The following is a 144,179-nucleotide window of genomic DNA, read 5'->3' on the forward strand; positions in this document are numbered from 1 at the left end:
GGTTGGTCCGGAACAGGACTGCGGTGTATTTGGATTGGCGTACCGAGCGGCATGAGATGACGGTGTGGTTCGGGCAGACGTGGACGAGTGTGAGGAACTTGAACGGTTCGGGGGTTACTGTGAGGGAGGGATGTCTGCGAGACGATGGGAATAAGACGTATCCGAGTAGGGGGCAGTTGACGTATTTGCCCGACGGGTTGAACAGTTCGATTGCGGATTTGATCCGGTGGGATACGAAGCTGTCCGATAGTATGGAGATGGTGGTGAAGAGTCAGAACCGGATGGGACCGGAGATGATGCGGAGAGTTGAGGAGCAGGTGGGAGCGGGGGAGTTTGTCGTGACGGGGGCGTATGATTTGAGGACGAGGGCGGCGATTATGGCGCAGAATGTGTCCGGAACGTGGATTTCGTTGAGGAATGAGGTTAATCGAGCGATTGGGTTGTCGTTGGCGGGGTTGAGTTTTATTGGGACGCCAGTTTGCGGAAATGCGAGGGATAACGTAACGGAGGAGCTGTGCATCAGATGGTACCAGTTCGGGTCGCTGTTGCCGCTATTCAAGGTGTCGGAGGATCGGATGCCGCATCGATTCAGTAGATTCGCTCAGCGAATCATGCTGTCTATGATACGTAAGCGTTATGCTTTGATGGAATACATGAATACGTTGATCGTGACGGATTCGGCTTATCTACGGCCGATGTTTTACCACTATGAAGAGGCGAGGAACTTCACGGCGGAGTTGTGGGAGCAGTTTATGGTGGGGGAAGCTCTGTTGGTGGCGCCTGTACTGTTACCGCAGATGACTCAAATCGATATCTACTTTCCGGAGACGTTCTACGAGTTGTGGGCCGGAGAGGAACTTCCGACGAACGATGTACTGCAGTACGCTGTTGTGGAATCCGACCTGCCGATGTTTGTACGACCAGGCTACGTTGTTGGGTTAAGGCAGATTTCCGACGAAGTTCTGGCGATTGACGAAGCTCGGCTTCAGCCGATGTTCCTTACAGGAGCTGTGGCGTGTAACATCCGTAGGACCAAATGCGATGCATCTGGATCGTTGACCTTTGAGAAAGGCTTCGGATTGGAGTTCCGCGTGGCATTGGAACAGGTAACTAATGCATTCATCTGTGATCTTCGGGATTTCTTCCAGGAACTCATCATTCGAATTCGACTTACAGTAAGAAACGAGTCCCTGAAGGATTCGGCATGCTCTCCAACGCACAAAACCCTTTCCGGTGAAGTGCTGTTCGTTCAGCTTTACGGCCATCCAAACCGTACAGAACCCCTTGTTCATCAGCTAGACTTCGACCTCTGCCAACTGACGGAAACGGAAGCAGAAAAAGTTTACAATTTTCCTAATAACGAAACGCAATCAGAAATCCTTCAATAAAACTGTCACGGTAATCAACCATCATTTTCCAACGTTGTTGGTTGGCGCCTCTTCTTCGAACTCCCAGTGAAATGAGATATATTTTTATTTGATGACTTGAGAGCAGTACGCTGTCGTAGGCGTCGGCCAATAGGGTAAGTGTATTTATACAAAAATAACGAGAAGACCAACGAATGTCATCAATAAGTTAAAAGACAGCTTAGTTTCCATACTTTACAAGAAAAATATAGAAACGGAGCCAAAACTACTTTTAGTATTGATTACAGCGTGTGTCAATGATAGGAGCCCTGTACCAGTTATGGTTATACTTTTTAACTTTGGTTCCTTTTCGCACTATTGGCATGCATTCCTTATGGGATTAGCCATAACTGGTACACTATGGCGAAAAAGGGTGCAAGTAAGCAGAAATTTTAAGGAAAATGATTTATTTCTACCATGATTTGAGGAAAAAGTGGAGTTTAAACGAGTGCGACTATCTTTTGTGAACGTGATCTGTTGTTCACAAAATTTTTCTCGTTGATTTACGTCGTTAAAGGGTGAAAATTAACTATGGCGAATAATTGGTACTATAGCCATAATTGGTACACTTACCCTATCTATATTTAATATTTCTCATCATTTTTACGAATGGAATTTTCTCTCTAGAACCGCTCTAGTGATTACTTTTTCCGTACTGAAAGGCTATATGCTCACTTTGAAAAGCCGAGTTTGTGGTAAGGGTCGGAAAGTCGGATCACATATAACATTCAATTCAGTTCGACGAGCTCAGATATTAATCCGATATTAGGGGTTCAGATGATGTGTATATGTATGTGTGTATGTATGTGCGTATGTATGTGCGTATGTATGTGCGTATGTATGTATGTATGTATCTCTATGTACAAAAAACTGTCAATCATTTTTAAATCAATTGCCACTGCTTCTGATTTGGTTGACGAATTTAGTTCCAAGTTCAAAAACAGTGACCTGAAAGTCCAAGATGGCGGACTGAAATTGATAATAAAGATTCTTCTATGGATATTAAGGCTAGACTACCACACGTGTGCTCAATTAAGAATAACGACAGGCATTTAGAGCGTAGGGCTCTGTAAGTGTAATATGACTATTGGGGAAGACAGAGGACCAATATTCCAAATGGTTACCGATTTATGGAGTAAGAGGCGCTCAAACTATGTAATATTATATTGCATTGATAAATTGACGAAATGTCATTGAAATCGCGAGAGCAAAGCACCATCACCGCTAGGTGGATTTTTTTTTTCATTCAAGCAAAATTAGTTACCACTCGTCTACTGCGATGATAGCAGAGTGATGAGCTTCGCTGTCATCAGCTGCTCTAGTTTCTCGGAAATTAGAAACTTTTCTTGACTCTCGCGGCCGACTAGATGGACACTCGCCGAGTTCGATATCTCTTCCCAAATTTCGTTGAACTCCCGACAAGAAAAGTTTCCCAAGAATAACGTTCAAGCGATGAGCTGCCAACTTCGCTGTGAAATTTTCGTCGAAAATAATTTGCCTTGGATCAAAACCTTTAATCCAATTGCAACTTTTTAGAAATCTCTTCTACATATCTTAGTATGAAAGCATTCAAAGATTATCTTCAACTAAACGGAAATGCTGCATGTCCGTTCGACCGACTTCATATTAATCAAGCTTCAATGCCATTTTGTGAGTTTCCAGTACATTGAAGAATGCAGAAGTGCCAGATAAATGACACAAAGTTGCACAATCCAATTAGTCGCAGAAGGACACAATTGCGTAGAGCTAGAAGGAAAAAAATAGAAAAAGTCTGGAACTATCGGACAGCCTCGTACTTGTTGATTGATGAGATTAAAAATAATGATTGGCTTCGATGTGATTGAATGACAAGAGCAAGGCTAGGCAACGGACACTTGCGTACACAATCGATGGCAAATAAAATGGTTTTCTAATGCATTTCCCTTGTATTCTCGGACGATTCTATGTACCAATTTTAATTTTAAGTTGTTTCCAATCGAAATCGAATCGAAATCGATTCGAAATCGAATCGAAATCGAATCGAAATCGAATCGAAATCGAATCGAAATCGAATCGAAATCGAATCGAAATCGAATCGAAATCGAATCGAAATCGAATCGAAATCGAATCGAAATCGAATCGAAATCGAATCGAAATCGAATCGAAATCGAATCGAAATCGAATCGAAATCGAATCGAAATCGAATCGAAATCGAATCGAAATCGAATCGAAATCGAATCGAAATCGAATCGAAATCGAATCGAAATCGAATCGAAATCGAATCGAAATCGAATCGAAATCGAATCGAAATCGAATCGAAATCGAATCGAAATCGAATCGAAATCGAATCGAAATCGAATCGAAATCGAATCGAAATCGAATCGAAATCGAATCGAAATCGAATCGAAATCGAATCGAAATCGAATCGAAATCGAATCGAAATCGAATCGAAATCGAATCGAAATCGAATTGAAATCGAATTGAAATCGAATTGAAATCGAATCGAAATCGAATCGAAATCGAATCGAAATCGAATCGAAATCGAATCGAAATCGAATCGAAATCGAATCGAAATCGAATCGAAATCGAATCGAAATCGAATCGAAATCGAATCGAAATCGAATCGAAATCGAATCGAAATCGAATCGAAATCGAATCGAAATCGAATCGAAATCGAATCGAAATCGAATCGAAATCGAATCGAAATCGAATCGAAATCGAATCGAAATCGAATCGAAATCGAATCGAAATCGAATCGAAATCGAATCGAAATCGAATCGAAATCGAATCGAAATCGAATCGAAATCGAATCGAAATCGAATCGAAATCGAATCGAAATCGAATCGAAATCGAATCGAAATCGAATCGAAATCGAATCGAAATCGAATCGAAATCGAATCGAAATCGAATCGAAATCTAATCGAAATCGAATCGAAATCGAATCGAAATCGAATCGAAATCGAATCGAAATCGAATCGAAATCGAATCGAAATCGAATCGAAATCGAATCGAAATCGAATCGAAATCGAAATCGAATCGAAATCGAATCGAAATCGAATCGAAATCGAATCGAAATCGAATCGAAATCGAATCGAAATCGAATCGAAATCGAATCGAAATCGAATCGAAATCGAAATCGAATCGAAATCGAATCGAAATCGAATCGAAATCGAATCGAAATCGAATCGAAATCGAATCGAAATCGAATCGAAATCGAATCGAAATCGAAATCGAATCGAAATCGAATCGAAATCGAATCGAAATCGAATCGAAATCGAATCGAAATCGAATCGAAATCGAATCGAAATCGAATCGAAATCGAATCGAAATCGAAATCGAATCGAAATCGAATCGAAATCGAATCGAAATCGAATCGAAATCGAATAGAAATCGAATCGAAATCGAATCGAAATCGAATCGAAATTGAAATCGAATCGAAATCGAATCGAAATCGAATCGAAATCGAATCGAAATCGAAATCGAATCGAAATCGAATCGAAATCGAATCGAAATCGAATCGAAATCGAATCGAAATCGAATCGAAATCGAATCGAAATCGAATCGAAATCGAATCGAAATCGAATCGAAATCGAATCGAAATCGAATCGAAATCGAATCGAAATCGAATCGAAATCGAATCGAAATCGAAATCGAATCGAAATCGAATCGAAATCGAATCGAAATCGAATCGAAATCGAATCGAAATCGAATCGAAATCGAATCGAAATCGAATCGAAATCGAATCGAAATCGAATCGAAATCGAATCGAATCGAAATCGAATCGAAATCGAATCGAAATCGAATCGAAATCGAATCGAAATCGAATCGAAATCGAATCGAAATCGAATCGAAATCGAATCGAAATCGAATCGAAATCGAATCGAAATCGAATCGTAATCGAATCGTAATCGAATCGAAATCGAATCGAATCGAAATCGAATCGAAATCGAATCGAAATCGAATCGAAATCGAATCGAAATCGAATCGAAATCGAATCGAAATCGAATCGAAATCGAATCGAAATCGAATCGAAATCGAATCGAAATCGAATCGAAATCGAAATGAAATCGAATCGAAATCGAATCGAAATCGAATCGAAATCGAATCGAAATCGAATCGAAATCGAATCGAAATCGAATCGAAATCGAATCGAAATCGAATCGAAATCGAATCGAAATCGAATCGAAATCGAATCGAAATCGAATCGAAATCGAATCGAAATCGAATCGAAATCGAATCGAAATCGAATCGAAATCGAATCGAAATCGAATCGAAATCGAATCGAAATCGAATCGAAATCGAATCGAAATCGAATCGAAATCGAATCGAAATCGAATCGAAATCGAATCGAAATCGAATCGAAATCGAATTGAAATCGAATCGAAATCGAATCGAAATCGAATCGAAATCGAATCGAAATCGAATCGAAATCGAATCGAAATCGAATCGAAATCGAATCGAAATCGAATCGAAATCGAATCGAAATCGAATCGAAATCGAATCGAAATCGAATCGAAATCGAATCGAATCGAAATCGAATCGTAATCGAATCGAAATCGAATCGAATCGAATCGAATCGAAATCGAATCGAAATCGAATCGAAATCGAATCGAAATCGAATCGAAATCGAATCGAAATCGAATCGAAATCGAATCGAAATCGAATCAAAATCGAATCGAAATCGAATCGAAATCGAATCGAAATCGAATCGAAATCGAATCGAAATCGAATCGAAATCGAATCGAAATCGAATCGAAATCGAATCGAAATCGAATCGAAATCGAATCGAAATCGAAATCGAATCGAAATCGAATCGAAATCGAATCGAAATCGAATCGAAATCGAATCGAAATCGAATCGAAATCGAATCGAAATCGAATCGAAATCGAATCGAAATCGAATCGAAATCGAATCGAAATCGAATCGAAATCGAATCGAAATCGAATCGAAATCGAAATCGAATCGAAATCGAATCGAAATCGAATCGAAATCGAATCGAAATCGAATCGAAATCGAATCGAAATCGAATCGAAATCGAATCGAAATCGAATCGAAATCGAATCGAAATCGAATCGAAATCGAATCGAAATCGAATCGAAATCGAATCGAAATCGAATCGAAATCGAATCGAAATCGAATCGAAATCGAATCGAAATCGAATCGAAATCGAATCGAAATCGAATCGAAATCGAATCGAAATCGAATCGAAATCGAATCGAAATCGAATCGAAATCGTATCGAAATCGAATCGGAATCGAATCGGAATCGAATCGAAATCGAATCAAAATCGAATTTTGAATTGATGACAAATAAAATGGTTTTCTAGTGCAATTTCCTTGAATTCTCAGAGTGTTCTTTGTATCATTTTTAATTCCAAATGGTTTCTAATTAAAATCGAAATCGAATCGAAATCGAATCAAAATCTAATCGAAATCGAATCGAAATCGAAATCGAATCGAAATTGAATCGAAATTGAATCGAAATCGAATCGAATCGAAATCGAATCGAATCGAAATCGAATCGAAATCGAATCGAAATCGAATCGAAATCGAATCGAAATCGAATCGAAATCGAATCGAAATCGAATCGAAATCGAATCGAAATCGAATCGAAATCGAATCGAAATCGAATCGAAATCGAATCGAAATCGAATCGAAATCGAATCGAAATCGAATCGAAATCGAATCGAAATCGAATCGAAATCGAATCGAAATCGAATCGAAATCGAATCGAAATCGAATCGAAATCGAAATCGAATCGAAATCGAATCGAAATCGAATCGAAATCGAATCGAAATCGAATCGAAATCGAATCGAAATCGAATCGAAATCGAATCGAAATCGAAATCGAATCAAAATCGAATCGAAATCGAATCGAAATCGAATCGAAATCGAATCGAAATCGAATCGAAATCGAATCGAAATCGAATCGAAATCGAATCGAAATCGAATCGAAATCGAATCGAAATCGAATCGAAATCTAATCGAAATCGAATCGAAATCGAATCGAAATCGAATCGAAATCGAATCGAAATCGAATCGAAATCGAATCGAAATCGAATCGAAATCGAATCGAAATCGAATCGAAATCGAATCGAAATCGAAATCGAATCGAAATCGAATCGAAATCGAATCGAAATCGAATCGAAATCGAATCGAAATCGAATCGAAATCGAATCGAAATCGAATCGAAATCGAATCGAAATCGAATCGAAATCGAAATCGAATCGAAATCGAATCGAAATCGAATCGAAATCGAATCGAAATCGAATAGAAATCGAATCGAAATCGAATCGAAATCGAATCGAAATTGAAATCGAATCGAAATCGAATCGAAATCGAATCGAAATCGAATCGAAATCGAAATCGAATCGAAATCGAATCGAAATCGAATCGAAATCGAATCGAAATCGAATCGAAATCGAATCGAAATCGAATCGAAATCGAATCGAAATCGAATCGAAATCGAATCGAAATCGAATCGAAATCGAATCGAAATCGAATCGAAATCGAAATCGAATCGAAATCGAATCGAAATCGAATCGAAATCGAATCGAAATCGAATCGAAATCGAATCGAAATCGAATCGAAATCGAATCGAAATCGAATCGAAATCGAATCGAAATCGAATCGAATCGAAATCGAATCGAAATCGAATCGAAATCGAATCGAAATCGAATCGAAATCGAATCGAAATCGAATCGAAATCGAATCGAAATCGAATCGAAATCGAATCGAAATCGAATCGAAATCGAATCGAAATCGAATCGAAATCGAATCGTAATCGAATCGTAATCGAATCGAAATCGAATCGAATCGAAATCGAATCGAAATCGAATCGAAATCGAATCGAAATCGAATCGAAATCGAATCGAAATCGAATCGAAATCGAATCGAAATCGAATCGAAATCGAATCGAAATCGAATCGAAATCGAATCGAAATCGAATCGAAATCGAATCGAAATCGAAATGAAATCGAATCGAAATCGAATCGAAATCGAATCGAAATCGAATCGAAATCGAATCGAAATCGAATCGAAATCGAATCGAAATCGAAATCGAATCGAAATCGAATCGAAATCGAATCGAAATCGAATCGAAATCGAATCGAAATCGAATCGAAATCGAATCGAAATCGAATCGAAATCGAATCGAAATCGAATCGAAATCGAATCGAAATCGAATCGAAATCGAATCGAAATCGAATCGAAATCGAATCGAAATCGAATCGAAATCGAATCGAAATCGAATTGAAATCGAATCGAAATCGAATCGAAATCGAATCGAAATCGAATCGAAATCGAATCGAAATCGAATCGAAATCGAATCGAAATCGAATCGAAATCGAATCGAAATCGAATCGAAATCGAATCGAAATCGAATCGAAATCGAATCGAAATCGAATCGAATCGAAATCGAATCGTAATCGAATCGAAATCGAATCGAATCGAATCGAATCGAAATCGAATCGAAATCGAATCGAAATCGAATCGAAATCGAATCGAAATCGAATCGAAATCGAATCGAAATCGAATCGAAATCGAATCAAAATCGAATCGAAATCGAATCGAAATCGAATCGAAATCGAATCGAAATCGAATCGAAATCGAATCGAAATCGAATCGAAATCGAATCGAAATCGAATCGAAATCGAATCGAAATCGAATCGAAATCGAAATCGAATCGAAATCGAATCGAAATCGAATCGAAATCGAATCGAAATCGAATCGAAATCGAATCGAAATCGAATCGAAATCGAATCGAAATCGAATCGAAATCGAATCGAAATCGAATCGAAATCGAATCGAAATCGAATCGAAATCGAATCGAAATCGAAATCGAATCGAAATCGAATCGAAATCGAATCGAAATCGAATCGAAATCGAATCGAAATCGAATCGAAATCGAATCGAAATCGAATCGAAATCGAATCGAAATCGAATCGAAATCGAATCGAAATCGAATCGAAATCGAATCGAAATCGAATCGAAATCGAATCGAAATCGAATCGAAATCGAATCGAAATCGAATCGAAATCGAATCGAAATCGAATCGAAATCGAATCGAAATCGAATCGAAATCGAATCGAAATCGAATCGAAATCGAATCGAAATCGAATCGAAATCGTATCGAAATCGAATCGGAATCGAATCGGAATCGAATCGAAATCGAATCAAAATCGAATTTTGAATTGATGACAAATAAAATGGTTTTCTAGTGCAATTTCCTTGAATTCTCAGAGTGTTCTTTGTATCATTTTTAATTCCAAATGGTTTCTAATTAAAATCGAAATCGAATCGAAATCGAATCAAAATCTAATCGAAATCGAATCGAAATCGAAATCGAATCGAAATTGAATCGAAATTGAATCGAAATCGAATCGAATCGAAATCGAATCGAATCGAAATCGAATCGAAATCGAATCGAAATCGAATCGAAATCGAATCGAAATCGAATCGAAATCGAATCGAAATCGAATCGAAATCGAATCGAAATCGAATCGAAATCGAATCGAAATCGAATCGAAATCGAATCGAAATCGAATCGAAATCGAATCGAAATCGAATCGAAATCGAATCGAAATCGAATCGAAATCGAATCGAAATCGAATCGAAATCGAAATCGAATCGAAATCGAATCGAAATCGAATCGAAATCGAATCGAAATCGAATCGAAATCGAATCGAAATCGAATCGAAATCGAATCGAAATCGAATCGAAATCGAATCGAAATCGAATCGAAATCGAATCGAAATCGAATCGAAATCGAAATCGAATCGAAATCGAATCGAAATCGAATCGAAATCGAATCGAAATCGAATCGAAATCGAATCGAAATCGAATCGAAATCGAATCGAAATCGAATCGAAATCGAATCGAAATCGAATCGAAATCGAATCGAAATCGAATCGAAATCGAATCGAAATCGAATCGAAATCGAATCGAAATCGAATCGAAATCGAATCGAAATCGAATCGAAATCGAATCGAAATCGAATCGAAATCGAATCGAAATCGAATCGAAATCGAATCGAAATCGAAATCGAATCAAATCGAAATCGAATCGAAATCGAATCGAAATCGAATCGAAATCGAAATCGAATCGAAATCGAATCGAAATCGAATCGAAATCGAATCGAAATCGAATCGAAATCGAATCGAAATCGAATCGAAATCGAATCGAAATCGAATCGAAATCGAATCGAAATCGAATCGAAATCGAATCGAAATCGAATCGAAATCGAATCGAAATCGAATCGAAATCGAATCGAAATCGAATCGAAATCGAATCGAAATCGAATCGAAATCGAATCGAAATCGAATCGAAATCGAATCGAAATCGAATCGAAATCGAATCGAAATCGAATCGAAATCGAATCGAAATCGAATCGAAATCGAAATCGAATCGAAATCGAATCGAAATCGAATCGAAATCGAATCGAAATCGAATCGAAATCGAATCGAAATCGAATCGAAATCGAATCGAAATCGAATCGAAATCGAATCGAAATCGAATTGAAATCGAATCGAAATCGAATCGAAATCGAATCGAAATCGAATCGAAATCGAATCGAAATCGAATCGAAATCGAATCGAAATCGAATCGAAATCGAATCGAAATCGAATCGAAATCGAATCGAAATCGAATCGAAATCGAATCGAATCGAAATCGAATCGAAATCGAATCGAAATCGAATCGAAATCGAATCGAAATCGAATCGAAATCGAATCGAAATCGAATCGAAATCGAATCGAAATCGAATCGAAATCGAATCGAAATCGAATCGAAATCGAATCGAAATCGAATCGAAATCGAATCGAAATCGAATCGAAATCGAATCGAAATCGAATCGAAATCGAATCGAAATCGAATCGAAATCGAATCGAAATCGAATCGAATTCGAATCGAAATCGAATCGAAATCGAATCGAAATCGAATCGAAATCGAATCGAAGTCGAATCGAAATCGAATCGAAATCGAATCGAAATCGAATCGAAATCGAATCGAAATCGAATCAAAATCGAATCGAAATCGAATCGAATCGAATCGAATCGAAATCGAATCGAAATCGAATCGAAATCGAATCGAAATCGAATCGAAATCGAATCGAAATCGAATCGAAATCGAATCGAAATCGAATCGAAATCGAATCGAAATCGAATCGAAATCGAATCGAAATTGAATCGAAATCGAATCGAAATCGAATCGAAATCGAATCGAAATCGAATCGAAATCGAATCGAAACCGAATCGAAATCGAATCGAAATCGAATCGAATCGAAATCGAATCGAAATCGAATCGAAATCGAAATTGAAATCGAATCGAAATCGAATCGAAATCGAATCGAAATCGAATCGAAATCGAATCGAAATCGAATCGAAATCGAATCGAAATCGAATCGAAATCGAATCGAAATCGAATCGAAATCGAATCGAAATCGAATCGAAATCGAATCGAAATCGAATCGAAATCGAATCGAAATCGAATCGAAATCGAATCGAAATCGAATCGAAATCGAATCGAAATCGAATCGAAATCGAATCGAAATCGAATCGAAATCGAATCGAAATCGAATCGCAATCGAATCGAAATCGAATCGAAATCGAATCGGAATCGAATCGAAATCGAATAGCATTTTGCAGCTTGTTTTCTTTTTTGGGTGTCTACAGTCTAACTGTTATACGCACAGTGGCGCCAACAAATGTCACTCCTTTGACATTCTGGCAGTTGCATCAATACATGCATGCAACAATGTACTGTCAAATCCTGTCAAAACAAGGCAAATCGAGATCGAGTCTTCGTTTTTGCATGGGTGACGCATAAATTACGTCGAACTCAAGTATGAAATGCTGAATTCATTTATGTTTTCCGTCACGATGGTTATGTGTCAAAACCATAAAATAAATCAAAACAGACATTCATTTTCACATGTCATCGCATAAATGCCCCCAAAGATTAAGGTGAAAGTCTTAAACTTTATACCTGCTCATTCGTGTTTCGTAACATCGATGCATTCAAAACAGAGCAGAACGCATTTACGCACACCACCGCACGTCCAGTTCATGCAAAGCGCGTTCGTGTCACACAGGCAGCATCTCGAGTCAAAATAAACGCTCCGATGTGTTGGTGCAAGCGCGCGCGTTCGTATCGCCTAGCAGCAGCAGCAGCAGCAGCACAGCAATCGAGTGCTGCTTTGATGATGGTGAACTTTTTTCCAAAACCGCGAACACCACAGCAGTGAGGACGGGAATTTTCTGTCAATATTTACGCCAATTTGTCGCGCTCGAAAGTGGTCAAAGTGCGTCGCAAAGTGTAGCCGGGAATGTTCCGCGTCGGAAGCGAATGAATGCGGGCGGTTCCGTGTCGGATTCGGCGGTGAAAAAGTGGATTTTCTTCGGTGGGTTTTGTGGCCCCGTTCCATAGTCGAACCGAGAGCTGATTGGGTCTACGCCGTGTAGTCGTCGGTGGCGGAGCCAAGAGTTGTTGGTCGGGTGTTTGACAGACGGAGTTGGCTGCGCCAGACGCCATTTTAGAATTTTTATTTTGCCTTCAAGTGCGAAGAGCGGGCTGTATTTTGCTTGGAGTAAAGTGAAAATATTATCTTGTGTGGAAAAGTTGTGGAATTCTGAGCGAGTTGGGGTGTTATGTAAATTAGTGAATTGGGAAGTGAGTGAAATTTCGAGGGAACATGGGCAGTGAAGGAGATACATTTGGCGGTTTTGCGTTGGCAGTGGAGTGGAGGAAATAAGTGACTGGCAAGGTGAAAAGTGCTGATTGAGGTAAGAACCGTGAGTGCTTTCAAGTGACCTGGATTTATGCTTTTCGAAATGGAATTTTTATTAGTGAGTTGTATCTGTGTACAAGGCAACCAGTTTCTCTAGGTTTGCAGTACAGTTAGAAGCGAGAGCGAGCTGCGTTATGCACCGAGGGATCCAGCGAACGAATTATGTTTTTTTCTTGTTTATCGAACGTGTACGCAAGAGCAGTGTTTTTGTTGTGGATGCAAATCTCATTAGGTTGAGGTTATGCCCCCAATGACCGCATAGCATTCAGTCTGTCTTTCTGTCAATCTGTCTCCTGTCAGTCTGCGTTAATTAGGCAATTTGCTATCTGCCTTGTGCAGTTGCTGCCTGCATATGGCTCAAGGCCGCCGCTAGACGTCGTCATTTGGAACCCTTGTTGTTCTACGTTGATGACAGCTGCGCTAGCTTTGACCCCCTTTTGCGGCAGAGATAAAAAAATGAGTGCCTGCAATGGTCTACTTTGACCGACCCTGGTATATGGAAACGCAACCATTCTAGATGTGCATTATGCCTTGTTTGTGAGACGTGGATTAAGAGAAACTAGCGCAGTAAACTTCAAAACAGCAGTGGAAATTTTGGTAGATAAAAAAAGACACGAAACGAAACTAGGGCTCTTGCAGCTACTTTTTGCATACCCATCATCCAACTCATTAGTGTAGTGGTTTCGCCTTAACCCTTTTCTACCTTGCGTGCAGTGCACTATGGGCCCATAGCTGAATGCAGAGGGACAAAAATGTTTTTGACGATATCGACTTTAGTGGAAGCGAATTTGATTTCATGCGATACAGGGAGGGATAATGTTAGTAACGGAAAAGTCCGCTCAATCTTCAAAGAGGGAACCTTGCAAGAAATGGCTAAAGAAAATCTTTGTTAAATCCTTGGAGGAATTCCATGAGAAACCACTGGACGAATCCCAAAAATTAATCCCCAGAAAACTCTTGAAAGAATCCCTGAGAAATTCCTGATGAAATTCCATCAAATATTCCTAGAGAAATCCTGAATGAATTACCGGTAAATCGTAGAAGTTAATTTCTAAGTAATTTCTAGCAAAACCACCAAAGGACTATTCTAATTATTTTTTCAATAATTCCGTCAGGACTTCTTTCTGAAACTTCTTCGGAAATACCTCTTCTTATTCAGTTTAATTTCCCGAGCTCGGCCGTGCAGATCTCGTTTTTTTTAACCGAGACTTAGCTAACAAAGTGGACGGTTTCTTGGCAACAAGTACTGATTCTCGGTATGTTTAATTCTTATGTGAGCGACAGGATACCCGGATACCCAGCACTCATTTAAAATACACAGTATAGAAAAAAGCAAAAAGTTTGTCGGACACATTACGGTTAAACTGAGATCTCATGAAAACATTTGATTGACAACTCAACTGTGCAAATCTCGGCGTCCGTAAACCGAGATTCGGCATTCTAAATTAATTGCGATGAAATGCATCCCAGAATTTCTCACAAAATTCCTTTTGTATTGACATTTTTCTTGGTATTCCTTTTTTTTCATCCCATTTCTATCGGAGAGTCGTTTGCATTCCTATCAGCATTTTTCCATGATACGTCCAATTCCATACGGGATTTTTTCTTGAGAATCTTTCAGTCTGGATATCTGAACTCCGATCGATTTCTTCTCTTCCAGAGGTTTTCCCGGAGATCCCCCTGCGTTTTTCCCAAACATATTCTCGTAGAATTTCTATCAGGATTCTCCACAGAGTCTTTCTGAGGATTCCTCTTGAAGATTTTCCGCAATTTCTTCCGGTGTTCCTGTTGGAACTTCTCCAGGAAGTTTTCTCGAGATATCTTCAAGCGTTGCTACATAAGTTATTTCAAAGATTTGTACTAGAGCTAAGATTTTTAAGGAATATTACATGAATTTTCTGTAGGAGTTCCACCCGGGATTTCTTCCGAAATGTATCTTGTAATTTTATAAAGATATTTCCATGAACATTTTTGTAGAGCTTCTCCCTGGATTTCTACAGGAGTTTCAGCTGGGATATTTCCTCAAGGTTCTCGAGGGATTTCTTTTAAACTTTCGCCTGAGATTTCCATCGGAGTTTCTCCCGGAACTACTCTAAAAAGATTCCTTCCGTCGATGGTCCTGGGATGTCTCTCATAGTTTTTCTCCTAAGATTGTTTCCGGAGTGCTTTTTAGGATTTCTGCAGGAGCTGTTGCTGATATTTATCATGGTGTTCTTCCCGTGATTTATTTCGGAGCTTTCTCCAGGCCTTTCCTCATATTTGTTTACCGGATCCCAACAGGCTTGATAATCCTCCTCGAAATCAGAAGAGTTTTGCAACATGCTCTAGAGCGGTGTTTTGCTTTTGCCTCGTCGCGAAGGAGCGAACGAACCCCAAACAGAGAAGCAATAAAAACTGAGCGAGGAAGAGGGGAACGAAAAACGAGCCGATGATTATTTCGGGTTTTTGAGTGCGATTTTCGCCTCGAGAGTCTTTCTTTGTATAAGAGTGGAACTCGCGAGAGCTTTTTGAGTGTGAGTGGACGTGAGAAACACAACAAGCAATTATGAGTGTTGGACGAACTCCTCGCTGCGCGGCATGCTCGCGCTCGGTGCTGTTGAGGATTTGCGTTGTGATTTCTAAGTTTTATTTTCACTTCTCAGAAAATCGCCAAAATCGCTTCCTCATTTTCTCGCGAGGGAGTTTCTGTCAAGCCTGGATCCCAATCCCAATGAAATTCTTCGAAAAATTACCAATGGAAATCCTTGACGAAATCCCTTTGGCATTCCTGCCAAAACTCTCAAAAAAACTCCCTATGGGTATGCAAACTGCAATTCCTGGGGAAAATCATAATTTAATTCTTGCACTGTTTAATTATGGAACACCTGCAGGACTTCCCAATGCATCTTCAGAATTTCCCAGCTAACACAAAGTCGTGAATGATGTTGAATAGAATGCTAAAGTGGAGGCTATATGCGTACTTACTTCCATTTAACCGCGTGTAAAGTGTTCGTATATCGCCTCCACTTTAGCATCCTATTCAACATCATATGCGATCGTGTGTTGACTCGGTTATTTTGAAAAGATTCCTGGAGGAATTAATGAAGGATGACCTTTAAGATTTTTTTATAAAACTCTTGGAGAAATTACCAAGGGAACGTTTGCAAGAATCATAAATAAAATTCTTGAACAAGAACTTGCCAATAGAAGTTCTAGTAGAATTCCTGAAGAGATTCCCAAAAGAACTCTTGGAGGATTTTCCGAAGGAACACCAGGATGAAGTTATTGTTGAACTTCTCAAGGAAATCTTTAGGAAAACTCCTAAAGAAATTTCCGACTGAACTCATGCAGATATTCTCAAAGAAACTTTTGAAGTATTTCCCTAAACAACTCCTGAAGAAATTCCCTGTAAACTCCAGAATAAATTGTCGAAAAAGTTGAAAAAAATATCATTTGAACAATCCTAGTTAAATTGCCGATGTAATTCCTGCAGGAATCTCCTATGTAAAGGAACTTCGAGAGAAATTTCTGAAGGAACTTCTAGAGAATCTTCCAAAGAAATTCCAATGGAACATCTGGAGAAATTTACAAAGAAACATTCACACTAATCTCCCAAAGAACTCCCGCGAAAGTTTTAAGGAACTTTTGAAGTAATTTGAGAAATTCCCAAAAAAAAACTTCTGAAAGAATTCCTAATGAAACTCTTTGAAGGAATTCCCAGTGGAGTCCTTGAAAAAATTCTCAAGAAAAATTTCAATCGAACTCTCACCCCACACCATGGTGCGATTAGAAGCTTAGTGACCCTAACCACACGGCTACAAGGCTCCACAAAAAGAATTTTCGAAGGATCTACTGGAGGAATTGGAGATGGAACATCTAAAGGAATTCTCGATAGACTCTCCTGGAGGAGAGTCCAGGAGTAATTCCCAATTGAATTCCTGGAGGAATTCCTAATGAAACTTTGGGAAAAAATCACAATGGGCCTCCTGTAGGAGTTCTCAATGGATTTCGTGGAGAAATTCCCAATGTGAGATTTTTTTTAAAGAAACTCCTGAAATAATTATTGAAGGAACAACAGGTTTAGTTCCCGAGTGGAATTCCTGCAGGAACTCCTAATGGTACTCCTTGAGGAATTTCCAGATAGATTCCCGATAGAACTCCTGGAGAAATTCCCTTTGGTACTTTCGGAGAAATTCCTCAAAAAATCTCCTGAGGGATGTTTCAAGGAAATTCTGGAGTAATTTTTAAAAAAAACTACTGGAAAATTTTCCAAAAAAAAAACGATTGAAAAAAGCTTGAACCAATTCCGGGAGGTTTTTTTTCAGGAAACTATTAGAAAAATTTCCTAAATAACTGTTGCAGAAATTTTGGATAAAATTCTTAAACAATTTTCCAAGCAATTGCTGCAGGCATCCCAGGTGGAACTACCAATAGAATTCCTAGAGAATTTATTAAGGGAATTCTCGGAAGAATTCTCAATAGACTATCTGGAGGAATGCTTAATAAAATTCTGGGGAAAATTCACAATGGTACTCCTGCAGATATTTTCGATGGATTTCCTGGAGGAATTCTCTATGGATCTACTGGATGAATTCGCGATGGAGCTTTATTTAAAAAAGTTGGAGGGGTTGTATACTAGACACGACCGCAAGTCTGACGTTGAATAACGTCCGTTTATGCATTAGTTTCGATTATTGAATGCTGTATTAACATGATGATGATGATGATTGTGTACCCACCATCAGCGCAAGGATTACCTATGGCTGCAGAGTCATACCGGAACGGAATGATCTACCTGATGGTTTGTTGTAGCAGGGTAAGCTAAATTCACTGGAGACCTTCGGAAAACAACATGATAATTGTTATCTCGTGACAAAGTCTGGCCACCCCACGAACATTTGCCCGGAAACCAGTTCATTTAACTTCCTTTGGCTACCCCTCCGAAATCCCCATATATGTCATGTTCAAATATAAAAAGTAATAATAAGGAACGAACTCACCGGGTAATCCAGCTGGTTTTCTATGTTTGGCTTTGGTCTCAGCATGCAAACGGTCCAACCATATTAAATGTGCACTCGTTCATACCACTCGCTGATTCTCCGATCGTCCATCGAAGAATCCGAAAAAAATACATAAGCGAGAATAACCGACGCACTGAAAAACAATCTCTTGGATACTAGCATTTCCGAACTCGGAATAACGACGAACACGAGCACCACGATGCGGGCAATGTGGTCTCTTGCCACCCTATTGAATGCTGTATTAACATTGATAAAAACTGTGATGTGAAATTTTGGTTTGATTTAGTTTGATTGTAGACGGCAATTGATTGTGGAGTTTATTATTTACCATTATTTTCGATCCGATTCATTCCTTATGAACTTTGCCGTTCAATTTGAATAGGTCGTAAATTTGCTGGGATTCCTATACAGATACGACCTATTCAAATCGAACGTCAGAACTATTTAAACCTGTGTACTAGCCCAGCACTAGGTTTTCTTGGTTCACCATTTATGGACAGCCTAGGTACTGGTAGTCGTAACTAGTTTCTCTTTCATTAAACTATGTTGTTGCTCTCGAAATACAGTGAGTCAATTTGCAGAATAATTTCAGCGGGCCAACTGTAGTTTACTAGACCTTTGAATTTCTTTGGATGCTAACAGGTAATTGTTTTGCGAAGAAAATTGATGCAGATTTCAAATCCTCTCGCACAATTTCTCTGGTTTTGCAGGTTTATATACAGTGACCCTACAATTTATGAATCGGCAAAAATGATCACAGTTTATGGATCACTCATTTGATCAACATGATGATTCATAAATAGTGTACAAAATTAAGGTGATTCATCGGTGTGGGGTCACTGTATAGAAATTTAGAATGGACGCGACAAGACTTGTTCCGCGTAGTAGTTGGTTTTAAAATGTTTCCATAAACGAATTTTTCAAAACCATTTAAAAATCTTTACCTTTAACAGAATTGTCTTGGTAACCTTCATTTTATAAGAATTTAAACAGATGCAATCCAACAGATCATTCAAAATTGCAAATCATTAAGCTTTTGCTAGTCGGTGGACTGGAAGCACCAATATGTAATTAGGGTAATTTTCCAATTGTTGCACGGCTAAAATTCGCCAATTTTTGCACACTTCATAAGAATAACATGGAGTGTGCAACAATAGGCGAGTTTTTAGCCGTGCAACAATTGGAAAATTACCCTATATAACTAAGAATTTCTAGATATCATACAGTTCTCTTCTAGATTGTGTGGTTAAAATGGGCATATAAATATTTAATTTTTGCGAACACAACACACATTGAAATTTGGCTGGGAAATATAAAGGATGCTACAACAATCTAATATATTTCCACTATTCCGCTTGCAAAGTTTATGCTAAGGTTTTAAGACTTAGTCGGTTTTGACATATTTGTGACGCGACGCGTCGTCTAAGAAAGTTATTCGATTCACTGTGGTGAGGAACATTTTTGAAGCCCTTAGAAAGGCTGTTTAATTTTATTTGTTGTACAATAGTCGTTCAATTGTTGCATGAGGTGAAAATCGGTAGCTATGCCAACCAAATCCAGAACGGCATCGGTGGCGTTGATTCCGATGGGGGTTTTGCGATGGCGATGCTGCGCAAACTCGGGGCAAAAGAAAGCCCTCGTTGCTGCCGCGCACCAGTTTGAACTGGCTGATTCCTCCACTGGCGCCGCGTACAACGATACGAAGAAGAGCGTAACAGCCGACAACCACCGCGCTCGGCTTGCCAAAGCATACTGATGGAAAACGCAAACGAAGAAACTGGCTAGCTCTCCTTCTATGTGATCCCCTCGACAGGTCAAGAAAGAATGATGGAAGATGAGAAGAAGCAGTTTGCTTTTATACGGCGCAATGGCCTGGCTTCCCCTCTCGAACGTGATTGGTTAAATGTGAGGGGAGTAAAATTCAACGATGCCATACAAATTTATCTGCAATAATTTATTATAGCGGAGTATTAAAATATACTAAAATGATTATTATTAGCCATTTCCAAATCAGTATGTAGGCTCAGGATTACATTAGGAATGTTTAGTAAATATTGACAGTATATAGTGCAAAAGTCATGTATTTTCGATCAAAATTTCTAAAGATTACAGATATTTGAAATTCTAAAATTCTTATTAAAATTTGGCAACGCTGGTTAACATTTTCATTTTCCAGAAAACCTGCCATTTTTCGAAGTTGAAGAAATTTTAAGCAGATTTATTATGCGCGTAAAGTTTATGCTTTTGTCACCGTATCTTGAATTTAGAATAGATTCGACATCAAGCGATTAAAATATTCCTAGTTGTTGCCATGCCCATTCGCTACCGCACTGGGAAAATGCTAATAAGCCACCGCCGCTGCTGCTAGGTTGCTGGCGGTGCTTATACCGCGCTCGGCGGTACTCTCGAAGTAGGTTTCAAGATGTTTGCACTTGCGTTTCTTCAATTTCTAGTGAAATTCGAATCAACTCTTACGTGGAATTTAGAATTATAGCCCTAATAAGGGCTGTTTAATTTTGACTTCACGAAACCAAACCGCGTTACTGCCGTGTCGTCGGCGCCCATCCGCTTCCGAAATGATAAATTATTCCCCCACCGCCGCTGCTGCACGGTTGTCGTCGGTGCGTCCCGTCCCGCGTCCGTTCGTCTACCGCGGTCGACAGCGTGAGAATGTGCTGTGAGAAGAGAATGCTGAGCGAAAATGCAAACCGAGCTGTGCTCCTCCGTCTCTGATCCGGTGAACGAGCTGCCGCGCGAAGACGCACCGACCACCACGCTCGGCTTGCCAAAGAACACTAATGCCGTTTTTCTTTATTATCCAGTTCCAACCTGGGTTGGAACTGGATCAGATCACAGTTTCAACCCCAACCAGGGTCGTGCAATTTCGAAAGGAATACATGACGTACGACGACTGTAGCAAATCGTTTCCCATGCGAACGGACTGCTGTGATGCTTCATCTCTCACCCAGCAACACACTCGTTCGTTGCTGCTACAGAAACAAGTGTGTATGAAACATGGGATGATACACTTGGATTTTCGTTTCATTTATGAGTCATTGAAATACTTCAACATGCTAAAAACACTATTTAAACCACATTTTTAAATAGTGGTGTACGCCAATAGAATGATAATTATGATTTATGAAAGAGGATAACAAATTCGACCACTTAAATCCAATTAACCGGCGCCCGTAACCATTGAGAGACTAGCGCGCACCAGTGAGACACTAATGCTCTTACGGGTGAAGCACAAGCAATGCGACCGGGTGGGAGACTACCGAGTGCTACGATGAGTGGAAAAGTTTTTTTTAACGACCGAGTCATTGGAAAAATGTATGAAACACTTGAAGTGACTCATTCAAATGTTGCATGAAAGTGTATCATTGAAACGAAATTGTACGCCCCTGACCCCAACCCGACTTCGGTTTCGCTTGTACTAAAATTTGTTTGACGTTGTTTGTTTACACATTTTCCGCCAATCCAGTTCCAACCCAGGTTAAAAAAGAAAAACGGCATAAATGAAAACGCAAACGGAGCAAACTGCACAGCTCTCTGCCGATGCGTTCCCCACGAGGTGTTGATGAAGAATGAAGGAAGATGGGAAGAAGAAATAGCTTTTATACTGCCAGGCGCTCGACGGAAAAGTGCAAAACTGTGCTCGAACGAGATTGGCTGGATAAAACATGGGTTCACTTTTCTCAAACTTTCAATAGTTTGTTGTTGAAAATCAATAGTCAACTTAGATAGATTCGATGCGTAGATAAATTTGTGATCAGTTCATGCAAAAATTTTGAAAATCCATCAAGGAATGACAGAGCTATTAGCGGTCAAAATCTAACCACTTTTCGTTACATGCTCAAATTTTCGGTTTTCTGAAGTTACACCCCTATATGTTGCCGAAGGACGTTATTCAACGTCAAAAAAAACTTCTGTTGTAGGAACTATAGGATCAATTCCTGAAAAAGCTTTGAAAACAAAAATCCTGAATGATCTCCTAGAGAAGTTTATGAGGGAACGTCTAAAGAAATTACATAAAGAAGTGTTGGCGAAATTCTCGAAGAAACTCCTGAACTTGGATAAATTGCCGTTAAATTCCGAGACTGATTCTCGAAGAAACTTTTGAAAGCATTCAAAATGCAACTCATTGCGAAATTTCATAGGTACGGAAACTCTTGTTGGTGTTTAAAAGCGTCGTCCGGAGGAATCACAAACGGTATTTCTCGATGAATCCACAAATTTAAAACAGGGAATTTCTACTAAAGAAATCTCAGAAGTGTTTCCTGTTATGAGAAGTCCAGAAAAAGTTTCTGTCAGAAGTATCCCAGAACAAGATCCTTCTCACAATCACTGCGGCAAAAAAATTTAAAAAGCACCGTGTTATACACTAACACCTATGTAACAGAGACAATCAATAAACAACAGTCAGTCATATACCAACCAAGCACGCCACACGGTGTCAAAATCTGGATTATTATCGAACTTTCATGTACCTCGTATTTTTCTTCGAAAATGACTAGTATTTCGGCTATATATTCATAATCAGAAGACTAGAAAATATTTCATCGGCGAAAATTTTTCCATACGTTTTGTATGGGACGTTTTTTGGGCTAAAATAGTAATTATTGATTTTTAGTATGGGAAATAGCCAAAAACTCATCTAACTCAAATTTTCCCCGATAGAATATTTCCAAAATTTGTATTTATACATTATAGCCGAAATTCTAATATTCTATGAAGAAAAATCCGAGGTACATGAAAGTTCGATAATAATCAAAATTTTGACGCCGTGCGCCATCTTGTTTACTATACAACATGGTGCCAGAAGTGGTTGAAATGTTCGCGTTTTGAATGGTCTAATGTTCCGAAAAATCAGCACATTTGCTGAAATCAGCTACAAACTACGATTAGACAGTGGAGTTTTGCCAAGTTGAAGTGCAAATTTGGGTAAAAATGAACGTTCCAGCTTCAGCACCACTCCAACTCGGCGAGAAGCAGGAGGAAGCTTTTAGAACGTTTAATGCGAAGTATGAACTTCAAACGGAATCGCTCAAGTAATTTTCGTTCAGTGCATTATTTTTCCGTGACCGGAATGGTCAAGAAATTTAACACAACAAGCCCCATTTGATTTGACGTTTCGTTTCAGCTCCGTACTAGGATCCGGAATAAAGCGAGGCTTTCTCATTTCTTCGGCGATTCCTTGCACTGAAATAAATTTTGTTGTTGTTTCCACCGAATCCATGGTAAAATTAAGAACTGTACCAACAATTTTCAACCGAATGCAAAATTCTGTTAATTGTACTGAAACATTGTCAATATTACCATGCGTGAAGTACCATTGACTAAAAACATTCTTGATGTTACTATTTTGACATTGTATTTTTGACCATGTTTATCTAAGACGCACAACATTCAAGTCTACATGGTCGAAATTACAATGCCCAAATAGTAGAACCAACACGCTAAGAAAATGTTACTCTAAAATGAGTAAGATTCACACAAAACTGAGCTAAACTGGAACAGCTCAAAAAATGAGTAAATTGCATTTCCAGCGATAGCGCTGGACTAAGTGCAAAAATCCAACTGGTTTAAGCCGTATAATATTCTTCGCATCATCAAGAATATTATACGGCTTAAACTGATGAGATTTTCGCACTTTGGCCAGCGCTATCGCTGGAAAAAAAATTTACTCAATTTTGAGTTGTCCCACTTTAGCTCGAAAATGAGTGAATTTTCTGACCGTGAAGAATGTTTTTAGTCAACAGTAATCGACGGTAACGGCGGGTTGTGTTGACATAAATCACTGCTCGCATCTTGCATCCGGCGAGATCCGGTGAACATGTGTGTAAACAGTGCCCGCATTTGCAGAAGAAAAGAAGAATCAACTCGGGGAAAAAAGAAGACCGTTGATAAGTCTATGGGGATTACTATAGGGCACCGCATTGCTTTGATTTTGTATGGGATTTTGACGTTTCTTGGCCTTGCTGTTTACAAAATTTATGTAGGAGTGAAAGAGAAGGAGAGAATTTCATGTAGTGCCCTATACGCTTGCCACTGCAGCATCCATGGTATCTCGGCGAAGCCTGCTGCTACGCAGGTAGCGATCCTAATGTTTATTCTTGGAGCTGAGGCAATGGTTGACTGCACGGCCTGCTTGCACTCACAGAAAATTTGACGTTTGGGAGATGCCGGCACGAAGTGGCTCAAGACTACACGCAGCAGTTAGCAGTGGCCCTACCGACGGAAGAGCAGCTTGGCGCAGCTATACTTGAAGATGGCTGGAGGGACATCCGATCCGCCATAGGTAGTACCTCGGCTACAGCACTAGGCTTCGCGACTCCGAATCACAGAAACGACTGGTACGACGGCGAATGTGAACAGTTGAAAAACGAGAAGAATGCAGCATGGGCGAGAATGCTGCAACACCGTACGAGAGCGAATGAGGCACGTTACAAACAGGCGCGGAACAGGCAGAACTCAGTCTTCCGGATGAAGAAGCGTAAAAACGAGATCGCGAAGCGATGGAAGAGCTGTACCGCGCTAAGGACACACGAAAGTTCTACGAAAAGCTGAACCGCTCGCGCAGAGGCTTCGTGCCACAAGCCGACATGTGCCGAGATAATCACGGGAATATTCTCACGAGCGAGCGTGGGGTGGTCGAAAGGTGGCGGCAGCATTACGATGAGCACCTCAATGGCGACGTCGCAAGTACCGAAGGTGGCGTGGTAACAGATCTAGGAGTATGTGCACAGGACGAAAGACTTCCGGCCCCTGACCTCCAAGAGATTGAGGAGGAGGTTGGCCGGTTGAAAAACAACAAGGCCGCTGGAGCAGATCAACTAGCAAGCGAGCTTCTAAAATACGGTGGAGAAGCACTGGTGGGAGCACTACACTGGGTCATTTGGAAGGAGGAAGTATAACCGGAGGAATGGATGGAAGGTATCGTGTGTCCCATCTACAAAAAGGGCGACAAGTTGGGTTGCGGGAACTACCGCGCGATCACACTACTGAGCGCTGCCTACAAGATACTCTCTCAAATTTTATGCCACCGTCTATCAACGATTGCAAGAGAGTACGTGGGGCAATGCCAGGCTGGATTCATGGGTGAACGCGCTACAACGGACCAGATGTTCGCCATCCGCCAGGTGTTGCAGAAATGCCGCGAATACAACGTGCCCACACATCACTTGTTCATCGATATCAAATCGGCGTATGATACAATCGATCGAGAACAGCTATGGCAGATTATGCACGAATACGGATTCCCGCATAAATTGATACGATTGATCAAGGCGACGATGGATCGAGTGATGTGCGTAGTTCGAGTATCAGGAACACTCTCGAGTCCCTTCGAATCTCGCAAACGGTTACGGCAAGGTGAGGGTCTTTCGTGCTTGCTGTTCAATATTGCGTTAGAAGGTGCAATAAAGAGAGCGGGGATAAACACGAGTGGAACGATTTTCACGAAGTCAGCTACTTGGCTTCGCTGTTGATATTGATGTTAAAGCTCGCAAATTTGAGACGACGGCGGAAACGTACATCCGACTAAGGAGTGAAGTCAGGCGAATCGGATTAGTCATTAATGTGTCGAAAACACAGTACATGATGGCAAAGGGCTCCAAGGAGGAATCTCCGCGCCCGCCACCCCGAATTTATATCGACGGTGATGAAATCGAGGCGGTTGAAGAATTCGTGTACTTGGGCTCACTGGTCACCGCCGACAACGACACCAGCAGAGAAATTCAGATGCGCATTGTGGCAGGAAATCGTGCTTACTTTGGACTCCGCAGAACTCTACGATCGAATAAAATTAGCCGTAACACGAAGTTAACCATCTACAAAACGCTGATTAGACCGGTCGTCCTCTATGGGCACGAAACATGGACCCTACGTGCAGAGGACCAACGCGCCCTTGGAGTTTTCGAACGGAAGGTGTTGCGTACCATCTACGGTGGAGTGCAGATGGAAGACGGGACTTGGAGAAGGCGAATGAACCACGAGTTGCATCAGCTGCTGAGAGAACCAACCATCGTCCATACCGCGAAAATCGGGAGGCTACCTACGGTGGGCGGGCCACGTCATCAGGATGTCGGATAGCAACCCGATTAAAATGGTTCTCGAGAGTCATCCGACCGGTACAAGAAAAGGTGGAGCGCAGCGAGCTAGGTGGGTCGATCAAGTGGAGGACGATTTGCGGACCTTACGCAGAGTGCGAAACTGGAGACAAACAGCCATGGACCGAGTGGAATGGAGACGGCTACTATGTACAGCAGAGGCTACCCCGGCCTTAGTCTGATCGGTAAGGTAAGTATGCCCACCCAATAGGATTGTTTGCAGCCAACATCAATTTGGTCCCACCATTGACAATGCATTTGAGTTCCCTGAACAGGTACAAGGCACAAGATGCGGGAATCGAAATCGTGACGTCATCGCACCCTGGTGTGCGAAAGTCTACGCTTTATACAATTTTTCAAATTTTTGTTTGGACAAAAGTCTGAGATGCACAAAAAATGAGTCTTCGTAGTTTATGGACAGCGGCTAAACCCATTGTGCAGTGCACCGACGAAAGTCTACCACCATCCGCCATCCATTAGCTTTGCGGTGCGGCGGCGTTGTTGGTGTGCGTGTTCATGACATTCCAAACTTCCGAAAGCTGAAAACCCATACGTCATCACAGTCAGTGCCTCAAAATTTCGGGAAGCGCGCGCTCTTTGCCGTAATCGAACTCATCCACGCACAGCCAGCGCCAGCTCTGAGCTCTGGACGATGAAGATGCGGGGTATAAAACTACATATACCAAAACAACCAACGTCGTCGAACGGAACGCGGACGGGGTCGACGATGAAGTGCGATGCGAAGCGAAGGAGGTGGCTGCGCGGAGATAACGCGAGGAATTTTGAAAACGCGCGCGCTCTCGTTTGGTTCGAGAGTATTTTAAGATGCACTGCCACTGCTCTCTACCTGCTGAAAGTAAAGACGACAACAACGCATTGTGCACTGTGCAGTGCCAGTGCAGATTGCATTCGGTTGCTGAATCAAGCGAGTGTGGGTAGAGAACCTACTTACTATCTACGCGGGAAGAAAGAGAAAGGTGTCTAAATAAGTGCGCGGCGCAAAACATGAATGCAGCTCAGCATGCAGCACCGCATGCATGCAAGAGCGACGAACGAAGAAAACAGACGCGATCGCAGCAGCAGGTTCGACGACCTTTTTGCGCTGCTTTCGGATAGAGCGATAGGGAAAAGAGGAGCATCTTCTATATGATATTGGTATGATGGAATTTGCTGGATTATGCTAGTAGATCTAAAGGCTTCTTCTTGGCATAACGTCCCACCTGGGAGACAAAGCCTGCTTCTCAGCTAGTGTTCTATAAGCACTTCCACACTTATTAACTAAAAGCTTCCTCTGTCAATGACCGTTTTGCATTTGTATATTGTGTGACAGGCGCAAAGATACTCTGTGCCCAAGGAAGAGAAGGAAATTTCCTTAACGAAAAGTTCCTGGACTAAACGAGAATCGAAACCGTTACTGTCAGTAAGATCTTGTAATATACCTGCGCGCTTACTGCTTCGGTTATATGGGCCCTTACTCTGCATACAACTTACACGTATTAGGCAGCATCCGTTTATTACGTAACGCTAAAATCAGCAATTTTTGACCCCCCTCCCCCCTCCGTAACGCTTTTTTGTATGAAAATCCTAAAAAAATTGTATGGACCGTAACGCTCGGTTATACTCCCCCTCCCCCTAGAGCGTTACGTAATTTGTGGACGGCGCCTTACTATTCTTAATATACGTTGAATCTTGATAATCTTAGAACAATCGTTCAATTATGACAACACTTAATTTATATGATATGTCTCCTAATTCAAAGGAGCAATCTATACAAACCACACAATTACTCTTCAAAACAAAAATCTTTGACCCCTTTTACCCGACTCACTCGATTAAGTAACAGCCGAATGAAATACGATCTCGGCAGTCAGTGTGACATCCCTGGAGGAGGTCATAACCTGCCAGGTAACCTGCTTCAAAAATCTCAGCATCTTCTCGTAAAATCGTCCTCATTTCTAAATTCTTCCGATCCCCTAGGCAACAAACAACTTTATCAAAAAAGGAACCACAACAGAAACAGAAGCCGGGAAAGTTGCTCTTCGCTCCGCGTGCGAAATGAAACATAAATCTTCAGAAGCGGCTTCGTCGGTCGGGTCCACAACACTACTAATTCTACCTAAGCTACACACCACCATCCACCGAATAGGCAGGCCGGCAGGCCTTGCCGGGAGCAAGAATGTGCACTGCTTGATAAATCACCGGTCGTTCATATTTTTTTCTTCCGATGTGAAAGAAACGACCCAACAAGTGGAAAAGACCGATTCTGGAGACAAGGGAGACAAGGATACAGGATGGCTGCCTGTATTGGTAGATCTCTTCTTGAGAGGCGGGTACATGCTTCGTTCCGGGCTGGTGTCGAGTGTGTGACAATTTATGGCACCGACGACGGGACCGGAGTAATAAATCAAATCAGGACTTTGGATTGGGGATTGCTTTCGGTCTGATAATAGATTCAGCTGAGTGAGTACGTAAGTCCCTGTCCCTGGCTGGGCTGGGGTTCTTTAAACGTCAAGGTCGTTTCAGTCGACGACCATCTGTTGCATTATTTATGATTCAATCAGTTCAACCTTCCTTAGTCTCTGAAAAAAAAAGTTACAAATAAGACCCTGGGGTCGTTTTTGACCCTCAAACTTTGGACAGCTCGCAAAAATCAGTACCTTGTCCGATTTTGGATCTCTTTGGCTCAAACGAAAGGGCACATGTCGCCACCAGAGAATTGAGACTATTTTAGTCGGGTTGCTATCCGACATCCTGATGACGTCACCCGCCCACCGTAGCCTCCCGATTTTCGCGATATGGACGATGGTTGGTTCTCTCAGCAGCTGATGCAACTCGTGGTTCATTCGCCTTCTCCAAATCCCGTCTTCCATCTGCATTCCGCCGTAGATGGTACGCAACACGTTCCGTTCGAAAACTCCAGGAGCGTGTTGGTCCTCTGCACGTAGGGTCCATGCTTCGTGCCCATAGAAGACGACCGGTCTAATCAGCGTTTTGTAGATAGTTAACTTCGTGTGACGGCGAACTTTGTTCGATCGTAGAGTTCTGCGGAGTCCAAAGTAAGCTCGATTTCCTGCCACAATGCGTCTCTGAATTTCTCTGCTGGTGTCGTTGTCGGCGGTCATCAGTGAGCCCAAGTACACGAATTCTTTAACCGCCTCGATTTCAACACGTTCAAACATCTCTAGGTGTTCCACTAGAAATCCCTCTAGAGGAACATCTGTTTTCGAAGTTACAACGAAAAAATCTTCAGGAGTTCCTCAAGAAAATCCTCTACCAGTTTCTCTAGGAATTTCGTTATGAATTCTCCTAGGAGTACCACCAAATGTTTTATTTTTACTTTCATTGATTGTTTCTCTAGGAGATTGACTGGGAATCCCTATAGGAGTCCCTTCAGGAATTCCTGTCACTAGGAATTCTTCAACCAGAGATTTCCTTAGGTGTTACAGAAAGTATCTCTAATCGAACTTCTACGATTAGAAATTCCAAAGAGAATTTCTCTAGGAGTTGCAGCGATTATTTCTCGAAGTTTCATCGGAAAATCCGGTAAGAATTTTACCGGGAATTCCACGGGGAATTCTTCTCGAAGTTGCACCGAAAATCTTTTCAAAAATTCCTCTAGTTCCAGAAAGAATTTCCCCAAAAATTCCTTAATGTCTCTATGTGTTCCACAGGGAAATTCTTTAGAAGTTCCATCGCAATTTTCCTTTAGAAGATACACTTAAAATGTCTAGAGATGTTCCGTCAGGAATTCTCGTGTAAGTTTGATTCACTAAGGGTTTTTTTTTTCCTAATCACTTAACCTAATTAACAGCTCTATTGTCCACTGGGGCACTACGTGAGCAATTTCAATTGACAGCTGCACTTACATTTTGTACAGCGCCTAGATTCTATTCTACTTTATCAAACTGGTTTGCCTTTCTGCTGCTTTCACTTTTTCTACTTTGTTCCTAGTAGAATGATGAGCACAAGGATGATGATGGATGGCCGTTGTTCCTTTCCAGTCCGATTGGGGGTCCATTATGAGTAGCAGTTCGCCGATGTCCAGGTATCCGGGTCCGTTTGAGCCATGGGGGCTCAGAAGAGGGTCAGTGTCAGTTGCTCTCGGGGGAAAAGCAACTGACGAAAAATTGCAAGTGCCGGGGCTGGGAATCAAACCCATGACCATCCGCATATGAAGCGAACGTGTGACCAACTACGCCACGGGCCCCGACTACTAAGGGTTCTTCTCGTAGTTCTAACGTATAATCATGTAGGAGTTCGAGGAAATTCATAACAGGAGTAACGCCAAGAATACTTGTGGGAATTTAGTTGAAATTTTGTTTCAAACTACCATCGAAAAATCCTCTAGGATTTCTACCGGAAAATCCTCTGGCAGCTTAACCAAGAATTCCTTTAGTAGATCCTGATAGAATTTATCTAACAGTTTCGCCGATTAATCTTCTAGAAGTTCGTCCGGAGTACAACTGGAAGATCCACTCTAATGTCTCTAAGATTTACACCGTAAATTCGTTTAGAAGTTTAATCGGAAATACTGCTGGGAGCTCTAGCAGAAAGTCTTCCAGGAAGTTTCGCAGTGAATACCTGTGGAATAGTCTGCGGCTTATTTTTTAAAAGTTGTTGAAACCTGGAATTCGTAAGCTCTTCTGGATTCAATTGACATAAATAGGGAAACCTCTGAGTTTGAGCCAATAACATTGAGATTTAGAGGTGGCGCAATCGCTTCAAAGTTGAATTTTCGAGTAATAAAAAGGTGTTTTCACTTCAAGTGCAATTCTCAATTTTTAACCGATTTCCATTTTATTTTTATGAATTTCTAACAAATTGAATTTCGAATAAACTCGTAAAACATTTTTTTTTTCCAAAGTCACGCAAAACATGAGTTTTTAAATATCTATTTTTTTCTTCTTTTTACAACAAAAAAAATTAGCTTTAGAGTCCGATAACTTTTCAACCGGTTGACCAATTTCAAATCTTTTAGCTTGCTTTTGTAGATATTTTTGTTTTTTTTTTGTTTTTATTAATGTGTATTTTAATTTAGAGCTAATTCTACACTTCGATATTTCTGTTGCCTATCTTTGTCCTAAACAAACTATTCATCAAAGTAGTCATTTTTATGATACTTTTCACCAAAAACTGCCAAAACATGATTTTTTTTCATGCAAAAAATTGAGTTTTTGACGATTATTTGCAATTTCTCACTCCAAACCAGATACTTAGCATCATATTTAGGGATAAGGAACACATTGGAGGATTTTTTTTTCAATTTCTTTTTCCTCGAAAATATTTTTAGATTCAGAACACTCCAAAAACTGAAGTTTAAGGCTTCCATATGATTATTTAGCAGAAATGTTTCGCTTTTAGCCCGAAACTAAGCATGAAAACAATTAAAGTTTTGCCAAAATTCTTATTTTTCCAATAAAATATGTGTTTTTGAACGGTTTTTGGTATTTATCCATTTTGAAACAATTTTGTAAAGGTACAGTTTATTCACAGCTTTCTTAGGCAACGAAAATATCTACAAAAACAAGCTCAAAAATTTAAATTGGTTAAACGATTAAAAAGTTATAGGAGTCTAAAATAAAAAAAAAATGTTAAAAGAAGAAAAAAATAAATTGGATCTTAAAAAACTCATATTTTGCGTGACTTTTAATATTCTACGAGTTTATTTAAAAATTAATTTGTTAGAAATTCATAAAAAAAAGATTGAAAATCGATTGAAATTGAGAAAGTGATGGCACTTGAAGTGAAAACATCTTTTTATTACTCGAAAATTCAACTTTGGCACAAATGTCCCAAATGGAGGATAAAGTGCCTCTGGAGCCGGCCTTCTGATTTTAAGCGATTGCGCGTCCTCTAAATCTCAATAATTTTGGCTAAAACTCAGAGGTTTCTCTTTTTGTGTCATTTGAATCCAGAAGAGCACGTATTCCAGGTCTCATAAAGATTTTGAAAAATACATATTAAATACTAGCTATCCCGGCAAACGTTGTCTTGCCAAGCTGTGGTGGTTTGACAACTGTAGAGTTCATAACGTCACCGCACTCTAGATTGGTTTCATTTCGATCATGTTGATTTCCTTCCCAGCTCATAAAAATCAGTAATTTACCAATTTTCTTACTTTTATAGTTGATTGTCGTAACTTTTTGCACATATAAACACAGTCAACACGAATACGAACCGAACTGTGCAAGAGTCAAGCTGATCGGTTCATCCGTTCTTGAGTTTTGTTGCCTCAAAGAAACTTCAAACTTATTTTTATATATATAGATAGATAGATAGATTCAAAAAAGAGGGGGCTTTCGGTGACTTTCTTGTACAACTGGTCTAGCGGCACAAGTTTTTTATATACCATATTCTCAGGTTGAGCTTCTAAAATGAGCTGGATGTGGTTCTATTTAGATGTGTCGAAATGGCATTTTCAGCACTGGTAGGTACACCCCAAAGAATTTCACCGGAAAATCCTCTAGGACCTCCACTAAAAAATCTTCCAGAAGTCCCAACAAGAATGTCTATGGGCGCTCTACATGGAATTCATCTAGGACTTTCAACCGAGTTTTGCCTTTCTCGTACACCGAAGTGTACTGAAAGGATATATGTTCACTTAAAAAACGAATTTCTGATAGATGGCTCGGAGGTTCAAGTCACATATACCAATCAACTCAGTTCAACGAATTGAGATGATGTCTGTATGTGTGTATGTATGTATGTATTAGACTGGGTCAACGAAGTCGATTTTTTGGAACAAAGCTTTTTCGATTCCTTTTAGCGTCCAAAACAACTGTGCAAAATTTTGGAGCGATTGGTTGCGTCCCCGTATTCCGCATTGCGATTGAAATTGGTATGGAATTTAGTATGGGAAAACGTGCTTTTTTCTTGGCTTTTTTGCATTTTTCTCCTAAATTGATTTTTTTTTTGTCTAAAACGATCTAACTAATGACGTTGAAGTATAGCCTAGGATATACCGAAAAACTTTGCCGAGGACCGCAAAGTAATCCAACACATGTAAAAAAAAGTTATAACGTAAAAGTTGTCCGGTGGTGCTTAACATTTAACATGTAAAGGGATAACATCAATACCTAATAAAATTTCAATTTTTGACCTAGAATACCAAGCAAATAACTTTCTTGGCAAGCGTCGGATGACTTAACGGTTTTCGGCAAAGTTTTTCGGCATATGCTAGGCTATACTTCAACGTCATTAGTTACATAGTACAGGTATACCTCGATTTAGTGGACATTTCTATTTTTGAAATGTCTATAAAATCGAATTTTACATAAAATCGAAGCAAATTTTTTTTATTTTTTTTTATTTAAATTGTATACCAAAATGTACCAAAACATATGAATACTGCATGAAAATTGAATTTTCGATCAAAGGCTCGAAGTTTTTGGTATATATTAGTAATTCTCGCTAAATAACTAATGAACCACTACTATCTGTATCTTTTGTCGCCAAAACTATGTATGGTTCATTCAAAAGCCAATATTTTGAGCAATGGATACAATAACGTTATTTGCATAAATGTCCCAAAAAAAAAACAAATAAAATCAGTAATTCATTCAGGGATTCCTTTGAAAATGTCTTTGAAGATTTATTTACCCTGAAATATCTTTACGAATTGCTTCATAAATTGTTCCAGGGATTCCATCGGAAATTCTTCAAGGGGTTCCTTCGGAAATTAAGGGATTCGTGACAAGCCAAAACCCTTCGGCAGAAACAACGTCGGGAGACTAGAAAACAATTCGTTCTTGACTTAAAGATTGAGAAAGCCACCCAAAACATCGATCAAACATCCAGTCGAAGCCCTCATAAAACTCATAACACTTGATAGAGTGTGGCTATTGGATGTGCTGTATTTGCCGAACGATTTTTCTGTATGAGTAGTTTAGATTTGTGCCGTTATCTGCTCGGTCGCCTTTTCTTACAATTCTGATGTGTAAATAAAACTTCCAACTTTGTAACGACGGTCTCCGATTACAACATCCTACATTAAATCATTATGTTACAGAATATTACAGAATATCTTCCATGTGTTCCTCCAGAAGAGTTACAAAGAATTATTTACCGAAATTTTGCAAGAAATGCTTCATCAATTCCTCCGTGACTTTTCACAAACCATTTCAGAGATTGTTTGAGAAATTTGCCCAGGGATTTCCCAGAAATTCCTCAAGTTATTTATTCATGAATTTCCCTAGGCATTCGTTTGAAAAATCCTTAGGAGTTATCTTTAAAAAATCTACCAAAAATTTCTTCAGGGTTTTTTTAAGTCTTTCCATTTTTGTTTTCGGAAACTTGTCCGAGGATTCGGCCAAAAAATCCTTCACGGATTCTTTTAAAAAACCTTCCATGGATTCATTCAGAAATTTTCTACAGAGATTTGTTTATAAATTCCTTCTATTCTTTAAATTTCACAAAGAATTCATTCAAAGCATTTTTCATCATTTACTTCTGAAATTTTTCCACTTTTTCCATTAACTTATCCATGAAATTGAGTAGGAATTCATCTAAGGATTCTTACAACAATGCATTCAGAGATTCCTTCAGAAATTCCACCAGGGATTTCTCCACAAGTATTAGAAACAGTTGTGTATGATTTTTGTAGAAATTTCCCTAGGGATTTCTCCAGAAAATCTTTTAGAGATTTACCTTTTTCGAGACTTTTTAGATTTTTTTTCCGAAAAATCATTCGGAAATTCCTTGAATCTGAATTTCCGTCAGAAAAAATGTGAAATCCATTCGGGAATTTTCTACAGGGATTCCTGTAGAAACTACTCAAGGGGGTTCTTCACAAATTTTTCGAAGGGTTCTTTCAGAAAATCTCCATAGGCTTTAATAATAAATTCAACAAATTTCTACAAGAATTTCTTTGAAAAAACTTCCACCAATTATTCTTTCATGAACCATTGCTGAAATCCATCCTAGGATTCATTTAAAAAATCGTTCACGAGTGCCTGAAAAAATCTTAAAGCAATTCTTAAGGAAATTCAGTTAGAATTGTTTCACGATATCTTCCAGGGAATCCTTTAGACTTTAGTTTCTCCAAGATCTCCTTAAGAAACACTTGTACGGACAGCTTTCAGAAATGTTGCATGGATTCGAAAAATCTTGCATATGTTGTTCCACAAATTCATCTACGAATTTCTTCTGATTTCTCCAGATTCCTCCAGATTTTTTTCAAAGCATTCATCTAGAAAACCTTCCATGAACTTTCTCAAAAATACTTCATAAACTTTTTTTTTGAATTTGATTTGCGGATGTATTGAGTATCAGAAGGCCAAAACTCCTTCTTTTTTTCTCAGATGCTTTCTAAAGAACACCTCCATGGATCTCCAAGGATTGCTTTAAGAATTCTACAAGAGATTGTTGAGGAAATTCCCAAAATTTCTTCACGTATCTTTAGATATTCCTTCAAGACATTTCTCTTCCGGAAATTGCTCCAAGGATAGAGACGAACCAGCCAAGGGCTGAAAGTCTCTCAAATAAAGATAAATCAAATCAATGCTCCCAGGATTTCTTAAGAAAGTCTTAGGAAATCCTCCAAGGATTACTTCAGATTTTTTTCTACAGATTTTGCAGACTTCTACAGAGGATTTCTATGGAAAAGCTGGAAGACATTCTTGCAGAGATTCCTGCAGAAATTGACACAGAGATTTCATCAGAGATTTTATTCAGAAATGTATTTTCTCAGAAATTCCTCCATGCGTACCTCTAAGGATTTCTCTATGGATTCCTCCATGAGTTCATTAAAAAATGTTTAGGAATTTTATTTGGGGATTTCTCCAGGCTTTTCTTTCAAAAATATCTACATCTTTTTGTATGTATTCCACTAGGAGTTTCCAGGTATTCCTTCCAGTATTTCTTCAGAAAATGCATCTATGGATTCTTAAAATATTCATTTTTTTAGAAATTCTTTCAAGCTACCTTTTTTTTAAATTTCTTATGAAATTTGCTTAGCGATGCTTTCGGAAATATCTTTAGAGACTTCTTTAATATTACTGGAATTACTTCAGAAATTTCGGCAGGGATTTCTCCAAAAGTTGTTCCATGCATCCGCCAGCAATATTGTTATTGCTAAGGGATCTGTAAAACCTATCCCCAGAGATTCACCCCATATACTCCGCTTATCGTCATCATCGACAAAGCCCGATATATTTATAAAACAAAATAAGAGGGCAGAAAGGGAAGTTTGAGATTAATGTAAATATATAAAACTAAGTATGTCATGAGGTATACTTTGGCGCTAATATGGGTACTCCACAAAACAACTTATTGATATGAAGTGCTCCGCGTGTCAAAAGGCTGAAAACCCCTGCATTATAAGTCACCATGATATAAACTGCAAGTTTTAATCTGATTGAATAATAAAAATTTTACCATTTAAAAAAATGTACATAAAATCGAGGTAAAATGTACATAAAATCGACGTACATAAAATCGAGGGACTATATAATCGAGGGTCCACTAAATCGAGGTATACCTGTATTAGACAAAAGAATTCAACTTCTGAGTAAAATGCCAAAAAATACGTTTTCTCATACTAACTTCCATACAAATTTCAATCGCAATGCGGAATACAGATACGCAACGTTTCCAAATTTTGCACAGTTGTTTTGGATGCTGTGGGTCGTCGACCCACTGTAGTGTGTATGTATGTATGTCTGTGCGCAAAAATAGTTCACTCATTTTTAAGGCACTTCCCATTGGCAGATTTTTCGGATTATAGCTCGAATCAAACCAGAATTTAACCACATTGTTTGCTATTAAGAATGGTTCGGATCGGTCAAGGCGTTCCGTAGTTATGGCCATTTCAGTAGAAATGGCCATAAAGCCGGTATCCGCAATAATCGGGACACAGAAGTACGGTTGTAGTTCTGTAATGAATCGGCAAAATTGGTCAAATAATTGATCGCGAACTCTTTGGTGTATGTTTATTATTTCTGCCAAATTTCATAAAAATCGATGCATTACTTTTAACAGTGGATAAAAAACAAACAGACGTTGTACAATCATGACCAATTTTCATTCGCGTATCAGATGATTCTTTTACGCTACAGTTCAAAGTTCTGTGATGATAATTATGAAATTTCGTTAGCAGTTATGATACTTATAGAAACACTTTCTTGAAAAATTTCATCAACTTTGATCAATTCGTTTAAAAACTACTGGTGTTGATAGGGGTGAGTGTTGGTAAAAACTTTTCGTGTTTTTCATGTGTCATGTTTGCCTATTCATAACATTTGAATTTCTCTGCCAATTTTCATGAAATTTTCACAGAAGGTAGTGTATTATGTGTATATTATGCCTGCAAAATTTTATGATTTTTAGGATTGTACTTTCAATAGTACAATCGAAACAATAAAGGGTCTGGAGTCCAAAAATGACAATTAAAACATCCAAGATGGCGTCTCCAAATTCAAAATGGCGACTGTTTAATGGAGTTTTAGGACCTGAAACCATGCAATATGGCTATACAGTAGGTTGTCCCAAAATTGAACATAGTCAAAAAACTTGGGGGCTCACCCTGCAAATGATAGCTAAGGGTGTTAGAAACAAACTTTTGTATGACGGCAACTTTCAGAAATGACGTTTAGAGGTCGCCCCGGGGAGATATTTGAAAAATGGCCATTTTTCGTAATAAATTTCAAACAAAAATTTTTTACCGTACAAAAATTGTCAATACCCGCCATTTTAATATTTTTTACAGCTTGATATAGATCCAAACTACTTGGGAAAAATTATTAACGACATGTTTTGCAGGTAACTTTTTGATACTGAATTTATGAATTTACTAAAATTTGTCATTTTTTGACATACTTTGCATTTTACCCATCATAAAAAGTATCTTATCCTAATGCCAATTTAAAACAATTTCCATAGAAAGATAGGAAATTTTATGAGGAAAAACTTTGCTGAAGACAGCATGGCGTTTTTTCTATCCGTTTTAGAGTTATTCACGATTTACTTTTTGGTGAAATTTGAATTATTAGGTATATTTTTAAAAATGTCACATAAGAGCTGCCCAAAAAAACATACACAGTAAAAAATCACGTAAGCTCAACAAGTTTTTGTCTTGAATGTGTTAAGAAATTATTACGATATCATTTATTGAATGTTTGCTTCCGTTGACAAATCCATTTTTTATATAGAAAGGTACCTTCTAGCGAGTAACTTTATCATTAGGGACCATTTTGAGATGCCTCAGTTTTCCATGACATTTTTAACAGTTATGACCTGACAATGGTTTATATGAGCATAATACACAATCAAACGCACGGCACATTTTCTATAACTTTTAAAAGGTGATACATTTCGCAAACATGCCGTTTTTGTTTTTCAATGATATTGTTCAAATCGTTCAAAGGCATGAATAAAACGATCTAGTAGTCCCTATCAATTTGATCAACATATAGGACGATAAAAAATGACGTCACATGTTTACGTCCAAAACTGTTGTTTACCAATAATAGCCTGCCTTGTCTTATTGTATGCCGTGTATGTGTTATGGTAATCTAATTGTTCGAACCTTGGATAACATTAGCGCAGACAGACGTTCAAGTTTGACTCAGCAGCTTGTGTAAAAAACATGGCCGCCACAAATTGCCAAGTGGCAATCAGCGAACAGATGGCGTTAGCGACGTTCATATTCAATCGCTGCCCCACATGTGCGTTGCGACCAACAACTGTCACCACGGTCGTCTTCCAGCCGGATGGCGGGAAAAGACCGCACGTGTTGCACGCTAATAATGTTTCCACATAATTTGTGCAGAGTAAATGACTTTTATTTAATGTCTAAAATCTTTTGCACAAATAAGTGCAGGACTCTTGTAAAATATTTTACACATTATTATTTTTATTTTACATAGATTTGCTTGAATAAAACTGCATTTGGATGAACTTCACTCGCATTGAGAAATCTTTGTGAATGTGACGCAAATGTGGGAATGATTTTGACAGTGTTTGTTTTGATTTTATTTTTCGGAGGGTGGTGAATTGGGTGGTAAGTAAGCGGCTGGAAGCACGTGGTTTCTCAAACTGTCAACTGCACGCGACTGCACTGTGGCAATCGGTTGCCTAGGTGTCGCTAGTGAAAATTTATATAGAAAATTTGAATAAATTTGTTCGAGCTAGAACGTCTGTCTGCGACATTAGGTTAACTCGCTGGTTCATCTCATCCCACCCGTTTCAATTTGCCTCGGTGTATCTTATTTTCGGCGTTGATAAGATAGTTCAAGTAAGTAAATGTCAAAAATTTTTAGAATGTCTTGAATTGGAACTTATTAAACAAAAATTGGTAATCTTACGAAAGGTGTTTGTAACCGCTATTTGAATTTGGGATGGATCGGAGGATTCGCCTTTTTTTTTGCTTTGTTACTGTTTTCTGGGCTGTTTCACTGGTCCGGGACTAATACGTCTTCGCGCGAAGAAATAATTGAAAAAATCAACAGGAAAGTAAGATAAACGCGAAAATATGGCTCAACATTTAGTAGAGAATATCTTCAAAAAACCCATAGGCAGTAGGAAGCTTTTCGAGAGAGCAAGCTTTTTTAGAAATCTGCTAGTTAATTTCTGTATGAAGGAATTGAATAACAAAACCTAAAAATCAATTAATGATATCACCATAATTCCTTGACACAATCAAAACAAAAACTTGTTGAGCATACGTAATTTTTCACTTTGTATGTGTTTTTGGGAAGATCTTATGTGACATTTTTAGGAAAATACCCAAAATTCAAATTTCACCTAAAAGTAAATCGTGAATAACTCTAAAATGGATAGAAAAAACGCCATGCTGTCTTCGGCAAAGTTTTTCCTCATAAAATTTCCTATCTTTTTATGGAAATTGTATTAAATTAGCATTAGGGTGAGATACTTTTAATGATGGATAAAATGCATAGTATATCAAAAAATGACAAATTTTAGTAAATTCAAAAATTCAGTATCAAAAAGTTACCTGCAAAACATGTCGTTAATAATTTTTCCCAGGTAGTTTCGATCTATATCAACCTGTAAAAAATATAAAAATGGTGGGTATTGACAATTTTTGTACGGTAAAAAATTTTTGTTTGAAATTTATTACGAGAAATGGCCATTTTTCAAAAATCTCCCCGGGGCGACCTCTAAGCGTCATTTCTTAAAGTTGCCGTCATACAAAAGTTTGTTTCTAACACCCTTAGCTATCATTTGCAGGGTGAGCCCCCAAGCTTTTTGACTATGTTCAATTTTGGGACAACCTACTATACATTTGATATGGGGAAGTAGTCTGAACTCCAAAAATGACAACCAGAATATCCTAGATGGCGGTCTAAAATCCAAGATGGAAGCTCAAAATTCACAAAGGCTTCTGTTTAATGGAGTTTAAGGCTTTAAAACCATGCACTATGGATATATCTAGTATTAGGAAGAAGTCTGGAATCCAAAAAAGACGATTAAAATATTCAAGAAGGCTACCAACATATCCAAGATGGCGTCTCAAAATACAATATGGCGATATAAACTTGAAAATGGCGACTGTTTAATGGAGGTTTACAACCTGAGTTCAAAAGTTTGATGTGGATTCGTGGCCGTGCGGCTAGTGTCACTAAGCATTTAGTCGCATCGTGCTGAGGGGCGTGGATTCGATTCCCACCGCAGCTGTCAGGAAAAAGTTTTCGGCTCTGCCACTGGGCGTTGCATGCTAGTCCGTTGTCTAGTGTCGTGCTTCTTTCAAAGAGCGAATAGCTCACTGAAAGCATTGAACGTGTCCGTGTCTTTTAAAAGTAGCGACCAGAATATCCAAGATGACGTCTCAAAATTCAAAATGGCGACTGTTTAATGGAGTGTTTGGCTCTAAAACCATTCAATATGGGAGTATCTGGTATGGGAAAAAATTCTGAAGTCCATAAATGGCGACCAGAAATTTCAAGCTGCCGGACTTAAATCCAAAATGGTGACTCAACATTCAAGAAGCCGGATGAACGATATGATCTCTGATGCCATGAAATGGATTTCTATAAAAGTGCGATATTCATCAACATATCAACATATAAGTGCATCAATGTTGCCATACATTTATATTTAAAATTGTGTATATAATGCTGCATTACTTTAAACACCTCATTGAAGCAATGTTAAAGTCGAAAAGGGCCCGACTGAAATCAAATTAGTGCCACATATTGCAGCACGTTGACAGCCATTGCTAAAGTGACATAAATGCATGTGCTGTACATTTGCATTTGCACATGCTTAATACGTGCATCACGAAAAACCAAAACAAAAATCTATTTTTAGCACCGTTTCGTTATCGACAGTACTAATGCCCTCCACATGAATGTTTTAACCATCATTTTTTTGTTGCCGGGTCGGGAGTCAAACCAGAAGTGTTGAAGACCGCTAGAGTAGATCGTAAAGTTGTTCACTCTTCTTGATTTCATTTGTTTACCATTAGAGTCAAGCTTTTACAATTATATTGTTAAAGCAACCTTTGCTAGTTTGTACCTTGCATTTATTCAGTTTTTGCAGTGTTGAATTATTGAATTATCGTATATCACCTTTTAATGCACCCTAATGTAAAGAAAAAATGTAATGCATCAAAACATTGATAATGCCAATCTAAAGGATTAGTGCATGAGAAGTATGGAATTACTGCATTTTGCATTGCAAAGGTTGATATTCAGTCTAATTCGTGTAATGATATAATGCTTGTGGTTACTTGGGATGTCACTTGAGTTGTGTTGAAATGTGTTTTCGAAGCCACGAGAAAGGCGCCATCACCGCTAGGTGGAATAATTAGGGTTTTTTTATCGACCCTCTAAGATTTTCTACAGAAACTTTTAAGAAGTTTCACCGGGAAATCCTGTAGAAGTTTCATCAGGCGTTATACCAGTAATTCCTCTAAGATATTCACCAGAAGTCAGCTCTATCGCTTTTTTCTTCAAGTTTAAAAAAAAGCATTCCACCAGGAATTTCTCAAAGACTTCTACAGGAAGCATCTTAGGAGTTCTACCGCTAATTCGTATGGGGGTTTCTACCAAGAATCTCTCTAGCAGAAATTTCTTCAGTAGATCTCTGGAATTTCGTTCAGTAGTTTCTCAGGAAATTTCTTCGTGCGATCGTTCAGAAACTCCTTCTATAGTTCCTCCGGATTTTTTTTTCATTGATTTTCCAGCAGTTCCTGTGTGGTACGTGATACACGTGCTCAGAATAATGCTTCAATCTGCTAACGGACAGTGCCCAGCCAATAAATGATCGTATAAGAGTTGAATAAGATGTTAAAGTGGAGGCGATATGCATACACTTTACATGCGCTTAAATGGAGACATGCACGCAAATAGCCTTCACTTTATCATCTTATGCAACTTCTTATACGATTACTGGTTGACTGGGTGCGCAACACCTTCCGAGTAACGTCTATAACGCATAACTGTCTATGCGCGACCGACCAGCGCATCGTTGGCCACATGACTCGTACTCTTTCTTCGGTCTACTATCAGACGCATCAGACGTGCGGCACTGAGCACGGCAATTCCCCCGCGAGCAGCAATTGGAATTCCACAGTTCCAAAAGAGATCGACCTGTAATTCCTTCAATAGCTCCTCCGGGAAACTACTGTTGGAGAAATTCACCGCGGAAAGGGATTCACTGTTTTACGCCTACAGAAATTCTCGGTGAAACTTCTGGAGAAATTCCTGGAGGATATCTCAGTATGTATAACTTCTGGAGATTTTTCCGTGTACAGGTACTCTTCGATATAACGTACAAAAAAGTTTTCTCTTTGTACGTTATATCGAAGCAGAGAAAAATTTAATATTTTTATGCTAGTATTGATGTATTCGACGTGAAATTAATCCCAAATAATGATTTCGGTGAAATTCACAAAACCAATAATGAAAAACTTGAGTTTTGACGAAAAAGTCATTTTGTTTTTTGTGCTTCGATATAACGTACATTTTGCTTCGATATAACGTACACTAAATTTTTCCCCAAATTGCGCTAAATCTGGGTAACAAGGCTAATGCTGCAACAAAACATTGATTTGAGTGATTTCGTAGTTTATCTAAGGATTATTCGTGGGAAAAATAAAATTTTTCAATGTTGTACGTTATATCGAAGCAAAATGTACGTTATATCGAATTCGCTATATCGAGGGTACGTTATATCGAAGAATACCTGTATCTCATTTTCTAAAGTACGGAATTATCCTAAGGTCAATTATTTGATCACAAAGAACCAGAATGATAGATGAGTTTTTCTCACTTTGCACAACAAGCAAGAAACACCATATGAAGTCAGCTGCCAAGTGTCTACTTATGTTGCAATAATACACTTTAGAAGTAGCACAATTGAGGATAGGGTATTTACCCGTTGGCCACATCATCGCCATTTTGGACCCATCCGCGACCAAGTTGCCATTATCGGCGGGAGCTCGGTACCTATAGATTCGCTATGATGGCGTTATTCATCCTCACACAGCGTGTTCCTGACATAGCAGTTACTGAGTAGCGTCATAGCGGTTCAGGTTTAGCTGAGTTACCTGCACTGTGAATTGTCAGCTGAGGGTCGGGTACCTTGGACCTACCATTCCCACAACCAATCGAGCATTTGAGAGGAGGATTTGAGCAGCCTTAAGTCTTATGGCCTTCATCTCCACATCGTGACTAGTGTATGCCCAGCGAACATACCGACCAGCCCAACCAGGCTGCGGTGGCCTCCAACACCTCATAATGTTGCCGTAGTGCCGTGACAAGCTTCTTTGTGTTGTGTACGTGATCTCGTCCAGGTTTTAGACCTTTAGAGTCGCTTTCGCTTCCGGTGCCCTCGCGGGTTTCATCGCGCTTGAGCTCAACGATGATTTCACCTGTACGAGTGCGTCGAATACTGCGTACGTCACGTCGGTTCCAAGATCCACAAGCTTGACATCGCTGCTCGTCGCCTTCAACACCTCTGAGTATTTTGACGAGGAATCACCCTTCTCGCGCTTGGAACCTGACCTACCTCTTAGCTTTGGTTTCTGTTGGTCCTCTTTTTGCTTCCTTTTTTCTTCTGCCTGTCCACTAGGATCCAAGGGGGAATTTTTCCTCTGACCCGTGGTTGCTACACATGGCCTACTTCAGGGCTGCCCAACGTACGGCCCGCGGGCCGGATCCGGCCCGCGAGGACATTTCGTGCGGCCCGCGGCACGAAGGAAGAAAAATTATATAATTTGGCGTTTTAAATAATATTTTCGAGTATTTTTTTTTCGTTTCCAAGTGAAATTTGAAAAAAATTAAAAAAAAATATATTTTAGTGCGTATTTAAAAAAGTATATCTACTTGATTTAATTTACAGATTGCGAGGAATCATCAGATTATGGCAATGTGAAAGTACTTGTAAACTTTTGAGAACACTTTGACATTGTAAAACAACTTAACAAAATAAAAACAGCATACGAATCTGAATTCTACGAGAATTTGGAGATTCTATTTTTGTCATAAGATACAACATAGAAACATTGATTAATAGGAACCAGCTTGAGATCCTGCTTTATGAATGCCATTGTATCTTTCTTAAGCCAAGTAAGATGTAGGGGTCAATATGACCCAGCCAGACATACAAGACATCAGCCTAGCCCCTCTCTGAAGCAATACCTTCTTGGTGGTTCCGGAGAGACGTAGGGTTTGGCGACCATAGGAATGTGTTTTAGTGGGTCGAGGAGAGAGTAGTCCTGGCTTCTACCGGCATTGTAGAAGACGGCCTCATCCCCACACTACCCTAACCTTCCTGTTAGGGTGTCTGATGAGCAGATTTATCCCCCTATGGTTTAGAAGGAAAAAAAAAAAAAAAAAAAAAAGACATACAAGACATGCTCTACGCCAGCGTGGTGCGCCCATGCTAGGATGGTTTATACTATTTACTAAAACGAACTGCAAAATTCTTCAAAAATTCTTAGAAATTTCATAAGAAATGTAAATTTTTTAAACAATAGTTCAGAAGTTCAGAGAAGTTTTTGAAAAAAGTGTTTCATAGTCGAATTTCAATTTCTGGCCCGTCAACTGGTATGGAGTGTTGGCTGTGGCCCGCGGCCGTAAAAGGTTGGGCAGGCCTGGCCTACTTCCTTCGACCCTGGACGGACCGGTCTATTCAGGCCCACCCTTCCCAGCTTTCAAGGACGCCTAGTCAGAGTCTGATGACTGCTCCGCAAGCTTCTGCAATTGTTTGTCATAATCAATCGCGTCTGGTGTACCCTTCAGAGTAACGAGTACGAAGGCCTCAGTCTTGCAAGACTTCGGCACCTTCAGCTTCATGGTACCTGCCGCTGGCGCAGTCAACCTTCACGTACCCGACCCCCAACAGATCATTTTTTACAAAATGCTGGCATTTCGTCAATTTGCATGCGATTTTTTTTTTAAGTTACCCTCAATCGATCATAAATTAGTGCTAGTTTATTATACTAATGTGGCCATGCAATACCCGGAACCATTCCGGGGATATTCCAGATTGTGTTAGGGTCAGGAGGTTGCCAAAAAAGCTAAAAGTCATTATTTCGTTTGTTATTGTGTTTGAACCATCGATTTTCAGTGAAATTTGTATTGCTCACAGTGAAATACAACGGCGATAATCAGGTTTGAATAAGTTGACTGATCCGGATCCCCGTGACAGATTCCGCGGGACTCATTGAGGACACTTTTGGTTTTCAACCTAAACATGCCGTGCGACATATCAATCTTCATGATTTCGAATGACTGAGTCAGAAACGATAGACTGAAGTCTGTATCAACTAATATGGCCACCCCGCACAGGTTCCACGGGGGTGTCATCGGGGACATTTCTAGTTTGCAAGCAAAACATGAAGTATAAATCTTCATGATTTCGAGAGAATGGGGCAGAAAAAATTGACTGATGTATGTATCAACTGATGTGGCTGTTCCGGAACACCTGAAACAGGCTCCGCGGAGGTCTCTAAAACACAATAACACACGAATTAGTTACTTTTAGGGGGTATCCATTTAGTACGTCACGCTAAAAATCGGAATATTCCACCCCCTCTCTCCCCCTCCCGCGTACGGGTTTTTCCTATATTTAATACATTGCTTGTCACACTTTCCAGACCCCCCCTCCCCTCCCCCTTTTTGCGTGACATACTTAATGTCTTTATAGTCATTTGGCAAAACAGACCATCCCATCTGACCCCAGTACAATCCGGAATATCTCCAGAATGGATCCGGATATTACATAGCCACAGGGCCAGATTTACAAATGTGGGGGCCCGGGGTCACAGCGTTGTGGGGGCCCTGTATAAAGAAGATAAATTTTGCCCATATAACAACTATAACATATTAATCTTTCTTGCAAATATTTTAGTTAAGGTATTAATGTAGTAGTGGAAGATTGTGAATCTATAACAATAAGCAGAACTAGGAAAAATGTCAATTTCCATTGAATTATTTATAACAGACCTAAAATTCTAGCGTGAAAGTAATGATAATTATATAAAGTAAACAATTCTTTTCAAGAGTACATTCGCCGCATTGGATCCCAGATTTAGTCGAAATTCTAGCCAGAGTTCATAGAGAAACTACAAGAATTTAAAGCTGAAATGTTCAAGAAATTTCCTTTCAAAAGAATTTTCCACATTACTCTGGTATCACTGAGAATATTCTTATTGAAAATGCTAAAGAAATTTTCGAGGAAGTTTATGATAAGTTCCTGAAGGAATGTTTCACTCCATTTTCAATAAAAGCTTTCTATTCAATTTCTTAAAAAATTTAAGCAGAAAACCTTACAAGTTTTTAGCCATGTTCTCAAAAAGTTTGCACTGAAACTCTTCACAATAATTATTATATTCTGCCTGTAATTTATGCTAGATTTCCTGTAAAAAATAATTCAACAGTAGACTGAAAAAAAAAATAAACAAATTTAGCAGGAACTTTATTACTCTGTAACTGTAAAGTGACCAGATATATTTTGCACTGATGCGGGACACAGTCTTACATAACTAAAATTGTAAGTTTTTCAATGATACAGTGACCCTATTTTCAAAGAAATCTTAATACTGGTTACGGGCGTAACTAATAGAAAAGTAAAAATAACTTTAAAATTTTAGAAAAAAGCTAAAACTTTTAATGTTTATCAAATAAAAATAATGCAAACAAAGCCCCAGATTGAAAAAAAAAAATGCAATAATGTAAGATAGTAAATATACATATGAAACAAAAAGTTTTAAATTAATAGTAAACAAAAAAATAACATAAAGGAATTGAAAATTTATGCCCCTGCATAGTTTATAAGGATGTTTTAAAGACATGCTTATTAGAATCCTAACATGGCCGCCACAATAGCCGACTCACGATTTCGAGCACACAAATCTCGTGAAAATAAAGCCAGCTCTACTTACTTGAAGCATTTTTCAACTGAACAAGGGCAAAATAAAAGTTATACTGTCGTCAGACGTTTACTTTTTGAGTTTGGTGCATTTTGTACTGGGATCCCACGTCGTTAGTCCTTAAAATGTTAGTTAGAAAGTGTACAATTGAAATTCCTCTGAAGATCTCTTTTGGTATTAGTTTAGAGATCCTTGTGAATAAATTTACATATATTTTTTGTTTTCCTGAAATTTATCTCTAAAAATTTATAGATTTTTTTTAAATGCCATAATATTTTATCATGACAAATTTCTGTTCAAACATTGAAAGAAGTTGCTGGAGAAAATTTAGGAAAGAGTTTTTGACAAAACTGTAACTTTCATAGAAACCCCTTGATCATTTCTAAAAATCCCCTGGATCTATTGACGGGAATCTTGGAAAAATATTAAAAATGCATTAAAAATCCCTGCAAAATAATAGCTTTGGAAAAAAAATCCTGAGGATTCTTTTCAGGCATTCATAGATGAGTAGCTGAAAGAGTTCTCGAAGAAATCCTTAAAAAACAGGAAAAATCCCGTAGAAGTAAATTTAAAAAAAAAAATCAACAATATCCCTCTAGAATTATCCCAGAGAGGTTAGTATGTATTGCATTTTTTTCAGTATATCGCTGGAAGATTCGTATTGGAATCTTGAAAAAGTTTCGTATTCGTCAATAAAAATAAATAGTTTAGCGATTGTTGAAATCAGGGACATTTCCGGGACACTTGACAATGCGGGACGCTCAGCTTGAATCCGGGACTGTCCCGCATAATCCGGGACGTCTGGTCACTATGTAACTGTAATTTATAGATGTTTAGAATCAGGGTTGTTAATAGTCATCGGAGCTGAAGCATAATCACTGACGACAACGCGTAATAAAAAGTTAGCGTCACTGAGTCAGCAGCTCTTGAATATTTTTCTTCAAACACCGTCAGTCAGTTTGCTGGTCGCGACGAAAGAGTCTTGTCGTTTCTCTTTATTGGCATTTTCGTTGAGTGGCTTGCATCGGACAGGGCAGGCGAACGAATAATCAGCCTCACGGGAATGGCTGATCAGAAAAAAAAAAATGCAAAAATGAAACACGTCTTCATTCGGAATCGAACCAAAAACCTTCAGATTGGCAGCACAACAAGCATACCAACAGAGCTAATTCAACAGCTCGAATAGACCGTGGCTAAATCGTCAATAAAAGCTTGACTGGTTCGCCTTCCGTAAGCAGTAGGATGCCATGTGACGAATGCATGTTCGTTTTTCGTCGTTGCAAAAGGAGACAAAAGAGAATGACGAAAACTAAGCTCCCTGTTTTATTTTCGGTTCATCCTCGTCGTGGTTTCTTTGTCGGTCGCTGATGATGATGCAAGTGATGGAGTTTTATTGGCTGACGAACTTTTTTAATTTTTCGTCGTTGGTCGGTGACGAAACAGATGGTTTTCAACCCTGTTTGTAATTCTTCTAGAATTTAGTTGACATTTTTTTTTTCAGGATATCCGGCGATTTTTCTTAAGCAAATGCAAAACAAAAAGAAATGTTAATATATTTTGGAGGCAAAATTTAAATTTTATAAATAGATGGACAAATAGTTGCAGTCTTACTCAAAAGAATCACAACATATCACATACATCTTGCCAGTAGACAGTAATTCGAAGTTCTTATGACAAAAAACATATCAAGAGACATTTCTTGCACTACTTTTTTTTCTTGCTTTACATTTTTTTCGTGAAGTTGAATTTTGTGGGGGCCCCTAAAATGTGGGGGCCCGGGGCCCTGGCCCCCCTGGCCCCCCTCTAAATCCGGCACTGCATAGCCACTTAATAATAAACTTGCATAAATTTATGAACGCTTTAAAAAATCGCATGAAAATTGTCGAAATGCCAGCATTTTGAAAATGAGTTATTGGGGATCGGGCACGTGAAGGTTAATATGAGTTTATCATGGCCTTGCTTGGCCGCCATCGTCGACTTATGCACGTGATAGGCACCTGGAGAGTTTTGAAGATGTTATTACTGGTCCTTGACAGTCCCTAGGAGAGTAAGGGGCCCATCGTGGTTTTACACCGTTTTTATCATATTCTAAGGAATAAGCATGATGAACTTGAAATCCCACACTTTATGAACCTAAATGGCAGCCGGATTTCAGCCACCTTCATATGCTTAGCTGGCGACAACGGTAAAATCGTAAAACGCATAAAAACCGCCAACATCAACAAAACACATTGACATTTACTCGCCTACATACATACTGCTAATAAAAGCCGCCAAACGCCAGAAAAAAGGGAAAACAGCAAATTCAGCTGTTTGATGCCACCGCGATAAAAGAGCACCTTTGCACCATTGATGGATGATGTTTGCGTAGCCTTTGGGCGACTGCATGCACGGTATTATAGGGTGACTTTTACCAACTCATTCGCGTTTATATTTAGGTTTATTTTATCGTCTGTTTTCTATACTTTTGCCACCGGTTTCATTCGTTCATTGTTTTATTATTTCTTCTCCTTTCTTTTATGCTCGGTTGCAATTAGCTGCTAACTGCATTACGATGCAAATTTCGCGTTTCGCTTTTGATCTCACCCTCAGTTTTAAACCGACGAAAAACATCTTCTAATTTTACCCTTTCCTGGTTTCGTTTCATTTTCAGGACAATTATAATATTGGATAATCGGTTCATTACCGTCGGTCCTGGATCAAACGGTTTTACGCGAAGTGAAGAATCGAAGAATCGCATCGAGAACAGAACCAAGGCAAACGGGGTCGCGCGATGACGACGGTCAAGAGCACGCCGCCGGTGGAATCGAAACCACCCGGCAAGTCGCCACTGTCGTCCTCGTCGTCTTCGTCCTCGTCGTCCGATTCGGACGATGGATCCGACACTTCGTCTGATTCCGACTCGTCGTCGGTGGCGTCGACGAGCAAAACCAGCAGCAAGCAGAGCTCGGACAAGAAGGATCAGCAACAGCAACAACAGCAGCAGCACCCGCAACAACAGCAACTACAGCAGCAGTTCAGCGTTATGAGGTAGGGACGGGGGGGAATTTGTTAATGGGGTTTGAAATGTACAAAATTGGCGCATAGCTTCAGGAGAAAAATTACTATTTTATTAGTAAGGCCGGAACAAATCTCATTTTCTTCTTTTGTCACTTTACTCGTTGACTCGTCCAGGGGGGGGGGGGGGGGGGGCGATAAATAATTAAGGTATTTGATGAAAAATTACCCAAACAACTGGGCAGAATCGCCAAACTCAACGGATTTGTTAAGAAATTTTCTCGGCGACTCTAATTTCACTTTAAAAAAATTCAATTCCTAAATAATTTATTTTTGTCCCCCTCAAAATGTCGAATTCCGACAACAAATTTCCCCCTTTGGGGGGTGACATAAGAGAAAATCGAAATTTGTGTCAGCCTAATTCTCACTAGCGTGCGCAGGGTTCTTGCTTAGGGGGGGCACTATAATAATGGTGCAATATATGTATGATCATGGTGCAAAATAGAATGATGGTGTTACACGCAATATGAATTCCCAAGTAGGGGTTTCAACATGTTGTGGTGCCAACATCACCAAGTACTTCATATTGGGATTCTAGAGAAGGCTTCGGATGGTAATGATTTCAAGGCAATAGGAATCTTAAATGTCAAGTCATTATCTCGACTCTTATAAAGTTTATAAACGTATCAAATACAATGGAGAATATCTAGAAAATTATCAATTAGAAAAAAAAAATATTGTCGTTGTGAAAGAATTTTGATCCTAAACAATTAATGGTGCTCGGAGAATGTCAGAACTCCTAGATAGAACATTTTGATCGGAATTCTTATTGCAATCTACAGAGATTCCTCCAGGATTTCTCCAAAGATTCGTGCATGAGTTCCTTCAGGAATTCCCTCAAAAAATCTTCCAATAATTCCTTCAGAAATTCCTCCAGGAAGTCTCATATATTTCTTCAGAAATTCCTCAAATAATTCCTCCAGTAAATACTCCAGGAATTCTTCCAAAATTACCTCCAGCAATTCCGCCTGAAATTTCTTCTAGGAAAAATCCACTAGAAATGTCTGCCCCCAATATTTCCTCCAGGGATTCCTCTAGGAGTTGCCCCACGGAATCCCCTAGAAAATCCTAAAAGAATTTCTGAAGAATATCTTCCTGGAATTCCTTGAGAAATTTCTCCAGGAGTTCCTTCAGAAAATTATCCAGGAAATTCTCAACGAATTTTTTCAGGAATTTCTTCAGGGATTCATCCATGAATCATTTAAAAAAATCCTTCTTAAATTCCTCAACAAATTCCTCCAGAAATTTCTCGAAAAATAACGCCACGAGTTCCTACAGGAATGCTTCAAAACAAAAAAAATCCTCCAAGAATTCCTCATGAAATTCCTCCAGGGATTTCTCCAGAAAATCCTCTAGGAATTTTAGCCAGAATTTCTCCAGAGAATCCTAAAATGTCTCCCGGAACTCTTCCAAAAATTTCGCGATTAATCTCTACAGGAAATCCTCCACAGATTCCTCCAGTAGTTTCTCCAGGATTTTTTCAGGAATTCAGTCAGGGATTGAATAATGAATTTCTTCTGAAATTCCTCCAGATATATCTTTAGAAATTCCTCGAGGGGTTCCTTCAGACATTTCTTTAGAAATTCCTCCAATATCCAACCAGTGATTTCTTTCAGGAATCCTTCCACGGATTCCTGCAGAAAATCCTAAAGGAATTTCTTCCAAAACTCTTCCAGGAATACCTCCAAGCAATCCTCTAGGAATTTCTTTAGGATTTTTTCCAAAAATTTCTTAAGGAATTTCTCCAGGGATTCATTACTGAATTTCTTCACAAATTCCTCAGAAACTTCTTCCAGAAATTCCTCCAGAAATTCCTTCAGAAATTCCTCGAGTAGTTCTTTCAGACATTTCTCCAGGAAGCCTCATATATTTCTCCAGAAATTCTTCAAATAAATCCCCCAGGAATTCCTCCAGTAAATACTCCTAAAATTCCTCCAGAGATCCCTCCTGACATTTTTCTAGGAAAACTCCTGAATGTCTGTCTGTCAGAATTCCCCCAATATTTCCTCCACGGATGCCTCCATAACATGCTAAAGGAATTTCTCACGGAATTCTTCCAGGTATTCCTCAAGAAATTTCTCCAAGGATTTTTCCATGGATTCCTTCATGGAATTCTCAAACAATTTCATCAGAAATTCCTTCATGGATTTCTTCAGAAATTCCGCAAAAAATCCTCCAGAAATTCCAGGAAGCCTCGTATATTTCATCAGAAATTCCTGAAATAATTCCTCTGGTAAATACTCCAATAATTCCTCCAGAGATTCCTCCTGAAATTTTCTTTTAGGAATGACTGTCAGAATTCCTACAATATTTCATCTAGGGATTCCTCAAAGAATTGATCCACGCATTCCTCCAGATAATCCTAAATTAAATGGAACTCTTCCAGGAATTCCTCCTAGAATTCCTCGAAAAATTCCCCCATGGATTCCTCCAGGGAATTCTCAAGGCATTTCTTCAGGAATTCCTCCGAGGATTCATTCATGAATTTCTTCAGAAATTCCGCAAAAATTCCTCCGCAAAAATTCTTTCAGAAATTTCTTAAGAAAGAGCGCCAGAAACTCTACCAGGAACTCCTCCAGGGATTCCTCTAAAAAATCCTCTGGGAAATTTTTCACCAGAACTACAGGGATTTCTCCTTGCATTCTTCAAAGAATTCCTCAAGAACTTTTTCTAGGAGTTTCTCAAGGAGTTCCTGCAGGGATTCCTTGAAAAATTTCTTCAGAAATTCTTAAAAAAAACCCTGCAGAAATTCCTCCAGAAATTCCTTCAGAAATTTCTCGAGGAGTTCCTTCAAAATTTTCTCCATGAAGCCTCATGTATTTCTCCAGAATTTCCCCAAATAATTCCTCCAGTAAATACTCCATAAATTTCTTCAGAATTACCTCCAGAAATTCCTCCAGAGATTCCTCATGAAATTTCTTCTAGAAAAAATCCTCTAGGAATGTCTGCCAGAATTTCTTCAATATTTCTTCCCGAGATTCTTCAAGGAATTGCTCTACAAATTCCTCCAGAAAATCCTAAAGGAATTTCTCCTGGAACTCTTCCAGGAATTCCTCCTGGAATTTCTCGAGCAATTCTTCCATGGATTCCTCCAGGATAATCTACAGGAAATTCTCAAGGACTTCTTCAGGGATTCATTCCTTCAACGATTTATTCATGAATTTCTTCAAAAATTCATCCAGAAATACCTCCAGGAATTACTCCACAAAATCCTCTAGGAATTCCTCCAGAGAATCTTAAAGGAATGTTTCGCGGAACCCTTCCAAGAATTCCTTCAGGAATTTCTCAAGGCATTCATTCAGGGATTTTTCCAGGAAATCCTTCACGGAATCCTCCACATAATCCTAAATCAATTTCTCCTAGAACTCTTTTAGGAATTCCTCCAGGGATACTTCCATGGAATCCTCATGAAATACCTCCAAGGATTGCTGACAGAATTCCTACAGAAAATTCTCTAAGAATTTCTACCAGAATTCCTCCAATATTGTCTCCAGGGTTTCTTCCAGAAATTCCTCGACTAATACCTCCAGAAAATCCTAAAATATATTTTTCCGGATCTTTTCCGGGAATTTCTCTAGGAATTCCTACAGAGATTTCTTCATGGATCCCTCCGAAATTTCTTCGGGAATTCATCCATGAGTTTCTTCAAAAATTTCTCAAAAAAAAAATCCTTTATTAATTCCTCGAGGACATTCCTCCAGGAAGCTTTAAATATTTGTCCAGAAATTCCTTAAAGAAGTCATCCAGGAATTTCTCTAGTTATTCCTCTAAGAATTCATATATGAATTCCTCCAAAAAAATCTGGAGGAATTTATCCAGAAATACCTCCCGGAATGCAAACATGGATTCTCCCAGAAATTTCTTCAGAGATTCCTGAAGAAAATCATCCAGGAATTTCTGCAGGAATTCCTCCAGGAATGTTTGGCAAAAAATACCTCAAAGAATTCTTTCGGGAATTCCTCCAGAAATTCCTCCATTCATTCCTTCAAAAATTTCTTCAGTAATTCCATCTTGAATTTCTACAGGGATTCCTCCAGGAATTTCTGCAAGGATACCTTAAGGAATTCTTGCTTGGATTTCTCCAGAAAATCCGGCATTCCTCCGGGAAGCCTTAAATATTTGTCCAGAAATTTCTTAAAGAATTTATCCAGGAATTTCTCTAGTTATTCCACCAAAAAAATCTTCAGGGATTTATCCAGAAATACCTCCCGGAATTCAAACATGGATTCCTCCAGGAATTTCCCCAGAGATTCCTTAAGAAAATCATCCAGGAATTTCTCCAGGAATGTTTCGCAAAAAAATCCTCAGAAAATTCTTTCGGAAATTCCTCCAGGAACTCCTCCATTATTCCTGCAAAAATTCCTTCGTTAATTCCATCTTGAATACCTCCGGGAATTTCTACAGAGATTCCTCCAGGAATTTCTGCAAGCACTCCTAAATGAATTCCTGCTCGGATTTCTCCAGAAAATCCTGAAGAAATTTCTCCCGGAACTCTTCCAGGAATTCCTCGAGAAATTCTACATACATTTTTTCAGGATTTTTTTCTGGAATTTTTCAAGGAATCTCTCCAGAAATTTCTCCTGGGACAACTATAAAAATTTCTCTATTAATTGCTCCAGAAAATCATCTTAAACATTCTTCATGGATTCCTCCAAGAATTCCTCTAGGTATTCCTACAAGAATTTATCCACGGTTTTCTCCAGAAAAAAAACTTCTCCTGGAACTGTTCCAGGAATTCTTTGAAAAATTTCATCAGGTATTCCCCCATAGATTTCGCCAGGAATATCTACAGGAATTCCTCCAGGAATTCATCAATGATTTTTTTAGATATTCCTCAAAAATCCCTCTAGGAATTCTTTTGCTCGAGGAGTTCCTTTAATCATTCCTTCAGGAAGCCGCAAGTATTTTTCCAGAAATTTTTCAAAGAATTCCTTCAGCAAATCTTCCAGAAATTCTTCCAGGAATTCCTACATTTTTTTTAGGAATTTCTCCAGAAAAACCTCTAGGGATTCTTCCAGAAATTTCTCTAATAATTCTTCAGGGATTGATCCTTGAATTGCTTTACGGATTCCTTCAGGAATTCCTCCTAGGATTACAGAAGGGATTTCTCTAGGAATTTTTCCAAAGCTTTCTCTAGGATTTTCTCAATGAATGTCTCCAGGGATTCCTCCAAGTATTCCTCCTGAAAATCCTCCAGAAATTCTTCCAATGATTCTTGAAAGCATGTCTCCAGAAATTCCTCCAAGAATTTTTTTCGCGGATTCTTCCAAAAATTCCTTCAGAAATGACTCCACTGATTCCTCCAGAAATTGCTCCACAAATTCCTCCAGAGATTTTTCCAGTTATTTCTGCAAGGATTCGTCATTGAATTCCTCGAGTAATTCTTCCACAAATTCATGCAGGAATTTTTCCAAAAAATCCTTCAGGAATTCCTACAGCAATTCATCCTGGAATTCCTCCAGGAAATTTTTCAAGGATTCCTTTAGAAATGCCTTCAGGGAATTCCTGCAATAATTTTTCCAGCAATTCCTTTAGTAGTTCCTCCTGCAAATTCTACAGGAATTTCTCTAGACTCCTCTTCCAGTTTTTGAGAGCTACGTTCAAGAATTTTTTCAAGCACTTCTTTAGTAATGCCTTCAGGGATTCCTCCAGAAAGTCCTTCAAGGATTCCTCCTTAAATTTCTCCAGGGATTTCTCCCGGAATGCCTTCACGGATTTCTACAGATATACGCCACGATTACGCATTGAAAGCTTTAGTAATGCATAAAATTTAACGATGGTGCATTATTTCGCAATTAGACACATATTTGATTCAAAGATGGTGCGTGAGATGGTGCCTGGATGATTCTGTGAACATCATGGTGGTGCATGGAATGAATGATGTATGTATGGTGCATTAGCTATGATTCTGTTATACTCGTCATGTTTCATATTAAGGTGCACATGCAATTCGTGCAAAGGTGCAGGAAACTCAATGTGGCACAGAAATCATGTTGATTCCAGGTACGTGGAATGCTATTTTGTATGCGAAATGCCAAAATGGTGCATCAAATTCAAATGTAAACCACATCATTATGGTGCATAAGATACCTAGATGGTATAATGAATGCCAAAATGGTGCATGAAAAACTTTGAAGAAGGCGTATCATGTTAGTGTGCTGCATTAGTTGTCGCCGTTATTCAAAGATTATCAACATGTTGCACGGTTAGGTGCACGAATTGCAAAAATGGTACATAGAATACAAAATAAAAGTATTTTAGGTGATGCACACAACATAATGGTGCATCAGATGCCTAGATGATGGTGCTTGGAAAGCTTTGATGGTGCATGAAATTTAACGATGGTGCATAACAGTATGATGCATTTGATTTCTAGTTGATTAAAAGATAGTGCATGAGATCAGCATAATGTGTGGATACCTAGTTCATTATGTGGACGCTTTGAAGAAGGTACATGATGTTAGTGTGCTGTATTACTTGTCACCGAGATTCAGCGACACTCGACATTGTGTATGGCTAGGTGTACGAATTGCAAAAATGGTGCTTGGAATTCAATGTGGTACCGAAGTCACCATGGTTCACGTACATGGATTACAGTTTTGGAATACGAAATGCCAAAATGGTGCATGTTATTCTAATATGGCGCTGACATCACTGATTAGTTAAAAGATGGTGCGTAAGATTAGCCTAAAAATGATTCTGAGAACATCGTGGGTGTGCATGAGATACTAAGAAATTGTATGTATCAGGGGTGCATTTGTTGCCTCCATGATTCAGTGATTCTCAACATTGGGTGATTAGATCCAAAATGCAAGAATTGCAAAAATGATGCATAGAATTAAATGTGGTGCGGAAGTCAACATGGATCAGGTACATGGAATACACTTTGGTGTACGATATAGCAAAATGGAGCTTATGAAATTCAAATGTGAATTAAATGCTTAGATGACGCGTGAGATGGTGCTTAGATATTTATGTGATCATCATGGTGGTGCATGGAATGCAAAGGAGCTACATGATGTTTGTATGGTGCATTAGTTTTACCATTATTCAGTTATACTCAACAAATTCCATATGTAGGTGCACGAATTGCAAAGATGGTGCAGGAAACTCAATACGGCACAGAAATCAACATAGACCAGGAACAAGGAATGCTATTTTGTATGCGAAATGTCAAAATGGTGCATCAAATTCACTTGTGAACCACATTATAATGGTGCATAAGATGCCTAGATGATATAGTGAATGCCAAATTGGTGGTTGGAAAGCTTTGAAGAAGGTGCATGATGCTAGATGATGCATTAGTTGTCACCGTTTTTCAAAGCTTATCAATATGGTTAGGTGCACGAATTGCAAAAATGGTGCATAGCATACAAAAAATGTATTTTATGTGATGCTCACGGCATTACGGTGCTTTAGATGCCTAGATGATATGATAAACGCTGAAATGGTGCTTGAAGAGCTGAAATGGTGCTTGAAGAGCTGTGATGGTGCATGAAGTTTCATGATGGTGCATATCAGTATGAGGTATTAGATACTTAATTGATAAAATACATTTCATGCGATCATCATAATGCGTGGATACCTAAATCATTCATCATGATGGTGTATTGAAAGCTTTGAAGAAGGTGCATGATGTTAGTGTGCTGTATTAGTCGTCACTGCTATTCAGTGATACTCGTTATTTTGTATGGCTAGGTGCACGAATTGCAAAAATGGTGCTTAGAATTCAATGTGGTGCCGAAGTTACCATGGTTCACGTACATGGAATACAGTTTTGGAATACGAAATGCCAAAATGGTGCATGTTATTCGAATATGGTGCTGACATCACTGATTAGTTAGAAGATGGTGCGTGAGTTAAGCCTAGATGATTCTGAGAACATCATGGTTGTGCATGAGATACTAAGAAATTGTATGTGTCAATGGTGCACCATGGCTCAGTGATTCTCAACATTGCGTGGTAAGATCCAAGGTGCAAGAATTGCAAAAATGGTGCATATATTTTTTTATAGAAGGGGGGGGCAAGTGCCCCCCCTTGCCCCCCCCCTGTGCACGCTAGTGCTATAGACCATATGACCGTTGATTTTTTTACACAGTTTTGGAACTGGACTGACATTTATCCTCTGTAGAGCAAAATTGGGGCAAAAGTTCGAGTGGGGCAAGAGTTTCTTTTGAAGTTTTTGAGCTCAATTCAAATTATTTTTTTCGGGTGTCAAGGTTGTTCAAAGCCTTTTTGAAAAGTTATGACAAAATGTTGGTTTTTGATCCAAAATATGTAATTTGCGATGATCTTTCCAACGCATGAATTGGAATTGTAATGAAATCGAATTCGGTCTTTAATTTTGGGGCGTAACTAGGTATATTTTGAAGATGCTTTAGCAAGTTTTTGTAAAAAAGATTTGGAAATCATATTTTACACATAGTGGGGCAAAAGTTCGAATTGTGGGGCAACTTTAGGTAAAACCCTAAAATTCTGCAAAATGTACTGTATGTACATAATATTTCTAAAAATGATGGAATTAGTGAAAAAATTCGATCGAAGTTGAAAAAAAAAAGTTGTTTTATCTGAATTTTGCGGAAAACTACTAATTTTTGGTGTAGAGTAAAGTGGGGCAAAAGTTTGAGTGGGGCAAGAGTATCTTTTGAAGTTTTTGAGCGCAATTCAAATTATTTCTTTCGGGTGTCAAGGTTGTTCGAAACCTTTTTAAAAAAGAGTCTTTCACTCCAAAAATTATGAAAATTGATCAATATTTCGAAAAGTTATGACAAAATGTTGATTTTTTATCAAAAAATAATAATTTGCAATGGCCCTTCCAACGCATGGATTAGAATTTTAATGAAATCGATCACGGTCATTTATTTTGGGGCGTAACTAGGTATATCATGTATAACTTTTTGCAAAAAATATTTGGAAATCATATTTTACATATAGTTCGAATTCTCGATCATCAACGATCAAATCTGACTATACATGTCAATGGTTGCTACTCCGTTATTGATCTGAGCTGGTACCAATTGCACTGAGATCCAAATGAATAAGGGCTCGGACACTCCACTTATTCTCAAAGTGCAATTCTAGCAGCTCATACATTTTGGATCAATACCGGCGCCGGCCACGTCCCTATAGTCAGTTGGGAAGGGAAAGGAATGTTAGAGTGTGCTGGTTGTTGCTACTAAAGACCGAGATCACCTCTGCATCCCCACATCCAGCACGGACTGGGGTATTTGTTAGACGGAAAGGATGGGAGATCTGGGAGTCACCGTTGGGTCGATGATGCGATCCATGGATAGGGGGTTATTTATAGTGTTCGTAAGGTGACACAGTACGCTTTGGTTGCATAACTTGTAGGCGTTATATACACTGTGCTGTGAGTGGAAATTGGAAGGGAGGGAAACGACTTTTTTCCAATTCGTTTCTGGTTCTAGCGATGGCTATGAACATATGAATATACATGAGTTGTATATGTAGAGAAGAGAGAGAGAGAGAGAGAGAGAGAGAGAGAGAGAGAGAGAGAAGAAGTGGATAGAAAGATACAAAGTAAGATGAAAAGGGACGGGCCAGGGATTGAACCCGTGACCTTCTGCATACGAATCAGAAGCGGTAGCCACTAGACCACCAAGCCCGTCATAGTGGGGCAAAAGTTCGAATTCTGGGGCAAAAGTTCGAGTCATGTGGCAACATCAGTTAAAACCCTAAAATTTTGTAAAATGTACATATTTTCTCTAAAAATGATGGAATTAGTGAGAAAATGCGATCGAAGTTGAAAAAAAATTGTTATTTTATCTGAACTTGGCGGAAAACTACTAATTTTTGGTGTAGTAACTTTAACCCTGATTTGGGTAAAATCCAGAACGAACTTTAGAGTGTATTCCAGTTCCAACATCAAATATTAATTGGTTTCAGGTATTTTTATTACCAAAGTGTCAAAATAGTGTGCTATGGTTAGCAAAATTCCACAAACACTAGATTCGCACTTTTGCCCCAGTGGTGGGGCAAGAGTTCGAATAAGACGCACACATACAAAAAGCGTTGTAATTCAAAAATAAAAAGACATTTGGCGTAACTTTGTTCAGCAAAATTTTAGCTCATGGATGGTAGAATCATCACACGGAATTCATTTATTTTCATCTGCTTCGGTTTTTTGAGAAAAATTGATTTTTCAACTAGGGTCGAATTTTGCCCCACCTTACTCTACTGTTGATGCTGGGAATTTCGATGAAATCCTACGGAAATCTAGAAACGTGAGAATATCAACCATTTTGAATAAAAACGGGTGGTACCAATAGTCTTGACTATTCAGGTGAATACTTCTCAAAAACTCCTTCAGGAATTAGAAATTTCGTCAAAGATTTGTTTATAAATTAGATTGGAAATCTATGCAGAATTCGATCTGAAATTCCTTCGACGATTTCTCTTGAAACTCTACCAATGATTCTTCTTCAAATCCCTTCCGAAGTTCCTCTTTGGATTTCTACCTCAATTCTTTATTTACAGCTTTTTGAAATTTCTCATACAATTCTTCCATGAATTTATCAAAGGTTTGCCTGAGTTTATTTTTCCTGGCTTTTTCTAGTTCTCCCAAGTTTTCATCCAGAGGTTTTTTTTTAGTATTTGCTCCCACAAATAGTTCCTTCCGACATTTTTTCGGTGTTCCTTAAGGAGTTGTTCTTGTGATTACCACCAGAGATTCTACCCAGGATTTCTGCAGGAGTTTTCACCGAGTTTCTGAAGGAGTACCTTCTGGGATTTCTTCCAGAGGTTTTCCCCGATATTCTTAAGAGTTTCTCGCTGCAGTCCGATGATCATTCCAAAATTTACCCAGAGTCTCTTCAGGAATTTCTCTTGATGATTTTCAGGAATAGCTTTCCAAAAGCTTATCTCGGGATTTTTGCGTGATTCCTGCCGAAGGTTATTCAGGGATTTCGTCTAAAGAGTTTTCAGAAAGTTCTCCTAGATTTTCCTCGCGGGTTTCACCTGTAGTTCCTCCTGGGATGTCTCTTAGATGTTGTCTGAGTTCTTCTTTGAATTTTGTTGTTATTTCCTCCCGAGTTTACCACCAGACTTTTTTTTCGGGATGTTCAACTTTTCTTCCGAAGTTCCTTTTCAAATTTCTACAATAGGTTTCATTCAACCTCTCTCACCTAGATTTCGTCCGAAATTTTCCGGAAAGTTCTTACAAGGCACAAAAGGCACTTTGAAAAAAAAAACTTGGGAAGAAGTCCAGGATAAATTCAGAAATACTCTGAAAGACATCCCAGAATCAACATCGGGAGGAATTTTCTGAGAGAAGTCCTGGAAGTAACTACGAAACTTCACAAGAAATCCTTCAAGAATTTTTAGTTAATATCCGGGCTAAAACTCCTGTAGAAATCCAATGGAAAACTCTAGAAGAAAGCGCACCAACATTTCTTCAAGAAATTACATGAAACTTAGGAAGAAACCCCGGGATGAACTCCTGCACAAAATTCGTGAAAAACTTAATAAGAAATTCTTGGAGGAGCACTGGTAGGAGTTCCTGGAATAGTTGCTGTAAAACTCTGGGCGAAATTCCGGGAAGATCTGGGATATATCCTAAGAGAAATGCTTGTGGAGATCTCGAGATATATCTTGGAGGAAGTCCCACAAAAATTCTTTTGGCAAAACGCAGGATGAACTCCGGAAAAAATCCACGAGGGGTTCTGGTTACAATTCCGGGAAAACCTCTGGAAGAAATTCTGGAAAGAAATACTGTAGGATCCCCGTGGAAATTTAAACTCTAGAAGGAATTTGAGTTCCTCCCACAATTTCAGCACGAGTTTTTCACGGTGTTTCTACAGGAATACCTTTTTTTTTTTTGTCTGTATTAACGAGATTTTTAACCCTAGGCTAGTTCATCTCGGGACCCACGTTTTACTTCCCTTCCGAAGGAAGAACCCACATTTTGTGAGTATGTCGGGAGTGGGCGGGTCCTCGGCGTGATAGTTACAGGAATACCTCCCGGAATTTCTTTCAGCGGTTTTCCCGATATGCTTCCAGAGTTTCTCGCTGCATTCCTCCCACAAATCCTTGCAAAATTTTTCCAAAGTCTCTTTAGGAATTTCTTTTTGTGGTTTTCAGGAATAGCTTTCCAAAACCTTGCCTCGGGATTTTTGCGAAATTCATTCCTAAGGCTTTTCCAGGGATTTCGTCTAGAGAGTTTTCCGAAAGTTCTCTTAGATTTCCCTCGCGGGTTTCACCTGTAGTTCCTCTCGGGATTTCTCTTAGATGTTTTCTGAGTTCTTCCCTAAATTTTCTTTATATTTCCTCCCGGGATTGCCACCAGAACTTTTTTCCAGGATGTCCCAGTTTTCTTCCGAAGTTCCTTCTGAGATTTCTACAATAGGTTTATGCGGAGTTTTTATCAACCTTTCTCACCTGGATTTCTTCCAGCATTTCTCCGGTAATTTCTTCTAAAGAACATCGTAAGTTATTTCAGCAGACATTCTGAGAAAAACTCCTGGAAAAATCCCTGGAAGAACTCCGGGAGCATCTATTAAGGACAATCGTCTTGAAATCCCGCATCAGAGCTTCAGACGCACAAATCTCTCTAGAGACGAACCAGCCAAGGGCTGAAAGTCTTTTGAATAAAGACAATCAATCAATCAACAAATCTCAAGAAGCAAACTTCAAACAACAGTTCATTTTATTATTCTGTTCTTGTTCACTTGTAATGAGCTTAAAATGAGAAGTCCAGGTGCGCTGGTTTTGTTTACGAAGAGATTTGTGCGCTCGAAATCATGAGTAAGTGACAAAGTCGACCATTGTGGCGGCCATTTTGGGATTCTAACAAGCCTGTCCTTAAAGAAATGCCAAAAGAGCACCCAGATTCATGGGGCATAATCAGCAAAAAAAACTGGAGTATCACTGCAAAAAAATCCAACTACGAGGAAAAGCCTGAAAAAAAAAACTCTAAGAGAAATGACGGGAATAACTCCTTGACAAATATCAGCAATAGCTCCGGCAGAAATCCAAAGGCAAATTGAGAAAAAGAAACCTAGGAAAAAGTCCAGGATAAATTCAGAAACACTCTGAGAGATATCCCAGAACCAATAACGGAAGGGGCCCTTCTGAGAGAGGTCTCGGAAGAAACTCCGGATGAAATTTCAGTTGAAACTTCAAAAGACATCCCGCAAGAACATTTAATAAATATCCCGACTAAAACTCCTGTAGAAATCTCATGAAAAACTCTACAAAAAAAGCTAATGTAAATTCCTGAAGAAGTAACATGAGATGCTTCGGAACCAGGAGGAACTTCTTTACACAATTTTTGAAAAACTTGTTAAGAAATCCTTGGAGGAGCTCTAGTAGAAGTTCCTGCAATAAATCTTGTAAAAGCTTTGGGAGAAATCCCGGGAAAATCTGGGATATATCCAGAAACAAACCCTTGTGGAGATCTCGGGAATAATCCTTAACGAAATCCCACAAAAATTTCTTAAAGCATAACGCAAGAGAAACCCCGAGAAAAAAATCACGAGCGACTTTAGGAGAATTCCGAGAAAACCTCTGGAAGAAATTCTGGAAAGAAATTCTGTAGGGTCCCCGTGAAGAACTACAGGAGGAATCGGAATTCAGAAATCCTGGAAGATTCTCAAGTAAGAATCCTTGAGAGAATTATTTGAATTTTGGAGTCGGTTGAAATCCGGAAGAATCTCCCAAAGGAGTTCGAAAAGGAATATCATTAAAAATGGCGAAAAATACGGAAAGTGCTTGTGAGAAATCCTGGAAGGCATTCCACGAAGTAATTCTAAAGAAGTTCCACTAAATAGTCCATACGGAATTTCTGGAAAAACCCTTGTTGAGGAAAATATAAACTTCCGGATTCATCCGCGTCTACATGAAATTTGCAGCATCTTTCGGAACCGTCGACCTGCCGGAAATATTTGTTTTGATAGTTCATACTATAAACATGTAGTAAAAGCACCGACGAACCGACGTGACAGCTAGAACAAACAAATTTCAATTTGTTGTCTGCGACGCCATGATGAAAAATAGCCGAACTTTATCGCCACCTCTATAACGGTTCGTGTTGGTTTGCTAGCCCGATCCCAACCCTCGTGTATTTATATAGGAAGAGGTGCGCGTCTGCGCTGATTTGACAGAAAGGTTCGCTCGCTTTGCTGGTCGACCGTGAAATTGAGGGGGAGCAGTTTTGAAACGCCTCGTCACGTCGGTTCGTCGGTGGTAAAAGCTCATGTTCAAAAAAAGTAAACACTACATATTCAAAAATCTATTTATTCATACCAACAATTCCAGGGTTTTTCCTGTGAAATGAAATTTCCTGAAGATTCCCGGTCTTCCAGGGTTTCCAGGTAAGAAAACGCTCTGTCCAATCACCTCACGCCTGTCTGTCAGGAGCCTTCCATTCCTATCCCTTCAGATTTCACCTCCAGGCACGAAGCCATTGCGAGATTCGTTATGTTTCTGGTAGAACTTACATATTTCTTGGGACCAGCGACCGCATTTTCCAGGCGACGTTCCTTCTCCCGAAAGAAGCGGGTCTGCAGTTTCCGCGTCAGTTTGTAATGTTCCACGTTCTGCCGGGTCCTATGCTGCAGCATTACCGCCAGCGCTGCGTTCTTCTGCTGCTGCATTATCGCTCTGCACTCTACGCAAACCATTCTTTCTGACAGCTCCTGATGATGCTCGCGGGTACGTCGTTAGTGGCTGCTTTTTTGGTACTTCAGCACTACTCTAGAGGGGTCATATTGGCCTCACCCTCTTCTGTCAACGCTGTCTCCAGATATGCTGAAGCAACATTCGGTTGCTTCAGTCGCTCTGGGTTGTATGACTCTCATGTTGTGAAATGTTCTGCATGTCAATAAACCGCAAAGTGGCCTTTAATGCAGAATGTTGTGACACATTCTACCGTGACGTTACAACGTTTTGATGCCTTTTTGGCCAGATTGTTAACTATAACTCGTAAATTCGACCGTAAACCCTCAAATATTTTTTCATATTCGGATTCCTTGTAAAATTTCCAATAAATATGACCTATTGAACATTTGGTTTTCATTGGAAAAGTATGTATAAAATGGGAATTAGTAGCGTGACGTTACAACGTTGTAACGTCACGCTACTCATTCCCATTTTCAAAACGTCAAAACTTTGATACTTAACGGTAGAATGTATCTGTACATACCTTTAGACTGTCCATTTATTATATAAGGCCATGGAGTACTTTCAGTTAGTGTATCTGACGATTTTTGAAGTATTTCTCCTATAGTTCTTAAGGAGCCTTCCCTAGGGATGCTTTAGGGATCTCTCCGAGAGTTTTCTGGATGATTCCTACTTGAATTCTCACTGATGATCGTCCAGGAAAACATTCAGCTATTTTTACAAAATCTTAAAAAAAAAATCCGTGGAATTCCTTCAGGAATTGCACTTCGAGTTCCTCCAGAGATTCCTTCAACAATTCCTTCAAGGATTTCGTCAGAAATTACTCCAAGAACACCTTCAGGAAAACATGCTAAGATTCATTTAATGATTCCTACAGGAAATGCTTCAAAGTATTTTTTGGTCATTCTTTCAAGGATTCCTCTAACACTTTTCCAAGGACTCCTTCATGAATTTCTGCAAGCATTCCTTCAGAAATTCCTTTGCGTATCGTTCAAGGTAATCCTCAAATAAATCAGAACTGCCTTCATGAATTTTTCCAGGGATATCTGAAAAATTTCTTGAAGAGTTCCTTTAAGAGTTTCAGCAAGGATACCATCAGTAATTTCTTCAAGTATGTGAATTTTATTTCATCAGAAATCTGTCTCAGGTTTGCGTAGGGAATTCTTCGAAGTAATCTTATGAACATTCCTCGATGGATTCATACAGGAAATCCGTCAACAATTTATTCAGGAAGCTATCATTGGATGAATTTTTAAAGTAATCTTTGGAGAAATTCTTGGAATAATACTAGAGGAAATTTGATAAGAAAATCTTGGGGGAGTTACTTAAAGTTTCTTAGAAGAGTTCACAAGGAAATCATTGTAAGAATTCTTTTAGAAATATTTGGAAATTCTTTTAAAAGAATCCATCAGGATATTTCTGAAAAGTCGATGAAAGAACTCCTGAAGGAATCCTTGCAGATATTTGTGTAAGAATTTTTAAGAGGCATAAACAAAAGGGGCTTCTGGAGCCGGCCTACTGATCCTTATGGTACTTCTAAGAATTTTTACCGCATACCTACAAGGATTTTTTCAGTAGTTTCTTCAATGATTCTTCAAATATACCTCAATGGATTCTTTTTCCAAAAACAAATCCAAAGATTTCTACAGGAATTTCTACATTTTCTTGTAAACTCTTCTCAGTAACTTTAAGCAACTTATCCAAGAATTCCTCCTGAAATATCATCTTGTATTCTTCTAGGAATTTCTCCAAACATTACTTCCAAAATATCTACAGTACTTCGGTAACTTCTCCAAAGATTAATTCAGAAACTCTTCTAAAAGTTTTTTCAGGCATTAGCATAGCATAGCATAGCAGACCGTACACATCCTGGGGTGTCTGTCGATAGAGACGTTTTAGAGTGTCCTTCCCGGGACGTCCCGGGACAAGAATTCCCGGGATTCGAATGATTTCGGGATTTCCCGAATCCCGAGATATAATTTTAGAAATCCCGAAAATCCCGGGAATCCCGGAATGAAGATCATTCGTAGCTAAAACTGCCAAATATCCAAGCAAAACCTTGTTTTCACTTTTGGAATATTATCGGTTTTCTCACATAAGGACTGTTCATTAAAGAAAGAGGACACCTGTTTTTCAACAGAAAATATGTATTTTCGAACAAATTCAAAAGTTTATTTTTTATAAATGACAATCAACATACATGTGGCCAAATTCACGTGAGTTTGAACATTTACTTCGCTTTTCGGGAGAACGCTCGGACTTTCCTCTTGATACCTCCCATTAGATTCTGCACAACTTTCTCCGTAACTTTTCGTTGTGCCGCAGGCCAATTTTTTTTGAATAAACCAACAGAGCTTGCTTCTCTTTCATCTTTCTTAAGATGCCGCTTAATTATTGTTCAGTATCTTTCCGCAGAACGCTGTTCAGAGAAGTTTTGTGGATTTTGCCATTTTTCGACAAAATCCACTTTTTCCGTCTTGAGCATCTCTAGTGTAGAAGAAGCGTAATAAGCGGATGCCAGATCCGCCTAAAACAAAAGAGGAACCGTATGTTTTCGGTAGATAAGTAGAAGTTGTTTTTTGATGCATTCCTTTCTGTTATTTTCACCGTTGATTGTACCCGTTGTGAAATACGAAGAACTCTTTAAGCCACATGAACAATTGGCTTGCCACACTAGAAACTTTTTCCCAAATTTTTCAGCTCTGATATACCCTACATCATCCGGCACATCTGTCCCCTGCTTAGCGTTAAAAAATTGCGGTCCCGGAAGTGTATTAGTGAGCCAATTCTCGAAACGACAACTTTTTGGAACACCATTTGTGCAGAATTAATCTGCTAGTCGTGAAGCTAATACGACCTATCGCTCGAAATTTCTAACTTTTTCCGTTTTCTTTGAGTGTGTTGCCGAAGTGAACAATGTTTTTACACACTGAGCAAAAATTCACAATTTTTTGTTTAGTTTTAACTCTAAACTATTGGTAAACAGATGTCCACTTTCTTTAATGAACAGTCCTTACCACCCATTGGGCTTTGGACACTAGGTTATACTTAAGAAAACATTCACGACAAATTTGGTTTTATATCTCTCTTTTCTTGGCGTAACGTCCCCACTGGGACAAAGCCTGCTTCTCAGCTATGAGCACTTCCGCAGTTATTAACTGAGAGCTTCCTCTGCCAATGACCATTTTGCATGTGTATATCGTGTGGCAGGCACGAAGATACTCTATGTCCAAGGAAGTCAAGTAAATTTCCTTTACGAAAAGATCCTGGACCGGCTGGGAATCGAACCCGTCACCCCCAGCATGTTCATGCTGAATATCCACGCCTTTACAGCTGTGGCTATATGGGCCCTTGGTTTTATATAATGCCTTATAATTAAATTTTCAATTATACTGGTTTATTCAGTGGCGGTAAGAACTAACTGGACGTGACCCAAATTTTATATTACATTGTAATGTTTGGAAACCTGAGTCCAAACTTGTACTATATTATGTGAATTATCCGATTTTTTTAGAAGAGAATTCATGAATCTCAAAAACGAGTACAACGTCCTTAAAATTATTCAAAAACCGCAATTGCAAAAAAAAGCCAAACTTCTGTATTGAAATATTCATAAAAAAACTATGAGTTCAAAAGATTCCCTAAAATTGCAATGAGGTTGAACAGATGCGTTTTTTTTAAATGCACCAAAAATACAAATATCATCCGTAGCGATATTGGACGGATTATGATGCTTTTTCCACTCAAAATATAAGATATTTGTAGAAAATTAACTTGCAATAAATTAACTACTAAAGAGTTGAAAACAGACATTTCTTGGTGAACTTAACATTGATCCTTTAATTCTCTTTATAGATGAATTTTTACAAAGAATAATGGTTCATTACATTGTACAATAATTGGATAAAATGGCTTATAATGAAAACAAAATATAAATGTGGTAAATAAATAATAATATTTGAACTGCACAAGAGCAAAACAAAACAAATTTCTGGGTTTTTATTGAAATTAAAAAAAAAAATCCCGGGATCCCGGGATTTCCCGGGATTAGCTGAGTATTTTGTCCCGAATCCCGGGACAAGAAAATTGGCCGGGAAATGGATACTACTCTATACTACTATGGATACTACTCTAAGACGTTTAATGCGCCAGAAAAGTTGCCTGGGACTTCCAAATTTTTTTTTTTACAGGCATTAGTGCAGAAATTCCTCCAAAGATTCCTTTGGAAATATCTACATTGATTCTTTGAGATGTTGTATGTAACTCCTCCAGGAATAATTCCTTCAAGTTTTCCTTCAGGAACTCTTCAAAAGGTTGTCTCAAGAATTCCTCTTGGGATTTCTCTTAGGATTCCTAGACTAAGGAACACCGGGGGAAGTTAAAACAGGTGGGGTAAGATGAAACAGCGGGTTAACATGATGTAATCGAATCATAAACAATTTGAATATTATAGTTTTTGTATCAAACAATCTTTGAATAAAGGCAAATTTTTTAAATTGTACTGAAATCTTTTTCAAAGCTTCGTGTTCCATCTTACTCCACCCGTTTCAACTTGCCGCGATGTACCTTATTTCTCTTAGAAGTACTTAAGGAGTTTCTCTGAAAATCCCTTCTTTCAAGTGTTCTTCCAAGAATTCCTTCAGGAAGTAATTTACTCGGAAATTTGTTTAAGGACTCTTACAGAAATTCCTACAATGATTCAGTAATTTTTTAAGCATTCCTTCAAGACTTTCTGGAATGATAATATCAATTTTTCTTAGAAATTCATCCAAAGATTTCTTTGAAAATTGCGTCACTAATTTATCCCGGAAATATTTCTAGATTATTTCTAGAATTTCTCCTGACTTTTTGTTAAGGAGTTTCTCCAAAAATAGTTTCAAGAATTCCTTCAGGAATTGCTTCAGCAATTTTGGACACCTACCTAGAGTACAAAGATAGCCTCCATAAAGGCCGCCTTTCATTTCGCTCGAATCATATGGAATGGAGCATATGTCTGGGGGATCCATCAAAGGAAATTATCTGGAAATACAATCCGTAGCTTGCATACTTGCAGTGAAGGAAAAATAGTGATCTCAATGGATTCTGAATTATGCGATATCCAACCTTTGCTTCAAAATGAATGAGTCCTAACGAGATATTGGACAGACTGTCTTAAAAAATGTCTGGAAATGCTTTTAGAGGGTTTTCTTCATGAATTTAAAAAAAAAATAACAAAACATTGCAGAATGTACAGTTGAAATTCATAGAGAGATCTGTTCCATACAAACTCCTGTAATTGCTCTTGGAAGAAGCTTCAAACAAAATTCAATCATTAAGAAGTCCACAAGTGTCAGATATGAATTAGTCTTATTGCACACATTTTTGCATGATTGAATCGAGGCCACACCAGCATTGAACGGTTTAATGTAGATGTAATTAATTAATGGAGTGTGGTTTGCCAAAAATGTATGGCGAAAGCCACGAGCCTTCTGCCCACCTGACCGACCAACATTTGTCAAAGGGAAACAGCATAATCAAGTGACGATAATTAATTTTCCGTGTTAATTATTGTTCAAATTGTTCATCAAATACCCAGACCACCGCAAGCCCGAAAGCCCTTTTACATCGAATACGTTTGTCAAATTATCATTCCAGCTCCGACAGTGCCGGTTTACGGATGAAAATTGCAATCCCCCGAAGCAATCAATCGAATTCGACCGCGACACCGTCTCCATCGGGCGGTCGGCCAAGTTCCTCTGCCAGTGACGTGTTGAACCGGGTTGCGTCCAGCAATGTAACCCCTGCACCCGTTTCAAACAGCCCAGCTCCGGTAGCGACCCCTGGCAGCGAGAGTACCAAATCGGGCCAACTACAGGCGGAGACACCGTCGCCGACGAAGAGCAAAGAGAGAAAGGCCAGCAAGAGTGAGTCCAGTTCGGAGACGTCGTCGTATTTCTCGAATTTGAGCGACAGCGACAGCGATAGTAGCAGTTCGGACAATCGGAACAGTGGAGGCAAGCGAGGCAACAGCTCCTCGGGGAGCGGCCAGAAGAAGCAGAAGTTCATCAAACGAAAGAAGGTGAGTGAGGCTAGCTACTTCAAATAGCGAAGATACTACAAAGAGTTTTTATTTCAGAACAACCGAAGTGTGTCAACCAGCACCAGCAGCGATGGAAGTAACGAATCCAGCGATTCGGATTCCAGCAGCGAGGACAACGCGGACGATAGCAAGGATCAAAGCCAGGAGCCGCGAATACCTGCCGGGAACAGCTCAACGCCATTGTCTACGTCAACACCGGCAAAGTCACCTCCATCAGCATCTACGCCGGTTCCATCAGTGCAACCATCCCGGACGAACCCAGATGCGGACGTGGGTTCGTCCTCCGACAATGAACTTCCGGCCTTGGTCAATGCAGCAATCATGCGAGTCGCCGAAAGTGGATCGGACAACGAAAGCATCCGTGGAACGCCGTCGGCTATTCCGCAATACACCTCCAGTCTGTTACAGGAGTTTGTTGCCAGAACGGCGATGCTCGGATGCGTTGGAAACTCAACAGAAGGAGCTTCGGCGAATCAGTCGAACGCTCAACACAAAATAAAGACTGAATCTCCGCTGCCAAGCTCTGGCGCTCATGCGGTAGCATCCGGTAGCAGCATCAATGGAGTACCTTCTAAAACCGCATCTGCAGCGGTTATAATGCCGATCAAGCGAAGAGGTCGACCTCCTAAAGCAGCTGTTCAGCCGGTTGCTACTGCTGCTACTGCAGCTTCTTCAACAGCAAAAGCAAATACTCCCACGGTTAGTGAATCTCCTGACTCGGGAATCCTGTCAACGCATAGTTCGACCGGTTCACCCAAAACGGAGAAAAAGGCTTTGGCAACCGCAACTCAGAAAAGGAGACCAGAGCCTGAGCCAAGCAGTAGTGGTACAAGTAGTAAGCCTCCACCAACGGCGCCACTTACCAAGTACACGCTCTCCAGCCTAGACCGCAACACATACGCTACCGAGAGGGTTCTGTATCCACCTAGAGGTAAAAAGAAAGCCGGAAGACCGCCGAAAGACAAACAACCTCAGCAGGTCCAAGCCCCGGTGCCCGTTGAAGACAACCTGGATCCCCTGTGGAAAAAGATCGACATCAGCAAAAAGTTCCACGAACCAAAATTAAGTGGCTACAAGAGTGACGGTGGACACTCGACAATCTGCTGTAGCAAACGACTGGCCTCGCAAAGTGGCTACATCAGTGACTACGGCGGAGGAAGCAGCCATCGGAGAAACCGTCTTTCCGGATACAAATCCGACTGCAGCACAAAATCTCGGAAGAGCTGCGGTTACAAGAGTGACTACAGTGTTAAAGCGAAGAGTTGTGGCTACCGCAGTGACTGCAGCACGAGACACCGGAAGCAGGTTCGACGAAAACGTCGAAAGAAGCTGGCGCCGAACAATAACAACCTCAACAACAAAAACTTCAACCAGAGCAGCAAATCGTCGAGCGTTAGCGAACAAGACATCCTGCAGCTGGCTGGATTAACTCTTGGTAGTACTAGTGAGGAGAGCAGCAGCAGCCAGGAATCTTTGTCGTCCATCAACACCACAACTCCCTTCAGCAAAGCCTTACGAATATCTCAGGACACGTTCACCGCCAACAAAAGCACCATTCCATCTCTCCTGACCCCAAAGAACCGTGTCAACTCCCTGCTTCCAATCAACAACTTCCGAGGCATATTCTCATCCATAAGTAAGTTCGGCAATCTGGACACTTTCGGATCCAGCATAGGTCCGAAGAACACCTTTGCCACCTTCCTAAGGAATAACCGCAATAAAGACAACGGAAAAGTCACGCTAAAGAAACTGCCACTGTCCAAGGCGAACGTCATCAAGAACTCAGAAGAGTGCAGCAAGCGGTTCCAACGCTCCACTAGCCAAGATCTCCTCACCCGAATCACAAACGCAGATGTCCCTAAGCCTTCGCCAGCTAAATCCGTCTGCTCTAAGCGCAGCAGACGAAAGAGCTGCCACAGCGATAAGCTGGACAGTGTCTCAGTTAAGAGCTGCGGAACGATCCGACAACGACGACTCAGTACAATGAGTCGATGCAGTAGTAGATCGGCCGGTTCGAGGCATCCTTGGAAAAAGAAGAAACGAAAGCGGCTACGATCGAACTCCGTAGCGGGAAAGTCATCGGCCGATATCAAGCTGGGTTTGGAGATCGAACGGTTGAGCGAGTCGTTCGGAAGCCAATGTCGGATCAATGTGAGAGACGGAGTACTTGGGATTGGAGCAGCTGCGCTGGCTGGAGCTGCAGCAAAGAATCAACAAAAGGGAAGGTCGATGAAAAAGCGAAAGGCTTCAGAGCATGTGGAGTCACCTTCAACGGCAGCGGCTGGCACTAAAAGAAGGAACAAAAAATCAGTTCCAACACAAAGCCCTGACGATCACAAACTGCCGTTGAAGAAGCGACACTACTTGTTGAGTGAACAAACAGCGAAAGGGAGTGACAGCGGAGCAGAACGGGAGGATACTAGAAGCCACACAGTGGTTAATCCTTGTGCAACGATTGGCGGACGAGTGGCAACAGCTGCCGCTGCTGCCACATCATCCACCACTACTTCTGTGAGAGATCCAACCAAGGCAGTGACCCCGAAGAAGCGCCATCTGTTAAAATCCCCTGAACCCGTGGTTCCAGAGGAGATCATTCAAATCAAGTCCAGCGATTCGCCGTTGACGGTTGATCCCAAGACAGTGGAAAGCGCAACATCGGAAGTTCATGTTGGTCACAAAAAGCACGACGCAATCACCCGGAAGAAGAACCGTCTGGAAGGCTTGGTGTCGAAGATTCAACCAACCGCGACAGTCACGGCAATACTAGCAGACAACAACATTTTAGCAGCAGCAAGCCATCGAGCTACGCCGCCATCCCGTCCATCTGTGATCCACTCATCAACTTCTGGTACGGCTACGACAGCCTCGACTACAGCTTCGTCTTCCAACACCAACGCACCTCCACCGGGAGTCTTCGAACCAACAGTTGACCTAGAACTTGCGATTCCCGCTTCGATTCCTTCACTGATAGCAAAGGTCGAACTACTGGATTCTCCTCGTCTGAAGGATAACATCGCCAAGACGGAAGGTGAAGACACCGGCAAGAAAAGTTCGGAAAAGGTGATCGAGAAACTACTCACGAAGACCGGAGCTCACTTGCTATTGAAGAAGAAACGAAAGAAGCCCAACCGAACGGGGTTTCCAACCGTTAAACGAAAGAAGAAGAGATTCGTGGAAGATAAACCCTCCGAAGAGGAGAACAAGCCTGAAGTGGGCCCAGAGTTGTTCGACTCGTCAAATCTGACAAGGCATGTTCCATCGGAAGCGGAGAAAGCGGCAACAAAGTCAGGTCCGCAGAAGGAAGCTTCCAAGAACTGCGACCGAGTGCCGAAGGAAGGCGAACCGACGGATAGTTTCATCGAACGAAACACTAGGCCACGGCTTTCCGTGGTTAGCTTGGAACGTCTTCAGGGTAAAATTCCGATGAGTGGCCGAGAGGTGACGACGGGTCCAACGACTCCTCCGGCGACTGGAGCTGGCCGGGGAAGAAAAGCGGCTGGCGCAGCCCAGGCAACAACTGCAGCAACTGTAACACCAGCTGCAACGGAAGCACCCGTTGTTCCGTCGACATCAGCAACAGTAGCGACGGAACGCAGGCAACTGCGAGAAAAATCCAAGGACAAGTCTGAACCCGAGAAGAAGGAGGAACCGAAGGCGAAGGAAGAGCCTAAGGCAAAGGAAAAGAAATCTCGACAGGATCCGATTCCACAAGTAAAGATCAGTAGGAAGGAGGTAATGGAGAAAATTGTAAAGGCCAAGGAGAAACCGCCGGAGCCGGTATTGCAGCCAGAGGTACCTAAGCAAATAGAAAAACCAAGCAAGATCCCAGTAGACAAGGAAATTAAAAAGCAGGTTGTTCCTCCGGTAAAGAAAAGCAAAGCACCAATTGAGGAACCGGCTCAACCAATACCTGCACCTGCACTTCCAATTCGCCGAACTCGTAGCAATTCGATTGCACTTGATCCTGCCGAGCTGCTCAAGAAAACTTCCACTCAAGAAAAAGAAATCGTACTGAAGAACGCTGTTATCAAGCTACAACCATGTACGATCAGCAACGAGGACTCAGACTCGCTGGACTCTATGCCATTGTTGAAACGACTGCATTCTAGATCGTTATCGCGGCAACAGCAATCCGCTACTCCTGACGCTCCACCCATTACGTCGCCAAAGACTCCAACCCGGCCAAGAGGGCGTCCACGGACGGCATCACCAACACCTGCTAACGAGACTTCTCCAATTCCCGTAACTCCAACTCTCTCCGAACAGCTGAGTAAACTCCGTAGATCTCGTATGAGCGTTCTGGATACAACCAGGCGCCCTGTGGAGCCGGAACTTCCGGAAACTCCTCGGACCAAGGAAACGCGTTCAGCCGCAGCCAGGAAGTCCTTCTCGAAGGAACCTCCCGCCGTTGAACAGCCTCCAACACCGCAGCATTACGACATTCCACCGGTCAAGATTATCATTTCGAAAAAAGATCAGAAGGCCGTGGCGACAGCGGTCGCAGTCGAGAGGAAGCTGTCAAAGGAAAAAAGTCCCGTGCCCTTGTTTATCGAAGAAATGTCCAAGGATCGACCGAAGTGTCGCAGCTCCAGTAGAATCGATGCAGTGGTAGACAAAATCCGTAAAGAACAGCAAAAATCTGCGGGAACGGTGGAGACTTCAGTGCCACCAGTTCCTCTGCCTGCGCCGCCAGCGAAGATGAAGCGCGGGAAGAGTGACGAGCTGAAGGTGGAGATGGAGAAGCCGGCTAAGAAACAAAAGAAGCTCGAGGGTATACCGATCTCCCAGGAAGTGATCGTTCCTCTGGTACCCGTGGATGTTCAACAGTACGAGATTAGGGAATCAGTAACGCAACTAGCCAGTATTCAGCCTGCTTCATTGACGGAAGATTTGGAGCATGATCCGTTGCCAGCGGAGGAAGGACCTCCGGATTACTTCCGCGATGAAACTCCCTCACCTCCGGTGGACGGCAAGAACAAGAAAGTTCCTCGCAAGAAATACATTACTGCGGGTCTATTTTCCGATTGCTATAAGGACGATGGCAAGACTTCCGGACGCAATGGGCCCAAAGTTCAGCCAGAGTCTCTTCTGCCTCCTCCGGCGTACTGCGAACGGTTCCTCAGGCGAACACAGCGAGACTTCCAACTTCCTTACGACCTGTGGTGGCTACATGAAAATGGAAAGCTCACAGCACGGCATGCCATTGCCAGCTGGAACTACCGAAAGATCCGTACTAACGTGTACTACGATGTGAAGCCGAATCCGTCCACTGATCATCCGCAGTGTAACTGCAAGCCGGATAGCGGCTGCCAGGATGACTGTCTCAATCGGTTGGTGTACGTAGAGTGCAGTCCGGAGAACTGCCCCTGCGGAGAACGATGCAAGAATACGAAGATTCAACGTCATGAGTACGCTCCGGGGTTGGAGCGATTCATGACTGAGCAGAAGGGCTGGGGAATTCGGTCCAAAGAGGGCGTGACGAAAGGAGTATTCATAATGGAATATCTAGGAGAGGTTGTGACAGAGAAGGAGTTCAAGGAGCGCATGCGGACGATCTACCTGAACGACACGCATCACTACTGCTTGAACCTGACCGGCGGACTAGTCATCGACGGCCATCGGATGGGAAGCGATTGCCGATTCGTCAATCACTCCTGCGCACCTAACTGTGAAATGCAGAAGTGGTCCGTAAATGGGCTTTTCCGTATGGCACTGTTCGCCTCGCGGGACATTCCACCGTACGAAGAGTTGACATACGACTACAACTTTTCGCTGTTCAATCCGACGGAAGGTCAACCGTGCATGTGCGGAGCTGAACAGTGCCGAGGAGTGATAGGTGGCAAATCGCAGCGAGTGAAACCTCTACCGATGGCATCGGAGGCGAAGAAACAGGAAGCGACAGTCGTGACATCAAATACGGCAGCCGCTCCGACGGAACACAGTCCACGAAGTGCGGCGCGTTCGAGGAAGCGTCAGGCGAAGAAGAATGCTCCACTGACTCAACTGAATGGTCAACCCCTGCCCAACTTTGTGCCGCCAACGGTGAAGGAGCGAGCGTTGATCGTCGAACATCACTGCTTCCTGATGCGCAACCTGAACAAGATACGGAAGCTGAAGGACCGATCACCGGAACATTCGACGGCAGCGCATATGGCGAGTCCTGCAGTGGGTGGAGTTGGTCAAGCGGGTCAACTGGCGCCGGGTGGCAAACCATCACTTGCCTCGCAGATATCGGCGCTGCGATGTCCGAGGAACATCCGAACAAGGGGACTGGCATTCGTCGAGGATGATCCGGAGTTGGAGAAGGTCGCTAGGATTGCCGTGGCTTTGAAGGAGATCTGTATCGAGATAGCCAGTTTGAAAGGTATGTAGTTTTTATATTTTTTTTCTGGAATTGAACTGGAAAATTCATAAACATAGAGAATAACTGACCTATATCTTTTTCAGATGAGCGTGGCCATTTGTACTTAAACCGCTTGGCGCTTCCGTCGAAGAAGAAGGTACCGCTGTACTATGAGCGAATTCCTCGTCCGATTGATCTTGCTCAAATTCAGAGCAATATCGATCAAGGGACGTACAAACAACCGAAGGCCTTCGAGGAAGATCTGCTTATCTTGTTGAGCAATGCGGTCAAATACTACGGCATCAGTTCACCGGAAGGTGTAGCTTCCGAGAAGCTGAAGGAACACTACTACATCTGTAAACAGCGTCAGGTGGATCGGTTGATCGCGTACGTCGGTGAACAGAACGAACTGTTGAGAGGATTCATTCCGAAAACGGAACCAGAACCAGTGGTGCCGATGAAGGGGCGAGGAAAATTCAAGAAGCAAGAGCAAGCGGAAGACATCATCCGATGTATTTGCGGACTTTTCAAGGACGAAGGACTGATGATACAGTGCTCCAAGTGCTTGGTTTGGCAACACATCGAGTGTACGAAGGCGGACCCCGCAGTGGAGAACTATCTGTGCGAGAAGTGCGAACCACGCAAGGTGAACTACGAAATACCGTTGAATGAGTTCACCGATGAGGGCTATCAGTATTACATTTCGTTGATGCGTGGTAACCTGCAGATTCGTCAGACCGATACAGTCTACGTGTTGAGAGACATCCCGATGTCCCCAGATCCGAACAATCCGAATGGACCACCTAGGAAGCACACGTACGAAACGATAGGTAAGGTGGATTACGCCGAGTGTGACATCTTCCGGGTTGAAAGTCTGTGGAAGGATAAGGAAGGTCGACGGTTCGTCTACGGTCATCACTATTTGAGGCCGCACGAGACGTACCACGAGCCAACGAGGCGTTTCTATCCGAACGAAGTCATGCGCGTTCCGCTTTTTGAGGTTATTCCGATCGAGCTCGTGATGGAGCGTTGCTGGGTGTTGGATCCGACAACCTTCTGCAAGGGACGTCCCGTAGATAGTTCCGAGCCGCACGTGTACATCTGCGAACTAAGAGTGGACAAAAGTGCTCGGCTGTTCTCCAAGATCTCCCGCCATGCTCATCCCGTGTGCATGAAATCCTACGCATTCCACAAGTTCGAGCAGAAACTGAAGATCTCCAAGACCTTTGCGGTAATTTTCCTTGGATTTTCAATCAAGTATTCCTCCATTGAAGTTGTTGCTTTTCCCCCCTTACAGCCTCACGATCTGGGATCGCTAGCGCATCTGCTCGCAGCCAAGGACAACCGCAAAAAGAGCAAGAAAGACGATTCGGCATCCTCTACATCTGCCACGCCGACCAACACAGGAGCTAAGAAAATGACCCCTATCATTCAACTGCTTCCTCCTCCACCGAAGGTAAGTTGGTGCCAAAAAGGTTATGAGGTTCATCTGCTTATCGCTCATCAATCGCATCGCTGTCAATCGCTCTCGCTTAAGTCACACACACGCACACACAATCCAGCTCACCTAATACAGATACATATATACAACCAAGGATACAAAATCTTTATATAATAGTCTATTTTACGAAACGACAACAGTGTTGATATTGATATTAACACTCACGGGCTTGGGCGCAACCTCCTGTCAAATTTTCATTCATGAAATGAGCGATCAGCTGATCCGAAACGTCTCGTGAAATGGCTCATAGAAGCTTTCTGAGTTTCCGGTATAATAGTTCTGAGTTCTCATTGGAATCGAAAACATGTCTGTTGTTGCTCTATACTTTTTGTTAATGGTTTATTTCTCGAAGGCTAATAACAAAGTTTACAATATTCCTAGTGGAGGCAATTCCAGCTTATCTGTGGTGGAAACTTTTCAAGCGTCTCTGTAATAAGCTGCCAATGACCTCAGCTGGAAACCCTACAAGAGTCTCTGCTGGAACCCTTCAAAGTTTATCAACTTCAATGTCTGCTAGAAGCTTCTTGAGTTTCTCTGCTAGAACCTCTGCTGGAAGCTTTCCAAACGTCTCTGATGGAGACCTTCCAAGTTATTCTACTGGAATCCATTCAAGCTTCTCTGACGAAAGCTATTCAAGTATTTGTGCTGGAAAACTCTTCTAGTCGCCTCTGCTTAAGGCCTTCAAGTGTCTCTGTAGGAAGCTTTCCAAGCATCTCTTCTGTATACCTTCCAAGCGTCTGTTGGAACTTATCAACTGGAAAGTCTTTTAAACGTCTCTACATTAATCTTCTCAAGCTTCTCTGCTGTAAACCTCTCAAGCATCTCTGCTAGAAGCCTTTCAAGCGCCTGTGGTGGAAGCGCTTCTGATAAAGCCTTCAGGGCATCTCTTCTGTAATCTTGAAGCTTCCGAAGAACCACTTTCTAGTCTGTGTAAGAACTATGCAGACTACGGTGAAATAAAATGCTTCTGTTTAAACTTGGGCAAATTTACTCTATTTAACACTATCACTTGAACGGTTCGAAAATACAATTCGTAGACTTGAAAGACTTGAAACATACCGAAACCGCACTCTCAATCACGCATCATCAAGCTACAAGCATCACCAAATTGGCTTAGTATTCATCCGGCAGTCATCGAAACGCGTTCGACTCCAGATACCCTTGTGATAACCGTGTTTTGGTCCTCAATGTTCTTTCTCCTTCTTTTTCCCCACGTTTTTCTGTATGAAACTGTGTTGTGTACATATATACAAAGCCTGACAGCCACAGCACCGATGGAGCTCTAGTACTACCTTCAACCGAGGTAATTGAATGCTCCGACCTTACAGCCAATCTCTCAGTTGATCGATCCAAGCAACCAGTATTTCCCTGTCAAGGCTCCTCCCATTCCATGTCTAACTCTTATCTCCTTTTTCACCTACTTAGACCCTCGCCGAGAAGCGCAACCGGCTGGAGCTGGTTCTAGGCCGTCTGATGGTCAAACTTAACGCTAATCCAGCCGCCCTGCCCGTGGTGGACATCAGCTATCTGTTGACCGGCCGTGGAGCTCGACTCCGGCGTACCATTGCCAACGCCACGCCCGTTCCGGCCATTTGAGAGTGGGTTAAGAAGCGTAAAAAGCGCCGCAAATGGAAACGCTGCTACGACTGAAGCCCGCATCTGGACCTTTTTGCAATCATCGTCATCGTCATCGCCGTTGTCGTCATTGATCCGAGCATTATCATTGTAAATAGCTGCCTACTTGAGCATGAACTGGTTGAAATATTTGATTTTTGTTTTAAGGTTATGTTTGTAGATCATTCATTGAACACGCTAAGTTATTTAATTTATTTATGATTCCCATTATCGTGGAGCGAGAACGTTTTGTTTAGAACAAATAAACCCGAGTTGTTTTTGTTTCCCAATTGCTTTCCGAATTGTTTCACTAGTTAAACCCGTTGAGTTGACACATCAGCATTACAAACACGATTTCTGTTAATCAAAGTATAAAAATAGTTGTATGTAACTGAATAAATTCACTTCACAGCCCCTCGTCGACGAAAATCCCTTTCAAGTATTAACATAATTGCACCAATTCTAGGCAATATCAGCACTTAATATGATACTTTTAAGATGACCACACAAGCAAATACACATTGAGGATAATCAAGATTAAGCAAGAGAATTTATATTGTAACATAGTAGTTTTGAGTGCAAAACAAAATATGGACTGATATGGAAGATATGGTTTAGGTAAAAAAAGAAATCGCATGAATTAATATATTTGGAACAGTTTGAAAGCAAAAATTAGCACGGTACAGTAGGCAGGCATAAGTGGAATACTTTAAAACTATTTTTACTTCTCGGAAGCTATAATAGGGTTTTAAAATAGAAACTGTAATGGCAATTAAAGAAAACTGTACTACACCTGTCATATAAACACAATGAAAGAGTGAAATTCGATGCGACATTAAGAAGTAACACAAACTTTGAAACTCATAACAATAGATATAGTAGAATCTTACACACCTGAAATCTGCATAAGATTGTCGAACAGTTAGTGAAGTACTCGATATCCGATTTAGTGAATGAAAATAACACAAAATTTAATCTGAACGGTTGATGGTTGCGATTGTGATCCGAAAATCCCTGCTCGATCTCTGATAGGGTAGAAATTTACTTCGTCATATGCGCTAATTTTCATCATATCAGACGGAAAATAACGAAAAATGACAGATACTCCAACTTATATCTTTGCCAATGGTTCATCAGATGGAAGCAAAGGATGTAGAATATCAATAACCAGCTCCAATATCACTGGAAATTGAATAATTACGCGATATTTCACGTTCCAATTTCACTCTACTTGGGAGTTGAAAATTCTTCTCGTTTTGCGTACGACGAAGACAACCGCACTTAAACAGCAGCTAGCCGAATTGTATTTCATCACCGTTCAATTTTCGCATTGCCAGATTCACTTGTTGAACAAACCTTCAATTCGCACCCCACAAAAGCTCTGTGGCACTTCAATGTTGGATTTGACTGCTATAGAGTGCAGTTCAAATAATCAAATAAATCACTTTTTCCCATCGGTAAAATGTAAACAACAAGTTGTCTTCGTCTAAGGAGGATGCATGCAAATGGGTGCGTGGATTTTCTGCATACGAAACATCGTATTTCACAACCACAGAGAAAGATTTGTTAGGTGCACTGTGATGACGTATTACGATCTGGTGGGCAAAAATATTATTTGAAATATTGTGGTCGTTATTTTAAAGCTACATTTAATTTGAAAGCTTTCTACTCAAGAGTACTTGGAACACATGATTTGTATGGGATTGCGAAGAGTTTGACCATGTTTTCGAATAAACAGAGCGTTGGCCAAGTATGGAGCCTTGCGGAACACCAACTCTAATCGACCTCTGCCCTGCGTTGGTCACGTACACCAGGACCCTATTCTGGAAGCAGCTCCTTTAAAATCCTACACAGGTAATCGGGAACTCACGTATTATGCAACGCTTCCCAACTGGCGCTGTTAAGCGCGTTTCAAATGTCTATCGTTACCACGGCACAGTACCGACTTTCTCTTTCGCTTCTTCTTGAACGCATCTGACTTTTCAATGACTGTTCTAATCGCATCAACCGTTGCTGTCCCTGGCGGAAGCCGAACTGCATCGTGGATAGCCCTCTCTCAATTTCAGCGTATTCTCTCAGCCTATTGAGGATGATCCTCTCCAGAAGTTTTCCGAACGTATCCAACAGAAAATTCGGCCTGTACGATGCTGGATCTCCCAGCTGCTTCCCTGGTTTTTGACTGTGTGGAGTTTGTACGTCCAATGTACTTGACAGCTTGACTAATAATAGCCTTCCCGTACACATCGCCTACTCAGCAATATGCTAAACTACCACATCTCCTTTTCTTCAACGGAAAATGTGTAGTTAGTATTTTTTTTCAACATTGGTAGCCATGTTTTCATTATCTTAAATCCACTATTTAGATCATCTACGATCTTCTAAAAGATTCAATGTATTACCGTTAAAGAGGGATACTTAGAAATGCAATACCTGCGTCTACGATTTAGGCTAACTTCTTCATGGCATAACTCATGGTTAATTCCAAATCTCAGACAACTTTTATTTCAGAGTTCCCAGTTCACGGGCTTCGACGTTACCTTAACGCGCCTTCTAAGGCGACCATTGAGCTTCCCCCGGACCTAGCAGATCGAATCTGCTGTAACGGCTACTCTCTTCAATCTTTGTGTCTGGCCCGATCAGATACTATCCGTCGGGTTCAAACAAAAAGGTGAACATGCTTTCGCTGAACGCAACGGATCGAATCCGTCGCTCCAGCAGCTCCCTTTGATGGCGAGCTTTTTGCAACTACCGGACCCGGCAGTTCGAAACTGCCGCTTCGGTTGCTCCCATCTATGGTGAGCAGACAGCCTGACCCGGCGAATCGTATTCGTCGCTAAGGCAAGCCCCCTTCTAAGGCGGACTTTTTCAAACAGCCTGACCCGATGGATCGAATCCATCGCTAAGGCAACTTCCCATCTAAGGCGAAGTTGTTTTTGTAACTGAACAGCCTGACCCAACAGATCGAATCTGTTGCTAAGGCAGTCCCCTTTCAAGGTGGACTTTTCGAACAGCCTGACCCGGTGGATCGAATCCACCGCTAAGGCGACAACCTGACCCGACGGATCGTATCCGCCGCTAAGGTAGCTCCCTCTTAGGTGAGCGTTTATTTAGCCGAGCCTAACGGATCGATTCAGTAGTTTCGGCAGGTTTCGGCGGTTTTGATGGACATTTCAATAGGCCATCCGTTCAATTTGCACCGTAGAGCTTGCTTCTTCACAACGGCAGTCTTGCTAGGAGAGTTCCCTCAGTGGTTTTTCGACTTCTGGCTCAGCGTGTACGATTACTTCCGTTTTGCGGCAATGATTTGGTACAGCTGCAGCTCTTCGCAGAAACGATATTTTTGAAGTATTCTTTTCACAATTGCCAGTGACGGCGGAGGTACTTCTTCAGAGGACCAGGCTGTGTTGCCGAGCTTCAATGATGATGCCTTTTCCATTGCACGCTGGTTCTTTCGTCGCCAATGTGGAGTTTGTACGTCCAATGTACTTGACAGCTTGACTAATAATAGCCTTCCCGTACACATCGCCTACTCAGCAATATGCTAAACTACCACAGACTGTATCACTATTTTTCAAACCTTCCATGTACCCCGAAAGTTACCTTCCTCCAGGCATCTCTACAACACTGACCTGAACATATCTGGATGCTTCAAGATCACTGCCTTTAACACCATGCTAGGGATTCCATCTGAATCGGGCGCTACATTCTACATTCTCTATAGCTCCCTGAACTCGTTTTCTAGCTCTGAGACAAATCGCACGGAGGGAACAGAGCGTCTCATTCCATCAGTATGCTGGACGTCTACCGTTTCATGGGTCCATCATCCTCTGCATTCCTGCATCACGTGCCGGTGCTAACGATCCCGCCACCCCTCCCTCGCCAAAGTTGGCCACATCGCTGTTTTGCTGAAGTGCCTCGATAATAGTCTCCTTGTCAAAGTCCTTCGTCTTGCACAGGCCTAGTTTTTCGTATGAGTGATTGCTGTAGGACTACTCATCATTCGCCCTCTAGTCCATGTCTTCTATCAATGATGGAATACAGAACATAATGTGCTGAGTATTACTATATTGGCACAGCTTAACATCCAGCTTCGCCAGATCTTCAAGTAGACTATATCCCCTTGCGTTGGTTTGACGGCTATCCCACTCAACGGCCCCGGCGTTGAAATCCACGCCGATGACTACTGGCGTATGCCCCACCAGAGGGTGTCCGTAAGGTCATCCAGCATTTGCACTATCTGCGCCATTGTGTACCTGCTTTCACTTTAATGTAGGCCGGGCATTTGTAAGCATCCCGTCGTATGCTCGTTTCCGTTCACCGGTTTGCACAGCATGCTCCTGGGTCGCTTCGTGCAGTCTCAAGCAACGCGCCCGTTTTTGCCGCACTTCAAGCACCATCCGAACCTTTCTGGAATCTGGACCTTTGCAATTTCTGGACCAAAAATCCATGCATCTGAAACGCCTCTCAATTTGCTTGATAACTCGGGGAGCCAGCCGCAGTGAGCACACCGACTATTCGATTTTGAACATGCCAGTTCCTGTGAGCTTGTTTTGTAGGCCGCATCTACTGGCAGTCAGATTGCCGCCGTCTGGGTCGATTTCCTTATTTGGATTGTCACCGGTACTTCAAGGTGGCATTGCTCTGTCAATGCATTCCTTAGCTCTTCCTCGGTCGTAATATCGTTCAGATCCTTGACTTCGACTATTTTCTCCTGTGGCTTCGATGCCCAGAGATTTCGCAATGAGCTCCCCTTTACTCTGAGCTCTTGATCGAAGGATCCTTCCTCACTCTCCTGAGAAGCGCCTCAGGCGCCTCGTTCGCCTCGACAATCAGTTCACATTCCTCTCTCGGAAGAGCCGGCGATTTTCTTTCTTCTTTCTTCTGTTCCTTCTTCTTTCGCTTCTTCTTTTCCGCTGGCTCTGAACAGTGCGCCATCCATCTTCTCTCCAATGCACAATGGTCCACGAACCAGATTTACGAGGAAAGATGCATTCAGCGCCTTCAAATGATTTTCTAGATTAATATGGTCTTCTACAAAGGTGTTCCTAAAAATAAGGCCCTCTTTTCAATATACATAAAAATTAGGGTGGTCCATATTTTCAAAGAAATTGGGAACCAAACTTTTTTTATTTGCAAGAACAACTATGTACATTCTTCAGGATAGTTATAGATCTATCAATTTTGAGCAAGTTTGCCGAAGACACTTTTTATGTAGCTTTAAAATTGATCGATCTAGAGGTATTTTTCTGAATAAGCTTAGGGTGGTTCAAGAACACCCGGTTTTCTGGCGTTATTTTAGATTTTTCATCAAAGTCGCCCAAGAAACACTTGTAGAGCATTTGAAGACGCGTCGTTTCGTGCGCTGATAATTATAGTTTTTTAAAAAGGTGTTTTGACGGGTTGGGGCAAACATAAAAAAATTTTTTACCCGCATTCAGAAGAAGAAATGTTGTCACAAAACATATCAAAAAATTAGAGGGGTGTTATTTTTGTAACTCAAGAGAAAAATACTTGAAAAGTGTCTATTTTTTCTAGAAAATCATCAATATCTTTTAAACGGAATGACATAGCAACATTCTCTTTTAAAGCTCTAAAACTGGTTCTTAGACAACTTTGATGAGAAATTTTAAACAAAAAAGATAAAGGGTTTTAACTGTTTTGACCAAATTTGGAGCATTCTCCCATAGTTTTCATAGGGTGACGCTAGAACAAACCGTTCTATTGCTTTATCTTTTTTGTTTCAAATTTCTCGTCAAAGTCGCCTAAGAACCACTTTTAGAGCTTCCAAAAACGCACATTTTCGTGCGCTGAGAATGTTGCTACGTCATTCCGTTCAATAGATATTGATGATTTTCTAGAAAAAATAGGCACTTTCCAAGTATTTTTCACATGAGTTACAAAAATAACACTCCTCTAATTTTTTGATATGTTTTATAACAACATTTCTTCTTTTGAATGCGGGCAAAAGATATTTTTTATGTTTACCCCAACCCGTCAAAACACCTTTTTAAAAACTATGATTTTTTAACAAAAATACCTATAACTTTTGAACCAAAAGAGATAACGATCATCTCAGCGCACGAAACGACGCGTCTTCAAATGCTCTACAAGTGTTTCTTTGGCGACTTTGATGAAAAATCGAAACTGAAAAAGTTAACGTCAGAAAACCGGTTTTTCTTGAACCACCCTAAGCATATTCAGAAAATACCTCTAGGTCGGTCAATTTTAAAGCTACATAAAAAGTGTATTTGGCAAACTTGCTCAAAATTGATAGATCTACAACTTTCCTGAAGGCTTAGAGACGAACCAGCCAAGGGCTGAAAGTCTCTTTAATAAAGACAATCAATCCACTTTCTCGAATAATGTATACAGTTATTCTTGCTATAATGTATACAGTTATTCTTGCAAATATAAACCGAACACCGTTTGGAGAAATATCTGGAAGAATCCTAAAAGGAATCCCTGTAGAATTTTCCGAAGAAATTCCTAAATGATTTCGCAGAGGAATTTCTGGAGAAATTCCAGGATTAAAACTTGGAGGAACTTCTGGAGGAATCATCGGAGGAGTTCCTGGATGAATCTGTGGAAGAATCCTAAGAGGAGTCTATGGAGATATTTCTGAAGAAATTCCTAAAGGAATTCCCAAATGAATTACTGAAGGAATCACTTGAGAAAAATATCCTGGATAAACTCCTGGAGAAAATCCTTGTAGAATTCCCGGAAGAATCCCTGGAAAATTTCTAGGAGGAATCGCTGAAATAATTTCTGATGGAATCCATGGATCATTTCCTGAATAAATTTCTGGCGGAATTCTTGGTATAATTCTTAAAGGAGTCCCTGGATAAAGTCCTTGATGAAATCCTGGAGGAATGTCTGGGATAATTACTGAATAAATTCCTGGAGAAATTCCTAAGGGCATTTCTGAAGGAATCCCTGGAGGATTTCTAGTAGGATTCCTGAAGAAATCTTTGAAGGAATTCCTATAAAAATCTCGAGAGGAATCCATGCAGGAATCCCTGAAGGAATTCTTGGATTAATTATTGGATAAACTCCGGGAGAAATTCCCGGGGAAATTTCTGAAGGAATTCTTAGAGGACTGGACAAATTTCGGGAAAAATTGCTGTAGTAATTTCTGAAGGAATTCCTGGAGGAATTCTAGAATCAATTCCTGAAGGAATTCCTGAGGTAATTGCTGATGGAATTCTTGAAGGTATTCCTGGAGGAGTACCTGAATGAAATTCTGGAGGAATGCCCGGAGGAATCCCTGAAGGAATCCCTATAGAAATTCCTGCAGGAACTCCTGGAGGAATACCTGGAGAAATTCCTGGAGTCCTGCCTGTAAGAATTCCTGGAGGAATCTCTAGGGAATTTCCTTGAGAAATCTCTAGAGGAATTCCTGGAGGAATCCCTGTATAAATTCAATGAAGAATTCCTGGAAAAATTCTTAGTGAAGTCCCTGGAGGAATTCCTAGATAATTTTCTTGAAGAACCAATGGAGCGCTTTCAGAAGAAACCCCTGGAGGAATGCCTGAATGAATTCCTGGAGGAGTTACGAGAGGAATCTCTGGAGAAATCTTAAGAGGAATTCCTTGAGATATCTTTAGAGGAATACTTGTAGAAATCTCTGGAGGAAATCCTAAAAGAATCGCTTGAGGAATTCCTAAAGACGAATCTTTGTAGGATTTTTTAAAGAAATCCACGCAGGCATTCCCAGAGGAATCCTGAAGAACTTTCTGAAAGAATCCCTAAAAAAAGTTTTTGGAGGAATCCCAGGAAAAATACTTGAAAAAATCCAAGGAACAATTTCTGATGGAATTCTAGGAGGAGTTTCTGAAGAAATTCCAAGAGGAAGTACTGAAGAAATCGTTGATATTCCTGAGAAAATCCTGAAGGAATCCTTAAAAGATTACGTGGAGGAACACTTGGAGGAATCGCTGTAGCAGTTCCTGAAGGAATCCCTGGAGAAGTTCCTGAAAAAAACCCAGGAGGAACCTCGGAAACAATCTTAAGATGAATTCTTATGGGAATCTCTAAACAGTTCCTGGAGGAAGTCTTGGATTAATTCCCGGAGGAGTATCTGAAAGTATTTCAGGAGGAATTCCTGAAGGAATCCCAAGAATAGTTCTTGGAGCCATGTTTAAAATAATCCTGTAAGTTGTTGCTGAAAGAATCACAAATGGAATTAACGAATTTTGTGAATAAACCCCATGATGAATCCCAGAAACAATCCCAAGAGGAATGCCTTAGGGAGCTGTCTAAGTGAATTCCTGGAAGAATTTCTGCAGGAATCCCTGGATAAAAATATGAAAAAATCGATGTCTGCAGTAAATTCTCGACGAATTATTGAAGGAATACTTGGATGGAGTCCCAAAGGATTTTTGTACAAAATTTTAAAGAAATTCTTGGATTAATTAAAAAAAAAGTTTAGTAAAATTTTCTGAAAGCATTTCTGGAAGACATCTGTAGGAATACTTCGAATAATTCCAGACCAGATGGACCTATTGGAGCAATCTTTAGCGAAATTCGGGAAGAAATATAAAGAGAAATCCCTGAAGAAATTTGTGAAGGAATACCTGCAGACATAACTTAAAGGATCTCTCGAGAAATTCCTGAAGGAAACCTAAAAAACTGCATTTGAACAATCACTGGAGGAACCTCTGAAGATATCCCAGGACAAATCCCCGAAGAAATGTGTGGTGGAATCCCTAGATGAATTCATGATGGAATCTCAGCAGCAGGTTTTGAAAAAAATCATGGAGGAATTGTTCATATAATTTACGAAACTAGCATCTAAAACAGTCATTTTTATTCCTCAAAACTGCAATACCGATTTGCATATGCATATTTCGGGCAAACCATGAAACTTTAGGGTCATCTCAAGTCAGCCCCCCACTCCTCTGGGCCCCCGTAAGAAAAATAATCCTAGCAACGCAACTGATCCTATTGAAAACAAAGCTAAAAAGAGCTATTTGTTTTGTCTTTTTTTTACAGGAGTGAGCATGCATGATAACAAAAAAGAACGGAAACAATTCGTGCTGAAATCGCATGTTTTTGGAATAATAAACATGGGGACATAGGCTGAATAAGGGTGTACATACCCTACATATATTTCACATTTTTTTCCAGGTGTCCTTCATCTTGAAGCGACTATTCAGGTAGATTTTCAGCTTCTTCTTCATTTCCGAATCGTTAGTGAACAGGAGGAAGTCATCCACATAAATCGTCACAAAGATCATCTTGTCGTCATCAATCTTGAAATATAAACACGGGTCCAACGAAGAACGTACCAATCCAAATTCTCGCAATGCTTGATCCAGTTGAAGGTTCCACACACGACTTCAAAACGACATACCTTCGTGGAATCTTGAACAAAACCTTCGGGTTGCTCCATGAAAATGGCTTCATCAGTTAATTTTCCTTGAAGAAAGGCGGTTATTGCATCCATTTGATCTATGTCCAAATTGTGTTGAGCCGCCAGTGACATCAGATATCGAATAGTTGAGTAACGTACGACGGGAGAGTAAACTTCATCAAAATCGATTCCGAAACGCTGGGAACAGCCCTTCACGACAAGCCTTGCTTTCAATCGCTCAACCTCATCAGCTCCTCGTTTCGTTTTGTATACCCATTTGTTCTTTATCGCCTTCCGTCCTTTTGGTAAGTCGGTCAGCACCCAGGTTTCATCTTCGTGCAATGCTCCAATCTCCTCTCGCATAGCAGCCATCCATTGCTGATGATCGGGTCGTTTCATCGGTGTAACTAGTGGGGTCATCTTCCATCTCAGAAGTCATCAGGGTTGATTCTGTGAAATCGTCTAGAGCAGTGATTGAACTTAAGGCGAAACTGGAAGCTTTTCCTCATTTTTTTGGTTTTTGATTTTTTATAAAATAACGAAGCAATATTTTCAAAATCGGTTTTCGTGCACATGTAGAGTATGGATCAAGGAATGTCCTGAATTTTTTACAGGTTGAAAATGTTTTTCGTTTTTGCAGAAACCATTTTTTAGTAAAATTTTGTTCAAAAATGGTTTCTGCAAAAACGAAAAACATTTCCGACCTGGAAAAAATTCAGGAGATACCCTGATCTATACTCTACATGTGCACGAAAACCGATTTTGAAAATATTGCTTCGTTATTTTATAAAAAATCAAAAACCAAAAAGTGAGGAAATGGATCCAGTTTCGCCTTAAACACATAAAATCGGAATACTTGCCGGGGGGTTGGCGCTCCCGACCGCTGCGCCTGAATCCATGCTGCTCTTCATCGGATCTATCAATTTGCGGTGGGAGCGCAGTGTCAGGCTCCACGACATCCAGGGAAGATGGACGATCTTCAGATTGACTGTCTTCTCGATTGTTCTCCGCAAGCTGGATATTGGCGGCTTCACATGGCAGCTGACCATCCATTTCCGACCAAGTAATCAACTCGATGAACTCCACAGGCTTACGTTGATCATTTGCGTCTTTCGGGTGAAACTGTTGCTCTTCATTGATGAACACGACATCACGGCTTATTATCACCTCATCCTTTTCTTGATTGTACACTCGGAAACCTTTTGAATTTTCAGCATATCCAACGAAAATACCTTCAGTAGATTTTGGATCGAGCTTCTGTCTTTTCTGTTTCGGACAATGCACCATCACTCGCGATCCAAACACTCGTAGATGCTTCAGGTCCGGCTTCTTTCGACTCCACGCTTCCTCCGGTGTTGATTCTATTACTCGGGTTGGGGATCGGTTTACCAGATAAGCAGCTGTAGAAACGGCTTCCGCCCAAAACTTTTTCGGCAGTCCCATATCCTTCAGCATCGACCTCGCTTTCTCCACTAATGTTCGGTTCATTCGCTCTGCAGTTCCATTCTGTTCTGGTGTGTAGGGACAGGTCGTTTGATGGATCACACCGTCTCGCTCGAAGCTTCTCTTCATCGTCGAATTCGTGAACTCGGTGCCATTATCCGTTCGCAGGATTTTCATCTTTCGTCCAGTCTGTCGCTCAACTTGTGCTTTGAACCTCTCGTACACTTCCTTTACTTGACCCTTGGATTCTAAGAAGTACACGAAAACCTTGCGACTGGCATCGTCGACAAAGGTTACGAAGTTGTAACGTTTTGACGTTTTTCTCTTCTTTAAGTAAAATAGTTTTGGTTTTGATTCACACACTTGACAAATAAAAAATGAAAAATAAAGTTAAATTGCATTTGTTAATATCGAATAGAGTAGATAGAAAAGCGGTTTTGACGTTTTTCTCTTTTTTAAGCAAAATGCTTTTGAATTCGTTTAATTTAGTTTTAGTTTAAGAAATTTTAAGAAATTGACTAAATGTTTTGAATTAAATATAAACCCTGAATATAATCTGAATTTGCTCGTGACTGATTGGTGTTAGCAATAAATTATGTATGTCGACTTTTGGTTTGTGTCTCGGCTAACTCATATGCCATAAACGACGTAGTGAGTACAGTAATGGCTCCTGAAAATATGTATCTCAATTACACCATCTTGACGAACCTAGATAGGCGCCAACTGATTCCAATCGCCATGCGAATAGTTCGTTGGCGCAATTTACTAAAAGAATAGGGGGATTGTTAGAGTAAGTTTCTTAACAGCAAAATGACTTAAGCTCGGTCATTTCGTTCGCTACAAGGCTGGTGTATAGAAGTGATCGCGCTTTTTGGAAGTTAAAGTTTAAAGTTAATTCGTTCCAAAGTTCAATTGTGCCCTTCGTTACAAGTACCGAAGGTAATTTAGTGAAATAGTGAATTCTCTGTGTTGTGTCCTAAACGTTTTTTTCTGATTCTCTGCAGTTGATTAGTACGTGTTTCCGGTCTGCGAGACCGAGTTCGCGATAGTTCTATATCGTACTTGTTTTAGTACATAAAAAAGGTAATTGATTAGTGTAATTGGTGTTTTTCATGATATTTAATTTTAAATGTCTTATTCGCGTTGGACTTTCTCCAGCGCTTAGGCGCTTTTTATTGTACGGGCTGGTGCAAGCGGAGTCGAATTCGGGGTTCCGTGACGTCATCAGGCGTCAACCTCGTCCAGGAAGGACGGAATAGAGCTCGGGTGTCCGCTAAGGCCCGCCTTTCGAGGCAGTTAAACGGAGAGAAGTGAGGTTCGTCGTCAAAGTCGAACGATACAACTCCGACGGTCGCCAATAACCGTCGTCGACTCCACCACACGTCAAAAACCCCGGTGGAGAGAGTCCGAGAGCTCGGTCCCCCGTACGTCGCTAATCAGCGTACGCCGGACCAGGTCCGAATTTGGGAGGTAGAAGACGTGGCATTCCCCGCTCGGCCTAGCAGGAATCTAAGTACACGAAGCCGGGTCGCTGGGCTCTGTCGCGTCCCTATTGACCTTTGGAGGATCAACCCGGGAACCACGACTTTGTCCGTGCCAAGCTCTCGTGGATAATAAATCGGAGGCCTTCCGTCCAGCCACCACTTCCTCCGCACCGTAATTCGGCCATCCTACCCGAGCTCACCGTGCATCGCTGCGCGCTATAGCAGCAGCTACAGCGGCAAGCCATCTGCCGCCATCGCTACCGAGGACGTCGAATCGAACGTCATCAGAACGAGCCGTCTTCGCCGGCATCAGCCGGGAACTCCGGGGCAAGGACATCGTCGGAGAACTTCGAGACACCGCACCGCTTCAAAAACCTGCGCAGGTACGTGGAAACTCTGTTCATGGCCATGATTTGTTTCCCATAGTGTTTAGCTCCCCGTTATAGGCATTTCCGTTAAAGTTCAACCCGAATAAGCCTAGTACTTTCTTGAATAAATGTAATTTTTGAGCTAGAAGTTCTGATAGTCAGTTGATTCCGTTTTGGGCATTTCCCTAGAGAATTCATCCTTTTACGTGTATCTTTATTCCGTTTCCGTTTCCGTTTTTGGTAGATTGACCTTTCAGGCTTCTGTTCTTCAGTTGCGTGCGTTTGATTTGAGTGAGCTTAAGTTCGGGTATAAACGGGTTCAAGAAAGGGTTCTGGAGTTTGGCGTACCTACAGGTTCGTTACGTTGGCATTTTCCGTTAGCAGTATAGCCGTTCACGAGTCCCCTGAGGGAATAGTCTCAGAAACAGTCGGGCAAATTTCAGAAAAGACAGGTGGTCTCTCGCCTAGCGAGAGTGGCGCTAAAGCCATCTTGTTTGTTAAAACCTCGTGTGAGGCTGAGAACGGTTACAAAGTAACGGCTTCCACCAATCGATGAGATTTTTACCGGCCCGCAAACATTGGAATGCACCAAGTCCAAACGATTTTCTGCCCGCGACGAACTAGAACGAAAAGAACTTCTTGTGTGTCAGAGCGTTAATGATTAATCATAAATTTAATCATGATTAATGATTAAGATTAATCAAAATCATTAATCATAATCACAAAAAAATCTCATTCAATCATTAATCATTAATCTTAATCACACTGTTTTTGCAATCCAATCATTAATCAGTAATCATAATCATAAGAAAAAATATTAATCAATCATTAATCATTCATCACCAAAAATGATTCATCATATAAAATATATGGTCCAATTTAAATTGGTTTCAATGCTGTTCTAAATAATATAATTTATGATTCTTTTTTCAAAAATCTCTCGGACAGAGTTACCTTTTACTTTTGAAACTTCAAAAACATGTTAAACAATAAATATATTTTAATCATTTCCAGTTTTTGTGATTGATTAATCATGATTAATCATGATTTTTAATCAATGAGCCATTTTTAATCATTAATCATAATCAATAATCACAGATAAAACCAATTTTAATCATTAATCATAATCTTTAATCATCCTTAAAATCAAATTAATCATTAATCATAATCAATAATCACCAAAATTGGAATTTTAATCATCAATGATTAATCATGATTAAAATTTTTATTAATCATGAACGCTCTGTTGTGTGTTTACCCTGAGCGCATGCGATGCAGTCCGCTGTTGCACCAAGTCGTTGCGGCACTCCGTCCACCATCGTAGGAAGCTTGCTCAAATACTGCTGATTCAAATGTCCTAGCCTTCGGTGCCACAAGTTGGTACTGTCCGTCACTAACGCTCGTTCCGATCGCTTCTGATTCAGCTTGTACATTCCATTCTCCTGAGTACCGGTGACCACGATATCGCCATCCTCGTCTCGAACTTCACATCCTTCCGCTTTGAATAACACTGTCATATTCTTGGTGCAAATCTTGCTGATGGAAAGCAGGTTCATTGTGAAGTCCGGCACCATCCAAACGTCTTTTATTTCTATTTCCCCTTCTTCCAGTTCCAGCTTCACCGATCCTCTAGCCACAGATTTGATGCTTTGACTACTTGCGCTGTCGATTAATTGTACCCAGTCCGTTTGCTTGTAGAATCCTTCCTCGGTCCGTGTCATGTGCGAAGTTGCCCCGGAGTCAAAATACCAATCTTCTTCTCTTCCGGATCCCATCGCTAACGAGACACACAAAGCTTTACCTTTAGGCTTGAAAGAGCTTGAAGGTTGCTTCTGAGGACAATTAGCAGCGTAGTGCCCCGGTTTCTTGCAGGTAAAACAGGTATCGTTCTTTTCTGCACCACCTTTCGTTCGCTTCCACTTTTGTTTCGAATAGAGAGCACTCTCAGCGCTGGAACTCTTCAAAGGCCATTTGACGTCTTGGATTATCTTCGTCTTCACTACATCCGCGGTTAACTCCATGCCCGATGCTTGAAGGCCCATAATCATCGGATTGTAGTATTCGGGCAATCCTTTCAGCAGCAATGAAGCCAGCCATTGATCGTTGACTTCAAAACCGATTTCGCTCAAATCATCTGCTGTTGTCACCAATTTATCGACGTAATCTTCCACAGTATCACATTCTTATAACTTGATCGTCGTCAACTTGTCCAGAAGACCAAATCGTCGAATAAGCCCGTTGTCCTGGAACGCATGCTGCAATTTCTCCTATGCCTGTTGAGCGGTTTCCGCATGCTTGACCAAACTAAAGTTGTGCTTCTCTAAGCTTAAACAGATAGTCACCAATGCTCGGTCACTCATATCCGGGTCGACTGCAACATTTTCCAACGGCTTGACCGTACGCCACGTACCTTCACGTATTAACGCCATTTTCATTGAAAACGCCCACGATGCGTAATTCTGCCTTCGTTTGAGCTTCTCCATGGCCGGTAGGTTTACAGCACTTCCAAACGTTCGAACTGGAGCTCCTGGTCGCACACTAACTCCACTAGTAGTCGCGCCTTCGCCGATTCCTCCCGTTCCTTCGCTAGTGCTTGAACCGCCACGAGAACTCTGGTTATCCCTTGGAAGAACCATTCCGGAAACTTGCACGAACTTTGCCAAACGATTATTTAAAGCTTTTGCCAGCTCTGGGCCCATAACCTCTTGAGAGGAATGGAAAACGCGTGTTTGCTGCAATCTCTGCAGGGATTCCTTCAGAAATTTCCTTCAAAATTCTTCTAGATATTTTTTTAGAAAATCGTCTATAGATTTCTTAAAAAATTTGACCAAAGTTTCCTTCAGAAAGTCTTATGTTTATATCCCTTTTTCTACTGGAATTTCCTCGAAATCCTTTAATGAGTATCTTCATAAAACCCCCCAGAAAATGTAAATTTGGAACTTCTTCAGAAATTCCTCTAGGTAATGGAAACTGGAAATCCTGCCATTGATTTTTTACAAAATTTCTCCAAGGGATTTTTATGAAAGCCTTCCATGGATTCCTTCTGATTTCCAGGGATATCTAGGTATTTTGATACTTGTTAAACTTTCATGAGATTCCTTAACCTTCCGGGACGCGCGCCATCAAGCAACCGAAACTGCACCGCACGCACGTTGTATACAACGAGCGAGGTTTTTTGGTGCTGTTGTACTTTTTACAACAGCGCGCGCGCTGAAGGGTTAAGCAACTTTTGCAGGGATTGCTTTAAAGATTTTCCAAGTATTATTTCAGAAATTCTTCCAGTGCTTCTCCACAAATTCTTACAAGTAATCATTCAGGCATTTCTTCACGAACAATTCCATGAATTCCTGCAACAATTACTCCATTGGAAATTCTTGCTGAAATGTCTCCCGAATGTTTCATATGCACCGGATATTCCTGCAGGAATTTCTCCAGACATTCCTGCACTAAATTTATTCAGTATTTCTAACAGGAACTCTTCCAGAGAGAGGGCTAAAACTTATGACTTTCTTGGCGGGAGCAATCCAAAAAGGTGAAATTTAGACCTGGGCCTAAAAATTGTCGGACCGTGTATTTAGCGTGGGAAAGATATTTATGATATGTATGATCAGCATACACAATTCTAATAATCAAAAACTATGCAAATTTTCATCACAATATAATCAACCCTCACATTTAGGACTCATCAACTGTTGATCACCCACAATATATCATTCACAAACGCCATTTTATCCTACGAGGGTGATCTAATGGACTATCCCTTACTGTTGTGGTGATGGGTACATACGAGTCGATATTTTACGATCAAACTGGCACCAATATAATATGTGTCATTGATTGCTCATAAAATTCAAACCTTTATGACATTTTCAACTTCAAGCACTTTATTAGCAAGATACGTAATATTAATCCATTTAAAATTCACGTTTTTCCAAACGGCACTAGACTAGGTACAACGAGATGCTGGAAGAGGGAACCTGCTACATCGGAGATGATTCACAACTTCCTGGCGTAAGGCGCTGCGCTGGGGATTGCAACACCGATACAATGTGTAGGGTGCGGGGAAGGAGTGGGAACTTGAACTTTACTGCTGTTGAAAAGTTGAAAACCAGCGTAATTTTTCAAAAGGAATTTATGAGGATCGTTGGTAAAATTTGTCTAAACTATCTTTTACCTCTGACTTCTATCTTCTCTTTTTTAACATATTTAATCAAATATTTTTCATCTATTCTGTCCTAGCTTCTGTCTTTCATCTTCTAGCTAGTATACTTTATCTTCTGTCTGATATTTTGTGTATTCTATCTTTTATTTTATATCATATCTCATTTTTCATTTTATTTTCAGACTTCTGCTATATTCTTCTGCTTCTATATTTTGTCTTCTATTATTTATGTTCTATCTTCTATAATCTACTCAGTGCATTTTTTTACTTTTGCCTTCCATCTTCTATCATTTATATCCTATATTGGCTTAAGTCATTTTCAAAAAGTACACCAGAATATTCAAATTGATTGGAAGCGCACTACTGCATTATCGCTTATTTCTCGTTCATTAAAGAAGAAGATTGTAGCAGGCATAATCTCAACTGCAACAAACCGGCCAGCTTACTAATGCATCGCTGCTTGGTACCAGTTTGGCGCTGATTATCGCCCGAAGGGATTTGCTTCGACAAATAGCAGCCGTTTATCGATCTGTTCCTGTTGATCTGTGTCCGTGCTTCGATCACGACTTGACTTAAACCCGATCCAGCTACCGCGCAACTCCATCGTTTCATGTATGCTATCCCTAGTCAGGCTGCCGATCAGGCGTTCAGCCTCCTCCAAACCCAGAAAGATCATTGCAATCGTCACTTCTCCTCTGGTTGGCTGGTTGGTTGGGTCATCATCAGTAGTATCGAACACACAGTAAGCCAGGCGGCTGCCCACACGTTGCAGATTGACGACGGAGAATTTGCATGATGGCTTAGTTATGACGGCATCGATGACTGGCGCGAAGTCAAGCCCCGATCAGCCCATCCATTTCAATTAGTCGCCGGCTGATTCCCGGAATTTGACGCCGTGGTTTAGGCAGAGCCAGAGGGCCGTCCACTTTAGTCATCGTAATCGTCATCGTAGTACTACACACGGTCGATGGAAAGGCAGGATAAGAGAGTTGTGATGCACTCGCTTAAGTCATCAATTGTGGCGTGTGTGAGTGTGGTTGGTGGTCAGAACAGTAATTATCACGGGGTTTGCGGTTTCATGGATATATATTGTTAAATTTTATGGAACGTGTGGAAGTGTACACATAGGATTGGGAAGGATATTCAGCCATTCTGAGACGATTATTCATACAATCCCTGATTCACTTTCCAATTTACATGATTAAGTCCAAAATTTGATAAAAAAAAAACAGTTCAGAGCCACGAATGTCTCAAAGAAACTTTTTATTAATTATTTAAGTGGTCGTCAGATTTGTACACTGGCACCTTTATTTATGCACATCCCAGGTACCAATTTCAGACTGTAGACTATTGTACAATCGTTTTTCCAACTATTTAAGAGCAGCCTTCATTTGAACAAAAATTGGGCACAATAGATACAATCCTTTTTTTTTTAGGGTGAAAGCTCAGGTAAAATGTGGGGCTTCGTGGCCGTGCGGTTAGCGGCAGCAGTTGTCTAGGCGTATCGTACGCCTCGGAGTGTGGGTTCGATTCCCGCTCCAGTCGGTGGGAACTTTTCGTCAAACGAAAAATTCATCACTGGGCCACTGGGTGTTCTGTGTGTTGTCCGTTGTCTAGTGTAAGTAATGAGTTCAGTCTGTGCAGCCTCTGGCTGAAGACGGTGGTGTGAATTGTCTTTTTTATAAAAAAAATATTATCTCCTGGGCGCCCATTAGAAACACCACCCCCGGCGAAGACTGGCGCTTGAGCCTAGCTATTTAGCACTGTAATTGGAGGAAATGCCAATGCAGAACCCCCAGCTCCCTGGGCTAGTGGGCTGGTGTCAGGCCCTGCGAGCCAGCCGTAAAAAAGACTAGCACCGGAAAATCAACAAGAGAAGAATGTGAACCGATACCAATGGCGACGACCACTGCGACGAAAAGGGACTTGGGATTGGAAGCTCGGTACGTGGAACTGCAGATCTCTCAACTTCATCGGGAGCACCCGCATACTCACTGATACACTGAAGGACCACGGGTTCGGAATCGTAGCGCTGCAGGAGGTGTGTTGGACAGGATCCATGGTGCGAACGTTTAGAGGTAATCATACTATCTACCAGAGTTGCGGCAATACACGTGAGCTGGGAACAGCTTTTATAGGCCTTGACAGCGCCGCAGTGCTGCCGCCTGGCGGGAGTCGTATGGCAAACGTGAGAAAAAACGAGACAAAACACGTTTGTTTATACTTCTTCACGCACACGATGACAGATACAAATGGGATTTCCCATTGGAGTGAGTGCATTTTTGCTGCCGTCAGAGCCAATAGTGATGGGCAACATGCAGAGGCGCGTGATCGGTTGGTGGCCGATCGACAAAAGAATATGCAGGTTGAGGATCAAGGGCCGATTCTTCAACATCAGCATAACAAACGTGCACAGCCCTCACTCCGGAAGTACTGATGATGACAAAGACGCATTTTACGCGCAGCTCGAACGTGAGTACGATCGCTGCCCAAACCACGACGTCAAGATCATCATAGGAGGGGATCTAAACGCTCAGGTAGGCCAGGAGAAGGAATTCAGACCGACGATTGGAAAGTTCAGCGCCCACCAGCTGACGAACGAAAATGGCCTACGCCTCATCGATTTCGCCGCCTCCAAGAACATGACCATTCGTAGCACCTTCTTCCAGCACAGCCTCCCGTATCGTTACACCTGGAGATCACCACAACAAACGGAATCGCAAATCGACCACGTTCTGATTGATGGACGGCACTTCTCCGACATTATCGACGTCAGGACCTATCGTGGCGCTAATATCGACTCTGATCACTACCTGGTGATGGTTAAACTGCGCCCAAAACTCTCCGTTATTAACAATGTACAGTACCGACGGCCGCCCTGGTACGATCTAGAGCGACTGAAGCAACCGGATGTCGCCACCGCATACGCGCAGAATCTCGAGGCAGCTTTGCCGGACGAGGGTGTGCTCGATGTGGCCCCTCAAGAGGACTGCTGGTGTACAGTCAAAGCAACCATCAACAACGCAGCCGAGAGCACTACCGGGTACGTAGAACGGAGTCGACGAAACGATTGGTTCGACGAGGAGTGCAGAGCGGTTCTGGAGGAGAAGGATGCAGCGCGGGCGGTAATGCTGCAGCATGGAACCCGACAGAATGTGGAGCGATACAGACAGAAGCGGAAGCAGCAGACCCGTCTCTTCCGGGAGAAAAAGCGCCGCCTAGAAGAAGCGGATTGCGAGGAAATGGAACTGCTGTGCCGTTCACAAGAAACACGTAAGTTCTACCAGAAGCTCAGCGCATCCCGCAAAGGCTACGTGCCGCAAGCCGAAATATGCAGGGATAAGGACGGGAGCCTCCTGACGGACAAACGTAAGGTGATCGAAAGGTGGAAGCAGCACTTCGACGAGCACCTGAATGGCGAAGAGAATGTAGGCACGGAGGACCAAAGCAGAGGAGGAAATGACGACTATGTTGGTGCAGCAGAGGACGGGAACGAACCAACTCCCACGCTGAGGGAAGTTAAGGATGCCATCCACCAGCTCAAAAACAACAAAGCGGCTGGTAAGGATGGTATCGAAGCAGAACTCATCAAGATGGGCCCGGAAAAGTTGCCCACCTGTCTGCATTAGTTAGTAGTCAAGATCTGGGAAACCGAACAGCTACCAGAGGAGTGGAAGGAAGGGGTAATCTGCCCATCCACAAGGAAGGCGACAAGTTAATGTGTGAGAACTTTCGAGCGATCACCATTTTGAATGTCGCCTACAAAGTGCTATCTCAGATCATCTTCCTTCATCTTTCACCTAAAGTAAATGATTTCGTGGGAAGTTACCAAGCCAGTTTCATCGACGGCCGGTCGACAATGGACCAGATCTTCAACGTACGGCAAATCCTCCAGAAATGCCGTGAATACCAGGTCCCAACGCACCACCTGTTCATCGACTTCAAAGCGGCATACGACAGTATCGACCGCACAGAGCTATGGAAAACCATGGACGAGAACAGCTTTCCCGGGAAGCTTACCAGACTGATAAGAGCAACGATGGACGGTGTGCAGAACAGCGTAAGGATTTCGGGTGAACTATCCAGTTCATTCGAATCTCGACGAGGACTATGACAAGGTGATGTACTTTCCTGCCTACTATTCAACATCGCCTTGGAAGGTGTTATGCGACGAGCCGGGCTCAACAGCCGGGATACGATCTTCACGAAATCCAGCCAATTTGTCTGTTTTGCGGATGACATGGATATTACTGCTAGAACATTTGGAACGGTGGCAGAACTGTACACCCGCCTGAAACGTGAAGCAGCAAAGGTCGGACTGGTGGTGAATGCGGCTAAGACAAAGTACATGCTGGTAGGTGGGACTGAGCGAGACAGGACAAGCCTTGGCAGCAATGTTACGATACACGGGGATACTTTCGAGATGGTAGAAGAATTCGTCTACCTCGGTTCCTTGCTAACGGCTGACAATAACGTGAGCCGTGAAATACGAAGGCGCATCATCAGTGGAAGTCGTGCCTATTATGAGCTCCAGAAGAAACTGCGGTCAAAAAAGATTCAACCCCGCACCAAATGTACCATGTACAAGACGTTAATAAGACCGGTGGTTCTCTACGGACACGAGGCATGGACGATGCTCGAGGAGGACCTGCAAGCACTCGGAGTTTTCAAGCGACGGGTGCTAAAGACGATCTTCAGCGGCGTGCAGGAGAACGGTGTGTGGCGGAGAAGGATGAACCACGAGCTCGCTGCACTTTACGGTGAGCCCAGCATCCAGAAAGTGGCCAAAGTCGGAAGAATACGATGGGCATGGCATGTTGCAAGAATGCCGGACAACAACCCTGCAAAGTTGGTGTTTGCTTACCATCCGATTGGTACAAGAAGGCGTGGAGCGCAGAGATCACGATGGGCGGACCAGGTGGAGCGTGATCTGGCGAGTGTTGGGCGTGACCGACGTTGGAGTGCTGCAGCTGCAAATCGAGTATTATGGCGGCAAATTGTTGATTCAGTATTATCATGAATTTGACGTTAACTAAATAAAAGAAAAAAAAAAGAGGTACAATCCTTCAATCAGCTCCCAAACATCTACACACCTAGAAAAATTCATGTAAATTTGCGTCACTTTGGATGCACATATAAAAGCGACACATACAGGGGGTGGCCAAAATGTTTGGGACAGGCAACTTTTTTTTCTCTCATAAAAAAGTTCAACATGCTATAACTTTTCATAGAGTGCATCAAAAAATCTCAAATTTTGACTGTTTGTCAACCTATTATATATGCATCATTGGTACAAATTTGGGCTCGATTGATTAATTTTTCGCGAAGTTGGAACCGTTCGGGTAAAACACTATTATTTAGACAACTCATTTTTGAGCTCTCATATCTCGGAAACCAGTGAACCGAATTAAATAAAATTTTAAACGTTCACTAACACTATGTGAATGCTTCACAACCTATTAAAACATAGGTACTTTTTAAACGTTGAAAAAAGTTAGAGTAATGCAGGGCAAAAGTTCGCACCTAACAGGCTTCACAAAATAACTTTTGAACGAAAAGAAAATAATATCGTTTTTCTTCGTTAAACGGGTCCCTATCATGTTGCCTTCAAAACGTAGTACTAGATTTTTTCGCGTTCCTTTTGTAGTTTTAGTAATACCATTTCTAAAACAAGTACTCCAATGCGAACTTTTGCCCCATAGTGGGGGCAAAAGTTCGCATTATGCGGGGCAAAAGTTCGCACCTTGTCCAGGGTAGTTTATTGGTGTGATGTTAATTTATTTCATGTTAATTCATGTTCATCTTTTCACTCTAGCCATGAAATCTGTTTTTTTCTGTTCTTAGAATTACGACCCAACTGGAATACGACCTGGTGTTCAGCTTTTGTAAAGAGTATGTTTTATGAAGACTTCCACAACTATTAACTAAGAGCAGTCCTTTACAGCGTTACTGAAGTTGTCAAAATACATTGTGGGGTAATCATAGAGATACGTGTTGCACAAAATGCATGAAAAAAATATCAAATATGCAGCAAAACTGTTGAACGGGACTGTTATCGAATCTTATCCCCATCAGTAATGGTGATGGATTATAACTGTCAATTTACTAATTAAGCTATGAAAGACCCCGGTAAAGTAGATGAACATAAGACCATCAGAAACATACGAAAAGGCACGCCGAGGATGACGAAGATAATGTTTTAAAATGTTTTTAGCCATTTTTCATTCATTGATTTAAATGCGTGAACATAATGTTTGCTTTACAATCAATTTTCTTATAAAACTAAGTTCAGACACTCTCTCGCAACGATTTCAGGGTGCATACTACTCATATTATGCATATATAGTCGTTTCTATACGAAATTATCATTGCTTCAAAGATTCTGTAATTATATTGATGTACTAGACTCAGAAATCTAGTGCGAACTTTTGCCCCACAGCTACTGCGAACTTTTGCCCCACTGTCGAGGTTTTAACAATGGCCCTTTCTACAAGAAGCACTATTAGTTTATTGTTTATTCGTGTGCACCTCGTGAACTACTATGGAATAACGATTCTCTGACATAAGAAGGTTATGAGATTTTTCTTCTTCCTGTTACTACAAATTCTTATTCCAAAAGGTCCAAAAATTCTATCGAAACCCCTAGAAACACATTTTTTTGCATAACTCTGCCAAACAATAACCAAATCATTCCAAATTTTATTGACGAGTAGCTGACCTGATTATGTGTCGAACCCATACAGATTTGTTTGGGTTCTTAACTCGTGCTCAGAAAAAGACCCACTGCGAACTTTTGCCCCGTGCGAACTTTTGCCCCGCATTACTCTATCATGGATTGATATTTTTTGGATTTTTTTCGAAAAAATGTATTTTTTTTACATCAATGTCAATAAATTTTAGTGTTAATATTCAAAGTTTTTCCACTTCTGCTCTCAAGTTATCTCTTTTCAGATATATTAGAGCCTATTTAGATTGAAGGAAGAACACATTTAGTAATTTTTGTGTGGTATTGTAAATTTGACTTATTTTCCTCTATATGGGTATAAATTTCAACCCGGTGTAACTTAATTCCCCGTGAGAAATTATTACATTTTATATCGTCGTATCTAGTATCAATATATTGTTGATGAACGTTAAAAAATTCATTCAATTCGGTTCACTGGTTTCCGAGATATGACAGTTCAAAAATAAGTTGTCTCAATAATAGTGTTGTACCTGAACGGTTCTTACTTCGCGAAAAATTCTTCAATCGAGCCCAAATTTGTACCAAAGATGCACATATAATAGGTTGACAAACAGTCAAAATTTGAGATTTTTGATGCACTCTATGAAAAGTTACAGTATGTTGAATTTTTATGTTGGAGAAAAAAAATTGCCTATCTCAAACATTTTGGCCATCCCCTGTATGACGTAAATTTGAACGCCCAAGTGACGTAATTTTCTGTCATATTAAACTGGATTTTTCGTCATATGAAACGTAATGACTCACGATTCACAAATTGTTTACGTCACCTTGAACTCAATTTTACAAGAATGACGTATAATTAAGTCAAAAAACCTGTAAATTTACGTCATTAGACTGTTTATGTTCTGTGCAGTAAATTTACGTCACGAGTAATTTTGATTTTTTCGTAGTGTGTAGGTTTCCGATGCATGGTCAAATATCAGTTCTCTTGTTTTGTTTTCCATAAGAAAGAAATTTCTAAGAAAACAAAACAAAAACTGTATCAAAATCGATACTTCATTGCTCTTCAATCTCAATGGCAATTGAGTAATGCGACATGCACTACACTAAGAATAGGGGTAAAGTCACAATAGATCTAAATACTGGTCGCAGTGACAGACCCGAACAGGAATTTAAAAAAAATACCCTGAAGTTCATCCAAAGATGTCAGCATCGTAGATCGCCGAGATCTGCCTTCCGAGATCTATTCGCGTAATGGCCTTAACTTTAAGGGTGCCAGCAATGATTTCCGGGAGCTGTACGAGCTACTGCACGATCCCCTCGTACATTCACAAATCTCTGACTAGATGTCGCAGCGAGCAATCGTGTGGAAATTCATTCCATCTAGAGCGCCGAACTTTGGCGGTCCTTGGGAGGCAGCCGTAAGGTCCGCCAAGACGTCACTCGTGTTCTTTGACAGCGTAGATTGTCATTCGAGGACATAGCGACCGTTCTCAGTAAGATCAAGGCGGCGATCAATTCGCAACCACTCACCACCTGTCGGAGGACCCAGGCGTGTTAGGCAGCATCCATTTATTACGTAACACTAAAATCGGCATTTTTAGCAAAATAATTCAACTTATGAAATAAATGCAAAAAAAGTACGATACTAACTTCCATACAAATTTCAATCGCATTGCGGAATACGGGGTCGCAACCAACTGCTTCCAAATTTTGCACAGTTGTTTTGGCCGCCAATACAAATTGAAAAAGCTTTGTTCCGGGTTGATGCGATCTAATTTTAAGTTTCTCCATACAACGTTGACCCACTCTAGTATGTATGCATCAAACATTTCAAAGGAAATTCCTGGAAGAGTTCCAGAAGAAAACTTTGAAGGAATGCTTTCCGATTAATCACAGAAGAAAGCTATGGAGAGATTCTCGAAAAAAAAAACTCTCTACCTTAATTTAAAATTGCGAATCTTGGTCTTTTTTTCATTCCAATAGCAATTTTTGTCTGATCCTTATGATCCTTTTTCACAGTCTACGAATATGAATGTTTGCATCATCTAGATGACTAAATGCACCTATCTAAGAATCGAGTTACGAAATTGATGAAATCACTTCCCTGCCAGGTACTCATATTCAAATCCAGACTAATTTGAATTTATCAACTAGAAGCTGTTGCTAGTCCGAGTAATCGATCACTCAGTGAAGTCATCAATCTCCAGCTCTCCCTATCTCTCCAGGCTCAGCACATACACTACACACCTTCACCGATGACGCCGCCGCCGCCGCCACGCTTCACAAATCAACGCAAACTAATTCCTGTTGATTGGATAAAGGTCAAGTTCAAATCCCGCCCTCCCGCATTCCGGCACCAAACCGAACTGCATCGTTTCCTTCAAATTCGTATTCGTAAAAATATTACCGTGACTTCACTCGCTCCGCTCCGTCAGCTGGTGGTGCGCGCCCATGAGCCACACGCGATTACATGCATATATTCGATCAATTGAATCTAATGATTTTTTTTTCGTCACATATGATTGGTGCCATATGCAATGCACCACCGCCGCCACCACCGGTCTGTTGTTCAACCCACATTTATGCAAATTCTTCCCAGCAACAACGGTGTTGACGGCGCGACGCGCAATCGATTCGATCGATCAATTTTACTATCCGAATATGTGAATATTGCTGCTGATTTCAGGGACCTTCGCCGGTGCGCGCCACTGCAGCACTGCAACTAAATATGCAGGTCCCTTCACGCCGCCGCACACCATCTGTTGTTAGATATGTGTGAACAAATTTTTGCAATCAAATTATCGCTTGCCTGCTACTGAACGGTACACATGAGGGCTAATGGGGCCAAATTCGTGGATGAAATCGGGACTCACTTAAGAGATTGGTCAATAGTGCACTAGGGTGCGGGCACCGGTTTTGGCCAGTCTAAGGGAAATCATTTTTATAAAAATAATCAATAACCCTATGAAAACAACCAATGCGTCAAAAGAAAGGTTTCAATCTATATTTTAGAGGAAAAATGCAGAAATCATGCCAATACTTGATTTTTGTATTAAAAGTGGCACTGGCCAAAATAGAAGCTCTGCCGCAGTTTTGGCCATATTCTTAAGTTCGGTTTCTATTTTGGCCAATCACGTGTATTTCTTATGGGAGTGGCCAAATTAGAAGCACCCTGGCCAAAATAGATATATGGGAGCAGATTTTTTAAGGAAATATATTTTTTTCTTCCAGTTTTTAATCAAAATGTGTGGTTTTCACAGCTGTAATCATCATATTGTATTAGGATCTATTAGTAAAAAATAAATTTACGCCGATTTAGATCGCAACAGGCTCAATATCGCACTATGGCCAAAACTCCGGACTGGCCAAAACTGAAGCTTCTACCCTACACGATTTCGTTCCTAAAGATCCGATCAGTTTATTTGCTTTATTCGCTTGGAGGCCTAGAATATCACTTATCTTATCGAATTTGCTCAATTGTTAAAGTTCGACCAGCCTTCCAGAGGTTCGGTTCCAGTTTTGCTGTATATCAAGAATAAGAATGATATGAAATTCCTCCATGATTTTTTTGTCAGGGATTCCTTCACAAATCTCTTCATGGATTCCTTCAGGAGTTCCTTCGGGAATTTCTTTAGCGAGAAACTTCATCAGGGGTTTCTCCAGACGTTCCTTCAGGATCTCGTCGAAGCGGTTGACTAATCGATCATCTTTTCAAAATAAACCAACTTTCGGTTCTTCAGATTGGTGCTCTTGAAAATTTGAGGTGTGGCTTCGTCATAACTTCAACTTGAAAGATTTCTCCTGAAATTCTTTGAGGAATATCTCTTGAAGTTCTTTGAGAAATGTCTCCTAGAACTCCTGGAGGAATTTCTTCAGGAATTCCTTTAGTAATTCCCTAGGAACTTCTTCAGTATTTTATGCAGGAATTTTTTGTGGAATTTTTACGGGGAATCCACCAGGACTTTCTTCAAGGATTTTTTCTGGAAATATTTGAAGGATTTCTTCTCGACTTGTTAGAGAGAGATTGAGACGAAATCCCTGAGGGATTTTTTTTTTCAAATTCCTAAAAAGATTTCTCCAAGAACTCTTTTGTGGATTTCTGCGAAAGCTCCTTCAGGAATTTCTTGAGGGATTTTTCAAGGAATTCCTTCAGAAACTCCCCCTGGCGTTCTTGGAGGTATTTCGGATGGAGTTCCTTCCGCGATTTTTTCGGAATTTCCTGAGGGACTCCTCAGGGAACTCTTTCAGGGAGTCACTTCAAGGAATCTGCTTAAGGGTGTTCTTGGATGTTTTTCAGGAATTCTTTTAGGAATTTCTTCTTGGAATTCTTCATAGATTTTTTTTTCTGGAATTCTTTGAAAGATTTCTCCTGAAGCTGCTGGAGAAGTTTCATCTGTAATTGCTCGAGAGGTTTTTTTTGCAAGAACTCCTTCAGGGACTCATCCAGGAACTCTTTCAGGGGTTTCTTCAGAGATTTTTTGGGAGATTCTTCGGGGGTTCCTCCTAGAATTTCTTCAGTGATTTCTCCTGAAATTATTGGAGAGATTTCTTTATGTATCCATTCAAAGTTTCCGCCTGGAACTCTTTCTCGAATTTTCGTGCGATTTCTTCAAGGATTTTTCCAAGAATTTATTAAAAACTTCTTCGGGAATTCCTCTAGAAACTAATCCAGTAAATTTTCCAGGAACTGCATCAGGGAAATCTAGGAATTCCTTCAGGAATTCATACAGGAACTATTCAGGGATTCCTCCAGAAACTTGTTGATGGATTCTCCCTGGAATACCTTTGAGAGATTTCTCCTGCAATTCCTGGCAGGATTCGACCAGGAATTCCTTAAAGGATTTGTCCAGGAGTTTCTTCATTGAATCATCCAGGAAGTTTTTCATGGATTTCTCCAGGAATTTCTTCATGAATTTTACCAAGAATTTCACTTTAAAATCTTTCATAATTTTTTTCTGCAATCCCTCCTTCATGAGTTTCTCTTGGAGGTCATTCAAAGATTCCTCTAGATGTATTGAGAAATTCCTCCATGGTCTTAGGGATTTTCCCTGGTATTCTTTGAGGAAATTCTTCTGGAATTGCTGGAGAGATTTTTCTAGGAACTTTTTCAGAGATTCCTCCAGAAACACCTTCTAGAATTCCTATAGAAACTCGTTGAGGGCAGGGATGGGAACACTCACTTGCAGAGAGTTACACTCACTAGATGTTTTCTCAGCTCAGAAGCGTGCAATCAAGAAATGGTGTATGGACGACTTTTGCCTTGTGGTTTTATCTAAAAGTTTGCCGAATAGAGTAGGTGTCGCACACGCATATCAAAGTCGTGACAGAGCTGTGAAAGCGACTCTCCACGAGGTGAGTGTAATTTACATTCACCTCGTGGAGAGTTGCCTTCGCAGCTCCTTCGCGACTTCGGTATGCGTGTGCGACCCCTCTCTATTCGGCAAACTTTGAGACAAAACCACAAGCCGAAAGTCGTCCATATATCATTTCTTGATTACACGCTTCGGAGCTGAGAAAACATCAAGTGAGTGTAACTCTCTGCAAGTGAGTGTTCCCATCCTTGGTTGAGGGATTTCTCCAGCAATTTCTTCTTGAAATTCATAAGCAATTCCTCAGGAATTCATTCGTGGGTTCCTTCAGGGATTCTTTTGGAACATCCGTTAGTGGTTTCTCCTGGAGTTCATTCAAGGATTCCTCTAGTTACACAATGAGCTCTTAAAAAAAAAACTCCGCGCGTCCATGCATTATTTTTTTTTCGTTTGTTGCATTTCCATATGTGCAGAAAATAGCTTCTTTGTGAAACTATGTATGGTTCTCGCTCAAGTGAATATAAACCAAATGTGAGCCTCTGGGTGTTTTAACGCTCTCATAAATATAAAAAAAATGCTTTTTAAATATTTTTGCTCTCTCATACTTGTATAAAAATCTCTTTTGTGATTCATTTTTTTTAGAAATCTGTTTCGGGATTTGCTTCAGAAAATTTTTCAAAAATTATCCCGCACATTTCCCCAAAAACTTCTCCACGGGCTCTTTTAACAAAATTATCAAAGCTCCATTCGAAAAATTAACTCCAAGGATTCCTTCAGTTTCTTACAGGAATTAATTCAGATTTTTCATTAACTATTCCTCCGAAAAATCATAACAGAAAAAGAACTGCTTCAGAAATTTCTCCATAAATCAGAAATCCTGTGGTGATTCCTTCAGAAACTCCTTTAGAGCAGACATTTTATCAGAAGATTCGTTTTGAAAACTATCCTTCGATAGCTTTACAAATATCTCCATGGATTCCTGCTATTCTTCCGGAATTTTGTTTCGAGTAGCTTCCATGGATTGTTTCAGAAATTCCTCTAGAATTGCCTTCAGAATTTCCTCTGGAAAATCCTACAGAAGTTACTTCAAGAATTTCTCCAGAAAAGCTTCCACGGTTTTCTCAGAAATTTCACTACCGGAAATCGATTCCTTCAGAAAAGCTTTCAGCGATTCCTTAACCCTTCAGGACGCGCGCTGTTGTAAAAAGTACAACACCATCAAAAAACCTCGCTCGTCGTATGCTGCACGAGCGCGGTGCAGTTTCGGTTGCTTGATGGCGCGCGTCCTGGAAGGTTAAGAGAATAAAAAATTCAGAGATCCTCCATAAACATCTTAAACGATTTCTTCAGGCAATATTCTACAAACTTCTTCAGAAATTCTTTCAAAATTCCCTTCAGGAATTTTTGCAGGGATTCCTCAAGAAATGTCAGAGTCCTTCAGAAATTCATTCTGAGATTTGTCCAAATTTGCCACACAAAAGGTTCCTTTAAGAAATCTTCTAAAGATTTTTTCCCGAAATTGCTCGATGGATTCTTTCAGAAATTAGTCCAGGAATATTTCCTACCAATATTTCCTTCAGAAACTCCTCCAGCAGTTTCTTCAGAAATTCTTCCAGGGATTCTTAGAGAAGTTCCTCCAGAGCTTCCTTCAGATATTCCCTTAATAATTTTTCCAGAAATATCTCCAAGAATTCTTTCAGGAAGATTACATAATTGAGATGCCTATGAACCAACAGGGATTCCTTCAGAAATTCTTGAATAAATTCTTCTTGTACAGATTCTTTCAGAAATTCGTACAAGTATTTCTTCAAATGTCCACCAGATTTGTTTTATTAATTTATGTGTATTTCAATTTAAAGCTACACAGTTCACCAGAGATCGGTTCGGGATCCAAATAATACACATGTCATATAAGAGTTACGGAAGCGCAAGTTTTGGTTGTATAGAAGATAATTTAACGTAATTATAACTCAATGTTAGAATTACGTCAAAATTACTCTTATACAACCAAAACTTGCGCTGCCGCAACTCTTACATGACATGCAAGTTGCTTGGGGAATTGCTCTAGGTATTCTTTGAACATTCTTGTATAAATGTTCCCAAGAATTTCTTCAGGGATTCAATTAAAAAAGCCTGAAGCAGCATTTCAGAGATCCTTGCATTATTGCTTTCGGTGATTCCGCCCGCAATTCTTCCAGAGTACTGCTGGAGTTCATACAGAGGTTGCTTCAGGATTTCTTCAAGATATTCCTTCATGTATTTTCCCAGCAATATCATCAGAAATTATTCTTAGGAATTTCAACCGTTTTTTTTTTCAAAAATATCTAAAACAGTTTTGTAGGGGTCTTTATAGAAGCTGTAGGCGTTTTTTTTAGGTATTCCAACAGGAATGACCAGGAAGACTTTCAGAAATTTCCGAAGATTTCTATGGTCATACCTCTAGAGATTTGTTCAATAGTACTTCCAGAGATTTTAACAGGGTTTCTACTGAAGTTTTTCTCAGAAATCTATTTTGAAATTTCTTTAAAAATAACTCCAGATTCTTTCTCAGAATTGAGGGGATTCCTCGGGAATTTCAGCAATTTTTTCCATGGAGTTTTTCAGAAGTTCTGCTAAAATGGCGTCGAAAATCCTACAGAAATTCCTTCCAAAATTTTTTGAAGGGTTTCTCTTGTTGTATCTTGAGAATTTCTTTCAGGGATTCTTGCAGACATGATTTTTTAGAAATTACTCTTGCGCATCCGTCAGAAATACATCCTGGGACTCGGGATTTCTGCAAGGGTGGTTTCAGATTTTACTCAATGGAATTTTTCAGAAGTTTTTTTTTTCAGATATGATCCACAAAATACTGGAAGAATTGTTAAAAGAATCCCTAAAGAAAAATCTTAAAAAATCTCTGGAGGGTTGTTTGACAGAATCCTCTAAAAAACTTCGGGGTATTCCTTTGAAGATGTTTAGAAGTAATTCTTGATTTTTTTTCTAAATAAACGCCTGGAAGAAACTTTTTGAGATAATTCCCTCATTATATATAAAAAAAATATGAGAAACTTCCAGATAAACTCCTGAAACAAGTAAAAAGAAAATCGTGTTAAATACTGTTCCTTTTGATTCCACTAAGAATTTGCATCCTTTGACAGATACAACAGACAGGCTGCAAATTCTTGGTGGAAATAAAAGGAACAGTACTCAACACGATTATCTTTTTACTTACAGGTATTCCACTAACAAGCTCAGGTTCATCATCATCTCCAGAAACAATTAAAGAAATGCTCGAGCAACTTCTGGAGAGATTCCTGAAGAAATCTCCAGAGGAATTTCAGAAACGAAAACCTAAAAGTTTTTGCAGGAACTGCAAACAAATTTACTGATGGAATTCTTGAAGAAACTTGTTAATATTTTTTTTAAGGATTCCTGGAAAATATTTTGAAGGAACCATTGCAAACATTTCTATAGATACTTTGGAGGAAGTCTCAGAAAAATTTCTTGTCTATGTTCTGAAGAGATTCGTACAAACAAAAATCCCTAAAGTACTACCTGGAGGAATTTCTAAAGCAAATCCAGCAGAAAAAATGAGAAGGAATGACTGAAAAAAAAATTTTGAAGGAAATTTTAAATACCTGGATAAACTGGAAAACCCTCTGCAGGTATTCATAGAAGAGTTTCTCGGAAAATTTCTTGGAAAAGATCAAGGAATCCATTCTAGAGTTTTTTTTGCAGGAATTGCTGAGAGCATCTCTGAAGAAATTCTTGAAGCAATGCCGGTATTTATTTTTTTAAATCCCTGAAAAAAAGGCTGACTAAATCATAAACAATCCCTGGATGAACTTCTGAAACCCCTGATGGAACATCTAGAAGAATCTTTTGAAAGTTTTCTAGAGGAATCTATGTCTACATACTAAATAAATACCTGGGAGAATCCCTTAACATATGGAGTAATAACTGAAGGAACCTTGGGAGAAATCCAACTATAATTTCTGAAAAAAAAACTGGAAAAAAACTGAATTTCCAAAGTAAATCTGTCTAGTCTAGTCTACACATACATAGCCATTCATTGAAGGGATACTGGAAAATGATGAAATCGACTAATTCCATAAGTTTTCTTGTCATTATTAATCCTTGCAGCACATCTGAGATGTATTACAAACATTAAAGCGGCCAGGCCTACTGTGCAGCGTTTTTGTTATTGAAATCAAAAAACGGGGACATCTCGTACCAACCGTTCCGTATACTAAGCATGAATATGAAATATTAACGGTGGGAGTGACGTTGCTAAGAAGGTTAATGTCACTCCTTGGTCCTTGGAATCCTGGGATGGGACAAAGGTATTTACCCCTTATGCCCTGGCCCTTATGCCTAGGCTTAAGCGCCTTTACTCGCTCTCTGAAACAAAAAGAAAATACTAATCCCTTCCACTATTACAGGAATACATATTTCAAAATTATGAAAAATTGTAATAATAAAATTACAGTATGTACCAAATCAAGATACCCAAATATTACCATCATGCAGTTCCTTACACAAAACCAGGTGATTCACACTCCAAAGTTTTTTTTTCCACATGAACTGTGATTAAGATTGTATCTTCTATAAGCAGCAGCATCACTATTACCATTCCGGATGTATTCGTAGGAAATGTCATTTCGTGATAAAACTTCACAGAAAAAATATCAAAAAAACAGCAAGTTCGCCCATACTTCTACACTATCCTGATTACCGAAATGTCGATCCTTCTTGTGAGTGAACTAACTGATCAGAAATTTAGTCCAATTTTGCTTCCGGAATTGACAGCATTCATAGGGGTTAAAATAGATTCTAGAATGCACAGAAGCTTCTTATTTTCACTTTTTTCTTTTCCCTTTTGATATTACTGATTTCACTGCTTGGGGCGCCAAGATACAAAACACCGCGATACGCCCAAAAACTATCCGGAATCACACCTTTATCGAAAAACGACAATCAATCACATTAAAACAAGCAGCAGCTGTAGGCTAGCAAGAGGCTGCTCCGAGTAGCAGGAGTACGGGAACAAACACACTCTTCCTTCTATAGCGGTGGTTTTCGCGGTCAGAAGGTCGAATCTTTGCGCGTTGACACTTGCAACGGAGCGCGGACGCGCGGCGACACAGTGCACCTTCGGCGGATTTTCAAAAACGTTATCGTCCGAAATATTTCTTAAAAAAACTGATGTTTGAACGCAAAAAATGACAGTCAAAATATTTACACGTCCGAACTCGCCCGCGGACTGCTACGATCAAATCCCTAGAGGCATCAATCTGTGAAAAAAATATTTGAATCTCTGTGAAACAATTTTTCCTTAAATTGCATCTTTTCAAGAAGAATTCTTCGCGATTCTTCGGAGAAATTCCTGTTCGGAGCAACTCTTATTCCTAGAAAGAATTATTGAGAAATTTGTAAAAGAATTCCAAGAGAAATCCCAAAGAAAAATTCCTGGAGGAATTCCTTCTGAACAGTTTTAAGGTATTTCAGGGGTACCATGGACATTCAGGGTATTTCAGGGGCGATGTAGGGATATTTTCAGGGGGACTCAAGAGAATTATGGACGTTATGTCGATTTTAGAGAGTTTCAGGAGATTTCAGGGATTCCAAGAAGTTTTCAGGAGCATTTCAGAGCGATTCAGGGAGCCTTGGGGGATTTCAGGGGGTTTCGGGAGTGTTTTAGGTGCGTTAGAAAACGTTTCAGAAAGTCTTACAGCGGTTCAGATGATTTTCAGTGGCCTCAGAGGGTTTTCTAGGCCACTTCAGAGACGTTCAAAGGATTTCAAGGGACTTTGAGGGCGTTTCATGGGGTCTCAGGAGATTTCTGGGAGTATGAGAGGGGGGTTCAAAAAGCTTTCAGGCGCGGCCGTGGGGTTCCCTAAATCCCCCTCAAACGCTACTTAAGGACAAGGTATTTGGAGTAGGACACAGTATTTCCAGAGCACCGTTTTTGAGAACCGTTGAACGGATTTCGATTAAAATGCATCACGCTGTTGACAACCACTGAACAATTAGCGTGATGGATTTCTATTCAAATCCGTTCAACGGTTCTAAAAAACGGTGCTCTAGAAATTTTGAGCTATGTACTCCAAATACCTTGTCCTTAAACTCCTTGAAACGTTTCTGATACTGCTGTACATCCCCTTAAACAAATCTTAAACCACCAATACGGAAATCCCTATTGGCCCTTGAAACTGCTTGAAACTTCTTTGTGAACTTTTGAAATGCTCCTTAATACCACCCATCTTCTTTAGAATACCCCAGAAATAGATCTAAAACTCCCTGAAACTTCATGAAACATTCTTATCATTATGAGGCCTCCCCTGAAACCCCTGGAACCTCCGTCTGATAGGCTCCCCCTGTAATTCATTTTAAAACTCACAGCATAAAGTTTATGGAATCAAACTTCAGTCAACAAATTTATCACAAGTTCAAAATGTTGTTCTTGTGATTCACTCAGCCTACACTTACCCCACGTCTCCACTAGACAGAAATGTCTTGCCATTTTGCTGCCAGAAAGAGAAACCGTAACAGAAATGATCAACAACGCCGCTTTCCATGCAAACAGCGAGAGAACATTTCTGTCATGACACATCTGTCCAGCAAAATGGCAAGACATTTCTGTCTAGTGGAGACGTCGGGTTAGTTCTGGCAATTTAAAAACCCTTAAATAAAGCCTGCGCACTTTAGAATCGGTACACTTTCAACCGGCTGCCGCTCAAAAACGGTGTCACTTGGAAAAAAGTGTTGTTAGAAGTAATTGAAGCTTATCTATTGTAGTTTGTAGAAAAAATATAAAATTTGCTGTTTTTATATTTTTAGATGAGCTATTGATCTGAATTCGTAAATAGTGCCAGTTTTTTCTGCACACATTGAGCAAAAACCAATCATTTTCAGATTCAAGATTTGTGTAGGAATATATAATTATCAAACCCACCAATTACGCAGTATAGAATAGTTCTTGGTATTATCATTGTTGATTAAGGGAGGTAAAATATTCCATGAGTGTTTTGAAATTTCCAATATAGCTATGGTAAGCCTTTGAAGGGTTTTATGGAAAATCAAAGACTTGCATAGATATTTAAGGTCAAAAAAGTTGTTTTCGCATAAGCTTTAGTTCGGCTAATACGCATACGGGAAGGATACTATACGAATAGTATTGGTAAACAAGAAACCAATGATTTGATGCAGAACAATATAAATAATCGTGGCTCGAAAACTGTATGGACTATTGCTGACGAAATTCATTGGATGTGTTTTGATGGCGTGAAATTTGGCGATTTTTTATAATAAAACTGAATTTACTCAGAAGGGTTTTTTATTTGTGATCATAGAATCACATCTTTAGTTCCACAATCTTTATGGTTTTCAGTGTTTTATCCATGAAAACTATCTTATTTTAGGCTTATTATGAGGAGTTAGCTTTATGACTGTTAATTTCCGACTACTGTGAGGGAAAACTGCTAATAATTCCAAAAATAATCCAGGTTTCGATATGAATTAGGTTGGGCCACTTGAATTGGGGAATTGTAGATCCAAAAAATGATCTCAGGAAATATGTTTTCATAAAAAATTAGTTTGAGTAAAATTATGTTTTGAACATAGCGTGAATGAACAATAAGGCTATAAGTTTATTATGGTCTTGTGAACTATATTTGTCAAGAGTTCAATGTCGTAACTTGTTTTGAGCATATGTTGGATGAGTGTAATTTTGTTTCTTGTGGAAATATTAGCCCGTAAGCTGTGAAATTTGAAAATATTGACGATCATTGGTTTGTGCAGAATAAAATGGCATGCATTTCACAATCAGGTCAAAATTTTATCTTGAAGAAATAAAAACTGATTTTTTTCATATTTTTCCTACAAAAAACAATAAATAAGCTTCATTTGCTTCTTACAAAAAATTTTTCTAGGTTAAACCGTTTATGATCTGCAGCCAGTAGAAAGCGTACCGATTCTAAAGTGCGCAGGCTTTATGTATGTCCCACATTTTCGAGTGTTTATAAACAATCACGATCAGAGTCTCGTTCACAGTAAGACGCAGCACCACTGGCACTGCCAAACCCTGTCGCCTGCCTTCCAAATAAGGAATGCTGAAACAAATTAACCATCACAAATCTTCTTTTAATGACCCTCGTCCCGCGCTAAATCGGTAAGTGTATAGTGACTCCTACGCCCCAGAACGTTCCGCGCGCAGCCTAGTCCAAGTCCACACCACACGACCTGCACCCGGTTAACGATCGGTTCGTGCTCAAACCGTAAAATAGTACTACGTACCTACTGCCTGCTACTATACGCTGAGCAAACATCTCGGTAAACTCTTGACTTAACACGATTCACACGTGACGAATGTCAGCCATCAGTAAAGTGCGATGATTTGCTTGACGCTAATTTGAATATTCCTCGTGAGCCCCGGGGGGATCCAATCCAAGTGATCGCTAACTGCACTGACAAAAACGCCTAAACGAAGATGGCCACCGCCTTTGATCGGTGGTCGCTGAAAAACTCCAAGCCTACTGATTGAACACCTTTCGACATGCGATTAGGGGCGGAACCCTTGGTGTCATAATTTTCTCGACAGTTTCAATTAACGGTGTCATTTAATTATTACGTTTTAGTAGTGATTGACCAACAACCAAAGGACACACTTGCGATCTGTCATTTGAGGGTTTAATTGCCATTCATCCGACCATTATTTCACCCCAAGTCCGCGAGCTCTCGAGTCTCGACTCGATGCAGCACTATGAAATGAATGGTTCATGCACGGCGTGTCCATTAGCATTCAACAAATTAACGCCAAGATAAATTAATAAACAAACAGCCAACCCGCGAGCGACTCACACTCGCTGATCGAATCGAAAAGTGCAGCGGCAGCGGAGACATCGAAACGAATAGCGCACGGCACGGCGCACTATGCAAAACCTCTTAATGAATTTATAATTAGTACCCTCGGGGAGGCAGGAAATATTACCACCGACCGGGCGATCGGCACAGCCAGAGCCACCCCCAACCGAAACGTGCATTTCCTCAGGGACCCACCACGCGTTGCACTGGATTCGATTCGGTTCGAACACCAGCAAAGCGCAAACTGTCGCAGCAAGCCACGCTTGATTTGCTTTTTGCAAGGCTACTGTGATTAGTTTGTTTGTACCGCGCAGATGTTGTCAAAGGCGCGCGAGATGAACGCGCCAACATCAAAGCAGTCTATAATTTGAGCGTGGAAGCGCCGCGGCAAATTTAACACTGTCGAAATACTCTGAAAAGTAAAAAAAAAAATGTCGACACTATCGTGTCTGCTGGAAACGTATAAACGTATAAAGTATAAAAATCAATGAATCAAAGATAAAATATTGGTGAGCTCGTTCCATGCTTACTATTTTGATATTGGATATTAGTTTGGCCCTAATACCATTTACTGACTCAAGGACATATCTTAGAGTTAGAACATTTTGTGTTTCATTGATTACGATATGGTAGCCCATTCTTACATGATGAACATGCAAAGTCTTACCCCCTGAATATGTTGCTTTGTACTCTCAGAAGTTATGGTGAAAATTTGAGCGAAAACGATTAAATCTAAAGGAGTGTTTAACAAGCACTTCCAGCAGGCATATGAGTAAAATTTTTAACCTTCCACAACTCGCAAGGTTGGCCACCACCGCCAGCATCACTAAGCTTTCAAACGAAACCTTGACTTTTTGCCTTTCAATGACTGTTTACCTTGCGTTTTTGAAGTGATAGAAACGGAGTTGTTAGGGCTTAAATCCTTCAGAGCCAAAATTTGTAGACCAAATCTGCAATATAAAACGCTTTTTGGCGAAAAAAATTTTCGGCAACGCCGCTATTTTGACTAGACTGAAATGTATGAACTGAATGTAGGGGAAATTACCTTGTTGGTCCCAAATCCTTCCCAACTAAGCTGAATTATATAGCCAAGTTACAGGCAATTTGGCTGACAAAAACCCCCCATGACGAAGAAAACAAACCTGCCGATAATACCCATTGTCACCCTATATGCCCTCAATTTCATTTCTGTTTACGAAATGTGAAGGTTAAATAACAAAAAAAAAGGTATCATTGATCGTCAAAAACCCCTCCCACAGTAAATTGGCTTGTTCATACGAATAGTCGCTTTGTTGTCAGAAAATTATCACTTTGAAATTTTGAGCCACATATCCAACATGGGTACCGATGCTTATGATGCCGTAAAAAGCCTTAAAGTGGTAGTATTGTAGTTCAGAAAACCGTGCGGCGATCCAAACTATTTTCATTTTATTCTCCGGGATCTTTTACTTAAGAACATACTTGTGAGAATCCCAAAATGGCCGCCACAATGGCCGACTTTAGCAACTATTCACGATTTCAAGCGCACAAATCTCTTCGAAAACAAAATCAGCGCACCTGAGCTTCTTAAGCTGCTAGTACACAGGGTCAAATATTTGTCCAAAAAGAAACCAATGCTCAAACATCTTGTTTGACTCGATCGAATTTTCATTAGTGTCAAACTGATGTTGTTTCTTGAGTTCTTTCCTTGTCAAATATTTGACCCTGTGTACTGCTGGCCTTATTTTAAGCTTATTACAAGTGAGCAAGAACAGAATAATGAAATGCACATTTGTATGAAGCTTGCTTCTTGAGATTTGTGCGTCTGAAGTTCTAATGCAAACTTGAAGCGGGATTTCAAGAAGTTTGTCCTTAAAGAAAGTCAATTGTTACCGAACATAGTGCACTCCGGGTAATGAAAAATTCAAACATTAAAAGAGGATTGAGGTAAAATTGGCTATATTTAAGTTCAAAGTTCTACTGTAACAGAAACATTACATTCCAAGCAGAAATACGTGAAAAATATTAAAATAAGTAGGGGGTATTGGGGTCAAACAGCTATCCCTCACTGTTGACAGCTGTGCGATGGCTCAAAAAGCTTGTATTAATACTGAAGGCAATTTTACATAATAACTAGTTTCCACCTCATAAGTACTGTGTAAAAGGATAGGAGAAGTAATGGTCACGTAAAATTTTTGCTATCAAAATTACTTAAGCGTTCGCAGTTGATAAGTAATTCGCAGCCAGAAATATTTGCCAACAGATGGCACCGTCATGCGATGCTGTCAGTCATGTTGTTAATTTTCCGTACGGAATAATATGTCGATGTAGGCATAATCAGAAGACGTTTAAAATCAGCTGATTTTGGGGCCCTTTGACAGTTCTCCTATTTTCTTGTAGCTTATTTGACGTACGATGTTAATACTATTTTATATTTCAGATTAACAACCGAAGAATCTAGTAATTCAACCAAATGCTATCAAGATGACGAGGAAACCAGGATTAATTGGGCAGACAACTGATTCGAAGCAGTCTAACAATGGTGTGCCTAAACGTTGACCAAGCGTATCCATAGGTGTCCAAAACTAACCATCTTTTCCCATCCCTCAGCAGTCGCAAGGACGTGGCCAGGACAGTGCTCGACCATTGGAGGATTGCGTCAGTCTTGTCTAAGAGTCAGAGATTAGTCCCAAGTCTTTGTGCTTTGGTTCGGACGGGAAGGAGGCAACCCTCATAACAGCGGTCTAGGACTGTACCACCTACGAATTTGTGCGACTCGCTTAATGCTAATGCTTTGACAGTTCTCCTATTTTCTCCTCATCATTTGCGCCTTTGTGTGTTAGTTGTAAACAGTGGCATACACGGACCGGTCAAATGGAAAGGCCTATTATTCTGTGAGTAAAATGAAATTTTTCATTCCTTTTGTTTCTTCTTTCGCATCAAAGACATCAGTGTACATTTAGCTGTTTGTTAGTACACAGGGGCCTTAGGCCTGAAGTGCACAGGGTCAAATATTAGACAAGGCAAGAGCTCAAAAAACAACATCAGTTTGAAGCGGGAAACGCAATGGGGCCGGCAACGGAATGCGGAAGCACTGCGGTTAATTTCAAAACAACTTCAGTTTGGTGAATATGTTTGTTTCCTGGAAGAAGGGAGTTATGTGAGAATCTGCAGCATTGCACTTGCTCTGTCTTGCTCTATCGAAAGAAATCTGAGGTTTCCTATAAGCGAAGGCTACGGTGGTAATTGTGGGACGATTCATTCATTAAGTAAACATCAAATTCATGATAATACTGAATCAACCATTTACCGCCATAATACTCGATTTGCAGCTGCAGCTCTCCAACGTCGGTCACGCCCAACACTCGTCAGATCACGCTCCACCTGGTCCGCCCATCGTGCTCTCTGCGCTCCACGCCTTCTTGTACCAACCGGATGGTTAGCAAACACCAGCTTTGCAGGGTTGTTGTCCGGCATTCTTGCAACATGCCCTGCCCATCGTATCCTTCCGGCTTTGGCCACTTTCTGGATGCTGGGTTCGCCGTAAAGTGCAGCGAGCTCGTGGTTCACCCTTCTCCGCCACACACCGTTCACCTGTACGCCGCCGAAGATCGTCCTTCGCACCCGTCGCTCGAAAACTCCGAGTGCTTACAGATCCTCCTCGAGCATCGTCCATGTCTCGTGTCCGTAGAGAACCACCGGTCTTATTAACGTCTTGTACATGGTACATTTAGTGCGGGGGTTAATCTTTTTTGACCGCAGTTTCTTCTGGTAGGCACGACTTCCGCTGATGATGCGCCTTCGTATTTCATGGCTCACGTTATAGTCAGCCGTTAGCAAAGAACCGAGGTAGACGAATTCTTCTACCACCTCGAAAGTATCCCCGTCTATCGTAACATTGCTGCCAAGGCTTGTCCTGTCTCGCTCAGTCCCACCTACCAGCATGTACTTTGTCTTAGCCGCATTCACCACCAGTCCGACCTTTGCTGCTTCACGTTTCAGGCGGGTGTACAGTTCTGCCACCGTTCCAAATATTCTAGCAATAATATCCATGTCATCCGCAAAACAGACAAATTGGCTTCTTTAGCGGTGTTGAGATAATTCCATATTCTGAATCTGCATGCAAAACTTAACCGAAATCCAAATTTTCATGAATTTTGGTTCCCGGAAACCTATTTAAAAATCATTTTGAAGTTTGTATGGGAGCGATTTGTCGAATCACCCCTCGCCGCATTTTGTACCGGGTGGAGCTGTCCAACAATTACCAAGCTGTCAAAAGGTGATTTCAAAAAATCTCTTTGAAATTGATTTTGGGTACCAAAATAAAGTTCTAAAAATCTGAAAAAATTCATAGTGGCTCAGAAAAAGGTGCTCTTTCATATAATATCGAAAAAACGATACATTTTTCCTAACTTAAAAACCCAATTGGTCGAATTTCGTGAAGATCGTACCCCGGCTGTTGAGCCCGACTCGTCGCATAACATCTTCCAGGGCGATGTTGAATAGTAGGCAGGAAAGTCCATCACCTTGTCGTAGTTCCGTCGAAATTCGAATGAACTGGATAGTTCACCCGAAATCCTTACGCTGTTCTGCACACCGTCCATCGTTGCTCTTATCAGTCTGGTAAGCTACCCGGGAAAGCTGTTCTCATCCATGATTTTCCATAGCTCTGTGCGGTCGATACTGTCGTATGCCGCTTTAAAGTCGATGAACAGGTGGTGCGTTGGGACCTGGTATTCACGGCATTTCTGGAGGATTTGCCGTACGGTGGAGATCTGGTCCGTTGTCGACCGGCCGTCAATGAAGCCGGCTTGGTAACTTCCCACGAACTCATTTACTTTAGGTGAAAGACGACGGACGATGATCTGGGATAGCACTTTGTAGGCGGCATTCAAAATGGTGATCGCTCGAAAGATCTCACACATTAACTTGTCGCCTTTCTTGTGGATGGGACAGATTATCCCTTCCTTCCACTCCTCCGGTAGCTGTTCGGTTTCCCAGATCTTGACTACTAACTGGTGCAGACAGGTGGCCAACTTTTCCGGGCCCATCTTGATGAGTTCTGCTGCGATACCGTCCTTACCAGCCGCTTTGTTGTTTTTGAGCTGGTGGATGGCATCCTTAACTTCCCTCAGCGTGGGAGTTGGTTCGTTCCCGTCCTCTGCTGCACCAACATAGTCATTTCTTCCGCTGCCTTGTTCCTCCGTGCCTACATTACCTTCGCCATTCAGGTGCTCATCGAAGTGCGGCTTCCACCTTTCGATCACCTCACGTTTGTCCGTCAGGAGGCTCCCGTCCTTATCTCTGCAGATTTCGACATGCGGCACGTATCCTTTGCGGAATGCGTTGAGCTTCTGGTAGAACTTACGTGTTTCTTGTGGACGGCACAGCAGTTCCATTTCCTCGCACTCCGCTTCTTCCAGGCGGCGCTTTTTCTCCCGGAAGAGACGGGTCTGCTGCTTCCGCTTCTGTCTGCATCGCTCCACATTCTGTCGGGTTCCATGCTGCAGCATTACCGCCCGCGCGGCATCCTTCTCCTCTAGAACCGCTCTGCACTCCATTGTGGGACGATATCGGGGACGATAATCGGGTTATGCGAGGTATGCACTTCAAACGGAATCGCTCAAGCAATTTTCGTTCAGTGCATTATTTTTCCGTGACCGGAATGGTCAAGAAATTTAACACAGCAATCCCCATTTGATTTGACGTTTCGTTTCAGCTCCGTACTGGGATCCGGAATAAAGCGACGCTTTCTTATTTCTTGAGCGATTCCTTGCCTGAATTTCCCACGCATCGAGATAAATAGGCCAAGAAATTTCTTGCGATCAGCGTACTACCCAGTAAAGAGCAAAATAGTGCAGTAAAAATCCAAAGATTTTAAGAACGAGCTACCTAGTCAATCCATGAGATATAAAGAAAAGTAACACGGAAGGAACTTTATAAACTCATAAAGAGAAAGTTATGATTCTATAGGAGTCCGGGTATTATCCGAGATTATGCAGGAAGCGGGAAATACTATTGAAAAAAAAAAAAAAATTCGGCGAAGCTCCTCAAGTTTTTAAAGAAGCTGTGGGTCCAAGTGAAACTGATGATTTCAAAAGAAAGCTCGGGAGTTTTGGAAAGATGGTGTTATTGAGTTCCTCATGAAAATAGCTCTTAATTCCAGGAACAAGCTCACTAGTTCTTGAAAATTCCTAAACGAGTTCTTTCAGGAGTTCCCCGATAATTCCTTCAGAATGTCCCCCAGGAGTTCACGGGAATTCATCCAGAAGTTCTCCTTCAGTTCTTCCTCCAGCAGATTATCAGGAATTTCTCCGGAGTTTCCCGGAAATTCCCATAGGAGTTCCCCGGAAATTCCTCCAGGAGTTCCCCGGGAATTCCTCCAGGAGTGTTCCGGAAATTCCTCCAGGAATTCCTCCAGGAGTGTTCCGGAAATTCCTCCAGGAATTTCACCATATTTACCTTCCCAGGAAATCATCCAGAAATTTTCAGGTGATGCCTCCAGGAAATTCCCGATAAAACTTCCAGAAGTTCCCCGTTAATTCCTTCTGGAGTTCGCCGGGAGTATATCCAGGAGTTTCCCGGAAATTCTTCAAGGGATTTTCGAGAATTTCTGCAGGAGTTCCCCGTGAATTCCTGTAGGAGTTTCCCAGGAACTCATCTAAAATTACCTCGGGAATTCCACCAGAAGCTCACCAATAATTTCACCAGAAAATTGTCCGGGAAATTTTCTAGGAGTTTCTCTGAAATTCCCGTACTATTCCCGGAAGATTCCTGCAGGAATTCCTCCGGAGATTCCTTAAGGAATTCCTCCGAAGATTCCTCAAGGAATTCTTCCGGAGATTCTTCCAGGAATTCCACTGGAAATTCCTCCGGAGGAATCTCCGGAGGAAGCTCAGGAGGAATATCTGGAGGAATATCCGGAGGAATATCCGGAGGAATGCCTGCAGGAATCTTCGGAAGAATTCCTGGAGGAAACTCTGGAGAAATTCCTGGAGGAATTCTTGGAGGAAATTCCGGCAGAATTCCTGGAGGAATTCTTGGAGGAATTCCTAGAGGAATCCTCGGAGGAATTCCTGGAAGAATTTCTCAAGAAATTGGAAAATTCGAGAAATTTCAGGAGGAATGTCTGGAGGAATCTCCGGAGAAGTTTCTTGAGGAATCTCCGGAAGTTTTTTTGGAGGAATCTCCGGAGGAGTACCTAGAGGAATCTGAATCTTCGGAGGAGTTCCTGGAATAATCAGCAAAGATAAGCGCTTATTGTCTGGTGGGACCCATCCAGGAATTTTACTGGGTGTCTTCAGACAACTCTTGCTTAACATCCTCCAAGAATTCCTGGGGAATTCCAGAGAGCAAATACTGGATAAATCGAACCTGGAAATGCTTGGGAAATCCCAGCAAAAATTTGGGTAGTTATCTGGAGCAATCCTTGGAGAAATCCCTGATGGAGTGACAGGAGTAATTTATGGAGGAATTATTGGGAAAACCCCAGAAGACATTTTTAGGAGAATCCCAGCAGGCGTTTCTGGAGATTTTGTTTTGTTTTTTTTTTATGTGTATTTTAACATAACGCTAATTCTACACTTCTTTCTGGAGAAGTTCCAAGAGGCATTCTGGGAAGAATCCATGGAGAAATCCCTTGAGAAGTCACAAGTAGAATATTTCTAGAAGAATTTCTGAAGACGTTCCTGGAGCAGTTTTTGGAAAACTCCCAGGAAGAATCGCAGCAAAAATTTCTGAAAGAGTCTCAGTGTTTATTTCTGGAGGAATTCATGAAGTAATCCATCGAAAAGTTCCGGGATTATTCATTTGAGAGGTTGCTGGGGGGAATCCTGGAGGGATTCAAGAAGAAATATCCGGAGTAATTGCGGTAAACATTCTTAGAGCGATTCCAAGAGGAACTCCTGCTGAAATCTTTGAAGAAATTCTTTCGGAATTCCTCCAGTAGTCTTGGTGTGATTTTTTCGTGGATTTCTAAAATTATTTCTATAGGTGCTTCAACAAATTTGTACAGGAATTCCTTCAGATATTTCCACTAAGGATCCTCGAGGTATTGCTGTAAGTTTTTAAGTATTTCCAGCTGGGATTTATCCAGTATTTGCTTCTGGTTGTGCTCCAGCAGGTATTCCTCAGATCTAATCTCCTCAACTAAGAATCCTTATCAACCTTAGCATAAAACCTTGCGTGGTTTCGCCAGCAATTTCCGGAGGAATCCTAGCAGTTTTCCGGAAGAAATGCTAAGAAAAATCCCCCTAAAATGACATGAGAAATTTTAGGAGATTCTTGAAGAAACCTCTAAATGAATCACAAAATGAATTCCTGGAGGATTCCATTGAGAAACTTTTTGAGGAGTCATAAGAATAATTCCCAAAAAAAAATCAAGCAAGCATTCTAAAAAGAGTTTAGAAGGAATCACTGAAGAAATCCCTGGAGCAACTATAGCGAGATTTTCCGCAGGAATTCCTGGAGAAAGCACAGACCTAGAGACATTTCTGAAGTAATTCATGAAGAAATCCTTTATGAAAAATTCCTAACGAAGTCCTCTTGAAATTCCTCAGGAATACCTACTGGAGTTCATCCAAAAAAATATGCTTGGATTCCTCCAGAAATTTTTCCAAGGATTTATCCAGGAATTCCTCCTGGGAGTCTTTCTGAAATTCCTAATAGAAAATCCTCCCCTGATTCCTTTATGGATTTCTCTAGTAATCACAGAAAATTCTCTTGAGGTATTTCTGGAGAAATCACAGCTGGAATTCATGGAAGACTATTGGGAGATATTACTGGAGACCTACTAGTAGGAATTTCTGGAGGACTTCCTAGAGGAATGGTAAGAAATTTTTTAAAGGAATCACAGTAGAAATTTTCGGAAAAAAAATCCTGCAAAAACTTCTAGAGGAATCTTAGAAGTATTTAACGAATACATTGCAGAAGCCACCCCAACAAGAATTTCGGGAGGAATAACTTCAGGAAGTTTTACATTAATCTTTGAAGGAATCACAGGGGAAATTTATGGGCGAATCCCCCCGGAGTTCCTCCAGAAACACCTCTTGTGGTTCCTTCAAGATTTTTTTCGAACATTCTTCCAGAAAGTTCTTTAAGTTTTCTTAGTTGAGAAACAGGCTCTGATCCGTTGGGGCGTTGTATGGAGACGCATCACTGTGCATCGGTCTGAATTCCTCCTCCTGATCTATTGCGTTAATGCAGTCTATTGCGCCACAACTAAATCTTAATGTTCTTAGCTCAAACTGGAAGGTTTCCCTTTTTATGTGTCAAGAAGGTCACGAATTTGAATTTCCGATTATCTTTGGATAATAAACCACACCCTAGTTTCCACAAACCAAGAACATTGAAATTCCTCAAACGAGCACCAAAAGTTGACCACTTTATCACGCTCAACAACGATTGATTCATTGGTTAATGCGTCCAGCCAGTAGAAAAAAAAAGTTCAAACAAATCATCGCTCTTGTAAACAAACTGCCATAAATTCATAAACCACAACGAGATAATGCCCAGTGCCCAGCCCCTGCCTGTCAAGACCGAGGGAGGACCGGGACGTTCAATGACAAGTCCCTCGTACCACCGCGCGCGCGGCTGCCTCGCCTCATACCTTTCCTCGCCGGCGGAGTCGTTATTAATGATTAATCTCGCTAAAAATAGATGCTTAGCCACATTTAGCATTCAAATTCCCTATCCGCGCGGTCGTGTGGTCCCACAGCCCCACAATCTACTGCTGGTAACTCGAGTGCCTGTATTTCAGGCTCACGACTGCAGCAGCAGCACTGCAGCCCTGCACATGAACATGCTCTGAGTCAGCGCGAGTGAGGGTCGTTCCAGGGATTGGCGCGGAATTCCTGCGAATTCATCTCGGAAATAGCCGAATCGATGGGGTGGAGTCTATTCAGCTAATCAAGGTCCGTACGGCGGCGGCGACGGAACGCGGAATTGCTTCGCTTTCGGGATGGAACCGGATCGGGTGACCTTGTGCGAACAGTTTTTTGAAACGGCGAATAAACAACAACAACCTGGTTTTGCCGGGCCAGGCCAGGAGGTGCCATCTTTGTAGCTGGAGTGTAAATCTTCACACGTTTCGTTGGTCGTGAACCGAGAGCGTGGGGCCGGGGGTCTTGATCTCGAAGACAAGCGGGGACCTCAAAAAGACGGGATTCAATTAAAAACAACCGCGTGCGCGCAGGCGCGCTTTAAGTCGTGTTCTGCTACCACGCATGCGTCCCGGTCGATGAAGTCGTGTGTGATTATGCGAGTACGAGTCGCTGCTATAGCCCATTACCTACAAACTGGCATTTTGATGATAAATGTTGTCATTGACACCGTAGCGGAGCATTCAATTCTGATTTTTAGTGGAGATTTTCTGTTTCTTTTCCCATTTCGGATTGCCATCGGGAATTGAATATTTATGAAGCGTGTGTCCATCACCAGCGACCCGGCCAGGTTCGGATTCAGGGATGACTAATTGAATAGGACGGGAGCTTTATGGCTCGTGTACTGCAAAATGTAGACGTTAAAATGATATGGTTGTCCAGAAAATACGCAGTTAGGTACCGGAAAATATCAAATTTTTGAACAATTCATATAAAAACCCCATCTACTACAGCGACGACGATAGGGTGAAGTAGAACTTGAAACTATGTTTGACCCCGGTAGTTCTCGGCTGCTGGTCCAGCCAACGACAGCTTCCGGAGTGGGCTCAAAAGGCCTCTTTCGACTACTGGGTCCCAGGGCGTATTAGATGGGGGAACTTTCGGTGTGGCGGACCTAATACCTGATCAAACGTTTATTCAGCGGCTTGGCGGAATGGCACACGGACACGACGGGTCGGTCTCTGTGGCTCACCGGCAGGTGTAGGAGGGTGGAGCGACGGCCGTCGGTTGAAACGGACGTCTGCGAGCGGCGGGCACAAGGAGGTTCGTAGGCTGATCCAAACGAAGTTCGGCCCGGTAATTTAACGCGGCGGAACAGCTGGTGCCCCCGCGGCGTAGCGCAAGGCGTGCGCGACGGCCAGGCGGGACTTTCGGCAGAAAAAATGGGCCGACTGGTTGGATAGCGGACCTTATGGAGCGGGCTTCTCAGCGAAGAAACAGATACACGTGCGAACCGGTGGAGCTTTGGATGGCGTAGCGGGACCTCCGGCGGCAGAACGGTTCTCTCTCGATTATAGAGCCGGCCTTCGGGTAACAAAACAAGCCTTCTGGTGACAAAAGGGCTTCCTAGTAACGCTGCTGCCCTTCTGGCGGCTACAGGGCTCTTCGAGGGAAGTAACTGGCTTTCTTGGAGCGGACGAAGGCAATGATACCTGTGACCTGCTGCCGAACTTACTAATGCAACTTAACGAGGCCGTCTGTCAACTTATCGACCAGACATCGGCGGCCCTGAAACAAAATCTCCACGAGCTCACTCGGCGGCGCGGCGGGCCGGGGCAGGTAATCCTAACCGGAAACCTGAAAGCAATGCATGAAGCGTGGGAACCACTCACCACAACCAGAACGGAAGAATTCCTCAACAGGATCCATAAGATGATGATGATAAGGTCTCCATTCATCGTAGCACGGTAACTTAGTCCGATAGCAATATGATTTGATCAAGCAAAATAATTATACTCAACTTGATATTTTTTTTAAATCAAGATCATACAATTATATATAGTGCAAGCGATCGCATTGGGGGATGCCCCAATGAATGTGAAGAAAAAGAGCACGCAATTCTCTACATAATGGTTTTAAAGGGAAGTTGACATCTCTCTCTTATTGCCTTAACTGGCTATAACTTGAAAATGGTCAAACTTATCGAAGTTTTATGACCCTTATTCGAAAGATTATTGAATTATCTATCAAATGGCATCCTTGAATCGATTGGTTTAGTTAAATAACTAAATTTTCTAGAGCAAATAGCTCAAAAGTAGTGTGTTTAAATTTATTTTTGACACTTATCTTTGAAAAATGCGTAACAATTTAAAATTCTTTTTTTGGCAAAGTTGTGGCCCCTGTTCCACTATACAATTCGTTCTATGACATAAAGCTTCTATCTCTCATCGTTTTGTTGCAATTTCGATTTTAACATCGCATTTCAGATCATAATTTTGCAACTGTCATAGAAAGCACGTTTTTGCGCATTGTGCCGTAAATTTAAATCAAAATTGTGAGAAAACGATAAGAGCTAAAAGTTTGGTGTCAAAGAACGAATTGTAGAGTGTAACAGAGACCACAGCTTTGCCAAAGAAAGAATTTTAATTTATTACGCATGTTTCAAAGATAATTGACAAAAACCAATAAAACTACACCACTTTTAGCTATTTTTCTCTAGAAAACTTAGTTATTTAACTAAACCAATCGATTCAAAAATGCCATTTGATAGAAAATTCAATAATCTTTCGGATAAGGGTAAAAAAACTTCGATAAGTTTGACTATTTTCAAGTTATAGCCAGTTAAGGCAATAAGAGTCAAAAACATGGGAAGTTCAATAACTACGTAACAGTTGAGATTTGACCATATGCGTAGAACAAATTTTTTCACCATTTATGGTCCTCTAACACCCTTTAAAAAGTTTGCACTCAGGAACCTAACACCCTGTATATGTTATGTTGATAAATGAAAGTAGTTAATATAAAAGGAACAATCTCACAAATTTCAATGTAATTTTCACGGAAGACCAGGCAATACTTTCTTGATATGGAGAAGCCCCGGAAAGAAGTGCGTCGGGATCAATTTCCCTGCAATGTTCAGCGTCATGATGATCCTTCGGACGTTCGCTCGCTTGATGATAACCTTTTGTCACTTTTCCTCCTTGAGCCGCATCTTCGTCGGCACTCGGATCTTCCTTCTCCTCCTTCTTCTTATCTCTGTCCATTACTAGTCACGTAAAAGGTCCGGTTCGACCGAATAACCTCAGATTTCCTAAGCACTCTTCGGCTGTTCGGGCTCTAAAGAAGTTGATCATCAATGTTAATTTCTATTCCCGATCAGCCTAGATAGCCGTGTAGTGGCAGTAGCAGTTCCCTCAACTGGCTAAGAATATCACTACGGATTTCCTGATCCGGTGGTAAAAGTCCACCAAACAAGCGACCCCTAATTCATGATGTCAAGCGTACCGTGCCGTGAATGAATGGTTAGGGGGTGAACGGAGCCTGTGGAGTACCAGGGCATCCTCCACAGTATTTTGCCCTTACTGTGTTAAACGGAGCAATGACGCAGTGGACCTTATTTGTCTCCGGGATAATCGGCCACTTTTCTTATGTCTCAATTCCGAGGCTTAATAAAAGTGGGTAAATGCAATTTCATGACAGTAATTAAGTTTGTACAGGTAAACCTTCATCACACAAAAGGTGCTTCTGCTGTGTTGAGCCGAAGGTTTAAAAAAGAAGGACTGGAAGTGGCGCTTATTCAAGAGCCATGGTCCAATAAACGAAAGATTCTTGAAGTTCCGACACAAAAAAGTAAACTATTTTATGATGAGCTACAAGATTCTCCCAGAACCGCTGTCTTAGTACGCAAAACGTTAAAAAAGCTATCTTATTAAAGAGTTTATCAGAAAGGACATTGTTGCAGGGACACTGTGCAATGCTGCAATCTTTGACAAGATCACAAACTGACACGTATCAGATGAGATTTCTCTATCTGATCATAAACACATAAGTTTCAATTGGAGTGGTGGAGATTATTCTAGAACCGCATTTAGAAATCCCAGGAAGACAAACTGGGATCAATATGTAGAATTGTTGAATACGCATTCATTTACAATGGGAGAAACTATTGATTCAACCCAAAAGTTAGAATCATTTTCTCAAAGGGTAAATGAAAGTATCATCAATTCCTTCAACAGCAGTTGTCCGACCATACAATCGTCTTCTAGTAGAGACGTGCCATGGTGGAACTTTAACCTGTTCAATAGAGCGAAACAAACGGGAGATTGGACTCAGTACAGGAAAGCCCTGACTGATTACAACAACGAAATACGAAAATCGAAAAGAAAATCTTGGATGCTGACATGTGAAAACATAAACAGTACCCCTGTTGTTGCAAGACTACAGAAAACGCTTGCAAAAGATCATTCAAATGAATTGGGAAACCTGAAGCACGACGATGGAGCTTTTACCAAAACTCATCGTGAAACTTTGGATTTAATGATGGAAACCCATTTTCCAGGTTCGGTTCTAAGTGTGGATTCCAATGATACTATATCTCTGGAAGGTGAAGGATGTCCTAGTATAAACTCTTCGGAGTCAACTAGTACAATAAACACCGCCTCAGATTTAGCTGATGAAATCTTCACGAAGGCCAGAGTGGAAAAATACAATTAGATCTTTTCAACCTTTTGAATCTACAGGAGTTGATTTAAAATGGAGAAGCGGTGTTGGTTCCATCACTAATTGAGATGTTCAAGGCTAGTTTAAGATTGAATTACGTTCCATCAAAATGAAGACTTGTAAAAGTTACACTCCCAATCAAAAGTTTGGGGTCACCCCCTCAAAAACATGCCATTTTTTAGGCCCATATCTTTGCCAATTTGCGTCCGATTTCAAAACTCTAGGTCTCATTCAAAAGATTATAAGTCAGAGAAACTTTGAACATGATTTAAAAGAAACTTTTTCAAAAAAAAAATGTATGTAAACTTAACCCACAGTTGCCAAATTTTCTAAAAAATGAATATAAACTTACGGCAGTGTCGCTGGAAATTGGGTCGACCAAATTTTAAGATGAGAGCAGTAATATAACCCATTTTCTATTAGCTTTCAACTGCTTTTTACAGAACTTAGCTAAAAAATCTAGAAAAAAAGTTATTAAGTAAATTAATCCTTGATGTCATCGACCAAAAATTTGGGGTCACTATCGTAAAACATGGAAAAGTGAATTAATTAAATCTTTGTCATTTGTCTTTCTTCAGTTTTGTTGAAGTCTATGGAAAATGTTTTGAAGGATTTTATCAATTCTTCTTACATAAAAGGGCATCCCCTATCTGACTTCCAATTTGCTTATCAATCTGGTAAGTCAACGGTTACGGCACTTCATTCGCTAGTTACAAAGGTGGAAAAAACGTTTTCAGCAAAAGAAATAGCTATATGCTCCTTTTGAGACATAGAAGGAGCATTTGATAATGCCTCCCATTCATCTATGAAGTGTGCCATAAAGAATAAAAACTTCGACCAATGTATCATACATTAGATTTATACTGTGCTTGCAAAAAGAGAAATCACCTCTAAGCTTCTATAACAGTAAGGGCAACGAAAGGTTGCCCTCAAAGAGGAGTCCTCTCACCACTAATGTGGTTCTTAGTTGTAGACGATCTTCTAAGAAGCTTGAAGGAAAAAGGTTTCGAAGTTGTGGGCTTTGCAGATGATATAGTCATAATAGTGAGAGGAAAGTATGACGAAACTGTTTCGGAGAGAATGCAAAGGGCGCTAAACTATACACATTCATGTTGTTTTGAGGAGGGCCTTAGCATCAACCCGTCAAAAGTCGTAATTGTCCCTTTCACTAGGAGAAGGAAGATCAACTAAAAGCTTTTCGGCTTGGAGGGATACAAATTCATCCTAGTGATCGAGTCAAATACTTAGGTTTGATACTGGATGCTAAACTGAACTGGAAAGCTCAAATTGAGTCCGTGATCGGTAAAACAACAAGTGCGTTCTGATTATGCTCCAAAACTAATGGCATGAAGAGGGCTTAAAACCAAAAATGATAATGTGGATTTATACTCCCATAATATGCCCAAAAGTGACGTATCAAAGCTTGCGAAAATTCAACGTCTTGCGTCCATTGCTGTCACAGGAACAATGCGAAGCACTCAATCAAATTATTATTATTTCTTTATTAAAGAGATTTTCAGCCCTAGGCTGGTTCATCTCTTTCTCAATCAAAAGATTAGATGCGATTCTCAATCTGCTACCTTTGCACAAGTACGTGCAATTAGAAGCAGAAAAGAAATGGCTGAGACTTGAACGAGTTGAAAAGTTTATGCCAGGTGATCTTGTAGATCACCTGAGCATTTCACAATACTTCCAAAATAGGCCAGTAATGAAAATGATTAATGACTGGATGAAACCTGTGGAGAACCATGATGTTCCTTACAAGTTGCACGAAACAACTCGTGCAGAATGGGAAGTCGGAGGTCCCACTGTTCGTCAAGGATCAATCAAATTCTATACAGATGGCTCAAAAGTTGGAATCAAAACGGGAGCAGGAATCTACGGCCCTGGAATACAAATTTCAGTGGCGATGGGACACTATCCTACGGTGTTTCAAGCAGAGATTCTTGCTATTTTGAAATGCGCAAATATCTGTCTTGAGAGAAAATAAATACAGATATGCAAATATTTGTATTTTCTCAGATAGTCAAGCTGCACTAAAAGCATTGTGCGCTTACAAATGTACTTCAAAGCTTGTCTGGGAATGCATTCTTTCACTGCGCAGGTTGTGCCAAGGGAATTCAGTAAACTTATACTGGGTTCCAGGTCACTGTGGCATTGAAGGGAATGAAATGGCAGACGAGCTTGCTAAAAGTGGTTCCAATTTACAGTTTGCTGGCCCAGAACCGTTCTGTGGTATATCAAACTGTACAATTAAAATGGACCTGAAACGCTAGGCTGAGCAGAGGGTGATATCCAATTGGATGGATGTCAAAAATTGCAATCAGTCAAAACGATTTATAACACCAAATGCTTATAAAACCAAAAAGCTCTTAGAGCTCAACAAGAGAGCTCTATGTACATACACTGGCATAGTAACTGGACACTGCCCGAGCAGGTATCACTTGAAAAATATTGGCCATATTCAGAGTGATATCTGTCGTTTCTGTAATACGGAACGTGAAACCTCGGAACATCTGCTTTGCAGTTGTGGTGCTTTATACACACACAGACAAAGATCTGGTCTGCAAAACCTGGGAACACACTAAACGCTTTCAGCAATATTTTGCTGAATTTTGCCGAGCTGAAGGGTCCAGCAAAATTTTTTGCTGAACTTTCAGTAAAATTTGCTGAATTTCAGCAAAACGTTACTGGTGATCAGCAGAGTTTACTGAACAAATCAGCAAAATTTTGCTGAATTTCAGCAAAATTTTTGCTGAAGCTTTCAGCTCGGCAAAATTCAGCAGAATTTTGCTGAAACCCTCAATCGATTTTTGGTGTGAAGGTCTTGGAGTTTATCAATTCCATTGCACCTGACTGGGAGACGACGCGCCGTGGCAGTAACTGATTACTTGACACATGGTAATTAGCTGGCTAGATGCGAATATCAAAACGGTACATGCCACAAAAGTTCAGCCTAATGGACGCAGTGGCTTAATTTCCCCAACAGGGGAGGAAAACAAAAGCTGCCTTTGACAGAGTAGATCACGGCATTCTACTAGCTAGGCTGAAATAAATCGGTATGTCATCGCCCTTCGTCTGCTGGTTTAGCTTATATCTCACCGACCGTGCACTGTGTGTTGAAATTGGATCCGCTCGATCTGCAGTTTTCCCCAATTTATCCAGAGTACACCAAGGGAGTAATCTTGGGCCATTCATCTTCATCATTTTTAAAAATGAAGATGAAATGCTGCTTCCACCTGGATTTCGCTTGTTTTATGCAGCCGATGTAAAGATCTTCATGGTGTTCAGGGGCCTCGAGGATTGCTGGAATCCACAGAAACTGATTGATAAGTCCGAAGGATGGTGCTCTAGGAATTATCTCACTCTTAGTATTAGTAAATGTAACGTTATTTCGTACAGTCATAAGGCTAAGCCCTTAATGTTTCGTTACACTATTGCCGGTCTTCAATTAGAACGTGTTCACCAAGTTAAAGATTTGGGTGTTACATTGGACTGCGCACTCACTTTTCACGGACATTATACCGACATTATTTCCAAGCCTAATAGACAACTTGGATTCATTTTCAAAATTTCAAATGAATTCCGTGATCCATTGGGCTTACGAGCATTGTATTGTTCGCTGGTAAGATTGTTTGGTGCATGCAAACTGGTTCACCCGAATTGAGTCGATTCAAAAAAAGTTTGTAAGATACGCACTTCGGAATCTCCCCTGGAATGATCCTTTGAATCTTCCTTCGTACGAAAGTCGATGTCGTTTGCTAGGATACTCCTGAACGTAGACTTTTCAATGCTCAGGCGATATTCATAGCGAAAGTTTTACAAGGCAGGGTAGACTGTTTCGTATTACTTAACGAAATGAACTTATGCACCGGAACGACAACTTCGGCAACGAGACTTTCTACAGCTCGGTTCATGGAACGCCCAATATGCTCAACACGATCTAATAAGATTCATATGTGCTTCTTTCAAGAGGGGTTTTGAAATTTTTGACTTTAATTTATCTATCGACTCATTTCGAAGTATTCTTAATAATAATAAAGGGTGAGTCGTTAATTATTGTGCCACCCTACCTTCAACTGATTCGCAAATTGTCTACAGTTAACGAAATGAAACCAAATTTTTACAGTAGTTTAGTATATGTATGAATTTCAACTTTTTGGTATAGGTTCAAATTTAGGATGCGTTTTAGTGAAATTCACGACATTTTCAATTAACGCCCTCCATGTGGACATGTTCAGGCTCCACTTGAAACAAATAATTAAAGCTCTCTGGTATGTTTATGCGCATCATGCCTAGTTTTCACCCAGCTCCAAGCTTATGTTTCACTGACAACCGTTCCTGAAACCTATTGACGTACATTAAGATGATCCGATAATGTATAATCATTAATTGTTCCAAGGCGCGATATCATGACTTTAGATTTTAGCATGTGATTGTACAACATCTTTTTTAGAACTGGTCACTAAATTTATTCTACTTCGACCGGAATATCACTGATAACTTCTCAATTCATTATATGTAAACAATAGACTATAAGGAGAAACTGTGCAAAATTTGGTTGATTTTGGTGAAGCAAGAAAAAAGTTACGTTAGTTTGAAAATGGCACAATAATTACCGACTCACCCTTTAGTCATTAAGGTTTTTAACCCTCTAATACCCAATCCTGCCTTTAGACGGGGTATAGTTTGAGCATTTTTGTAATTTTTGTTTCGTTGAAAATCTGTTTTTTATATTTTTGGCTGATATTTAGGACTGTTCTGTATATCTCAAAATGGTTTTTGGTGTATTTTAAAGCGTACATATTTACATTTTTTTTAATCATTGAAAAATTGATGTTTTAGTCACCTTTTAGAAGTCATTGTTTATTTTGTATAGAATCGCTACAATTAACATATTTTAAATTTTTCCCAAATCATTCTATCCTTGTTTAATAGTTTAAGCGAATCCAATACACTCTAAAATTATTTTCCTTAAAATTACACGGAAAATAAAATTTTCTATGAAAAATTTTTAAAATAATAATATTTCAACAATAATCATAAAATCTCAAAATGTTTTCATCTCAAAAAATCCGTTCCCCAAATTGGCTTCCAGGAAAAATATAAAAGTGTGGGGATGTTCAAAAATAAAAATTAGAAAAACCAAAAACTGAAATTCGCGAAATCGAGAATTAAAAAGAATCATCTTCCAAAACATGTTCAAATCGATTTTAGATGACGAAAAATGATATTTAGATCAAAATCAATAAATTGGGTATTAGAGGGTTAAATGTAACTGTAAAATGTATTTTGTTTTTAGTAGTGAATTAGTGTTAATTTAGTTCATCAAGACTTGAAAGTGTCAGATGAATGTAAATGTAAATAAATAATCCTTGCCTCCTCATCCAGCGACGTCTCAATTGTGGTTGGACAAGAAACCGTTGTGCAGTACTCTGCACGTAAATGCCCCGTACTGTGTCTGAGAGCTTCCCTATGGTCGTGATTGAGAACTTTTTCGTAATCAATGAACATCAGGTGGAGACACTTGATTTGCTCCAGGATGATACAGAGCGTGACTATAACGATCCCAGACAACCAGTAATCGTATACGATGTTGCATAAGATGATAAAGTGGAGGCTATATGCGTGTATGCCTCCATTTAGGCGCTTGTAAAATGCACGCATATCACCTCCACTTTGACATTTTATTCAACATCTTTTACGATCACTGGTTGATTGGGATGCACAGAAACATGATACCCCGCCAATCATCGCCTACAGTCAGGTCACCCATTTTGAGCACCTTTACTAAAACGCCTTGCATCCACGGTTAAGAGGAGCGTTTTCGCCTCATAGGCCAGAGTATAGCAGAATTTGACCCGACGCCAATCTGTGTTCTGCAAAGTTCGGCCAACGGGTTTCGTTCAGTCCTAGGATCTCAAGCTTCATACGGCATGCCTCCTCATTGGCTAGTTGTGCCAGTATACCCTGCTGGGCTAGGATTAATAATTTTCTAGTTCCAATTATTGTCTGATGTTTCGCGCTAAAAGTTGTAGCCATTGAATCAGTTCGTAATCTTTCCTTTTCGGTTTCTGAAACGGTTTTTTGGGCTCGGCAACAGTAGGTTGTTGGCCTAAGGTTTCCTATCCACCGTGGTGGGGCTGCCACCTTAAGTATAGCTTCCGGTGAAGGAGCATTTCATACTCACCCGCTGGATGCCAGAACAGACGCTGTTTGAGCCGCACCTCCTTGGTGAACAGACACTCGAGACGTACCTCCTTAATGTAGCTGAAGCCAGAAGGATAACAGTACCCAGGCTATACTACCAGCTAAGCACACAACTATTAGCTGGCGGCCTTAATGGAAGTATAAGGTAGGAAGGGTAGGAACATGTAAGGACCAGAGCTATGTTGGACGCTCCTTGTCGACACACCATTTTGCAGCCTATAAGCGGTATAGTCTAATAAAGGGTGATACGGTCAAAACTTGGTCACAAACTTGAGACTGCGTACACCAAAACAGTAGATTTTTGGACCAGTAATGGTACATTATATGTAGCTTATACCATAACATTTTCATCAAAATCGGTTTAGTATTTGCGGAGATATTGTGAATTCTGAAAACTGCAATTTTAAAATTTTGTACAAAGAGGATTAAAAAATAAGAACACATTTTTACTCTTTTATTTATAGAGCCAGCAATACTGAACCAATTTCAATAAAAAATTTTCTGTATGTAAAGTATACATATCAAAATGTTGTGTAAAAATTTCATTCAATTTGATCCAGTCGTTACAAAGTTATATTTGTTTAGGTGGTCAAATTTTGTCAAATTTTGTCAAGTCAAGTCAATTTTTGGTCACAAAATTTTTTCATAACTTTAGACTGCATACACCAAAACAGCTAATTTTTGGATCAGTAATGGTACATTATATGTAGCTTGTACCATAAAATTTTCATCAAAATCGATCTAGTATTTGCGCAGATATTGTTGAACCCTGAGATCTGCAATTTTAAAATTTTGTGCACAAATAAGAACACATTTTTACTGTTTTATTTATAGAGCCAGAGATACTTAACCGATTTCAATGAAAATTTTTTTGTATGTGAAGTATGCATATCAAAATGTTGTGTAAAAAATTGATTCAATTTGATCCAGCCGTTACAAAGTTATATTTACTTAAGTGGCACCCGGTCAGTTTTTTCATATTCAAACTGCTACAACTTTGAAAGTATTCATACAAGATGGCTCAAAATTTTACTAAGAACATATTTGCATAATAGTATTATACTGTAAAATTTTGATGAAAATCGGAGCAGTATTGGTAGTTCTATAATCAAAATTGTGCTTTACTGACCTTAAATTTCCGAAAATTTACTATGGAGCGCCTTTGTACAAAATTTTAAAAAGGTAGGTCGATGTTTTTATCTATAGATCAACCAATACTTAATCGATTTTAATGAAAAATTTATGGCATAAGCTACATATAATGTAGCATTACTGGTCCAAAAATTAGCTGTTTTGGTGCACGCAGTCTAAAGTTATGAAAAATATTGTGTGACCAAATTTTGACCGTATCACCCTTTACTTGCTCCGACGTTTCGGCCTACTGATTGTGGCCTACTTCAGGGACCGTATTATCTGATTATGACGGTAAGCTGAAATAGCACAGAAAATCAATGAACGGAGTTTAGCACTAATCGACCATTCTTATTTTGCACATTTCGAGAGCTCCTTGTTTTAAAAGGATCAATAAAGGCGTCGACCTCGTTATGACAGTCGCCAGGAAAGAAAATGAATCTTAGTTCGACAACCGTTGCCCGATTGGTAATCGAGCCTCGATACCCTGCTCAATACCCTTGCGTTTACCGCTTCGGCTGTATGAGCCCTTAGTACGTCTTAGTTTTGATTTTGTCGCCACAAACCCTTAATCCGACCCTTCACTCAGCAACGACGATCATTGAGACCATCGAGACGGACGCGACACGCACGGTACTTATGAGATCCGAACAGTCAGCGCTAGCAGAGGCCTGGCGAATTATCATAATTCCATTTGCCTTTCGATTATTAGGTTTGTATTACCACCATTTGCCATGGTTCGATTGGATTTGTAAACGTTCTGTTGTTTGAACATTTCAGTCGATTGTCCTCCCCCTCCTCTTGTGCTGGCACGGAGGGCACTTTGACCGAGGTGACGACGACGACGACGACGACACAGAGAATGTGGTGATTGTTCTTCTGGAAAATCATGGGGCATGTGTGCCTTTTCGATGCGGTTTGACTTCATGTGTACATAGGCCACGGCTATGTTAGGGTGCTAACAAGTACTTGTTATTTTCCGAAGGTGACATCAGTGACAAATTAATTCAAACCCGAGTTTTTCGAGTCATCATTGAGCGTGCCTAAGTAGCTTCCAATGATGATGGACTTCAGCGATTAATGAACGAGTTGAACTTCTTTGACATTTTGTGAGACCTCCTAGGCTAGGTCAAGCATAATAACCATAATGCATAGACAATCGTCCGGTAAAACTTATCAGAACCAAAATGTTCAAGTCAAGGTAATATCGGTCAACAAAAATTTCAATCAATGTTCTCTATGGCCTACCGAGGTCGTCATTATCACCGTTTGCTCTTGTCGTCGCCAATGTCTACTCGATCGGTATGGCGGCGGCACTTTGTTGGCTTGGCATCAATCAAGTAGCCGTTGCTGAAAAGAAAGCATTTGTTACCGAGATACCTGGTTACGAGGGGCGACTCGCCATTTTCGGTCGGAACCAAGTTCGATGTTTATCGAAAGAAAGATATCTAGAAACGGAAATGACGGTAATTTGTTATCAAAAATTGCGATGCATCGGAAAACCCAGATTGATTTTTTTTTGAGTCACACTCAATTACATTAGCGCCGTCCGGAGGGCACGTATCGCTTATTTGCATTGAATGCCAACTGTAAATATTAACTTCACGCCAATTGGAAGGATTACCGCAGTGCATTTGGATGCGGTACGTTCGACGAACTCTATGGAACACTGGGGACAGCTGATTTTTTGCACCCTTTGCCTTTTCTTTTCTTTTTTTCCGGAATGGAACAGAGATCTCTTATTAGCATTCTATTTTACTTCTACAGGGAACTTATCAACTGTCATAACATAGCTAAATATAGAGAAATACAGAAATAATTGTAAAGTCTAAATGGAACGAGCTCACCATTGCATCGATGTCATTTTCACAGGTAGATGAATCAAACACTGACGAAGGTTTAAAGCAAAAGGAAATGCCAAATGGTTCTGGCTCTGTATACTCTTCCTATGAAACATTTGTTTTTCCATTGAACAGATCAATTAAGCGAGTTTTCCTGCCTCCAGTAAGTACTTACTGAGTTATCATTACTCATAGATCGCATTGCCCATTTCGAAGATAAAATCACATTAAGATAAATAGTCACCGAATAGCACACCGGAATCGCAACAATCATCAATCCGTGATCCGTGTTTTGTGAAAGTTCCCTTGACTCAACAGTTTTGTTAGCTAGAAACAATCGATTGTCAGCACCGCACCGCATTCAACTGCATTTGACCATACAGATCTAGGTAAATAGTTACAACCAGCGCCAGCCAGTACATTGGTAGTACTAGTACCGTGCAATCTGTTACTTCCAATCGAAACCGACTGTAGCCAGCAAGTCTATCGAGAAATATTTCAAGGCTCTGCACGACGCGTCGACGACGCGACGGCGTTCCTGAGTAGCTAGCCTTTTTTCATCTACTAGCTCTGTATGTTGAGCTACAAGAGCTATGTACGTAGAGTTACCCGAACAGATGGGTATTACAATTTTTTAAACATTTCCCATTGTTGTTAATATTATAAAATATAGTAATAAAGTTTTCTAAATACTGTATGTGTTTCAAAATGGAAAAATATTGTTATTGTTCGTTTAATTGAATTAGGCCAAATTGCGTTACAAATTGTTGACAAAGAAAATTTTCTGAATTTGTTTGGAATACACATCAACCGGTGACGAAGTCCGTTTCAATCAATCTTCAATATCATAATTCTAAACAATACGCCTGCACTTGTTCATAGGCCGCGAGAGTGCTGGAGAGTGACATCTAAGAACAAAAGGAGAGATGAAGTTGTGAAAAACGGACCCGGTTATGGTGGTGCTTCGAATCCAGTTTGACTTTTTATATATTTCAAAGAATCGTAAAATGTTCAGTAGCTTCAGTTGGTTGAAGCGTCGGACTAGCAACACTTATTACTTATTCTAAGTGGTCGAATAATTTACAGCTCTTTTGTCCACTAGGGTACTGCGTGAGCGATTCCAATTGGCGACTGCACTTACACTTTGTACAGCGCCTAAATGTATTCTATTCTAATTCCACTAAGGGAACGTCCATAAATTACGTCACGCTTTGAGGGGGGAGGGGGGCATCAGCGAAGTGTGACGACCCATACAAAAAATTTAGAGGTCTCATACAAAAAGTGTGACATAGTGGGACGGGGGGTTGAAAATGGACAATTTTTGCGTGACGTAATTTATGGACGCTCCCTAATTCTAATTCAAACTGGTAGCCTTTGCGCTGCTGTCACTTTTCTACCCTGTCCGTGGTAGAATGATGTGCACGATGTTGCTGTGTGGTCCCTGTTCCATTTCCAGGCCGATTGGGGTCCATTATGAGTTGCCGTTAGCCGATATCCAAGTTTCCGGATCCGTTAGAGCATACCCAAGCAACCAAAAGTTCGGATACCACTTGAAGAACGAACTCAGAAGTTTAAGTTTGGTTTAATTCAAGTTTCGTTGAACTTAAATCTCCAAAAAGTTCCTTATGTATTAGTTATGAACTTGGAAGTACATGTACAAGCTTTTGAAATCTCTTCAAAACGACATTGAAGTCGAAAAAAGGTTCAGAAAGAACTTATGTTGAACTTTAAAACCGAGTTCAATCAAATATTAACCGAACTCATGTTGAACTTTTTCGTGCCTTTAATACTCAAATATAGTTCATTTGGACATATTACAACAACTTGAAATGTTCCGTTCCGAACCGAACTTGTTTCGGACTTGTTTTGAACTTACTACTCAAAGTTCGGATAAATATTAACCGTACCAAAAGTGAACTTCATTTGAACATCGGCAACAGCGGGGCCGGGGAGAAGTTCTCATTCAATTAAGTCACTCGGAAATCGAGCACAGCAGCCACAGCTTGTGTTAATTTCACAAGTACACTTTGTTTCACTATAATATTTTAACACACTTACTTGTAATCAACCCAAAGCACCCGTATTGTGTGGCTCAAAGGCTGCCCCCGCAGCGGAAAACTGTTCTGCCCAGGATTCCGCCGGAGTTTTTTCGGCTGCGGATAAAAGTCTTCCAGCTTTGCTGGATGTTTCAACCCCGTCTCACTT

The 144,179-nt window shown here is 40.6% G+C and overlaps 2 protein-coding genes across 3 annotated transcripts in view; both read left to right on the forward strand.

Annotated features, from left to right (window-relative positions):
- LOC109428050 (neutral alpha-glucosidase C-like) overlaps positions 1-1,412 on the forward strand; it is a 1,939-nt gene extending 527 nt beyond the window's left edge. Inside the window, exons 1-2 of the mRNA XM_062842275.1 lie at positions 1-1,106; positions 1,149-1,412. The exon at positions 1-1,106 is cut by the window's left edge and continues 527 nt beyond it. Coding sequence (XP_062698259.1) covers positions 1-1,106; positions 1,149-1,388 — 1,346 coding nt within the window. The 3' untranslated portion in view covers positions 1,389-1,412. The remainder of the gene's footprint in view (positions 1,107-1,148) is intronic.
- An 11,130-nt stretch (positions 1,413-12,542) lies between these two features.
- LOC109428051 (histone-lysine N-methyltransferase ash1) lies at positions 12,543-81,829 on the forward strand. Of its 2 annotated transcripts, XM_062857226.1 has the most exons (8): positions 12,543-13,164; positions 50,271-50,647; positions 70,946-71,369; positions 71,427-77,754; positions 77,838-78,964; positions 79,031-79,189; positions 80,490-80,537; positions 80,660-81,829. In XM_062857226.1, the coding sequence occupies exons 2-8, from the start codon at positions 50,391-50,393 to the stop codon at positions 80,828-80,830; spliced, it is 8,514 nt and encodes a 2,837-aa protein (XP_062713210.1). In that variant the 5' UTR covers positions 12,543-13,164; positions 50,271-50,390; the 3' UTR covers positions 80,831-81,829. The 2 variants fall into 2 exon arrangements, with proteins under 2 accessions (XP_062713210.1, XP_062713211.1); XM_062857227.1 differs by lacking the exon at positions 80,490-80,537.
- Positions 81,830-144,179: the final 62,350 nt, after the last annotated feature.

This window comes from Aedes albopictus, chromosome 3, assembly GCF_035046485.1.
Source record: "Aedes albopictus strain Foshan chromosome 3, AalbF5, whole genome shotgun sequence".
Lineage (NCBI taxonomy): Eukaryota > Metazoa > Arthropoda > Insecta > Diptera > Culicidae > Aedes > Aedes albopictus.

Excerpts from the sequence above, each read along its gene's own strand:
- LOC109428051 (XM_062857226.1), top strand. The coding sequence starts at position 50,391 with ATGACGACGGTCAAGAGCACGCCGCCGGTGGAATCGAAACCACCCGGC. Across the intron at positions 50,648-70,945 it reads CAGCAGTTCAGCGTTATGAG|CTCCGACAGTGCCGGTTTAC; the intron begins GTAGGGACGGGG and ends TTATCATTCCAG. Across the intron at positions 71,370-71,426 it reads AGTTCATCAAACGAAAGAAG|AACAACCGAAGTGTGTCAAC; the intron begins GTGAGTGAGGCT and ends TTTTTATTTCAG.